This window comes from Gobio gobio (assembly GCF_949357685.1).
Source record: "Gobio gobio genome assembly, chromosome: 5".
Classification (NCBI taxonomy): domain Eukaryota; kingdom Metazoa; phylum Chordata; class Actinopteri; order Cypriniformes; family Gobionidae; genus Gobio; species Gobio gobio.
In genome coordinates, this window is record NC_137101.1 from 60,387,064 (window position 1) to 60,502,522 (window position 115,459).

A 115,459-nucleotide genomic window follows, 5' to 3' on the forward strand; every position below is an offset into this window, starting at 1 on the left:
TAGGATCTGTCATTCAGAAACATGATTTTTCCTATTATTGCTATTCTGATGAAACAACTCTACCTCTCATTCCAACCAGAGGATCCGCCATTGGCTGCTCACATCTCGGGCTGCCTGACAGACATTTCTTGCTGGATGAAGAACCACAACCTTCAACTCAACCTTGTGAAGACAGAACTGCTTGTGGTCCAAACACTTCATCACAACCAAACACCTTCACAACTTTCAGCTAGGTTTGTCAAACATAACTCCATCCAGGACAGCCAGGGACCTTTAAGTTGTGACAATTGACAAGCTTCACAGACCACATTGCTAGAACTGCCTGGTCCTGCAGATTTGCCTCATACAACATTAGGAGGAACATACCCTCCCTGTCGGACATACACAACTCTATGTCCAAGCTCTTGTTTTATCCATACTAGACTATTGTAATGCTCTGTTGGCAGGCCTTCCACCATGCGATTTGAAACCTTTGCAACTGATCCAGAAGGCTGCAGCAAGAGTGGTCTTTAACGAGCCGAAGAGAGCGCACATCACACCTCTCCTCATAAAACTGCACTGGTTGCCAATCACGCTCACATCAAATTAAATGCGCTGTTTTCCTGCAGAACAACTGGCTATGCATCAATTTACATAAACTCTTTACTCTTTACCTGGGGCCGTATTCACAAAACATTTTAAGGCTAAAAGTAGCCCCTAACTTGCCGATTTAGGAGAAACTCTTAAAAATAATGGGCGTGTTCGTCCTAATTTTAGGACTCCATTTTTTCTCTAAGAGTATTTCACAAAGCATTTTAGCGCTAAAACTAGCTCCTAAATCTCAGAAACGTTAGGAGTAGTCAAGAGTACTCCTAAGTCACTAGACCAAATCCCAAACAATCCTAATGGTTGCTGCGAACCATTCTCCCCTTTCTCTCTTCCACTTCGGTTCCTGTCTATTCACTGTACTATCACAATAAAAAAGGCAAAAATGCCAAAAATAATATTTATTTATTAAATAAGTAAATAAATAAATAAAAAAGGAAATGTCTGATTACCTGTGGCAGTTGTTTCACGAGTTCACACTTACAAATGATCGGATAGAGTAAAAGAGTAAAATAAGATATTTGGCGTGCTGTCCCGAGGGGATCAAGGGCTCCGAGCTCGGTATTAGCCCAAACCCAGAGTATTGCCCCAAATCTCCGGCTGGGCCGAGAGTGAGAAGTTGGGGTGGCGGAGGGATGCAGAAAGCTGTCAAGGTAACTAGGTGAGACGGCTGTGTATACTCGAGCTGATTAGATAGTGCTCCTCCTGAACTTTATTTATTAGACATCATTTGTCTCTTGAATTTTGCAATCTCTCTAGATGAAGACCTGCAAGAGGCTGACAATTAGCTGAACATACACTAGTTTAATTAGTGACACTTGGCCTACTTTTTAAAATTTTATTGAATATGGCAAAACAATTATTTTAAAATCTCTCTTTGGCCTAGTCCACACGTACACAGGTATTTTTATAACCGGAGTTTTTCCTCCTCCGTTTTAAAAAACAATCGCGTCCACACAAGCACAGTTTTAAAAAAATCTCCGTCCACATGAAAACGCAAAACCGCGCTATGATTGGCTGCTTGATTATTTCCACATGGGTCCCATCCACGGCACCGATGCACTGAGGGATGCCATGGGCTCAGTGAAACCCTTCTACAAGTTTACTTTGGAATCAGTGACACTGACAACTGGGGCAGGGCTCAAGTGGACTGAAGCTTCACACACTTGCCTTACTATGTTGTATTTTTGTATTCTGGCGCCTCTGTTCTGCAATACAATGAGATACCTGCGCATGTAGCTGTATGTAATAAGCGCTGTTAGCAGAGTTATTAAAAGTTACGTCCGCCATTGCATAGACTCCACTCATGTATAAACAAAAGCGATAACGGCGCACAATCTGATGTCAAACAAAGGAGAGAACGGCGCACATTTCAACTTAACAAGCCGAACTCTCCGGTTTCACCGTCTACACGACAACGCTGTAACCGGAGTTTCTAAAAAACTTCACCCTGGCCGGAGTTTTCAAAAAAGTCCAGTTTCAGTAACCGGATACTGCGTTTGCGTGTGGACGAACAGCCAAACCGCGTAGAAAAAGCTGCGGTTTTGAAAATACCTGTGTTTGTGTGGACAGGGCCTTTGAATACGGCAACATTCTTATTTTAAAAACTTTATTTGAATATGGTAACATGATACCTCATTCTACATTTCTATGATTATATAATTGACAGAGACCCCTCCCTTATCAGCCAAGTAAGCATGACGACATCATCCATAGCAACGAGGTCAACCCTGCCCTTACTCTTAGCTAAAGACTTCTCTCTGTTCCTTAATAAAAGTTGCTCTCAGCAGCTTTGGGAACAGGTTTTACTGCAATTTAAGACAACTCTCTTTAGAGAGTTTTTTTTTTGATAAATTGTTTTGTGAATACGGCCCCAGGACTATTCCCTGCAGGTGGAATGACCTGCCTAACTCAACTCAAGTCTTTAGCCATTTTCACAAAAACTGCTGCATCTTTTTCTGCAACAATTGACCCATAAATACTATTACTTGCTATTCTATATCTACTTATTCTATATCTACTTCTATTGATCTCCTCAATTGTAAGTGGCTTTGGATAAAATGTAAATGTATTAGGTCTTGGATTCAGGGAACAGTGATTATTTTGCACGCATAAAACATAAAAAAGCGTAAAACATTCTAAACAGCCTGAATAATAATAAAAAAAAACATTACTGCTGTTGCATCTGTTTATCTAAAAACAGTATATTAACAACAGGTATGTTGTCTAATGTTTTCAAATGGAGAACATAAATAAATGACAGGGGACTATCTATTTCATTGGGGATAATAATAATTTAAACGAGTGGATGGTAGTGGTGGGCGGTATACCGGTTCATACTGAATACAGGTGTTTATATTTTTGTTATATGATTTTTGACTATACCGCAATACCGGTATATGTCGCTTAAACAATGCGACACAGCGCGACACAAACGCGGCGCAGCACATCACTGTTTGAGGGGTCAAGTTTCACTGTTGCACTGAAGTGAGGACACAGCTGAGATTGCTTTACAGCCTATGGCTGAATCTGAAATCTCACCTTAAACCCTTATTCACTATTCCCTATGTTATCCACTAATGTAGTTCACTTGAAGAAGTGAGTGAAAACGAGTGTGTGAAGTCGGACAGCCGCTGTGTGTACATCGGCTGTACACTCATTATTGCGGTGCAATGTGGGATTGAACGAGTGCACTCAATAACATCCACTATGGATTTTTCGGACGCCACTGCAAAAGGCTGTCCCCTCAAATAATGAGGGTATAGAATTCGGATTCAGCCCTTGATTACAGCGTATAATTCAAACAACATGTGGCGCACACAAGAGAGCGGTTTCTGCACGGAGCGCCGCAATGAGATTAACAATGCTCAACACATGGATCATATAGATCAGATACAGGATACAAGTGTTTTATGGACACATTTCATATACTCTAGAGCTCTAAACATGAACCAGCAGCGTGTATGCGCACATATTTCATCACATCTTCTTCAAATGAAATTATTTTTACAATGCTTAAGGTTAGGACTGGGCGATATGGCCAAAAAATTATCTTGATAAAAAAAAAAAATCATATCAGTTGATATCGATAATGTTTTAGAAATGCACATTTGCTTGAGTTAGGAGGATGCAGATGTACATTTATGTTCATTAACAAAAACACGGACATCTGTAAAAATTGCAACAACCTCATTTTTGGATGGTAAAATTTAAATATTATGACCAATGGTTAATTTTGTTTTATTAAAATTAACCATTGGTCTTCCATAGATTTAGATCATGATAACCACAGTTAAAAACACGCATATAGCTCTTCACTAGCATGTCAAATGTATCTATATGGTTTCTATGGTATTTGTGTGAAAACAGTAGCCTAGCCTAAAGACATTTAGTATAAATGCACAAATTCTATAGCTAAATTAAAATACTGTAATATGCCATTACTCATTTAATACATGTCTACATTAATAATATAATACAATTCTATATGAATGTCCCACATTTCTGCCACAGTACCATGCGGTGCAGTTAGTGTCACAACAGTAGATCATGGTAAATGATGGATAAGATCGAACATCATTCTGACTGTATCATTGCAGTGTTTAGTGTTTGTCAGCGTGGTTCGAGCGTGTACTTTGGCGTGCATGCGAAAAGCTGCTGTCAACGTTTATTTCTGCGGTGTGATCGGTTGTTACATGAATCCATATCGTGCTAATTTTACCGCAATTTGATATGATATTAGATATGATATTATTCTACAGTAGAAAATGTGGTTAACACCCGGTCATGCATAGGGAAAAAAAATACCGTCATATACCGCGAAAACGGTACAATTTAGAAAAATACCGTGATATAAATTTTTGATCAAACCGCCCAGCACTAGTGTATGGTGTTAACAGCTGCATAAGGTGGCCATCTGAGTGTCAGTCCAGTGAGTGAACGGCATCATGAACACAACTTCACAAGACTAATGACAGATAACAGTGCTTTTATTTCCAACATTATTTATTTAATTCATGTAAAGGTAGGTCTTTATTGGCGCATGACTTGATGGATTACATGACTCTGCGAGTTCGTCTCTATTTTTTAGCGCCAAGTTTAAACCACATAAGCATTTATGTAACATATCTTATCAGTAAAACGATATATCGCCCAATCTCTAGAATTAATTGCATGTGTTAACATTAACAGCCCAAATATATATATATATATATATATATATATATATATATATATATATATATATATATATATATATATATATATATATATATCCTTAAGTTCAGCTTTGAGAATGAAACCAACCTGTTTGTTCCCCAGTTTCTTCATGTTTCACTCCCAATGTTTCTTCAATCTTCACATCTTCACTCTCCTCTTTAATAAACGCCATCTCTGTTTGTTCCTCAGTTTCTTCATTTTTCACTCTCAATGTTTCTTCAATCTTCACGTCTTCACTCTCCTCCTTAATAAACGCCATCTATAAGATAAGAATAATTGCAAAAATAAAAAATAAATGGCAACTGTATCTCTGAATGTGTCTCAATCCGCTCCCAGTTCAGTCACTGGTAAGGGTGAGTGTCAGTTAACGGACTTAAATCACCGGATTGTACAAAAGAAAAACACACACTCAAAACTAGCAATTAATAAAAGAACACATCACACAGTAGGTTTATATTTAGACATTATGCTTTAGATCAATTGATTTGTAGGTCATATTAAAAACATTAGCAGTTGAAAACAACATTTCATGTGAGTCGACTCAGTGAATCATTCTGTGTAGCGTTGATTCGGTTGACTCTTGAGTTTCATAAAGCTCAGTTTCTCTCATCTCTACTCGCCAGTGACTGAATTCATGTTTATGATAAACTGATTCATGATATATAGACAGAAATGAGACACATTTTCTGTTACTCCTTTATGAATGAGCTTCATTCGCACAAAATAACGTTCATTAATGTTAGATAACGCATTATAATATTACATTCAATAATACATCATTCACTTTACATCACTTCTTAAAACTATAAAATTGCCTGAACAGTTTGCATTGATTTAAACACTTTAAAAGCTTAAAACACAAACCTTTCTTCAGCAGAACCACAACAGATGCAGGAGTGTGGCGCAGCCGTATGATGTCACATCTCCACTACACTATAAAAGTCCTGATCACATGCTCAAGTCAGAAATGTGCATAGAAATTTTCACATAAAGAGAAAATAACAGGTTGTGATGTTTTCCATATTCTTCATGCATATATTGTCATTTTATATATATATATATATATATATATATATATATATATATATATATATATATATATATATATATATATATATATATATATATATATATATATTAGGGCTGTCAAAAGATTAATCGCGATTAATCGCATCCAAAATATACGTTTGTGTTTACATACTATATATGTGTGTGTACTCTGTTAATTATTATTTATATATAAATACACACACATTCATGTATATATTTAAGAAATATTTGCATGTATATACTGTATACATTTATATAATCTATAATATATATAAATATAAATGTTTTATATATAAAAATAATATTTTTTTCTTAAATATATACATGCTTGTGTGTGTATTTATATATAAATAATAATTAACAGAGTACACACACATATATTATGTAAACACAAACTTATATTTTGGATGCGATTAATCGCGATTAATCTTTTGACAGCCCTAATATATATATATATATATATATATATATATATATATATATATATATATATATATATATATATATATATATATATATATATATATATATATATATATACACATAAATAATAAAACACATTCAAAGTTGAATTCATGGTTAAATACATATTTAAATTCATGTTGAAAAATGATATAAAGTACAATTTACAGAGTCTGAACCACATCTAATATGTGAGATAGGGCTGTCAACGAATATTCTAAATTCGAATATATATTCGAATAGTTTTTAAAAAACGAATTTTTTGAAGGTGAAAATTAATATTCGAATAAATAAAAAAATGTGGGGGGAAAAAACGTCCGCGGTAGTAGAGGCGTGGATGTCTGCTTTGCGAGTGGGCGCTATCGCGCCTGAAGCCTTGTGTACTTTGGCCCGTCTCCAGAGCTCGAGCCTCCGCTGACTGCGCGCGCTCCTCCCCAAACGAACGAGGCGTTTAGTTTATACTTGACGCGCTCGCCGTTGTGCTTTTCTTTGAAACGACAGATGGCGACTCGGAGTAATTGTTCTATAAACCATCAGGAAAAAGCGTCGAGAAGAAGTGGGCTAATGTACACAGGTGACGATATTTATTTTAGTACCCTTCACCGAAAAACCACACTACAAAAGAATCATGTAAAACAGATCAAAATAAACCTTGATATAACTTGTGACATGAGAACAAAATGTATGTAGAAATGTAACGTTAACTTATACAACTCAATTTATGATATCTAAATGTTTCCTAATTTCACTAAACACTTTCGTGAGTTTTCACTTAGTGTCGTGAACTTTTCTTTATTAAACTGGCTTTTTATGCTTTTGTAGGCTCGTTTTGTAAATATAAGCAACTAATTTGTATGTGCAAACTGGACCACCCTTACTTTGCATCGCCCGCCACAAGCTCTCTGTCTGCAACACGACAAGAGGCCATAACGGAGAAATTAATTTTGTTCATTTGTAAGGACATGAGAGCGATCAGTGTCGTGGATGGGGCAGGCTTCAGGGAGTTCTGTCAAGCAATGGAACCGAAGTACTGCCTGAATAGATATTGCATGAATAAAGGATAAATGCACTGCTTCCACTGGTTTGATTATTTACCGTTTCATGTCAAGGAAAAGTTCCATGGTTACCACAGCACAGCTCGCTCGGAGCATTCAATAATATGCTGTAAAACTTATATTAATATTTGTTTCAATCACTGAATGAAGCCTGCTATATTTGGGACAAGAGTCGCGACCTTAAATTGCTTGCACAAAACTCTTGATCAGCTTCAAAATGTGTTTGTTCATTTAAACCGTTATGCGCAGAGAGCGTGAGGGCGAGAGAGATGAGGTCTGCGGTCTTAGCCATTAGTTGATTTACTTGTTTTTGTGTAGGTAATAAGTTGTCAAATATGTTTAAACTTAAATAGACTACCTATATAAGTAGTTATGTCTCTTTGTATTCATTTGTCCTGTTATTGACGTAATGAGCGTCATTGATAAAATGCGCAACCAGATGTTCGAATAGTTCGAATATTCGTGCTTTTTTTACAGGGAATATTCGAACGTAATTTTTGAGCAATTTTGACAGCCCTAATGTGAGATTCTGTTAATGGCTAAACACTAATGTTTCTGTGCATAAATAATATATAATAAAGGTTTGTCAATCTAATTAAACCTTTTTTAGGGCCACAGACAAAAAACCTAAAACAAAAACAAAAAAACAAAACAAATATGCAACAATCAACAGGTAACATTTTGCAATAAGTTATCAATAGTGACTGTGTGAGCGTGTCCTCTGATTTATTTATTATTAGTGGATGAGTGTGGTGGGAAACTCTCACCGTTTAACACAAATAAACAACATTTATATTATTTTTTAACCAGTCATTTTCTGGTAATATATCTGTACTTTAACTCAAGAGCGGCTTTCAGGTCATCAGATCATCCACCACTGTTTAATTATTACATGAGTTTTAAAGTATGTGATATTTATAGTACTTAAGTATGAAACATACAAAAGTACAAGTAAATTCAAAATACAAAGGAGCAAAAGAAAATTCATTGTATTCAGTTTTTACTATTTTTTTCTTTAATTAGCTTTATTTGAATTAAATAAAACGGTGGTGTCATAAAAGTGCATCTATCCATCATAAAAGTACATACCACTATAACCAGTAGATGGCCCAGACAACAATAGCCTAGTTAATTGTTTATTTATTTGTAATTAGTTACCTACTTGGAAATACAAAACAAATTAAAAAAGTTAATTTATTAAATAAGTTAATTTATTAATAAAATGAATGATAATAATTATTATTATGAGTAAATAATGCATTGAATACCTTTAAATATTTTCAGATTTAATTAAAAAAAATATTTTTAAACTGCTTTAAAATGCACATCAGTGATTAATTTGACATCGGCTTGTCAGATGTTTTGTCCAGTCTTTGGTCATCACTGTCAATCATTGACTTTTCAGAACTTCGCAGTACACGTTGATGTTGGTCCTCTTGTAAGCATGACAAGCACAACTTTTCTTCAAATTGTGAATGGATTATATACATGTAACGGGCGTGTTTCAGGAACTACAAATCCCATCAGCCTTGGTTCTATAAAAGGAAGTGATGAGATTTGTTTGTGCACTTCCGCACTTTGTTTTCCGCTGAAGATTTGTGAATGGGAGTCGCGGCAGATCTAAGCATTATGGCTGGATGGTTGCCTGAGTGTCATAAACCAAAATAACGGATGGGATGCACGATTACCGTTTATTTTAGGTTGTATTATTGTTGAGATTGTGATTTTTTTTGGTTGGATGTTGGACCAGAGTTGACCAAGTACAGAACTGAGGCCACACCAAAGACAAAAAAGGGTCTAAGTCGATCATAGTCAGTTAACAGTGTTGACTTATCTGTTCCATTTGCATTACCCACTGTTAATATTATTGTTTGTCTTGTTTTTGTTGTTGTAGATTTCTTTTTGACCTGACGGTGGCTGCGGGGTTGCCTTCACTGGTGGATGGCAGTGGTGTGGTGGTTTGGTCACTTTATTATTCTTTCCTTCTAGGTCTGCAGTGTGATTTGCTGTGAGTTTGACTGCAGTGGGAGCACGTTTGTCTGTACGCCACTTCTGTTTCACAACCTAGTTAACCTGTGGCCATCTGTGGGTTTTGTTTATTTTTTATTTTTTATCGTTTTTCTTTGTGGGTAATTGCATTGAAGGTCTGCTGCATCCTGTTAATGTTTTTTCGTAATTATATTTTCTTTTGAATAAAAATGTTTGTTTATTGAAGCTTCACTACCGCCTTCTGCCTGATCATTTCCCCTTTTGGTCATGTTACAATTGGCGTAGTCGGGCAGGGTACCTTGTGGCGAAGGTGGTTGTGAAGTTTTTGCTTTTTTGTTAGTTTTTTTGTATATTTATTTGTTTTTTTGGTAACTGAATAAACGGTAGTCGTGCATGAAGGCGATCATCAGACTCTGCATCGTTGGACCTTGTCACCTTTCTCTGAACTGTTTTATACAAAAAAAATCTGTTAACAGATATGGAACAAGAACTACTAGACTTGCAGGAGCAGATACGTCACCTGCAGGCACAAAATGAGCAGCTGATGAGAGAGCATCCCCCGTCCAGCAGTACCGCTCCTAACCAACCACACCCTTCTATGACTAATGCCAATTCCTCATCTCCAGTATCTTTTAGCAGGGTACTTTATGTCCCTCGGGAGAGGAAGTGTCCACGCTTTTATGGAAATATGGACTCCACATTAAGTGTCGAGGACTGGACTGAGGAGGCCAAGGTGTGTATTGAGGGCAGGGGTTGGTCTGATAAAGAAATGGTGGTGTTTCTGCTGGACCATCTGGGGGGAAAAGCTAGAATGGAGATAAAACTCCGTCCACCAGCTACTAGGGATACTCCAGAATCTGTTTTTGATATCTTACGGGACTTGTATGGGGGGAAACAGACATTTGTACAATTACAACAAAGGTTTTATGAACGAAAACAGAAAGAAGGTGAATCATTGACTGAATTTTCCCATGCTTTAATGTCATTAATGGACTTGATTCTTGTTGGTAATCCAGGTAGTGTTCCAAGTTCTGACAGGGTGCTTCGAGATCAGTTTGTGGAACACGTTCGAGATGTAATGCTAAAACGTGAACTAAAATGATTTGTACGGGAGAAGCCATCTTCTACTCTACTGGAGGTTCGAAGTGAAGCTCTTAGGTGGGTGGAAGAGGGGAATAGAGAAGTAGTTGCTTCATATGTTCAGCCATGGTGTAATGTTACTCAAGGCAGGGTAGTTGAGCCTGAATCTAAGGTTAGATTTCAGGAATCTACAGAGCTGAAAGAAGTTAAAGAGCTGTTGAGGCAGCAACAAGTACAAATAAATGACCTTACTCAGCGTCTTGAAAGCTTTATGTCTCAAAAGAATGAGCCCTCTGTCACCTCATCTAGGCAAAATAGTTCACGACGATGCCTTCGCTGTAATCGAGTTGGGCATATAGCTAGATATTGTCGACAACCCTGGCCTATGGATGCAAACTCTAGATCACCTCAAGTGACTGTGAACGAGACTTCTATGGGGGAGCCTGATAGTGTAGTATCCCATACTGTTTTGAGTCATATTGTAGAGAGGGATAGTGAAGTTTCACAGACGTTTGTTTGCCCTACAATTTTGCAACGTCTCGTAGGCAAATGTCCTATTGTAAATGTGCAGATGGGGGGGGTAGAGATTTCCTGTTTATTGGACACAGGGTCAATGGTGACCACTGTAACGGAATCATTTTTTGAGAAGCATTTTCGACAAATAGGAGCAGACACACTTAAAAAATGTAGTTGGCTTCAATTAAAAGCAGCCAATGGCCTTGAGATACCATATGTGGGATACTTTGAAATTGATGTGACGGTGTTGGGGCAAGTTCTTCTAGGACAAGGTATTTTGGTTGTGAAAGACCCTGTTGATACTCTGTTTCAACAGAGGAAAGAGCTGACTCCTGGCCTTTTAGGTATGAATGTGATTGGACAGTGTTATAATGATTTGTTTGAAAAACATGGCCCAGCACTATTTTCAGTTCCACAGGTCAGGCAGGCAGAATTAGGTTGGAAGGATGCCCTGTCACAGTACCATCGAGAAGATGATGCCCCTTCTCCTGGGTTTATTGGTTACGTGAAAGTGCAGTCCCGCCATCCGGTTCAGATTCCAGCCGGGACCATGAGGTTAGTGCCTGCATTGTGCCTGCATTTTTAGAACCTCTGGGTCCCGATGATGGGGGGCTGCCTGCTGGGGTGTTAATCTCACCTGCCTTGTTGCAGTGTATCCAAGGAGTAGTTCAGATACCAGTGGTTAACGTTAGCACAGAACCCCTATATTTACCATCAAGAATTAGATTGGGTAGTCTGGTTAGTGCTGAGGTAGTGATAAAATCAGATCAAGATATTTTTTTTGAGGAAGATTTATCATGTGACTCTAATACCGTGATCGTTCAGTGTCAAACTATTACAACAGCCTCGAACATTGATGTTCAAGGGTTAGAATTGCAGGGACTTTCAGAGACTGAGAAGGAGGCCGTTAGGAGACTCTTAACAAAATATTCTGAGGTTTTTGCCAAGCATGATAATGACCTGGGGTGTACAAACTTAATTGATCATGAAATCCCGTTAGTAGATAATACACCCATACGCCTTTTGCACCCCATTTGGGCTCTTTGAATTCAATAGGATGCCCTTTGGGCTGTGCAATGCCCCAAGTACCTTTCAAAGGTTAATGGAGCTGCTTCTTCCGGCCAGAGGTACGTTATTTGGGGCATGTGGTCTCTTCCACAGGAGTCAGTACAGACCCAGAGAAGATATCAGCTGTCGCTAAGTGGGCTTGTCCGCAAAATCTTCAAGAACTTCGATCCTTTCTTGGCTTCGCTAGTTACTATCGGCGGTTTGTTAAAAACTTTTCTTGTATTGCTGGACCCTTGAATACTTTAGTGGCCGAAGTGATCAGGGGACAAAAAAGCAGAAGACCAAAGATTGATCTGGGGACTAGATGGACTGATTCATGTGAAAAGGCATTTCAAACCCTTAAAACTGCTTTGACCAATGCTCCAGTCCTCGCTTATGCAGATTTCAGTAAGCCCTTTATCTTGGATATTGATGCAAGCCACCAAGGTTTGGGGGCTGTTCTATCTCAAGAACATGGAAGTAAATATCGACCAGTTGCTTTTGCCAGTCGAGGTCTGCGACCATCCGAACGCAATATGCAGAATTACAGCTCAATGAAGTTGGAGTTTTTGGCTCTAAAGTGGGCTGTTGCGGAAAAGTTTAGAGAGTTCTTGCTTGGTCAGAAGGTCCTGGTGTACACCGATAACAATCCACTCAGTCATTTGCAGACTGCAAAATTGGGGGCATTGGAACAACGATGGGCTAATCAGCTTGCGGACTTCGATTTGGAGATTAAGTATAAGCCTGGACGTTCTAATGTTAATGCTGATGCTTTGTCTAGAAAAACTGCTGCCCCTGTAGCTGAACTGTCTATGACTACCGTTGTGCCGAGGGAATTATATAATTGTGCTCATGACTGTCAGCATGTGGTTTTAAGTGAAACAATTTCTGCTCTCCCTGAACAACCCAGAGAAAATCTTAGCAATTTGCAAGGATCTGATTCCGCTATTGGGCGTTTCCTTGTTTATTGGGATCGCCAAAAGCCACCAGATGCACAAGAGAGAGCATTGGAGTCATCGGAAGTACTTGAATTGGTACGGCAGTGGGGAAAGCTGGTGAAAATAGATGGTGTATTGTATCGGCGGTTCTGTCCTCAGGATGAACATCGAGAAATTTGTCAAGTTGTGTTACCAGTGGCTCTCAGGGAAAGGGTCCTTACAAGTCTGCATGATGATCATGGCCATCAAGGGATTGAGCGGACGGCGAGCTTAGTGAGAACCCGGTGTTATTGGCCTGGCATGTTCAAGTTCATTGAAGAATGGTGTAAAAAATGCCAGCGTTGCACCCTGGCTAAAGTGGTACGACCAAAAGTACGTAGTTTTATGGGGCACTTGACTGCAGAGAGGCCAGTAGATATATTGGCCATTGATTTTACTTTGCTGGAACCTGCATCAAATGGACTTGAAAATGTACTGGTTATGACTGATGTATTCTCAAAGTTCACACAGGCTATCCCAACAAGGGATCAAACGGCATCGGCAGTGTGTTCTAGTAGAACGTTGGTTCTACTTATTTGGTGTACCACAACAAATTCACTCGGATCAGGGGCGGTGCTTTGAAAGCAGACTCATTCTGCAGAGTTATGTAGACTGTATGGCATTTCAAAAACTCGTACTACACCTTATCGACCACAAGGAAATGGCCAATGTGAGCGTTTTAACAGAACAATGCATGACTTGTTGCGTACTCTGCCTCCAGAGGAAAAATGCCATTGGGCAGACCATCTTGCCAAGGTAGTGTATGCGTATAACACCACTGAGCACCAGTCTACTGGGTACTGTCCTTATGTCCTTATGTTTGGACAGGAACCACATTTACCCCTCGACTTCATGTTGGGATTGGACAATCATACCCAGGGTGAAGTGGACTGGGTAATGGACCATAGGGACAAGCTGGAACGGATGTTTAATAAGGCTCGAGCCCGCCTTAAGGGTGCCACAGAACATCGTGCCCGACTAAATGATCTTAAGGTGTGCCATGAAAGGTTACAAGAAGGCCAGGTGGTGTATCAAAGAGCTCATAACATAAAAGGCAGGAATAAGATCCAAGATGCCTGGGATCCTACTCCTTATAAGGGTCTAAGTCGATCATAGTCAGTTAACAGTGTTGACTTATCTGTTCCATTTGCATTACCCACTGTTAATATTATTGTTTGTCTTGTTTTTGTTGTTGTAGATTTCTTTTTGACCTGACGGTGGCTGCGGGGTTGCCTTCACTGGTGGATGGCAGTGGTGTGGTGGTTTGGTCACTTTATTATTCTTTCCTTCTAGGTCTGCAGTGTGATTTGCTGTGAGTTTGACTGCAGTGGGAGCACGTTTGTCTGTACGCCACTTCTGTTTCACAACCTAGGTAACCTGTGGCCATCTGTGGGTTTTGTTTATTTTTTTTTTTTTATTTTTTATCGTTTTTCTTTGTGGGTAATTGCATTGAAGGTCTGCTGCATCCTGTTAATGTTTTTTCGTAATTATATTTTCTTTTGAATAAAAATGTTTGTTTATTGAAGCTTCACTACCGCCTTCTGCCTGATCATTTCCCCTTTTGGTCATGTTACATACAGAAAGATAAAGCTACTAAAAATAAAAGTATCGCATTGGACTAGCTCTGAAAAAAGCGGTATCGGTGCATCCCTAAATTATCTGTTTCTTTTCAGCCCCATGAAAGGACAAAACTGTCTATTCTTTTAAATTGTATTAACTCAATAAAAGATTGGATGGCAAACAATTACTTGCAGTTAAATACTGGGGGGAAAAAGCAAAAGTACTTATCTCTTCTCCTTCTGGTGTTCTCCCGAAGGTGATGGAAAATCTCAATCGGTTAAACCTACCCTTCGTAAGTGTCACAGACACGTCAGGTTCCACCCTCCACCAATCACAGCGCACTCCATCCCCAGAGTACTGATCACTATCACCTGCACCTCATCATGGCACTCATCACCAGCACTATAAGAAGCACACGCACACAGCACTCCACGTCCGGTCTCGTTCACATATACGTCTACCTATGCTTACCTCAAGGACTCTACTATCGATACTACCTGTCTCCAGCGTGCAGCAGTCAGCGGATGGAATGAACAGGCGCTGATAACTACATTTCGGCAAGGATTGGAACCTCGGGTACGGCTGCATCTCGCTGCATGCGAGGACTCCATCGGCCTTGAGAAGTTCATCCAGCATTCCATTCGCTGTGCCACTCGCATGCAGGCGTGTATCCAAGAGCACCAGGACCAGTATCCCATCAACGTGCCCTTCCGCCGATCCGAACCCGTCAGCACCCCAGAACCAGCCCACGAACCCATGGAGTTAGAGAACTCCCGACTAACCCCTGAAGAACGCCGCCGTCGGCTGACCCTACGTCTCTGTTTGTATTGTGGTGAGTCTGGGCATGTCATAGCTGCATGCCCCACACGACCTCCGCGACCCATGGTGAGTGCCATTATTCCTGCTGATCATAAAATGAAACCACTCACCACTGTCGTCACCCTTACTGCCGCTAATGTCTCCCTTTCAGTGGTCGCGCTCCTCGACTCAGGGTCAGCCGGCAACTTCCTCTCCGGGGCCATCTGCCGCCAGTTACGCCTCAAGACCACTCCGTCTCCGAACACCTACAGGATTAGCTCAATAACTGGAAGACCCCTCAGTCGCAAGCACGTCCGTACCGTGGCTGGACCAGTCACTCTTCAGGTCGGGCTTCTACATCGGGAAGAGGCTCACATGCTGGTTCTGGAGGATTCGACCACTGACGTGGTTCTGGGGCGCCCCTGGTTGGAGCAGCACAATCCTACCATCTCCTGGAAAACAGGCGAAATCCTGAAGTGGGGCAACACTTGCTTCTCACAATGTCTGACTGAACTTCCTCTTCCATCCTCATCTCTGCCTGATCTGACTCTCTGTGCCACATCCATCGAAAGTCCAGTTGAACAACGCTCCGTCAATGTTCCCAAGTGTTACGCCCCCTTCAGCGATGTCTTCTGCCCGCAACGGGCTTCCAAGCTGCCTCCACACCGGCCATGGGACTGTGCCAAGGTTACATCAGGCCGTCTACTTCCCCTGCTGCGTCCAGCTTCTTCTTCGTGGCAAAGAAGGACGGAGGCTTGCGGCCATGCATCGATTATCGTTCCCTCAACAAGATAACAGTTAAGTTCCGGTATCCCCTTCCTCTCGTCCCAGCAGCCCTCGGACATCTCCGTGGTGCCACTGTGTTCACCAAGTTGGACCTCCGCAGCGCGTACAACCTCATCCGGATACGTGAGGGGGACGAGTGGAAGACTGCTTTTATTACCCCTACTGGACACTATGAATACCTCGTCATGCCGTATGGATTGGTAAATGCCCCCTCCGTATTCCAGGATTTCATCCATGAGGTGCTCCGGGAGTTTCTCCATCGATTCGTCCTAGTCTACATCGACGACATCCTCATCTACACCCGGAGCCAGGCCGAACATCGCCAACACGTTGCGGAGGTCCTCAACCGTTTACGTCAGTTCCATCTATTCCTCAAGGCCGAAAAGTGTTCTTTCCACCAAACTTCAGTTTCTTTCCTGGGATACCACATTGATCACAGTGGCATCCGGATGGACGAGAGGAAGGTGGAATCCATCACCACCTGGCCAGAACCCACCACTATAAAAGAACTCCAGCGCTTCCTAGGTTTCTCCAATTTCTATCGACGATTCATCAAAGGTTGCAGCTCCATCACTCATCCAGTCACCAGTATGTTACGCAACAAACCCAAGTCTCTGTCCTGGACCCCGGCAGCCACCAACGCCTTCTGCCACCTCAAGAAAGCCTTCACCACCGCTCCCCTCCTAGTCCATCCAGACCCGGAAAAGCCCTTCGTCGTGGAGGTGGACGCCTCCACAACCAGAGTGGGAGCGGTGTTGTCGCAGCAGCAGGGGACGCCCAGTAGACTCCATCCATGCGCCTTCTTCTCCCGCAAGCTCAGCCCGGCGGAAGTCAACTACTCCATCGGTGACAGGGAACTTCTCGCAGTCAAGCTTGCCTTAGAAGAGTGGAGGCATTGGTTGGAGGGAGCCAAACATGCGTTCCTGGTGCTAACAGATCATAAAAACCTTGAATATCTTCGATCAGCCAAGAGATTAAACCCCAGACAAGCCCGGTGGGCCATGTTCTTCTCCCGTTTCAATTACACCATCTCCTACCGTCCTGGTATCAAGAATCATAAGGCTGATGCTCTCTCCCGTCTTCATGCCCCTGACGAACAGATCGAAGAACCAGAACCCATTATTCCAAGCTCCCTCATAGTAAGTCCTATTACCTGGTCCGAAGAAACCATTCCCTCCTCCAATGCCTCCATGAACCCTCCGCCGGGTTTTCCACCTGGCTTGCTATACCTCACTCGGACACGACGCACTCCCACCATTCACTCGGCTCACACGTCACTCGGTACTGGTCACCCGGGGGTCATTGAAACCCTCTCGTTGCTAAAAGAACGCTTCTGGTGGCCAGGGATGGCATAGGATGTCAGGAGGTACGTGCAGGGCTGTAGGGAGTGTGCCATTTCCAATTCTCCACGTCATCTTCCAGCTTGTAAGCTCCTTCCTCTGCCCGTTCCAGAACGCCCATGGTCACACCTAGGAGTAGATTTCATCACTGACCTGCCGGTCTCAGACGGTAATACCACCATCCTAGTGGTAGTAGATCGCTTCTCCAAATCATGTCGTCTGATCCCACTCCCAGGTCTGCCTACTGCCATGGAAACAGCCGAAACACTCTTCAATCAAGTTTTTAGATACTTCGGAGTACCTGAAGACATAGTATCCGATCGAGGTCCCCAGTTAATTTCCCGAGTATGGAGATCGTTCTTCTCACTCCTAGGTGTGGCCGTTAGCCTGACGTTGGGGTATCATCCACAGTCAAATGGGCAGACGGAAAGGAAGGTTCAGGAAATTGGTCGCTTCCTACGTACCTTCTGTCATGACCACCAGGACTCTTGGAACCAGTTCCTAGGTTGGGCCGAGTACGCCCAAAACTCCCTGAAGCAGTCGACCACAGGACTCACCCCATTCCAATGCGTACTCGGTTTCCAACCTCCACTGTTCCCCTGGGATGGGGAACCCTCCGACGTTCCTGCTGTGGACTACTGGTTCCGAGAGAGCGAGAGGGTCTGGGACTTAGCTCACCATCAGCTGCAACGGGCCCTGCGCAGACGCAGGATGGTCGCGGATCTTCGGCGTTCTGACACCCCCGTCTTCCAGCCTGGTCAACTGGTGTGGCTTTCTACCCGAAACATCAAAATGCGTCTGCCTTGCAAAAAGCTGAGTCCCAGGTTCATTGGCCCGTTCCCCATCACCAAGCAGGTCAACCCGGTCACATATCAACTCCATCTACCACAAGGGTATCGTATACATCCTACTTTCCATGTTTCACTACTCAAAGCTCACCATCCCTCTGTTTCCCCCACAGGACCTGACGTAGTTCCCGCCGAACCCCCCCTTCCACTCATCCTGGAGGACGGTACGGCCTACAAGGTCAATGAGATCTTGAACTCCCGACGTCGTGGTGGTCAGCTGGAATATCTTGTGGATTGGGAAGGATATGGTCCAGAGGAACGCTCCTGGGTCCCAAGGAACGACATTTTAGATCCCATGTTACTCCAGACATTCCACGACAGTCATCCTGAGAAGCCAGCTCCACGGGGTAGAGGACGACCACCACGGCGTCGGGGTTCTCGGCCCTCTGGAGCGGGCCGTGGAGGGGGAGGTACTGTCACAGACACGTCAGGTTCCACCCTCCACCAATCACAGCGCACTCCATCCCCAGAGTACTGATCACTATCACCTGCACCTCATCATGGCACTCATCACCAGCACTATAAGAAGCACATGCACACAGCACTCCACGTCCGGTCTCGTTCACATATACGTCTACCTATGCTTACCTCAAGGACTCTACTATCGATACTACCTGTCTCCAGCGTGTCTCCTTCCTTCCGTGTTCCCTGTCTGCTGTGTGGGTGTGTTCCTGTCCGTCCCTCTGTCCTCCAGCGATCTCCAGTCTCCAGCGATCTCCAGTCTCCAGAAACCTCCAGGCTCCAGCGTCATTCCACCTTCAATACAAAAGACAGTAACTCTCTCTCTCATATCACCATCCTATCTACCATCTACCGGTTTACTCACCTACTCCACTTCCCATGCTATACTGTGGTCCAATAAACTACCATACCTGTTAACATCTGTGTCTGCCTCCTGTCTTCTTGTAACAGTAAGTTAATTGTTCATATCAACATGTTAATTCTCTGGTTCGCAATAGTTTTTATCAGTTGAGAAACATTACGAAACTGAGGCCAGTTATGTCCACAGTGGCCATGGAGATGATTATACATGCTTGTATGTCCTCCCACCTTGATTATTGCTATTTGTTTTACTTGTCTTAGTAAGTCATCACTGAAACGATTACAAATGGTTCAGAAATGCTGCCGATATGCTTTTAACTAGATCATCAAAGAGATCACGCGGAACAGCAATTTTAATTTCTTTACATTGGCTCCCAGTCAAATTTAGAATTCAATTTATAATTCTTGTGATTGTGTTTAGAGCATTGCATGGTCAAGCTCCTATTTCTATAAAAGAGCTTTTGCCACCTTATAACTCCAGCAGGAATCTGAGATCCTTAAAATAGATCTTGTTAGCTGTACCTCGCTCTAGATTAAAGACTAAAGGTGACTGCTTTGGAGGTAGTTGCTCCCAAGTTGTGGAATTCTCTCCCTTTGGATCTAAGATCAGTGGACATTTTTAAAAGGCAGCTTAAAACTCACTTACTTTTGTCTAAATAGTGCTCTTATTGATTGTTTTTAATGTCTGTTATTCTTATTTTTGATTTCTCTTTTATATTTTAGATGTAAAGACCTTGTGATGCTTTCTCTGGAGAGGTGCCATAGAAATAAAAATGACTATATTTATATATAAAAAATTTCCCCCAGGGCTGTTTGGGCAAACTTTTAAGGATCAATATTTGCATACAGCTGCTGGTCATATAATTAGAATGTCATCAAAAAGTTGATTTATTTCACTAATTCCATTCAAAAAGTGAAACTTGTATATTATATTCATTCATTACACACAGACTGATATATTTCAAATGTTTATTTCTTTTAATTTTGATGATTATAAAAATACCAAATTCAGTATCTCAGAAAATTAGAAAATTGTGAAAAGGTTCAATATTGAAGACACCTGATGCCACACTCTAATCAGCTGATTAACTCAAAACACCTGCAAAGGCTTTTAAATGGTCTCTCAGTCCAGTTCTGTAGGCTACACAATCATGGGGAAGACTGCTAACTTGACAGTTGTCCAAAAGACGACCATTGACACCTTGCACAAGGAGGACAAGACACAAAAGGTCATTGCAAAAGAGGCTGGCTGTTCACAGAGCTGTGTTCAAGCACATTAATAGAGAGGCGAAGAGAAGGAAAAGATGTGGTAGAAAAAAGTGTACAAGCAATAGGCATAACCGCACCCTGGAGAGGATTGTGAAACAAAACCCATTCAAAAATGTGGGGGAGATTCACAAAGAGAGGACTGCAGCTGGAGTCAGTGCTTCAAGAACCACTACGCACAGACGTATGCAAGACATGGGTTTCAGCTGTCGCATTTCTTGTGTCAAGCCACTCTTAAACAACAGACAGCGTCAGAAGCGTCTCGCCTGGGCTAAAGACAAAAAGGACTGGACTGCTGCTGAGTGGTCCAAAGTTATGTTCTCGGATGAAAGTAAAATTTGCATTTCCTTTGGAAATCAGGGTCCCAGAGTCTGGAGGAAGAGAGGAGAGGCACACAATCCACGTTGCTTGAGGTCCAGTGTAAAGTTTCCACAGTCAGTGATGGTTTGGGGTGCCATGTCATCTGCTGGTGTTGGTCCACTGTGTTTTCTGAGGTCTAAGGTCAACGCAGCCGTATACCAGGAAGTTTTAGAGCACTTCATGCTTCCTGCTGCTGACCAACTTTATGGAGATACAGATTTAATTTTCCAACAGGACAAAGCAACCAGTACCTGGTTTAAGGACCATGGTATACCTGTTCTTAATTGGCCAGCAAACTCGCCTGACCTTAACCCCATAGAAAATCTATGGGGTATTGTGAAGAGGAAGATGCGATATGCCAGACCCAACAATGCAGAAGAGCTGAAGGCCACTATCAGAGCAACCTGGGCTCTCATAACACCTGAGCAGTGCCACAGACTGATCGACTCCATGCCACGCCGCATTGCTGCAGTAATTCAGGCAAAAGGAGCCCAAACTAAGTATTGAGTGCTGTACATGCTCATACTTTTCATGTTCATACTTTTCAGTTGACCAAGATTTCTAAAAATCCTTTCTTTGTATTGGTTTTAAGTAATATTCACATTTTCTGAGATACTGAATTTGGGATTTTCCTTTGTTGTCAGTTATAATCATCAAAATTAAAAGAAATAAACATTTGAAAAATATCAGTCTGTGTGTAATGAATGAATATAATATACACGTTTCACTTTTTGAATGGAATTAGTGAAATAAATCAACTTTTTGATGATATTCTAATTATATGACCAGCACCTGTATACCCACTTGTTTTTTCCTTAATCTAATAATCTAGTCCAGAGGTCTTCAATCCTGCTACTGGGGACCCACTTTCCTGTAGAGTTTATCTCCAACCCTAATTAAAGACAGGTGAAGCTAACCAAGCTCTTCAGGATCACTTGTTGAAAATACACAGGCAGGTGTGCTGAAGCAGGATGGAAATAAACTTTGCAGGACAGTGGGTCAGCAGGAGCAGGGTTGAAGACCTCTAATCTAGTCCATAATTTACTGTTCCTTTAACTGCGTGTTCAGTTTCAAGATTCAAGAGATTTTATTTGTCACATACACAATTATATGCAATATACAACTGGCAGTGAAATGTATTTGGTGTTATGCGAGTCACACCGAGTCGCCATTCAATGCGGCGCCTTCTTGAGTTGGACAGAAAATACAGCATAACATGAGGATAGGTAGGGAGGGGTGAGGAGATGAGAAAAAAAAAACAACCCCCAGACTATGCTCCTACGGGAGCACAGTTTGAGACCAGTAAAAAAACATCTCAGCAACACGAGCACACAATACAACATGAAACACGACTTGCAACAGGGGAGAGGAGTAGGGGGTTGAGGTGTCCCAGCACAGCCAGGCGTCCCGGTCCAGCAGCCATCTCAGGCGCTGGTCACAGACCCGCTTGTCAGACTGGGGGTACAAAGCGGCGAAGGTGAGAGATGGGTGTGTGCATAAGTGTGTGTGTGCCTGTAAAGTTCATGTGCATGTTTGTGTAGGCCTGGAGAGTCACGCCTGGCACCCTAATCTCGGTGCTCCCGTTGTTATGGAGACAACCTTGATCAGATCCCAGTCCGAGTCAGCAGGTGGTTGGGGGATGAATGCAAGAGCGTCTCCCTGCAGTGCTCTTCTGGAGGAGTTGTTGTCTCAGCAGCGGCCTTGGCCAAGACCGTGCTGGTTGAGGGAGCCGAAAGCAGATAAGATTGGAATTTGTTTGGTCTGGGAGCGAGTAGCCACAATTTATGACTACTCTCTTAGTTCGTTCTGGTCTCTGAAACCATTTTGCAAAGCAGTGAGCTTTTCCGTGATGATATCCATCTTGCGTTGCAACTCCATGATGTTATCCATGTTGCGGTTAGTAGTCCCAGTTTGGGAGATGACCGCTCTGCCCACTGCTTCAATCATGACGGGCAGCCTTGTGGAGCTTTGAACAGCTGTCACCGCTTTCTGAATTTTTCGATATCCCAGGGCAATGCCTGATCCAATCAGCAGAAACCCTGTTACCATGAATCCGAATAGGTAGATGTCTTCAATGTCCTCTACGGAAAGTGCCGCTAGACACACAACATGCCACCTCTCCCACGCGTCCATCGTGTAGCCAGCAGCAAACGTTCCGGCAGGGCAGTTAGGTTCCCCCGAACCCAAGCTTCTCGTCGAGAAGATGGTGTCAATTGCGTTGAGAGACCAGTTGATCAAATCCATAATTTTTCGTTCGAGAGCAGTGCGTGGAGAGTCTCCCAAGTTTAAGACAGTAGACTAGACGAGACGAGAGAAGCAAGCAGGAGAGGAGGGAGTAAGGAGACGAGAGGAGAGAGGAGAGAATGCGACCGCCTTCGCTGAGAGCCAGAGTTTCTTTCATCACTGCTGGTTCTGTCCAGCCCCAAGTCTCATTCATCCCTGCTGTTTCTGCCCAGTCTCCCACTCCCTCCTCCTTTGCCAATTCAATTAATTTCCTCTGCCCTGCATCTACTTGCTACCTTCATCAGCCCCTCGGCTCCTCCTTTGGTGGCTCCACTTTGCGCTTCCCAGTCTCCAGCTACGCCTTGGTGTGAGGATCCCCTAGTTCCACCTGGACCTCCGAGCCCTGGGCTCCACTTCTACCTGTTGACCCATCGTCTTCACCTTGGCTCCACTGTGGTCCGTCATCCCTTAGGCTCTGCTGGACTCGCTCATCCCTCAGGCTGACATCACCCTGATTGTGCAATGAATTTCAGAGCGTCTATGCCTCGTCCCTGCATTGGGCTCCTCCTTCCCTCCAGCTCCACCATCATCCTCACCGACTCCACTCTGAGCTCCTGAGACCTCATATCCACCTTGTCCCATGCTAAACGGAAAGAGGAACGGAAAGAGGGTGTACTTTAACGGTTACGTTGTGTGGACTCTTATGTTGTTTTTCTTTAGGTCCCTGTGTTTTCTACATCTGTTCCTGTTCCCTTTTTTGTTGCTAGTTTGTATGGTTACTCAGTGGTTAATTGTGTTTATGTTAATCTTGCTTACCTAGTCTTGTTCGGTTCCTTATTTAGCCATGTATTTAAGCCCTCAGTATAGTTGTCCTGTGTTGTCTTTACATAAGCGAAGCTGTTACTTCGATTCTTCGAATAAGTTGTCTGTTCAATTGTGTTCCTTGTAAAAATATAAAATAAATGATTCAGAGTCAGACTTGACACCATACAAAAGAAACTGTACTAGTTATAATGACTAATTACTTACATTTAGCCAAGTTTAACTTGATCTTAGTGTTGCGTTCAACATGATAGGTCTTGACCTTGGCTGTGGTCGAAATTACATACATACTTTCTCACTATATAGTAAGAACATAGTAAGAAAAGTGGCAGTTATGAGATTTTAATGAGAAAACCACAAACACCCTTCAGTCTCACTATCTTTGTTTCATCATGTAATAAATTCAATTCAATTCAATTCAAATTTATTTGTATAGCGCTTTTCACAATACACATTGTTTCAAAGCAGCTTTACAGAAAGTGCATTTCATAGATGTACAGTAAAAATGTTAGAAAGACAATGTTAAAGAATAATGTTCGAAAAAGTTAATCAATCGTGTATTAATTTAGGCCATAACAACGCTGGCGTTGAGTCGTCTCTTCACAGGCGTGGAGTCGTCTCATCACAGGTGTCGGGGCATCCGAAGTCTCCATGAGAGGCTGGATACAAACTGGAGCTGATGAACTATTTACCTCGGGACTAGTGTCCCGAGATAACAACAGAAAAGCAGATGGGAAATGATTAGCGTAGCTGCTGTTCAGAATATTATATTAATGCTTTTGATCCGATTTAACTGTAGTATAAAAAGATAATTATAATGTGAATGCTTGGCTAAAGAGATGCGTCTTTAATCTAGTTTTAAACTGGGACAGCGAGTCTGAACCTCGAACAATATCAGGAAGACTATTCCAGAGTTTCGGAGCTAAATGTGAAAATGCCTTCCCTCCTTTAGTGAACTTAGATATCCTAGGAATGACCAGAAGCCTCGAGTTTAGTGATCTTAAAGAGCGCGATGGATTGTAGGGTGATAGAAGATCCGTTAGATACACTGGAGCTAAACCATTTAGGGCCTTATAGGTCAGTAAAAATACTTTGTAATTGATACGGAACTTCACAGGTAACCAGTGTAGAGATGATAAAATTGGTGTTTTATGATCATATTTTCTTGACCTAGTAAGAACTCTAGCAGCTGCGTTTTGGACTAACTGTAGCTTGTTTATTGAGGATGCAGGACAACCAGCTAATAAAGCATTACAGTAATCTAATCTCGAGGTCATGAATGCATGAACTAACTTTTCTGCATCAGAAATAGATAGCATGTTACGTAGCTTAGCAATGTTTCTAAGATGGAAAAATGCCGTTCTTGTAACATATGAAATATGATTTTCGAATGTCAGGTTGCGGTCTAATATAACACCCAGGTCTTTTACTGTAGTGGATAAAGTGACAGGACATCCTTCCAAGGTAAAATTGTATTGCGAGAGGTTTTGTGGGCAGTTTTTTGGACCAATAAGTAACACCTCCGTTTTATCTGAATTCAATAGCAGAAAATTACACGTCATCCAGTATTTAATATCTTCAACACACGCTGTCAGTTTAGATAATTTAGCGTTTTCATCCGGTCGTGATGAAATATATAATTGAGTGTCATCAGCATAACAGTGGAAATTAATTCCATGTTTTCTTATAATATTACCAAGTGGCAGCATATATATTGAGAATAGCAGAGGGCCTAGCATGGATCCTTGCGGCACCCCATAGTCTACTGACGTCATCTTTGATTTTTCCCCATTTAGACAGACAAAATGGTAGCGGTCTGATAAGTACGATCTAAACCAGTTTAATGCCTGTCCCTGAACACCAGTATAATTTTGAAGTCGATCTAAGAGTAGTTTATGATCTATAGTATCAAACGCAGCACTAAGATCGAGTAGAACTAGTATTGAGATACAGCCTTGGTCAGAAGCTAGAAGTAAATCATTTGTGATTTTAACGAGTGCATAAATCAGGAATCCGGTTTTGAGTTTAAAAGAAAAGTGTTTAGAAATACATTTATTAAGCATTTATAACGTTAGTTAAAACGTTTCACTATTTGTCAGGCATTGCGTTAAAGTCACTGTTTTTACTCATGCAGTTATAACTGCTTATCAACAATTTATAATGCATCTGTAAATTAGTTATTAGTCATTAAAAAACACCTTTATAAACTCTTTACAAAGCAAACTTTAATGTAAAGTGTTACCAAAAGTCAAATTACACCCATAGATCCTAGAGCGCAACAAAAATGGCCAGTGGTGTGACTCTGAGGTATTCTACTATACAACTGAAATTAGAGGACGTCTACACAACCGTTCAATATTTGAAACAATAGGAATGCAAACGGGCAGACGTTGACTCATATTTACATGCCAAAGGAAAAGCATCACGGCAAACTTTAAGGAGATGAAGGATGCAAAAAAAAGTGGCCATGGCCGAATAAGAATGAACATGTCAGAGTGCAGTGTTGTGGAGTGTCACCTGTTCAGACGATTATCTGATAAAGACATGACATGGCTAAATATATAACAAAGGCTTCTCTCCAGTGTGACTCCTCATGTGGGCTTTTAGGTGTCTGTTTAGAAACTTTTCCACACTTCTTGGGTGAATTCTCAAGTGGTAATTAAGGGTTCCTTTATGTTTGAAATTCTTTCCACACTGACCACATATGAACGACTTCTCTTCGGTGTTCTTGTGATATCCAAGGTTTATTTCTGTTGTGAAGCTTTTCCCACACTGTTGGCAGGTGTAAGGCTTCTCTCCATTGTGAATTGTCATATGCCTTTTAAGGTTTTCTTTTTCAGTGAAGCTCTTTCCACACTGTTCCACCCCTCCCTCAGGGGTACACATGATCCCTCTACATGTGTAACTGCACGTTGACGTGGACAAGGAAGCTAAAGTATAAATGAAAATGGTGCGTAGCCCAGGGTGTAGAGGCTACGGCACAGGTACAAATCAGCCTGAAGGCTTCTCTCCAGTGTGAACACTCATGTGGGCTTTAAGGTTTCCCTTTTGGATGAAACTCTTTCCACACTGTGGGCAGGTGTAAGGCTTCTCTCCAGTGTGAACTCTCATGTGGGCTTTAAGACTCATTTTTCGAGTGAAACTCTTTCCACACTGTTGGCAGGTGAAAGGCTTCTCTCCAGTGTGAACTGTCATGTGGGCTTTAAGATGCCCTTTATGATTGAAAGTCTTTCCACATTGTTGGCAGGTGAAAGGCTTCTCTCCAGTGTGAACTCTCATGTGGGCTTTAAGATGCCCTTTATGATTGAAACTATTTCCACATTGTTGGCAGGTGAAAGGCTTCTCTCCAGTGTGAACTCTCATGTGGCCTTTATAATGTTCTTTTTGAACAAAACCCTTTCCACACTGTTGGCAGGTGAAAGGCTTCTCTACAGAGTGAATTTTTAAGTGCCTTTTAAAGACATTATTTTTTGTGAAACTCTTTCCACACTGATTACATTTGAACGGCTTCTCTCCACTGTGAATTCTCATGTGGCCTTTAAGATGTTCTTTTTGAGTGAAACTCTTTCCACACTGTTGGCAAGTGGAAGGCTTCTCTCCAGTGTGAATTCTTATGTGGATGTTAAGGTTTCTTTTCTCAATGAAGCTCTTTCCACACTGTGGGCAGGTGAAAGGCTTCTCTCCAGTGTGAATTCTCATGTGCCTTTTAACGTTTTCTTTTCGAGTGAAGCTCTTTCCACACTGTTGGCAGGTGAAAGGCTTCTCTCCAGTGTGAATTCTTATGTGGACTTTAAGGTGTTGTTTTTCAGTGAAACTCTTTTCAGGCTGTGAGCAACCAAAAGATTTTTCTCCAGTTATGAAATCATGATGTTTCCCATACTGATATTTCTCTTCTATTTCATTTAGTTCTTGACCCTCCACTTTCAGTGCCATCAGATCTAAAAAAGAAAAAGGAAAATAAAAATAAAAGTGTAATGGCACCAAACATCAAGACATTGACACATTTAAGGCATCAAAACCAAAAACATGTATGCTAGATCCAATACCCACTAAAGCCCTATTCGCACGGGGAAAGTATTATCTGGCGACCTCGTGTGATTTAGATATGACTCCCCCACATCTGAATTTTGCGTGGCGCATTCGCACGGGATAAGCAAGCCTGTGATTTTACTCGAATTTACTGACTTATCTCCTGGATATGATGTCAAGACTTGTAAATGTTTTTTCATTATAGATATAGCTGTATAAAAATTATAAACAGTCGTATCGATATCTTTGATTGTTTTATAGTAATAAAAATTATTTAGTTCAGTTAGAGAACAGACGCTACAATTAAAAACTGAACTGAGCAATATAATAAAACGGCAGAAGATCAGTTTCAAAGCTAAATGTAAAAGTGCCCATTTAAGCAACTTTGTCATATGTTCTGTTTTTGTGTTTTTCATTAAGAATAATATTAAACGCATTCAAGCAATTTACTCCCAAATTGGTGCTCATTCTAAAGTGAAAGTATAATCCGCACGGCCGCACGGGAATTCATAACAGTGCGCATTATATGCAGCCTAGCTCCATTCTTTGTGAAAGATAAAGATAGAAACGCGCACAGGAAACAAAAACCTTGCAAAAATTATATATGATCCGCCTAATCCTGGCCAAATCACAGAGATACCGATTCGCATGGCACTAATATTATCATAATATTCGACTAATATTATCACAGGACCTCGTGTTTGGTGAAATATGGTAGGTAATTTGCGGGGGAATTTTTACTTGACAAATTACAGACATGGCCGATTCGCACGGGATTAAGATCACAGACATTCTCTGCAATTATTACAAATCACCAGAGTTCCCCAAATAATACTAATACTGTGCGAATAGGGCTTAAGATGCTGTAATCTCAGACAATTTTTTTAACCCTTAATATTTGAAACCTTTTGTTTTCTTTAGGACACATTCCAAAATCTTTTTCTATCATGGTTGAATTCTGTGTTCAAGAAAATGCCAAAAGTATTATGGAAGCGGTTTGGAATGTGAGCAATGCACTGGTAAAACAGTCAAACAGTAACAGTAAAACAGTAAAACTGTGGTAAAAAAGTCACTGTTCTAACCATGTGCTTTATGCTGCCTTAATGTGAGGAAAATAACGTAACGTAAGGAAATTTGATAATTCCCACTTATGAAGCCGTGATTACGAGCTCATCGCATTCAAAAAAATGGGAGGGCGTTCATGTGCAATTTTTACCTAGGAACGTCGTATTTACAATACACTGCGTGTGCCACCTCTGTTGTCAACAGCCAATCACAGCACTCTGGAAGTGAAAAGCACCAAATTTCAATCCTCCTCATCAGAAAGGAATAAATGTACCCTTTCAAGAGACACACCCTGGTCTATCCAGTAAGATAACAACAGACAGGATAGATATTTCTGCATTTCTATCCTGACAGAGAATAAGACATTAACAGATAAGTCAATTTAAATCAAGTCACGTTGATTTATATAGTGCTTTCTACAATACATATTGCTTCAAAGCAGCTTTACAGTGAAGAACAGGAAAATTATTCAATGCTGCAAAGATAAATCAATTCTTCTGTAAAGCATCTCTAAAAAGAAAATAGTGTCATTTTTCATTTGCCAAACGAACAAACATGATGCAATTAAAATTCCAGTCTGCATCACAAGAGTTTGTCACCTTGGTTAATGATTGGATTTCTTCATTTTGTTCAGCTGTTCATTATTAATTTCCTTGGTTGATCTGTGTATTTAAGTTCTTGTCAGTTCTCATTTGTCTGTTCTCATCTATGTTGTGTTTACTTGCCTTCCTTAGTTGGATTATTCTGTGGAAATTATTAAAAACTGTGCTTTTGTTCCCAAACCCTCATTGTCACTCATCTTCCTGCAACCTAGTGTGACTGGACCCCAAAAGGAGAAAGCGTGAAATTTACATTACTTTAAATTAGTTCACCCCCAAGATTAGTTATAAACACGAGCCACGTCTGAAAGGCAAAGGAGGAGGTGTTGCTGTAATTTCTAGTAATATCTTTAGTATTACTCAAGGCAGGCTTGAATAGAACAACGCCATAGAGGTTTTTCGCATTTTGTGGAAAGAGAGCATGATTGCATACAGAAAGACCTTAAAAACTGCTAAATCTGCTTATTTCTCCACTCTTAGAAGAAAATAAACACAACCCTAGATACAGTGGCTAAATTAACCAAAAATAAAGCTTCAACTTCTGATGTTTGTAAACAGCACAGCAGTAATGACTTTATGAACTTTTTTATGTGTAAGATTGAAAATATTAGGAGGAAAATTATAATCATGCTGCCGTCTACTACAGTATCACATCAGACAGAGCATTGTAGTGTCACTGAGGAAAAATTACACTCATTCACTGCTATAGGAGAAGAAGAATTAGCTAAACTCGTTAAATCATCAAAATCAACAACATGTATGCTCGACCCTATACCGACTTGCCTATTGAAAGAGATGCTACCAGAGGTCATAGATCCTCTTCTTCATATCATTCATTTATCTTTATCATTCGGATATGTACCAAAAACTTTTAAGTTGGCTATTTTTAAACCACTTATTAAAAAAACGCAACTTGATCCTACAGAATTAGTCAATTACTGGCCAATCTCAAATCTACCATTTCTGTCAAAAATACTAGAAAAGGCAGTGTCCTCACAATTATGCTCCTTTTTTGGAAAGAAATGGTATCTGTGAGAATTTCCAGATTTAGACCATATCCTAGTACTGAGACTGCTCTCATCTGAGTTACAAACGATTTACTCTTATCATCCGATCGTGGTTGTAGTTCTCTATTAGTGTTACTCGATCTTAGCGCTGCATTCGATACTTTCGACCACAGCATTCTTTTGAATAGACTGGAAAATTAGATTGGCATTTGGCAATCAGTTTGTAGCAGTAGAGAAATCGAATTAAAATATTCATAAGAGAAGAAAATGGAGAAGAAAAAAAAAAATATATATATATATATATATACATATATATATATATATATACATATATATATATATATATATATATATACATATATATATATATATATATATACATATATACATATATATATATATATATATATATATATATATATATATATATATATATATATATATATATATATATATATATAATGTAATCCCTAACTGCCTGATTCTCTAAATTCATGGATCCCCTATCTGAGGTGGAAGAGATAGAGCAGGTTTGCGGTGCCCCCTGGACCCATCTCACAGCCTCCTGAGACTTTAAACTCAGACAAACAGATAACAGATCCAGAAAGACGTGTACCGCAAGGCTCAGTACTAGGACTGTTGCTTTTCACCCTGTACATGTTACCACTGGGAGATATCATTAGGAAGTTAGCTTAAATTGTTATGCTGACGGTCTCAGCTCTATATTTCTTCACGCCCTGATGAAACTTACTAGCCTGGATGCCAGCCACAACATTTGAGCTTGGGCAGTTCGGTCTGGACTTGATCTGTAGTGGAGTAATTAGGCAGAACAGAAACTGTTCGGACCAATGAAATTGTCAGGGCGGGCTTTAGACGATGATGGACAGATGATAAACAGTAACGTAATCATCCACGCCTAGAATTAAGTATGACGACGTCAGGCTAGAAACTTACCAATTCACAAAATTAACAGAATGCATAGCTGATTTAAAAAATGTATATGACTAGTAATTTCCAACAACTTAATTCTGAAAAAACTGTTTTATTGGACAAAAAACCTCTGCACGTAATAACCTAGAATACTGTCTAACACTTGATGGCTGCTCTGTCAAGTCCTCGTCGTCAGTGAGGAACCTGGATGTGCTCTTTGATACCAAATATTTTGTTTGAAAGCCACGTTTCTAGCATCTGTAAAACTGCATTCAACCATCTTAAAAATATATCTAAATTATGGCACATGCTCTCAATGCAAAATGCTGAACAGTTAGTTCATGCGTTCATGACCTCAAGGCTAGATTATTGTAATGCTCTACTGGGTGGTTGCCCTGCTCGCTTAATAAATAAACTCCAGCTGGTTCAAAACGCAGCAGCTCGAGTTCTTACTAGAACCAGGAAGTATGACCATATTAGCCCAGTTCTGTCAACACTGCACTGGCTCCCTATTAAACATTGCATACATTTTAAAATCTTGCTTATAACTTACAAAGCACTAAATGGTTTAGCTCCCCAGTACTTGAGCAAGCTCTTAACACATTATACTCCATAATGTCTACTGCGGTCTCTAAATTCTGGCCAGTCGATAATACCTAGAATATCGAAATCAACTGTTGGCGATCGATCATTTTCCTATTTAGCAAGTAATTTGGCGGCCATTTTGTAAAGAAAAACGTACGTATTCAAACGCGTGGACTAAAAATGTAATGCTTACTTGCATGCCGTCACCGCTCTCACAGATTTGTTTTTTTTTTTAAGTTTACACAAAGATAACAGTATAGTTTCAAAACCTATTTCTAAGTTTGCGTTCTCTGGCCACCAAACACCATGCAAATGAACGTCCAGAACGCATATTAATCTTTTTTGGTTGGAAATAGTGTTGTGTCATGTAAGTGGCCACAAAGTAAATAACTAATGATTTTTTTACAACGGAAATGAATCAATCACAAACTTACTTTAGCTGAACAAATAACTTATTTCTAGAGCTGATGTACAGCCAAAACAATCTCTCTTCCATTAATTTCATATCATCACTGTAAAGCTGCTTGAAAAACAAACTATTTTGTAAAAATCGCTACATAAATTAAGGTGACTTGACTATTTGCTGTTGGCAGTCTGCAGCATACTTTCAGAAACCCTCCACCTTCCAAGCTCCACTTGAATAGATCAGCTGGGAAGGTTATTTCATGTATGTTATGTCTGTAAATGTATTGGCTGTAGCAAGTCTTTGTACTTACTCAACAGCAGCATAGCAGATCTATTTCATAATTAATAGTCTGCCATGTTAAATAAAAGCGCTTTAATTAGGACGCTCTTGAAAAACATCACTCATTTCTGTAGAGCTGGACATTTGAATAAGGATCAAGAGACTGAGTTCAGCTTTGAGAATGAAACCAACCTGTTTGTTCCTCAGTTTCTTCATGTTTCAAACTGAATACATTTTCAATCTTCAGGTCTTCTTCAATCTTCAGGTCTTCTTCAATCTTCACGTCTTCACTCTCCTCTTTAATAAACGCCATCTTTGTTTGTTCCTCAGTTTCTTCATGTTCGACTCTCAATGTTTCTTCAATCTTCACGTCTTCACTCTCCTCTTTAATAAACGGCATCTTTATGATAGTGTGTCACGTGGATCTCAGTCGCTTCACCAGGAGTTTTTCTGTGTTTGTCCTGTTTAAGATGAGAATAATTAACAGAAATATAAACACTCAAAACTAAATCTCTGAGAGAGTCTCTAGTTCAGTCACTGGTAAGAGAGTCAGAGAGTTAATGGACTTAAAACACTCAAAATTACTACAGAATAATAAAAGGGGTTCATATTTAGACATTTAATGCTACATTTATTAATGTGTACATTACATTTAATAGATTACACATAGTAAAAGTTCTCATCACACATGTTTTTGTTTGTTTGTTCTCATTGCATTTACACTGTTTTGACCAGCAGGAGTTGCCAGTGATTGAGGTGATTCGAGTGAGTCGATTCAGTGAATCATTCTGTGCAGCATTTGATTAAGTTGACTCTTGAGTTTCATAAAGCTCAGTTTCTCTCATCTCTACTCGCCAGTGACCGAGTTCATGTTTATGATAAACTGATTCACGATATATTGAGAAAAATGAGACGCATCTTTTCTATAACACGTGTGGATGAGCTTTACTCACCAAAAATATTGTTTATTAATGGTAGGTAATGCATTATAATGTTAATTTCAAAATTAATTGACTAATTGTACATAGCTTGTAAAAACAATTAAATTGAATTAGCAGCTTGCGTTGATTTAAACACTTTAAAAGCTTAAAACAAACCTTTCTTCAGCAGAATCACAACAGATGCAGAAGTGTGGCGCAGCCTTATGACGTCACAACACCACTACAAAATAAAAGTCCTGATCACACTACAGTCAGAAAAGTGCATAGAAAACGAAATAAACCCATAATGGATTTAAAAGGGGATTTGTTCATTCCTTAAAATCCCTTAAATTAACTGTTATAATGGAAAGTTTATGCAAAAACCATGGTTTTTGTTTTGTAAAAACTTTTTAGTGCAAATAAACTACCTCTTTTCGTCGGACCAAATTTCGTCTGTTTGGTCCGGGCCGTGGTCCGGTAAATTAAATTGAGAATATAACTGATGCATATATGCTATTTTAAATACTGTGGTCTATGAGAGATGTGACGTGTGTTAGTCTGTGAAAGCTACACAAATGATCTTGACAATCTCTTAGCCTCTTGTCTTTTTTACATGTCTTACTCTGCATTTAACTTAAAATATTTTATTTTGTACAAGAAAACAGCATAGGCTTCAAAATAAATTATGTTTTTTAATTTATTTTGAACTATTTGAACTACACAAACGAACGTTTAAAAAACAAAATGCAAAATCAAAATTGAATAGCTCCATAACGGATTGAGAAAAGTGCATGCATTAGTTGGGTTAGAAAAATAACTAAATTATAGTTTTTTTTAAAAGTAGAAAATAATATTTATGTAAAGAGATATATATTAAAATAAAAAGTGCTTAAAGGAACACAACTCTTCTTAAGTGGAAGGAAGCTTTTTTTCCTCACGTGGAATATATAAAGCACATTAGATGGGTTAGTAAAATAACGAAATGATAGTGTTTATATCGAGTCTATAAAACACGAAAGAACAACAAATATATCGGTGAGAACACTCGTTTAAACAGCACACACACCGGGACATTTGGCTGCAAATCACATTTTTCACAATGTTGATTCTTCTTGCAATCGTAATGCAATGGACTGTGGCCTACATTAAATCTTTAAATAAAAGGTTTACACAGTCATATTCAATAAACGAGCTTGTACAGCGACAGGAAATAAAAAATTAACGCAAAAAACCTGCCTACCTTACCAGAGCATGTGAGCAAAGCAAAGCGGAGCTTCACTCATGAACTGCTCAGCGGTAAAATGGCGTGCGCTCAAATCACGCTCCGACATCCCATTTCTCTGTAGCCTACTATAGCCTACTTGTAGCCATTAAAACACGTAATTAGTTTCAGTTTAAATATAATAATAATAAAAATAATACATTTTATTTATAACGCGCCTTTCTAGACACTCAAGGTCGCCTTACAACAATAGTAAAAACACAATAGCACATAATTAAAATACTCAAGAATAACAAATAGAAACAACATATTAAAAATAAAAATAATAATAATAAATAAAATAAAATAAGATTATATTGATGACAGGACAGTGCAGTTATAGTGGTAGTGAGTAGGCCAGTCTGAACAAATGTGTTTTGAGTTTGGATATGAAATGTGGCAGTGTGTCTGTATTGCGGAGGTCAGCGGGGAGAGAGTTCCAAAGCTGGGGAGCAGAGTGGCTGAAGGCTCTACTCCCCATGGTGACAAGACGGGCAGGAGGGACTGAGAGCCGCAGAGAGGAGGAGGAGCGGAGGGAGCGGGCGGGTGTAGAGATGTGGAGGAGCTCAGAGAGATATGGAGGGGCAAGGTTGTGTATGCCTTTAAATGTGAGGAGCAATATTTTATAATTGATGCGATATGTGATGGGGAGCCAGTGGAGCTGTTGCAAAACGGGTGTGATGTGATTGGTGGAGGGGGAATGTGTGATGATGCGGTCTGCTGAGTTCTGGACCAATTGAAGTTTATGGAGGGTTTTTTGAGGGAGACCAAACAAAAGGGAGTTGCAGTAATCCAGGCGTGAGGTGATGAGGCTGTGCACAAGGACGGCAGTAGAATGAGGGGTGAGGGAGGGGCGGAGGCGGTGGATGTTGCGAAGGTGAAAGTAGGCAGAACGAATTACATTATTGATTTGGGAGGTAAAGGAGAGTGTGCTGTCGAGGATGACACCCAGACTCTTTACCTGAGGGGAGGGGGTAATGGTAGAGTTTTCAAAAGTAATGGCGAAGTTATTCGTTTTGTTTAAGGTGTTTTTGGTGCCTATTATGAGTAGTTCAGTTTTATCACTGTTCAGTTTAAGGAAGTTTGTGGTGAACCAGGATTTAATTTCAGAGAGGCAGTTGATTAGGGAGGAGGGTGAGAGTGAGGAATTTGGTTTGTTTGAGAGGTAGAGCTGGGTGTCATCAGCGTAGCAGTGAAAGTCAATGTGATGTTTCCGGAAAATGTGACCAAGGGGGAGAAGGTAGATGATGAACAGTAAGGGCCCTAGTACCGAGCCCTGAGGTACACCAGTGGTGACGGGGACAGGATGGGAGGTGAAGGATTTGAGCTGGATAAACTGAGTGCGCCCTGAGAGGTAGGAGTGGAACCAAGTGAGGGCTGTGTCTGTGATGCCGATAGAGGAGAGCCTGTGCAGAAGAATGGAGTGTGAGATGGTATCAAAAGCTGCAGTTAGATCCAGCAGAAGTAGGATGGAAAGTGAACCGGAGTCAGCAGAGAGGAGAAGGTCATAAGTTATTTTAAGGAGGGCAGTTTCAGTGCTATGGAGGGGTCTGAAGCCAGATTGGAATTTTTCATAGAGATTATTGGAAGATAAGTGAGTATGAATTTGAGCAGCGACTGTTTTTTCCAGAATTTTGGCGATGAAAGGAAGATTAGAAATAGGACGAAAGTTATTAAGATTGTTGTGGTCTGAACCAGGTTTTTTGAGTATTGGTGTGACAGCAGCAGTTTTGAGAGAGGAGGGAACAGATCCAGAAGAGAGGGAGGCGTGAATAATATTTGTGATGAGAGGGGACAAAGAAGGTAATGTGGCTTTGACGAGGACAGTTGGGAGTGGGTCCATTTTGCAGGAGGAGGATTTAGATTTTTGAATTAGAGTTGAAATTTGGTTAACAGAGGGCAGGGAGAATGTGGAAAATGGATGGATAGAGGCAGATGGAATAGGGGTGTGTGAGTAAGGGGCAGAAGGGGGGTGAGTTGCTGGTGAATGTGGTGAATTTTTTAATTGAAAAATGAGGCCAGTGTATTACAAAAATCTGAGGAATAAAGGTGAGGGGGAAGTGAGTCAGGAGGCTTTGTAATTTTAGTAATGAGTGAGAAAAGAGCCTTGGAGTTACCTTGATTTGAATGTATTAAACCGGAGTAGTGTGTGGATTTGGCTTTGGAAATGCAGTCTCTGTAGTGGAGAGTGTGGTTTGAGTACATGTCCTTGTGCACAGTAAGTCCAGTTTTTCTGTATAATCTTTCCAGTTGTCGTCCTTTTGCTTTTAACTGTCTGAGTTCTGGAGTGAACCAGGGTGCAGAGTGAGTAAATGAGACAGATCTCGTTTTGAGTGGAGCAAGATTATTTAGGATGCTATGAAGGTGTGTATTGTAGTGTGAAAGTAATTGTTCCGGGGAATGAAGGTTGTCTATACAGGGGAGGTTATCAATGTGAAGTGATAAGTTGTCCAAGTCAATGTCCATAATTTTGCGAAAATTTATAGTGCGTAAAGGGTTGGATTTGGATAGTGACAGATTGATATTGAATGTGAGTAGTGAGTGATCAGAGAATGGGAGGTACTTTGCTTTACAGTCAGTAGGTGTAATGCCGGAGCAGCAGATGAGATCCAGAATATGTCCTTTTGTGTGTGTGGGAAAATTGACAAACTGCTGAATGCCAAAACTGTCCAAACAGGATGTAAAATCTTTAGTGAAAGTGTTATTGACAATGTCCATGTGAATATTGAAGTCCCCCAGGATTATTATGTTGGATGAGAGTGTAGATAAATGTGTGAGAAATGTTGTGAAGTCAGTAATAAAATCCTTATTTAACTTTGGTGGTCGGTAGAGGATGGCCACAATAGTGGGAACAGATCCAGACAGTTCAAAAGCAGTGGCCTCGAATGAATGGTAGACATCTAGACGCACCGGCGCTGTCTTCCAGTTCTCGCGGTAAATTACCGCGAGACCGCCTCCCCGGCCAATGACACGAGGTTGGGAGAGGTAAACAAACCCCGGTGGAGTTGCGTCGTTGAGCGGTGTAAAATCCTTCGGCTGCTGCCACGTCTCCGTTAGACAGAGAAAGTCCAATTTATGGTCTGTCAGGAGATCTTGGACGAGTTGGCCCTTATTCGTGAGGGCACGGATGTTAAGAAGACCAAAGTTGACGAACAAATATGATAATGTTATTTTTTTATTTCACTTGAAAAGTGAACAGGACACATAAGATGCATAATGTCAGAAGACGGGGGTCTTCAATAAGTTCAATAACACTTCAAGTTTTGTTTTGCCTTTCTTTAACGTGAATTTCATTTTGTATAAATTGTATCTTAATTTTAATCTGTTTTATCAACCAAATTGCCCGGATTTAATAAATAAGCAAATAGCCTATAACAGACAATGACATGGAGGCGGTGGCGGCGCAGCGTGATCAACAGCTTAAATGAACTAGCCTACTAGAAAAGAAAAAAAACTTTAGTCAGGGGCAGCCCTTACTATTTATTTCAGAAATACCTATATTTGATCCAGCATGGCCCTAAAGGGAATTTCGGGACAAATGTGGGCAAAATCTTTTTTTCTTTAATTTTAAAAATACTTCCCTTAATCGGAGCGGTACAAGGCTTGGCTACTTTTTCTAAGTTTGTCACCTGAACACAAAAAAAAAAAAAAAAATTGACTTGATTTTACAATGTTAAGTGGTTGGGGAAAAAAAATCCTTAATTGGGCCTTCGTGGACAAAAATGGGCACCCATAGGAATTAATGGGAATTTAATAGATTTCAGAGCTTTTTTTTTATTCGTCCAAAAAAATCAAATAAATCCAACACAATGCAGATCATACATGCACATAAATGAAGGGGTGAGTATGCACAACATTCTGAATGTGGCAAATACTCACACACACACACACACACACACACACACACACACACACACACACACACACACACACACACACACACACACACACACACACACACACACACACACACACACACACACACACACAAAGTTAACACTTCCTTTTTATTTTTTATTTTTTTATTATGTTTATTGTTATTCTTACCTGTTTGGTACCATTGACCTTTTTAATTTAATTAAATTTAATGATTTTGTTAAAAATAAAAAGGTTACATGATCTCCTACTTTGTCTTTTCCTTATTAGATGGTTAGATTTGTCTAAAGTCTAAAACAACACAGATGTTTTTTTTATTTACGATTTTAACTTGTGATAAAATGTAAAACTTAAGAGGTTAAATTCGTTAAAACATTATTTTATTGAGTTCAGCCTTCATGTAGCTATACAGCCATTGGGTACTAGCCATTGTCATCTAGTGGCTATTGATATTTTATCTTTATTTAAATTTAATACCAACATAGGTCACCAGGTGCCACCAAAGTAATCACATTTTTAGATTTTGGCTGTCTGAACATACTGGAATTATTTTTTTTACTGAAGTTAAATTAATTTTAAATATACATAAATTAAATAGATATATTTTACATAAAAATATGGTACTTTTAGTGGTAAATAAATTCAAAAATACAACAAAAATAAAAAATAAATCTGCATAAATTGATAGTTTTTATATTATTGAAGCTATTCATATAACATTTATTTAAAAAAAAAATTGGGATCACACCTCAGACCCCCGTGCCCAAATGTGTCCACGAAGGTCCAATTAAGGGCTGTAATATGAAGGTCCCTTGGGGGTTAAAACAATATTTTTTTTCAAATAGATGGAATTCGAAATACAGGCCTGCCACTAATAAAAGCCTGCCTCAAATAAAAGCCTGTGACCTTGTGCAGTTCAGGTAAATAAAGGCCCCGGCTTTTATTTGAGGAAATACGGTACCCGAGAAACCTTAATGTAAAGTGAACACCTGTGAACCATTTATTTATGTGTTACAAATATGAATAACCTGTAAAAGTGAACTTTAATGTAAAGTGGTGTCATGGTTAGGCTGCATAAACATGCACAAAGAGCAAGATAAAGTTTTCAAACAGTATTTAATAATATCCACAGGGTAAATTCACACATAGAACCACAAGGAGACACAACCATACATAAACAAGACCAGACAAACGTGAACTGAACCGTGAAACGTGAACTGCACAGGACTTAAATACACAGACAAAGGAGGTGATTAACTAATACACAGCTGACAATGATCAATCAAATAATAACTATAACGCCACACTAGTGGCGGGAAATGGTGCAAGACTGATCCAAATCCAAACAGGGTGATATTTTGACATTACGTCCCCTCCTGAAAGACGCAACCTGGTGGCGTAACGTAGGGGTTGAGGGCTTTGGAGGTGGACGAGGAGCAGGCAGAGAGCTGTTAATGCTGGGTAAACACCACAAGATGATTTGGGCAAATTTGGGCAGATTTCTCCTCTTCCGACAATCCAAGGTAAAGTCCCAATTATCTTGATGGTTCTACAGAATATCATATCAGATTTTTCTGTGGTTTAAGGTGTGTTAAGAGTGACTCTGCTCGGAGGAACGGATGGTGAGAGCAGGCAGGCACAAAGACAGGCACACAGACAGGCACAGAAAGCCAGGGAGGTGTAGATGGCACAGGGCAGCTTCCCAAGGCGGCATTACTGGAGAAAGAGGCCATGGTGGGGAAGACATCCCTATCACTCTGGGGACATACGGAGGTCATGGAGATGATGGAGGTGGAGCCCTAGGCACAGACAAAGAGCCGACAGAGAGGAGTGATGCTGACGGCCCCTGAGTCCATAACAAATCAGCAGCGACGACCCCTCGAGGTGGAAACAGGATACCGGAGGACTGAGGTGGAGCTGGAACGACTGAGGCATAGCTTGAGGGAAGGTGGAGCCAAACAGAGTTGTAGGTGAGAAGGGCCGGAGAGCAGCGAATGGCCCTCAAGTCCGTGGTGATGTGCTGCCGATGTCTGGCCTGGGCAGAGCCGAAGGACCTAGATAGTCCAGTCGAGTTGAAAGCTTGACGGTCGCTGTTGGAGTCAATGGAGGAAGGAGCGCAGGTGGAAGAGTCAGGGTGATGGGTCGAGGTTGTAACAACGGGATCTGAGGCCGGGGAAAGAGCCACAGGACCTCCACATCAAGGAGAAGTTGGCTCACAGCAGGCCCCAGGTGTAGCCGTGCTACTGAGAAGAGGCTGATGAGGAACTGAGGGGTTTTGAGGAACAGCAGGGCTGGGTAGCAGGCAAGGCTGAGGGCTGGAGAAGGGACTGAAGAGGAACAGAGAGACTGGCAAAAAACTAAAAATTCAGGGCAGATGTATGGAGAGGAGGTGGGAGAGGGAGGCTGGGCAGGACCAGCTCATCCAAAATAGAGCAGACAGCTTCGGGAGGGAGGTGGGGATCCACCTCTCCAAAAACAAAATAACAGTTCATAGTGCTGGCCGTAAACTCCCTCTCAGTGGCAGAGGTGTGGGTGAGGCTCCATTCCACATCCCCAAACTCCTCATGAACTACCTCAACATTGGATGATGCAGCCGACTCGCGCACCTGGTCAGAGTGCAAAGTTGTGGGAGTGTCACCTATTCAGACAATTATCTGAAAAAAACCTGACATGGCTAAATAAATAACAAAGGCTTCTCACCAGTGTGACATCTCATGCATACTTTTAGGTGTCCATTTTGACTGAAACTTTTCCCACACTTGAGTGAATCCTCAAGTGGCAAATAAGGGTTCCTTTATGTTTGAAACTCTTTCCACACTGGCCACATGTGAACGGCTTCTCTCCGGTGTGAATGTTCATGTGATACCCAAGGTTTATTTCTGTTGTGAAGCTTTTCCCACACTGTTGGCAGGTGTAAGGCTTATCTCCATTGTGAATTGTCATGTGCCTTTTAAGGTTTTCTTTTTCAGTGAAGCTTTTTCCACACTGTTGGCATGTGAAAGGCTTCTCTCCATTGTGAATTGCCATGTGCCTTTTAAAGTTTCCTTTATGAGCAAAACTCTTTCCACACTTTTGGCAAGTGAAGGCCTTCTCTCCAGTGTGAATCCTCATGTGATTCTCAAGTCTTCCTTTTTGAGTGAAACTTTTTCCACACTGTTGGCAGGTGAACGGCTTCTCTCCAATGTGAATACTCATGTGGACTTTAAGGCTTCCTTTATCAGTGAGGCTCTTTCCACACAATTTGCAGGTGTAAGCCTTCTCTCCAGTGTGAATTATCATGTGGAATTTAAGCTGTACTTTTTGAATGAAACTCTTTCCACACTGTTGGCAGGTGTAAGGCTTCTCTCCAGTGTGAATTCTCATGTGATTCTCAAGGCTTCCTTTTTTAATGAAACTCTTTCCACACTGTTGGCAGGTAAAAGGAGACTCTCCAGTGTGAATTCTCATGTGATTGTTAAGGCTTCCTTTTTGAGGGAAACTCTTCCCACACAATTTGCAGGTAAAAGGAGACTCTCCAGTGTGAATTCTCCTCATGTGATCCTGAAGGTTTGCTTTTTTAATAAAGCTCTTTTCACACTGTTGGCAGGTGTACGGCTTCTCTCCAGTGTGAACTCTGATGTGGACTTTAAGGTGTCCTTTTTCAGTGAAGCTCTTTCCACACTGAGGGCAGGTGTAAGGCTTCTCTCCAGTGTGAATTCTAATATGCCTGTTAAGGCCTACTTCTTGAGTGAAACTTTTTCCACACTGTGGGCAGTTGAAAGGCTTCTCTCCAGTGTGAATTCTCATGTGTACTTTAAGGAGTCCTTTATCAGTGAAGCTTTTTTCACAATGTTGGCAGGTGAAAGGCTTCTCTCCAGTGTGAACTTTTATGTGCTTGTTAAGGTTTCCTTTTTGAGTAAAGCTCTTTCCACACTGATCACATTTGAACAAATCATGATGTTTCCCATACTGATCTTTCTCATCTATTTCATACAGTTCTTGACTCAACACTTTCATTGCAATCAGACCTAAAAAAAACAACAAAAGACAAATAAAAGTTAACCCCAGTTAATGGTATAAAACAACAGACATTAAGGCATCAAAACACCAAAAAATGTGTGCTAGATCCTATACCCACTAAGCTACAGAAAGAGGGGTTATCTCTAATCTCAGAAAATGCTCAATATTCTTAACCCTTTGCTTTCTAAATCTTTTTCCCACTGTCAAAGGTATTACGGAAGTGGTTTGGAATGCGAGTAATGCACTGGTAAAACATAAAAATGTCAAGTGAAAGATAATTTTACTTGCAGACAAGTAGCCTGATTAAAAAGTGGGGGGAAAAAACTAGGGAAGCATCAAAACTCAAGAATGATTCTGATTTTATTACATTCGGTATAAACAGAGATTGATAATGGAACAAGGTCGCCTGGAGGAGTCCACTCTTACATTAATGATTCGATTTTGTCATTCTGTTCAGCTGTTGGTTCACCTGGGTTGACCTGATCTGTATATTTAAGGTCCTGTGTTTTCAGTTCTCATTTGTCTGGTGTGATGTTGTGTTTGCTTGCCTGCCTTGGTTGGATTATGCTGTGTAAATTATTAAAGCTTTTGTACCTAAACCCTCATCATCATTCATCTTCCTGCAACCTAGTGTGACAGAAGACCAGACCCCAAAAGAAAAAGGCGTGTTTTACCACTCTAGCCCGGAAATGGCTTTCATTGATGGAATAATTGCTGCGTTTCTGTCAACTCGTCCAACGCACTGCCTATGATGATGGGACTTTAAAATTGTTTTGAAATGGGGTGAACTATTTCTACACAAGAGACCTTCCAGACACGTCAGAAGGACCATGGAGGGAGGTCATCCTAAACTGTCTGCACTGCAAAAAATGCTTTTCTTACTTAGTATTTTTGTCTTGTTTTCAGTCCAAATATCAAAAAAATCTTACATTAAGAAGCATTTACTAGACAAGCAAAAGTTGTCTTATTTTCGGGGAAAATAACTAAAAATTAAGGAAGTTTTTGCTTAAAATAAGCAAAATAATCTGCCAATGGGGTAAGCAAAATAATCTTGTTTTCTGTTTGAATTAAGATTATTTTGCTTACCCCATTGGCAGATTATTTTGCTTATTTTAAGCAAAAACTTCCTTAGTTTTGAGTTATTTCTCCCCAAAACAAGACAAAAACTTTAGCTTGTCTAGTAAATGCTTCTTAATGTAAGATTTTTTAGATATTTGGACTGAAAACAAGACAAAAAAACTAAGTAAGAAAAGCATTTTTTGCAGTGTGGAGAGTCTCTACCCCGAGTCCACAATCAGGAGCTCAGTAAATTCAACAGTGGTGCCGTGATAGGTTGCCACCTGTGCAATAAGTCCATTCGTGAAATTTCCTCACTACTAAATATTCCACGCTCAACTGTTAATGGGATTATAACAACATGGAAGCGATTGGGAACAACAGCAACTCAGCCACGAAGTGGTAGGCCATATAAAATCACAGAGCGGGGTCAGCGCATGCTGAGGGTCACAGTGCACAGAAGTCGCCAACTTTCTGCAGAGTCAATAGCTACAGACCTCCAAACTTCTGTGGCCTTCAGATTATCTTAAGAACAGTGTGCAGAGCTTCATGGAATGGGTTTCCATGGCCGAGCAAGTGCAATGCAAAGCATGGGATGCAGTGGGGTAAAGCACGCCACCACTGGACGCTAGAGTAGTGGAGATGTGTTCTCTGGAGTGACTTCTCTGTCTGAAAATCCAATGGACGAGTCTGGGTATTGCGGGTTACCAGGAGAACAGGACTTGCCTAACTGCATTGTGCCAAGTGTAAAGTTTGAGGGTGGATTATGGGGTGGGGTTATTTTTCAAGGGTATGGCTTGGCCCCTTAGTTCCAGTGAAAGGAACTCTTAAAGGTTAGTTAATAACTAACTTCCAGCGGATTGACGTGTGCATCGATTTAGGACGAAAGAGTAAAGCTTGGAACATACTCTGCAAGAACAAAGAAATTAGTTTGTCTACTTGAGGTGGCAAGAATAAGAACAAAGTTCGTTCTGGCCAGGACATTCCATACTTCACGAGAAAAGCAGGTGCCAAACATCTCCGTTTCTCCGCGTTAACCCCGGCCACTTAAAAATTCTGACCAATCACACAATAGTTCTCGGAGACCCACAAGAAAAAAGTTCTGCTCAGACGATGTGTCGAGAACGAGCTGCGAGAACTCCCAAACCAGGGCTCAGAGAATGTCATTTTTAATTTATGTTGCGGCCTTAACCCCTTGACGCATGCGTATTGACGAATGCAGAAGCGCAGAGGATAGAGCAAAACAAAACACCGGTCATGAATTAGAGTCTAAAACAATAATTTTTAAAGGGTAACTAAACCCCTGCTCAGAGCTTAACTCCACCCACTGGCAATTTTCAAAAAATGCTGGAAAAGTGGGCAGAGCCCGGCGGACACAGAGGGGACAAACCGAGGGCGGGGCTGAGCGGAGGGCGTGCACCTGAGACCCGCAGTGACGGATTGATTGACAGCTGTCAGACTCGCGAGTCGCAAAGATGGAGAATGACTGGAGTGACGCCAGCTTTGCAACAGAGCGGTCATTTCTCCTACCTTCACCTGAAGTGGAGGAGGGTGGATTGTCTGTAACAGACACAAACCCGGAGCCTTATCAATGCGAGCCGCTGCTCAAACTGCGTTAACTCCCGATGCAGACGATGCTAGTGAAGCAGCCGCGCAAGAGAACTGACCTAATCTATCTGCGTCCGCGGCAACCACTTGCGTGTCAGGGTTTGAGAGCGTGTCTCATGTATGAAAATTATCTGTACACATGACGGGCGGCAATAATATCGCAAGAAAAGCCTGACGTGTACTGACAACTGCATTATTTAACCGTATTTTCTTCAATACAATGTTAAAGCAAGTGTCAAGTGAGTTTCATTCATAATGTTTACTTCATGTAACATGACAGTTCATACTGGAGTGAAGCCGTTCTCATCTTGTGATTGGGGGAAACATTTCTGAGGGCGTGGTGAGCTCGTGCCAGGGGCGCGGATAGTGAGCCGTTGGAGGTACCATCCTACGTCACGATGTACCACAACGTCCAATAGGAAAATTCAACTGCAGTAGCCACCGTTCAACCTTAAGAGGGCAGCACTTTGGCGGTTTTACACCATATTTTATAGAATTAAAACACTTTATACTCAAATGTCAAAACATTTACTCGAATCAATGAACAGCATTAATAAAGCCCCAGTATTACAGATCATTAACTAAAAAAAGTTGGTTTAGGGTTTAGTTACCCTTTAAAGAGAAATGGTGGAGGCTTGAATTTGTTGCCTAGCACTATCCGCGAGAGGCGTCAAAGCTTGCGATGCTTATATGAGTCCAATTGCATACGGCTTTTCGCCAGAAGTTAGTTATCTTAGTCTACTAAGTTTTAAATATGGATATTCTTCTTACACAAATGTGCCAATTCGCTTTAGAAGGCCTTTATTAACCCCCCGGAGCCGTGTGGAGAAGTTATGATGGATAGATGCACTTTTATTCTAATGCTTGGATTAGCCTGGACATTTTTAGATTGTATCCGTCTGAAAGAAGAATGTCATATACACCTAGGATGATTTGAGGGTGAGTAAATCATGAAGTCATTTTCATTTTTGGGTGAACTAACCCTTTAATGCTTAAGCATACCAAGACATTTTGGACAATTTCATGCTCCCAACTTTGTGTGAACAGTTTGGGAATGACCCCTTCCTGTCCCAACATGACTTGTGCATCAGTGCACAAAGCTTCGGTCCATAAAGATATGGATGAGTGAGTTTGGTGTGGAGGAACTTGACTGGCCTGACCTCAACCCTCTGTTAGAGCTGCAAAGGGTGGGCCGACTCCATATTAAACCTTACAGATTAAGGGCCCTATCTTGCACCCAGCGCAATTGACTTTGTACACCGACGCATGTGTCATTCCTATTTTGCACCCGCGCAAAGCGCGCTTTTCCCTCCACAGAAGCACGTCGCTAAACTAGTGAATGAACTTGCGCTCCCTGGGCGGTTCAGCGCAAAAAAGGAGGCGTGTTCCGGCGCAAACAATCCCTGGTGCTATTTTGCTGTTCCATTAAACAATTGCGCCACTGACCAGAAAAAACCTAGTCTAAAGTCAGTGGCGCGTTGCGCGTTGTTCATTATGCTATTTTAAGGGCGCATGCTTGACCATAATGTATAGCGTGCACAACGCGCATACACTTTGCTCATGTAATCTACACAGATGCAACAGTTATTTTTGCAAATCATAAATTGTTACACTAAAAAAATATTAACACATGAGATGACGGAAATCATTGTGGTGTGCCACGAAGATGTGAAAAAATAGGCATAAATCTAGCTTACAAATGATTCAGGCTAATTGTAATAATTAAGGATAAGACCTGTTTGCCCAATAGTGGCAAGACATATATGTATATAAGGACATCTGACAAATTGGTTTGTCCGTCAAGAACCAGGAAAAAAAATCGACTGAAAAACTGAAAAAACTGAAAGACTGAAAAAAAAAAAGACTGTGAAATCACCTTTACCATAATGTACAACATTACAACTTCACTTCTCTGTCTTTCACTGCTCTTACTAGAACATCAGTCTCCTCGGCTGTGAACCGCTCCTGGCGTGCGCCTGGTAAATACGCCATAATAATAGCAATCCATTATGGAACTTGCGCACCTGCTTTTAAAGGGAATGTTGGATGACGCTCGGATTGGTTTATTCACGTTACGCCCAAACCACACCTATGAATAATGAAGCTACTTCAGACCAACCCATTTTAGATTTGCGCCGGGCGCAAGAGCCATTTATCCCGCCGGGAAAATAGCAACAGCGCCGAGACCCGCCCACAAAGTTACTTGCGCTTCGCGTTTTTACACTTGCGTTTCAGATCGTTAAAATAGGGCCCTAAGAATGGGATGGCATTAAAGTTTATGTGCAAGTAACGGCATACATCCCGAAACTTTTTGCAATATAATGTATGATATAGTTAAGTAACATAGCACGACTCAGGGAGCTGTTTTGCTGAATATTATCACGATTGCAAATGTTCAACATAGTTTTATAGTTCAACAAACAAGTAGCCTAGTTAATATTAAGTTACTTACATTTTAGACACAAACAATATTGACTGTTTTTGTTCTATTTCACTAACGAAAATGGTTCCAAAGAAAAGCAACACTCAGCGCTGTTTTGTTTCTGAATGATCAGCATTTTGAACGAATCGTTTGAATGAAGGACTCAATGACTCACTCATTAATGCCGCCACCTACCTTAGCCTCATGTTTGAAAGTACAATTGCATTTTTTTTTCTTATTTGTATATTCTAACATATTTCAATTAGAAAAATATCATAACACTATTTATTGCATAATTTTGCTTTAAATGTATTGCTTGATTTTGCAGTGTAAATTATTTAATTTGATAGGTGTTTTATAATTATAACTGAATCAAATGCTGTCTTTAACTTTATTTTTCTTGTCAGTGTGCACCAGAATGCTCAATTTATAACCACAAAACATTTCTGTGAGAACATGTACATATTTACTAGTTAAAATATGTGGGAGGGGGCGTGTGATCAAGTATGTTTTAACTAACGTGACCATAAAGTAGGGCTGGGCGATATATCGCATGACATTGTTAGGCGCATCACGTCAGTAAAGCCGGTTCCTTGATTAGTAGTAAATCGCCATCACCTGCTTTCAGATGGAGCGGCATTTACTACACAGAGCCGTAGTTCACTGACAAGCTGAGCCATATCGCATTAATTATCACAAATATTCTGGGGAACATGACCATTTTGGGAAAATCATAAAAAACGCTGGCGGTGGGTGGAAACTTAAAAAAAAAGAACGCTGGCGGGGAAGGAGGACCGAAAGCTGACCATAGATACTGCTCGGTAATTTAAATTGAATAAGTATTTTATGTATTAAAGTATTGAATTATTGATAACACTTTACAATAGGGCTGTCGCGATTGGTCGATACAATGGACTGCGTCGACGCTGTTAATTAGTCAACGTCAATATTTTTAGTCGACTGGGTAACGTTATGTTGGGTACGATATGAAATTGTATTAGTAACCTAAAATTCTGTGTGAAGCAGGGCAGGAACATGCCGGCCAAGTGAGTTTATAGGGTTTTTTTAACCCTAAAACAATGAATAGTTAGTCATATTATTCTCTGTCATATTATTAAATTACTTTTACTGTTTTTTTGCCATGGTATGGATTCAGTATCAGTATTGAGGTATTTTAGTCTGGTATCGTATTGAAGTCATAATTTTGGTATCGTGACAACACTATTCTATATCAAAAGTATTAGATGATATTCCCTTTTTCTTGTTATGTTGGTTTACAAATTTGTACCTTTTTACTCTTTTAGTTTTACATTTTTTCAAGGGCTTGTTTACATTTATACTTTTTTTTTAAATAGTACACTACTGAAGGCCAAAGTTGCAAGTTAAATTCAATGTTTTTGTCACATGGTGTCTTGGTGTTGGTTCATGTTCATTGTTCTTGGTTCATGTTTTAGTTTATCATGTTCTTGCTTTGTTTTAGTGTCTTGTTCACAGTCTTGTCATGCACTTCCTGGTCTTGTCATGTGACTCCCATGCCCTCATGTGATCTTGTGTCTTGTCCTGTCATTGGTTCATTGTCTCATCACTGTTCACAGGTGTCACTTGTCTTGTCATTAGTCTGTGTGTGTATTTAAGCCCTCTTGTTTGCCATGTGTCTTTGTCTGTTATTAACGTTGTAACCTGTTGGTGGTGAGTGTTCTCAAGTCTGTTATGTTTAATCAAGCCAAGTTTATTGTCAAGCCAAGTTTTGTTTGTTGTTTTGCCAAGTTTTGAGTTAGTGTTTGTTTTATGTTTGGATAAATAAATGCTGCACATGGGTTCTGAACATTTGCCTCCAGTGGACCGTATGTTACAGAATAACAGACCGCCATTATGAACCCAGCAGTTACCATTGCCCACCCTTGTCAAGGCCAGCGTCCCATAGGGGACTATGTCAGAGACTTTATTCGGTTCATGGATTTGTTGCCCTGGAATGAGACCTTACTTAAGAGGTGCTTTTGTTCCGGTTTGGACTCTGACATTGCAGCCCTCATACCATCAGAGGAACACCCCTGCAGCTTCTGGCAATGCATTGATTTTATTTTGTTTCTAAGTGGCTCAGATTGGACGGTAGGAGAGGCAAAGGACTATTATAGCCACGTCCATGCTCCAGCCCACGTCCATGCTCCAGCCCACGGCCCCGTCCAGGCTCCAGCCCACGGCCCCGTCCAGGCTCCAGCCCACGGCCCCGTCCAGGCTCCAGCCCACGGCCCCGTCCAGGCTCCAGCCCACGGCCCCGTCCAGGCTCCAGCCCAAGGCCCCGTCCAGGCTCCAGCCCAAGGCCCCGTCCAGGCTCCAGCCCACGGCCCCGTCCAGGCTCCAGCCCACGGCCCCGTCCAGGCTCCAGCCCACGGCCCCGTCCAGGCTCCAGCCCACGGCCCCGTCCAGGCTCCAGCCCACGGCCCCGTCCAGGCTCCAGCCCACGGCCCCGTCCAGGCTCCAGCCCACGGCCCCGTCCAGGCTCCAGCCCACGGCCCCGTCCAGGCTCCAGCCCACGGCCCCACTGTCCCGCCCAAGAAAATTTTTGGGGGGGGCAAGGGGTACATGGAGGCCATGAAGGCCACGCCTCTGTGGCCCCCTGAACCGCCATTACTGCCATGGCCTGTAGAACTGCCGTTGCCGCCATGGCCGCCCACGCCACAGGGTCCAGGTCCGCCCACGCCACAGGGTCCAGGTCCGCCCACGCCACAGGGTCCAGGTCCGCCTACGCCACAGGGTCCAGGTCCGCCCACGCCACAGGGTCCAGGTCCGCCCACGCCACAGGGTCCAGGTCCGCCCACGCCACAGGGTCCAGGTCCGCCCACGCCACAGGGTCCAGGTCCGCCCACGCCACAGGGTCCAGGTCCGCCCACGCTCCCAGGCCCGGCCGTGTCATGTCTGGGTCCGATGCCCCTGCACGGGCCTGGCCCACCATCCCTCCCCCAAGACCGCCCCCCAAGACTTTTTGTTAAGACTCTTTGTTAGGTTATTGATGTGTTGGTGTTGTTTGGGCGTCAGGGGCCGCCCATAGAGGGGGGGATCTGTCACATGGTGTCTTGGTGTTGGTTCATGTTCATGTTTTAGTTTATCATGTTCTTGCTTTGTTTTAGTGTCTTGTTCACAGTCTTGTCATGCACTTCCTGGTCTTGTCATGTGACTCCCATGCCCTCATGTGATCTTGTGTCTTGTCCTGTCATTGGTTCATTGTCTCATCACTGTTCACAGGTGTCACTTGTCTTGTCATTAGTCTGTGTGTGTATTTAAGCCCTCTTGTTTGCCATGTGTCTTTGTCTGTTATTAACGTTGTAACCTGTTGGTGGTGAGTGTTCTCAAGTCTGTTATGTTTAATCAAGCCAAGTTTATTGTCAAGCCAAGTTTTGTTTGTTGTTTTGCCAAGTTTTGAGTTAGTGTTTGTTTTATGTTTGGATAAATAAATGCTGCACATGGGTTCTGAACATTTGCCTCCAGTGGACCGTATGTTACAGTTTTTAAGTAAAAAATGTTTAAATTATTGCGATAAATTAGTCGATAGATTAATCAATATAAAATTAGTCGTTAGTGGCAGCCCTACTTTACAATAAGGTTCATTAGTTAACATTAGTCAACTACATTAGTTAACATTAACTAATAATGATATATATAAAGCATTTATTTATCTTTGTTAATTTCAACATTTACTAATGCATTATTAAAATCTTGCTAACATTAGTTAATGCACTGTGAACTAACATGAACAGCTGGATTTTTATTAACTAACATTAACAAAGATGAACAAATGCTGAACAGAGGTGTTGTTCATGGTTAGTTCATGTTAACTAATATAACCTTATTGTAAAGTGTTACCGAATTGTTTTATCTATAAAAAAATATTTTATCTCACTGCAGCAAAAAACAAAACAGTTTACATAAACTGGATATCTAAAAAGCCCCCAGTAAGGAAGGACTGGATTCATTAATTTATATCCCATAGTACTTCTGAAAAAATACAGAAATAGTTTTTTATTAGTAGTAATAATGCTACTATATTTACCCCCCTTTGAGAATTAAACTAACCTGTTTGTTCCTCATGTTTGACTCTCAGGTTTGTTTCTTCAATCTTCTCGTCTTCAGTCTCCCCTTTAATAAACACCATCTTTGTTTGTTCCTCAGTTTCTTCATGTTTCAATGTTTCTTCAATCTTCTCGTCTTCACTCTCCTCTTTAATAAACGCCATCTTTGTTTGGGTCTCAGTTTCTTTAGGTTTCAATGTTTCTTCAATCTTCACGTCTTCACTCTCCTCTTTAATAAACACCATCTTTGTTTGGGTCTCAGTTTCTTCATGTTTCACTCTCAATGTTTCTTCAATCTTCTCGTCTTCAGTCTCCTCTTTAATAAACACCATCTTTGTTTGTTCCTCCGTTTCTCCATGTGTCAATGTTTCTTCAATCTTCACGTCTTCACTCTCCTCTTTAATAAACGGCATCTTTGTTTGTTCCTCAGTATCTTCATGTTCGACTCTCAATGTTTCTTCAATCTTCAGTTCTTCAGTCTCCTGTTTAATAAACGCCATCTTTATGATAGTGTGTCACGTGGATCTCAGTCGCTTCACCAGGAGTTTTTCTGTGTGTTTGTCCTGTTTAAGATAAGAATGAGTGTCTCAATCAGCTCTAGTTCAGTGCATTAATATTAATAATATTAAAAAAATAATAATAATTATAAAAGAACACAAACTACACAGTAGGTTCATATTTATAAATTGCATTTAATAGATTATACTTGCATGAAAACATTAAAAGCTGGTTTGCAGAAGTTGTCATTATAAACGTTTGTTATTCTCGTGGCAAGTGTTATGGTCGTCAGTTTGAGGCGATTCGAGTGAGTCGACTCAGTGAATCATTCTGTGTAGCGATAGATTCAGTTGACTCATAAGTTTAATAAAGCTCAGTTTCTCTCATCTCTACTCGCCAGTGACTGAATTCATGTTTATGATAAACTGATTCACGATATAAAGATATGATATATAGAGAGAAATGAGACGCATCTTCTCTGTTATTCATGTGTGGATGAGCTTTACTCACCAAAAATAACGTTCATTAATGTTGTATAACGCATTATAATGTTACATTCAATATTAATTTAACTATTTTACATAACTTGTAAAAACGATTAAAAAGATTTAACAGCTTGCATTGATGTAAAAGCTTAAAACACAAACCTTTCTTCAGCAGAATCACAACAGATGCAGGGGTGTGGCGCAGCCTTATGACGTCACAACACCACTACAAAATAAAAGTCCTGATCACATGCTCAAGTCACAGATGTGTGTAGACATTTGTCATTTGTCATAGGCGTTTAGAGTTGAATTCTTAGTGAAATACATATCTAAATGAATGTTGATCAATGACGACTACCAGTTAAATAGCCTGAACTGCATTTAATGTGTGAGATTCTGTTACAGTCATATTTGTGGGCAGAAACCATTGATACACAGGGTCGGGAACTTTTTTCACCAACAAGCATTTTGTTTGATGCATTTTTTTTAAAAGAGCTTTATCAAAAACAATAACGGTATGCAACAATCAATAGGCAACATTTTGCAATATGTTATTGTGTAGTGTAATTGCGTTATTGTGTCCTCTGATTTATTTTAATTATAGTGTTGGAAAACTCTCTCCGTATAACACACATGAACAACATTCATATCTATATCTATATATATATATATATATATATATATATATATATATATATATATATATATATATATATATATATATATATATATATATATATAAATAAACCTTTTCTGCTTCAGTATTTGTAGATTAGTTTTTCACATGTTTGGTATACTGGAATACAATCAGCATTTCATAAATTGTAAAGACTTTTTAGCTGAAAAAAAGATTATCTGCCAGTGGGGTAAGAAAAATAACCTTGTTTTAAGAGTATTTTACTTACTTACCCGGGAAGATCATTTTACTTGTTTTAAGCAAAATGCACTTCATTTAGATTTTCTTTCCCAGCATGAAACAAGACTAAATATCTTACGTTGTTTTGCTAATCTAGTAAATGCATCTTGATTTAAGAATTTTTAGATATTTTTACTGGAAACAAGACAAAATTACTACGTAAGATAAGCCTTTTTTGCAGTGTGTTAACTAATTTAGCTATCTTACCTGTAGTTTGTTAAGTTTACTTTTATTATATACACTACATTTAATTATTAATGTAATTAAGTATTAAATGATATTCAATATGGAACATAAACAGTAAAAAAGTATGACATTACGCTTTGGATTTTGTAAAGTTAAAGTTTTCCAAAGAAAAACACTCTGATAAAGTATAGACATTTGAAAATGTACTTAAGCAGAGTAAAAAAAATATTCCTCTACTGTCCGCCACTGAGCACAATTAAACAAGGTGAAGGTTTGGTATTTGTAGTTACTTGACATGATGTTTGCCAATTCAATACAAGTAAATGAAGAGAAGCAGATTACAAGCAAATGATAAACAAAGGCATTTATGACAGTTTTGTGGTCAGAGTGCAACACCTTAAGGTAAATGTTGATAGGTCATTCAGACAAGTACATTTTAATAAACAGTTTGCATTTAAGTTGTTATCAGATGTGGTCAGGTGAATGAGGAAAGAGCAAGGGCAAACTATGATGAAGATCACCATGAAGACTTCCAGTACATACTTCCCAGGTTCAAGCATCAGGGTTTATTAATTGTTGGCTTTTTTGCCATAACCACCCCAACTGCTCTCCCTGGTGCCTGTTTAAAATGCCCCCCGATTGCATTTCTTAGATCAAATTTTGTTGCCCCCTGGGAAATTGGTCATCACGGCATCAGAAAAACAAGAAAAAAAAATTTGCACAAGAAAAGCATTGTAGACATAATTTTAATTGTGACGAAGTCATTCTCTATTGCTTGGATGACTTCTAGAGCTGGGCAATATAGAGTTTAAGATACATGTATATTTCCAAAGCAATACAGATTGAGACTATATCATTCGTATCAATACAGCCTGATGTCACATTAAAAGAAATGATTCAACCAGTTCTTATATAATATATATGTATATAGTGCATCACCATTATTCAGACTAAAAACAGAGATAAGCTCTCTTGTTGCACACATACACACCTCTAATGACCGAGAACAATCTAGTGTTTTGGAAAAGCCTCCTTTTGCAGTGGACCACCCCCCTTCATATTGAACTTTGACATCAGTGAATTTTTGAAAACACTAAAATATAACACAAATTAAGGTGGTTAACAATTGCAGTTAAAGACAAAATGACCGTTAAAGGAATTATTTTTTAAATTTCTGATTTGCGTTGTGACCACATGAAAGACTTATTCAGTATTGACACCCGAATGTTTGATTAATGTTGCACATTTTGTAGGCTTTACCCGTCCAGCATTTTTCTGGCACTATCTTTGAGGTTTCTTCCTCCGATTTTGCACAACCTGAACAACACATGCCAATGTCAGTACTTGAATCAGTGTACAAATGTTCACCAACCTTAAACGTTGATGCCCATTGACCTGCAAGCTTTCCATCACTAACCCTATAAACTCTATTACAGCAGATTGAAGGCCCGTACCTCCAGACTGAGAAATGGCTTTTTACCTAGAGTCAAAATCTGTCTCTGCCCCCATTACTGTTCTGGGAGTCCTGGCTGATTGGCGCTGAGTCCTGGAAGCTGTAATGACATTAGGAAATATTACTAGTGGACTATTTCACCACCAAATTAAATCTCTGGTATGCTGTGTCCTGACTTACCTGTTTTGGTTTTCCATTACCTGGGGTTGAGGTGCGTGTTGGTAATTCTAAAAAACGACCCCTGAATGTCAGCTTTGTCCCTGATGAAAGCATATTTGAATTAGAAATACATAAAGATCAGTAACATCTGGAAGCTTATTGCATTCACCTCAGAAAAATAAATAAAAATAGATCGGCTCTGTTTTGATTAATTAAAGTGAAGCGATAAGCACACCTCAGGAAACATGATAAAATAATTTAAAAAATCCACAACATGGGACCTCTAATATAACAAATTTAAACGCATACAAATATGTTATATTACATCTTTAATCATTTGTAAAGTAGTTTTACTAAAAAAAAAACTACCCTGGCGCTGCCATGGGGGTGGTGGTGATGGCATGAAGGACTCCAATGAGCTAATGTCTAAAAAAAACAATTGCAATAGGAGCATGGTATTATCAAATAAATCCTGAGATTTTAACCTACATCAACAAAGTTGTAGTGCAGGGGTGTCCAAACTCGGTCCTGAAGGGCCACTGTCCTGCAGAGTTTGCCTCCACACCTGCCTGGAAGTTTCTAGTATGCCTAATAAGACCCTGATTAGCTGGTTCAGGTGTGTTTAATTTGGGGATGGAGCTAAACTCTGCAAGACAGTGGCCCTCCAGGAGCAGGATTGGACACCCCTGTTGTATTAGAAACTTACCTTGGACGTAGTCTTCATAACTTTTCTTTTTTTGGTGCGTGCTTCAGTCCTCGAGACATAATGGCCTGTGAACAATTGAAAGATATGCCTTCCTATGCAGATCCTTTGCCTCCAAAAGCTTCCTCTACGCCCTGCAACGGTCACTGTCCATCACATATACGATGTTAATCAGCTTTGACTCACAAACAGCTGCTTCGTGACCTTTGGGTCAATAACATCCACAACCAACATCCCATCTCGCTGCTTTTTCCTCACAAACACAATTTGCTCAGTCTCCAACAGGAAGCAGTGATTTGATGCCTTGGCCGATATGGAGTTTGCGCCTCCATTGCTTCATGTGTTTGCCTTTTCTGCCAATCTTTTAGTGACCTGAGCGACTGGATTTTTGCTATTTCTAACCAATTTTTATAGACTAATTCTCAAATGGAAAGCAGGACAACTCATTCAAGGAGCACTTGAAGTTAAAAACCAGCAATGTGTTTGATGGAGTGGATGTTGTGTGTTGGGAAAGTTTCCCCAAAGAGTTCAGAACAGGTATCCACAAAGTGTTCCAGCAGGTTTTGGGCATATTGCAGGTAGTGTCCTCTTTTGGCATCATCATCATCCAAGAGAATAGACATTCTGATTGTTAATGACAGAAAGTGGAGACAGAACATCCTGCAACACAAGTGGTCCTGTATACAGCAGAAATTGCCGTAGTTCAGTTGCTTTCCAGCGATCAAGTTCGGTCAGAGATCTTGGCTGCCTGGCAAACTCTCGTCATTGCACCTTTCGGTTGTACTAACTTCTTGTTAATTTTTTCACTCTGTCCTTTTTTCAACCTGCAAATAACTGGGCCTCGCAACAAAAAGATGAGTAATCTTATCACAGCTCCAAGAAAAATTAGGTGCATGTGGTCAGGAGGAAACTGTGTGACACATTTGATTCCCAGTTGGGCTAGAGACCATCTATATTGATAGTAAGGTCTACAGTGCCTGTAAATAATGTGTTTTGGGAAAGGTACTGGAGAACTGGCCACCACATATAATATACGTGTACTGGCCACCACATATATTATACATTTCAAACCCAGATGGGGTTTCTAGCATTGTTCTACTGTCTTTTGGAAGTTTTTTGTCCATCTGTTCTCAAGATTCCCAGCAGCTTATTTAGCGCAGCATGTGTTTGACTTGTCCATTCAGCAAAATCTTTGCGTAATGATGGTGTGTCATCGGAATCTGAAGAATCAAGCTCTGTATTAGAGTCACTTGTATCAGTTTCCTTGTATCCATAGTGTAAATGCTGATTTACATGATAAGCTTTCCTGTATCTCAAACAGTAGAGCATGGCGCTAGCAACGCCAAGGTCATGGGTTCGATTCCCAGGGAAAGCAAGAACTGACAAAAAATTTAAAATGTGTACCTTGAATGCAATGTAAGTCGTTTAGGATAAAAGCGTCTGCCAAATGCATAAATGTAAAATGTAAATGTACATGATTACTGATGAACCATCCCCAGTTGATGGACCCTCTTCAGCATCTACATCCAAAGATAGATCCTCCTCAGAAAAAAGTCCTTGTGTGGATGGACCCTCCCCAGAAATATCTCCTTGCATTGATGGACCCTCCACAGATACATAACTGTACATCCAAATCTAGATATTCATCCAATCTGCTACTTAATCCAGCAAGAGCATTAACTCTGTCTCTCAATTGATGTCATTCTCTTAGGTAATTGGGATCCATACCATATCCAGCTGTTGAATGTGATAATAAAAGTAACATTGTAAACTACTTTTAGTTCTTCCCTCAATTTTAAGTCTTTCTTTATCACTGAGCCATATATCTTTAATGAACATAAATAGATACTTAAAGGGATAGTTCACCCAAAAATGTAAATCCTGTCATCATTTACGTACCCTCAAGTTGTTCCAAACCTGTATGGGTTTCTTTCTTCTATTGAATACAAAAATGGTGGCCATTGACTTTCATAGTAGGAAAAAATACTATGGAAGTCAATGAAGTCCATAAACTGTTTGGTTACCCAAATTCTTCAAAATATCTTCTTTTGTGTTCAACAGAAGAATGAAACAACCTTTGAACAACTAAAGGATGAGTAATTAATTATTTTTTGTGGATGAAATATCTCTTTAAACATAGTTTTCGCCACAATGTTGCATTAGAACAACAAGATTTTATTCCTTTATGCATGCAATGTGCTGCGAATGAAGGTGCTCTGTTCTGCACATTCATTGTTGTGCCTTGTTGACTGATTGCTGGATCATTTGCAGTAGTGTCTTTAAATCTAAATAAGATTTTTAAACTGGCTTCTTGTCTGTCAATGAATTGATTTCAAAATACTACTGCTGGTTTTTAAAGCATTGAATGGTTTAGGGCCAAAGTAAATTTCTGATCTTCTGCTGCATTATGAACCATCCAGAGCAGACATCTAAGGTTGTCTGGGACAGGTCTGCTTTCTGTCCCCAGAGTCAAAACTAAACATGGGGAAGCAAAATTCAGTTTTTATGCACGATATATCTGGAACAAACTGCAGGTCTGCTGCAACTCTTTATTCTTTTAAATCAAGGTTAAAGACTTTACTGTTTGTCGCTGCCTTTTATAAATTGGAAAGGAATAATGAATCATTTCTTACACTGCACTATAACTTTTACTGTTTTATCATGTTTATCATAACTGTTTTATCATATTTTTATTTTGTTATTCAACTCTTTTAAAGTGTTTTTATATGTCTTCTTATATTGTCTTTTTATATAGCCCTATGTTGCCGTTAAGTTTTATGTAAATCACTTTGAATTGCCTTTTTGATGAAATGTACTATACAAATAAACTTGCCTTGCCAAATCATAAGAGTTTAAGGGCCACAGAAACACAGTTACAGTACACGTGGGGGTAGCTTGTTATAAAAAAAATACGCGGCAATGTTACCCGCTAAAATGTCACGGTTCCTACACGACAACAAATATTGTATTTAAATAATGAACACGTCAAAACAAACAAACACACATACTTACAAGATCGAAGTATACATTTTAAGGTTTGCTGTTGCTCACCCATTGCTCTCCAACAGGTTTAAAATTCTCTCTCTCTCTCGTGTAAAACAAAATAGAAAATGGCGGAAATGTTTATCGCTAGATCTGGCAACAGTGATCTCTAACAACTTCACGTCGCGCGTTGCCAGTAATCATGTCTCAGTAGGGCTTGTTGCCATATAGCAGAGAGCCGAAAATTGGACACAAGCTATTCCATGGGTGGACGAAAGCATTTGTTCAAAGAGATGAGACATTTATTTTATGATGTGCAGAAATGACTAGATTATGTGAAAGTTGATCTAAAAGTTTTGAGAATTTAAATTCTGATCTGACAAATGCACCAAAGCGACTGAGAAGAACTGTATTATGCAGTTTAATTTACCTTTTCATCAAATTTTTCACACAGTCCTCAAGGTTTGCACCACCAATCTTGACTAACTGTGACATCTGAAGACATTTTTTTAACCTATCAGGAACACTGAAAATACTGAATAGGATATTAACAGTATTACTATTGGCCTGTTAAAGTTATATTGACCATCAGATTCTTCTTTCCTTCATCAACCATTTGCCCTTCCAGATTCTTGAGCTCACGCCTGCTGTTCATCTTGTCCAGGTGGAAATGAGAGTCTGGGGGCTCACAGTTTTGGCAAAACCCAAATATTGGCCACTTTTGGAACTCTGGAATTCAAATCGGAATGAAAAAAAAAACACCACTGTCGGTCGGAAAAAAAATAAGGTATACTTACTTCCATTATCTAATGGGAACTGGTATGGAGAGCAGTGGTGCAGAGGATGGGATCTCTGGTGCTGAGTGTCTCTGGTGCTGGGCACTACAGGCGTGGAGATTGGGAGCTCTGGAGCAAAGTGTGGGACCACTGGTGTGGCACAGAGAGTGGGGTCCAAACTGCCCTGACCCACATCATGAGACCTGAACAAGAAACAGAACAAATCGGTACGTAACTCAGGCAACTGCAACAACTTTAGGCAACTTAATTCTCTGAATGTGTTGCATGCAATCAACATAAGGGCAACATTTCCTCCTCCACACTCCCTCAGAACAAGAATCGACAAGAATAATCAACTTCCACACCCTCACAAGAATAATTTCTGGAAAAGCCCTTAGGAACATTTGTTTTAGTAACATACTTACAATACAGTTAGTAACGTTCTACATGATGCAGGAACAAGTGGAACAAAATATACCCTGTGTCAGCTTCATTAGGGTTGACTGGCAGACTGACAACTTTGCGATTCAACTGCTGTTTGCTGATCAGTCGACTTTTAGTTCTGCTGATGTCTCTAGCATGGATGATGTTGAGCAGTTTAGAATCACAAGGATCATTGAAGAAACTCTCTGTGTCGCATTGGTTTAGGACATCGCAAACCAAGGTGCCTTCTTCAGGTATTTCCATCACAAAGACAAAGTCCTTGTTCTGAATAATGAAACAACAATCTTGTGGCCTTGTGGAGATGCGAGTAAACTTCTCTTTGGTAAAGGGCCTACATTTTGTAGACTGTTCTAGTTCTGCTAGATGTTTGGCAACCTGGGCTAAAGGACTGTGAGATTGTATGACCCTTTTCTTAAGAGTCTGGAGGTAGTTTTCAAATGGAAAGCCTGAAACCCCATTCAGTGCACATTTAAAGTGTTTCACATCATCTAGTAAGTCATTTAGTGAGTGCACACAGTACACACTCAGTATCATCAGAATTCAACAGGATTGACACTAACCATCAAGGAAAGAAAGTGATTGTATACAGCATGTGAAACCACTCTTCTCAGAACCACTGGTCCAGTATAAAGGAGAAATTGTCTGAGTTCTGTAGCCTTCCAACTGTCCAATTCCAGTAAACTCCTAGGCTGCCAAACAAACTCACTAGTCAGTTCTCCATTCAAAGCCTTCAGTTTATCCTAAATCTCACTCCTTTGCTAGAAGGACAGTCTGCATGTGTTGGGTCCTCCCTTCATGTTGAAAGCATTCTCTAACTACACCCAAACACACCAAGTGCATGTAGTCCAATGCAAATGGTCAAATGCATGGAATTCCAGCTAGGGTCAGTGAGGATTTCTCAATTTGGTGGTCTTTGTAGGCAAGTATACTCAATTCTGCACCAATAACAACTTGTCCCATATAGGTGCCTCTAACTCTGCAGTGCTCACAAGCAATCTAGCTTTTAAAGTCTTTGTTTTTCTCTCCATGGACTATGCCGTCTTGCTTAAATTGCTGCAACTCCTGAAGAAAATCAGCCAGGTAATCTTGATGGGCTGAGTTTTGCTTGGCCACAATGAAGGGTGCAAAAGCGTGGAAACTGCACAGGATTGGCCACATCTGAATACTTGATGATTTTAAACAGTGGAATGCCATCAATGTTGATGCACGTCTTCATGGAAAGCAGGACTCTGGGCTAAAACTTTTGAAATGTTATATGCAATACCAAAGTAAGCATATTGTCCACCACACATTTCAACTATTGTCACTCTTTTGGGGGTCTTCAGCAGTGTTCTGGCATCCTTGGGGAGGCGATGTCCATGGCGCCTTAGAAAATCTAGCAGTTCATTTAGTGCTGCTTGCACTTGTTGGTAGCTGCCCAAGCTGCAACTTCCTAGTCCAGATCAGGAGCAGTTTCCTCTGCAGAATCCTCAGACAGATTGTCAGCAACTTCAGAGTCAGTGTCAGAAGACAGCACTAATGCATCAGCGTCATAATAAGAGACGTTTCCATCAGCTGAAGGTGACAGAAGCAGTTTCATCCTCACTGGACTGAGCCCTCTGCAACTTTGCTATTTGAATAATCAGCTGCAAGAGCCAGCACTTCAGCATGATGTTTCCACCAGTTTCTGTAGTATGCCATCATTTAAGAGTCAGAGGTAGCTGCAAAATAAACATATCAAGTCATACACATTCATCTCTGGGACATCAACATATACTACTGTGCAAAAGGCTTAGGCATGTTTGTATTTTCACCCTCCAAAAATGGTTTTAAGCCAGTTATTTATTTTTTTGATATAAATAACTGTCAGTAGGAAATATTAGTTTGCATTTACAAACATTCATTTGGCCATTATTTGTACTAATTCAAATTAGATTTTATATGCACAAGGAGTCTGACAACAGTAGCACTGTTAGTGTCCAGTGCTGAAAACTGAGCAGGTGGAGGAGGTGAGGATGAAACAATAGTGGATAGACGAGAGGGGAACAGTGAGCGTAGATTACGCCGAAAGGTGACCTGTGGAGGAGTGTGTGTTGTGTCTGAAATCAGTATGAGGTTAAGAGTAATGAGAAAGTGTTCTGAGGTGTGCAATGGAGTAAAATAAAGTGTTGTCCGGGGAGCAGTAGCGTGTGAAGACAAGGTCCAAATGGTTTCCTGATTTGTGAGCAACTGTAGTAGATACTCACTTGAGGTCAAAAGAGGTCAGTATAGTGTTGAAGTCTGCAACCTGGTGTTTTTCAAGGTGGAAGTTGCAGTAGTACCAGAGGAGTACCATCCGCAGGGAAGTTAGAGAGTAACACATCCCACTACTCCAAGAAGTGACCCAGTTGACCTGGAGGACGATAAACAACTACAACATGGATTTCAACAGAGTGAGTAATAGTGATTGAGTGTGATTCAAATGAGCTGTTGCCAGATAGAGATGGTAAGGGATTCAATTTCCATTCCAGTGAAAAAATGAAATTAGTAGAGAGGGCTGCAGGAGTGGCAGTGTCCTCTGGTTTGATCCAGGTCTCAGTTAGGGCCATGAGGCTGAGGCTTGAATGAGTTTTACAGCATACTGGCAGTTCCAGAGACCAATTGGAATAGAGAGTAAATTAGCAAAGGACATATGGATGACACTTGGTGATGTAAGGCTTGGATGAGTTGCTCAGCCATGGAAATCCATTCGCTCTATGCACTGTTCTTGAGCTTATCTGAAGGCCACAGAAGTTTGGAGGTCTGTAGCTATTAACTCTGCAGAAAGTTGATGACTTCTGCGCACTGTGACCCTCAGCATGCGCTGACCCCACTCTGTGATTTTACGTGGCTGAGTTGCTGTTGTTCCCAATTGCTTCCATTTTGTTATAATACCACTAACAGTTGAGCGTGGAATATTTAGTAGTGACGACATTTCACGAATGGACTTATTGCACAGGTGGCAACCTATCACAGTACAATGCTTGAGTTCACTGAGCTCCTGAGAGCGACCCATTCTTTCACAAATGTTTGTAGAAGCGTCTGCATGCCTAGTGCTTGATTTATACTCCTGTGGCCATGGAAGTGATTGGACACCTGAATTCAGTGATTTGGAGGGTGCCCCAATACTTTTGGCAATATATTGTTTATGACACATCATCTGTTATACATGATGCTTTTAGAGATCACATTATGTTTGACTCTGGCAACCTGTGAAAGTAAACCTTCATGTAAATTGGCCCCTTGTGAACCATATGTTACATCCAGCATGGCTCAGAGTGGTGTAAAAATTAACAGGGAGGCCACACTCAGATTAAATTAATCCAAAAAGCACATGTTTATTAAAGTACAAATTACGAAAACAAAATTTATAAGAATTACAAGAAAAGAAAATAATAATACAAATTCTGGTGAAGGAGAGGCCTCAAATCCAAGCCCAATCTCTTGTTATCAGTCAGTTGATCACAGGTAATCCACAGCACCTGCCACTCAACTCTACCCTGCAAACACACAAGACACAAAACAGAACAAAAACACTAACAAGTGGCAGACAAGTCCAATTGAGGGAACAAGGAGCTGCACTCGTAACAGTTACAAAATGTAATAACCTTGAAAGTGACTCTTAAAGGATTAGTTCACTTCAAAATGAAAATGTTCTGATAATTTACTCACCACCATCTCATTCAAGATGTTCATGTCTTTCTTTCTTCAGTCAAATAGAAATTAAGTTTTTTGAGGAAAACATTCCAGGATTTTTCTCCATATAATGGATTTCAATGGCAACCAAAGGTTGAAAGTCCACATCAATGCAGTTTCAAAGGAATCTCAGCTGAGGAATAGGTTCTTATCTAGTGAAACCATATGTCATTTTTGGAAAAAAAAATCTACATTTATATACTTGAAATTATATAAACCTAAAATCTTGACTTCAGTGTTGTTCTTCTTCATGGCGTATGACGTCATCACGTCGGAAAGTACCGACCCAGTGCCGAAAAAAATCCATCTCATGTTCTCCTCCAACTTTAAAATTGTCTGATTTTGTTGTTTTACCTTTATTTTTGTAATGGGTGTTTGATTTAGTCTTTGCACGTTTGTTTTAACACTTCCACGTACGTTACAGCCATGACCTTTCTGAAGTGATGCCGTCATACAGTACGTTGTGCAAAATCAGAACACCAAAGTCATGCATTTGAGGTTAAAATATATAAGTGTATATAAATGTGTCTCTTTTTTTCCCGAAAACAGCCGATGGTTTGGCTAGATAAGACCCTATTCCTCAGCTGGGATCATGCAGAGCCTCTGAAGCCCTTCCTTTTAAACTGCATTGATTTGGACCTTCAACTAGAGATCGACCGATATATCGGTTTCCCTATATGTAAGCATTTTCCCATAATCAGGTATCGGTAAGTACATACAAGCCCAAAATTGAAGCACTGCGTCTGAGGGGAGATGAGTCAACAACGGTGTTCAAAGGTAAAATAACTTGCATCTTTTAAGTAATAAACTTTATTTAACATAACAGCCAGTAATGCACAAATGAGATATGCACAAATAAGATGTTATGTTCCAAGGCTATGTTATGTAGTTTAAACTTGGTGTTAAAAGAGACAAACTCACAGAGTCAAGTAATCCGTCATTTCCCAATAAAGACGTAACTTTACAGGAAATGAAATAAAACAGCCACGATATGTTACATCCAGCATGGCTCAGAGTGGTGTAAAAATTAACAGGGAGGCCACACTCAGATTAAATTAATCCAAAAAGCACATGTTTATTAAAGTACAAATTACGAAAACAAAATTTATAAGAATTACAAGAACAGCCACGAATGAGAACATGTTGGAAATAAAAGCGCTGAGTTTATTTCTCTCATCTCGTGAAGTCGCATTCAGTCGTTCAACTCACCGGGTTGTTGCTCCAGCATAGTCACCGTATGCATCTTTTAACAAGATCCAGTCGTTTAAAATTCCTTAAATTACATTAACATCTGCTATATAACATTTATATAATAAACATCTAAATAATTACAGCTCTGTGGAAATGAATTATTAGGCCTATCTCTGCAAGAAACGTTCTGTGTAAACGCATAGGCTCTGTCATCAGCACATATTTCATAATCTAGGAGCAATTTAGGGCTAGTAATGAGGTAAAATGGTTAAATAATAATGTGATTTGAAACAGGTGATGTCAACAGGTGATTGTAATTATGATTTGGTACAAAAGCAGCATCCAAGAAAGGTCTAATCCTTTAGGAGCAAAGATGGGCCGAGGATCGCTAGTTTGCCAACAAATACATGAGAAAATTATTGAAATGTTTAAAAACAATGTTCCTCAAAGAAAGATAGGAGGAGATTTGGATATTTCACATTCAACAGTGCATAACATAATCAAAAGATTCAAGGAATCTGGAGGAATTTCAGTGCGTAAAGGACAAGGGCGCAAGCCTAAGCTGAACAACCGTGATCTCCGATCCCTCAGGCGGCACTGCATCAAGAATCGTCATTCATCTATAAGCGATATCACCACATGGGCTCAGGACTACTTTGGCAAACCTTTGTCAAGTACCACAATACGTAGTTACATCCACAAATGCCCGTTAAAACTGTACTGTGCCAAAAGGAAGCCCTATGTTAACAGTGTCCAGAAGCGCCGTCGACTTCTCTGGGCTCGGAGGCATCTGGGATGGACCATCACACAGTGAAAACGTGTACTGTGGTCAGATGAATCAGTATTTCAGGTATTTTTTGGGAGGAATGGACGCCGTGTGCTCTGGACCAAAGAAGAAAAGGATCATCCATACTGTTACCAGCAAAGTCCAAAAGCCAGGGTCTGTCATGGTATGGGGTTGTGTCAGTGCCCTTGGCAAAGGTAACTTGCACTTCTGTGAAGGCACCATTAATGCTGAAAAGTACATAGAGATTTTGGAGCATAATATGCTGCCTTCAAGAAGACATCTTTTCCAGGGACGTCCATGCATATTTCAACAAGACAATGCAAAACCACCTTCTGCACACATTACAAAGTCCTGGCTGTGGAGGAAGAGGGTACGGGTACTTGACTGGCCTGCCTGCAGTCCCGACCTGTCTCCAATAGAGAATGTGTGGCGCATTTTGAAGTGCAAAATGCGACAACGAAGACCCCGTACTGTTGCCCACCTTTAAGACTTGTTTGCAGGAAGAATGGGACAAAATTACACCTGAAACACTTCATCACTTGGTGCCTTCAGTCCCTAAACGTCTTTTAAGTGTTGTGAAAAGGAATGGCAACATTACAAAGTGGTAAATGCTTTACTGTCACAACTTTTTTTGAAATGTGTTGCAGGTCTGAATGACAGGAAAGGAAGCATATTTACAAATGACATGAAGTTGACCAGACAAAACATGAAATATGTTGTGTTCATATTGTCTGCAATGAAATACAAGTCAAAGGAAATTTAGAAATCACTTCTTTGCGTTTTCCATACTGTCCCAACTTTTTCTGATTTGGGGTTGTATTTATGTTCTCCATTTGAAAACATTAGACTTTGTAAATTTATTTTGCCTGTTGTTAATATGCTGTTGTTATAAATTAAAAGATTAATTTTTAACTAACTTTATATAAAGAATAAAAAATAACTGGTTAAAAAGTTTGTTCAGTTCTGTGCTGTTGCTATAATTAAAAAAAAAAAAAAAGCCCAGAAATAACACAAATAAATATTGGTTCTATATATTGATTATCGGCACATAACCATGCAAATAATCAGTATTGTATCAGTTATAAAGAATCAATATCAGGTGATCTCAACCTTCAACCCATTGGTTGCAATTGAAAATATGGAAAAAAAATATTTTCCACTGGAGAAAGAAATACATGAACATCTTGGATTAGATGGGGGTGAGTAAATAATCAGGACATTTTCATTTTGAAGTGAACTAATCTTTTAATGTAAAGTGAACACCTGTGAATCACTTATTCATGAATTCCAAACATGGTTTATGGTTATGGTTGTGCTCTCATGTTTTTTGTTCATTAAAAAAAAAGTTTGATCGTTTCATCCAGAAATAATTGTTTATACATTAGGCATCATGACCATTTTGCAGGGTATAATGGGTAAGACGGACTGAGTAACTTATGGTAAGTAACATAGAAAAGTGACAGTCATTAGATATCAATGAGAAAATCCCCAAACCCTAATATAAAGTTTTACCAAAAAGTCAAATTACGCCCTTAGATCCTTCATAGAGGGCAATGAAAATGGCCAGTGGTGTGAGGTATTCTGCTATACAACTGAAATTAGAGGATGTCTACACACATGCTCAATATTTGAAACAATAGGCGTCGGCACAGGTATTCATATTTACATGCCAAAGGAAAAGAAAAAGCATCAAGTCAAACTTGGTCAAGTGTGAGTGTCACCTGTTCAGAGATTTATCTGACATGACACTGAACGAATTTATAAACGCAATACTATTGTTTCTGCCCCCATTTTTCATGAGCTGAACATCTAAGACTTTTTCTATGTACACAAACCGCCTGTTTCTCTCAAATATTGTTCACAAATCTGTCTAAATCTGTGTTAGTGAGCACTTCTCCTTTGCCGAGATAATCCATCTACCGATGCTGATAAGACAGCATGATTATTGTTCCTGTGTGCTTTAGGTTGGACACAAGAAAAGGCCACTCTAAAATGTGCAGTTTTACTGTATTGGTTGGGGGGTGTACCAGTCAGTATCTGGTGTGACCACCATTTGCCTCATGCAGTGCAACACATCTCCTTCACATAGACTTGATCAGGTTGTTGATTGTGGCCTGTGTGTTGGTCCACTCCTCTTCAATGGCTGTGCGGAGTTGCTGGATATTGTCAGGAACTGGAAGACGCTGTCATATATGCCGATCCAAAGAATCCCAAACATGCTCAATGGGTGACATTTCCAGTGAGTAACCCTAACCCTAACATCAGCAAACCACTCACCCACACGACGCCATACACACTATATGCCATCTGCCCTGTACAGTGAAAACCGAGATTCATCCATGAAGAGAACCCCTCTCCAAAGTGCCAGACGCCATCGAATGTGAGCAAAAAACTTGCCACATCTGTGGCTTTGTGCTGTGAGATAAAACTGCACATTTTAGGCCCCGTCCACACGGAGATGCATTTAGCCGTATACGTAAAAAATGTGTATTGTATCAGTGTTTCGTCCAGATGGATCTGGCGTTTTGGGAGCCTGAAACAGGTATTTTTTTAAACCGGGTCCCAGAGTGGATAAATCTGAAACCGACACCCTTGCGTTTTCGTGTGTACAGCCAATCCATATATTTTGTGAAATGGTGATGTCAGCACACCACATCTTGCGCATGCTCCAAGTCTTCTTCTCTATTTTTTGGTGTATTTCTGTGGCAGAATTACAGCGTCACATACTGATATTTCTTGAGATGAGGGGGAAAAAGATTTGTTAGGGAAAGCTCTGGCTTCGTGTGGATGTGGCCTTAGAGTGGCCTTTTATTGTGGCCAGCCTAAGGCACACCTGTGCAATAATTATAAGAATCTTGATATGCCACACCTGTGAGGTGGATGGATCATCTCGGTAAAGGAGAAGTGCTCACTAACACTTAGATCTTTGAGTTCAGCTCATGAAAAATGGGGGCAAAAACAAAAGTGTTCAGTGTACATAACAAAGGCTTCTCTCCAGTGTGACTTCTCATGTGGATTTTCTGGCGTCTTTTCAAGGTGTTCGTTTAGACTGAAACTTTTCCCACACTTTTTGAGTGAATGTTCAAGTGGCAATTATGGGTTACTTTATGTTTGAAACTCTTTCCACACCGATTATATGTGAATGGTTTCTCTTCTGTGTGAATGTTCATGTGATATCCAAGGTTTATTTCTGTTATGAAACTCTTCCCACACTGTTGGCAGGTGTAAGGCCTAACTCCAGTGTGAATTGTCATATGCCTTTTAAGGTTTCCTTTTTGAGTGAAACTCTTTCCACATTGTTGGCAAGTGAAAGCCTTCTCTCCAGTGTGAATTCTCATGTGATCTTCAAGGTTTGCTTGGTTAATAAAGCTATTTCCACACTGCTGGCAGGTGAAAGGCTTCTCTTCAGTGTGAATTCTCATGTGCCTTATAAGGTTTGCTTTTTGAGTGAAACTCTTTTCACATTGTTGGCAGTTGAAAGGCTTCTCTCCCGTGTGAACTCTCATATGATCTTCAAGGTTTGCTTTGTTAATAAAGGTCTTCCCACACTGTTGGCAAGTGAAAGGCTTCTCTCCAGTGTGAATTCTCATGTGCCTTTTAAGGTTTCCTTTTTGAATGAAACTCTTTCCACACTGTTGGCAAGTGAAGGCCTTCTCTCCAGTGTGAATGTACATGTGTTTTTTAAGGTGTCCATTATGAGTGAAACACTTTCCACACTGTTGGCAGGTGAAAGGCTTCTCTCCAGTGTGGGTTCTCATGTGATTGTCAAGGTTTCCTTTTTGGGTGAAACTCTTTCCACACTGTTGGCAAGTGAACGCCCTCTCTCCAGTGTGAACTCTCATGTGGACTTTAAGGATTCCTTTATCAGTGAAGCTCTTTTCACACAAATTGCAGGTGAAAGGCTTCTCTCCAGTGTGAACTCTCATGTGGCTTTTAAGATGTCCTTTATGAATGAAACTTTTTCCACACTGTTGGCAGATGAAAGGCTTCTCTCCAGTGTGAACTCTCATGTGGACTTTAAGGATTCCTTTATAAGTGAAGCTCTTTCCACACAATTTGCAGGTAATAGGCTTCTTTCCAATGTGAATTCTCCTCATGTGATCCTCAAGGTTTGCTTTTTTAATAAAGCTCTTTCCACACTGTTGGCAGGTGAAAGGCTTCTCTCCAGAGTGAATTTTTATGTGCCTGTTAAGGCATTTAATTTTTCTGAAACTCTTTCCACACTGATTACATCTGAATAGCTTTGCTCCAGTGTGAATTTTCTTGTGGACTTTAAGTTGTCGTTTTTCAGTGAAACTCTTTCCAGTCCCATGAGCAATTTTTTGTGAGGAAGTCTTTTCGGTCTGTGAGCAACTAAATGATTTTTCTCCAGTTATGAAATCATGATGTTTCCCATTCTGATCTTTCTCTTCCATTTCATTTAGTTCTTGACTCTCCACTTTGAGTGCCATTAGATCTGGAAAAAAACAAATACAAGGTAACTCCATTTAAATGGCACCAAACAGACAGACATTAACACATTTAAGGCATCAAAACCAAAAAACATGTATGTTAGATCCTAAACCCACAACTGAAAGCTACTGAAAGAGGTGTTACCTGTAATCTCAATATTTGTAACTGTCTGCTTTCTTTAGGATACGTTCTGAACTCTTTTTTCATTATGTTTGGATTCTATGTGTTCAGGACACTGCCAAAGGTATTATGTAAGTCTCCAGTCCATCCAGTAAGATAATAAAAGACACAATATAAAATTCTGTGTTTCTATTCTGACATAGAATAAGACATTAACAGGACACATTTATTTAAATAGCGCTGTAGTATAAAATATATAATATACAAAGACACTAACATAAACGAGAATGGATGAAGACTGAGGGAGAACACAGGAACTATATACATGCAGCAAACAAAGGAGCTTAATCAGATAATTAACAGGACACAGGTGAATGACATAACTATTTAAACAGATTGGGGAAAACTAGGGGTGCGTCTCAATCAGCTCCCTAGTTCAGTAGTCAGGGCACTGATCAGGGAGTCCGCCCATTGACTGATTCCCTGAACAGTCTCTTGACTACTGAACTAGGGATCTGATTGAAATGCACTCTAGGTCACCGGAACTGAACCAAAAACACTGAATGCTGGAACACAGAACATATATGGAACAGTACACCCACTGCCAAAAAGGCACTGGAGGAAGGCATAGAGCAAAAGAAAATAACTGGGAACATAATACTGGCAATGGAGTGGAAGGTCTGATGAGCCAGAAAAGATGGAAAGATCTAAATTATTTTGTCCAAGAGACAAATTTGTAACAAAATAATTCAGCCTTCTGAGCTGGGTCTCAGGTCTTAAAAAGCCTTAAATATGACATTAGTTTGATTGTTAATCTTCTGAGGTCGGCCATCTTTCAAAAATATTAAAAATAGTAATGTCAAATCAATCTTTTGATCATTTAAAATTTAGAACGCCTTTTTTATGTGCCTTTGACTCTCACTTTATCCATTTCTTAGCTCCCTCTCACATACCTGACTCAAAGGCTCATTCATTATGTGGCTCATTAAGGGTTCTTTTGTCTCCTCAGGTGTAAAACACAGCATTATTCATGATCATTCTCACCTCTTCGCTTATGGCCTTTGTAAAGAAAAAGTGTTACTTTTTTTTCTTCCAAAAAACACGCAACAACGTCATGCTCTCAAAAGTACATGCATGTACATTAGGGGTGTAACGGTACACATATTCGTACTGAACTGTTTCGGTACAGGGCTTCCGGTTCTGTGCACATGTGTAACGAACAGTTCCGAATGCAATCTTTAACAGTTAACAGTGGGCTTGTTTTATGCGTGGAACATACTTCAATCCCAGTTCCCACACAAACATATGAATTATTCTGTCCATATATCACGAAATTCAAACAATAAATGCCGTTTTTTATGCTCTTTATAATCTGTAGTGACTGATCACTGTATATGCGCGTCAGTTCAAGCGGCAGCACGGCGCGCAAGTGAACGCAATCATCTCTTCAGTTAAAAAATAAACATGAATGAACATCTTTATATTTAGTTTTCTCTTTTCAATCTGATGGTTTACTTTGCAGGATATAGCAAATGATGACAAAATTAATATGTTACACTAGATAAATGGTGTATGCTTAATTTCATGATAAATTAAATTGCAAAAGAGTGTGATTACAAATGCAGATGGGGCCATTTTAATTCTATAATTGTGCATTTAATTTATTTAATTTTGTTTATATCTCTTTCCTGTTCTTGTTAATTGTTATGATGAAGAAAGGGAATGTGCTGATACACCCAGTGCACTTACATATTTCACACTTGTATGTATATTACCAATAAATATATTTTTACATAAAAGAGCTGGATATTTGAATAAGGATCAAATGACTGAGTTCAACTTTGAGAATGAAACCAACCTGTTTGTTCCTCAGTTTCTTCATGTTTCACTCTCAATGTTTCTTCAATCTTCACGTCTTCATTCTCCTCTTTAATAAACACCATCTTTGTTTGTTCCTCTGATTCTTTGTGTTTCAATGATTCTTCAATCTTCACATCTTCACTCTCCGCTTTAATAAACACCATCTTTAAGATAAGAATAATCACAGAAATAAAAAACACATCCAAACTAAATCAGTAGTTCAGTCACTGGTAAGAGAGTCAGTCAGAGTGAGAGTTAATGGCCTTAAATTACCTGATTAGACAACAAAAAATTCTAAAAACACTCAAAATACTACTAATTAATAAAGGAGTGTTCATATTTAGACATTTTTTGCTACATTTATTTTTGTTAATAAATGTTAATAATTATTAATTCATAATATTTGTATATTACATTTAATAGATTACACTTCCGTGAGTTTACAGAATTTGTCATTACAGTTGTTTGTTTGTTCTCGTTGCATTTCTGTTTTTACCAGCAGGAGTTATCAGTGTTTGAGGTGATTCGAGTGAGTCGATTCAGTAAATCATTCTGTGTAGAGATTGATTCAGTTGACTCTTGAGTTTCAAAAGCTCAGTTTCTCTCATCTCTACTCGCCAGTGACTGAATTCATGTTCATGATAAACTGATTCACGATATATAGACAGAAATGAGACACATCTGTTACTCATGTATGGAGCTTTACTCTCACAAAATAAAGTTAATTAATGTAAGATTAAGCATTATAATGTTAAGGTCAATAATCAAAGATTAATTTAATATTTGAAAAGTTTGCATTGATTTAAACACTTTAAAAGCTTAAAACACAAACCTTTCTTCAGCAGAATCACAACAGATGCAGGAGTGTGGCGCAGCCTTATGACATCACATCTCCACTACAAAATAAAAGTCCTGATCACATGCTCAAGTCACAGATGTGTGTAGACATTCAAATACAATTAATAAAACACTTATCAGTTGAATTCTTGAAGAAATACATATTTAAATGCGTGTTGGTCAATGATTTGCTAAAAATAACTACCAAAGAAAGAGTTTGAGCCACATCTAATATGTGAGATTCTGTAAATGCTAAACACAAATGTTTGTGTGCAGAAATCATTTATACAAGGGGCAGAGAACTTTTTCAACAACCCTATTTTTGATGAAGGCATTTTTTTTAAGTAAGTTTAATCAAAAACAAGAAACTTTTGTATAATATAATATTAAAATATAGGGCCCCTGACTCAAAAAAATATTCAACAATCAATAGGTAACATTTTGTAACGTAAACAATAGTGCTAAACTAATTGTGTTTGTGTCCTCTGATTTATTTTCCTTATAGAAGATGAGTGTGGATGTAAACTGAACATTATTTTTCAATCAACACCAGTAATCTGAATTAATCTCATAATTTTGCAATATGTAAATATTTTTCTCCGATAGCCTTTGTTTAGAGTGTATTGTAAGATAAACCACTTTACATATAATTTTAATGTTATCATTAATATAACTTGATGCTGCATCGTGGAAAAGCTTCCACGTGAGCCGGTGTCTGAATCACGTGTCCACACATGCCAATCTGATTGGCTGAGCGTATGGATGTCGTGATGTAAAGTAGTGCATCACCCAGTCCATAAATTGTGTGTCTGTGAATTCAATAGAGCTCCGGAGGTCTAGGCAAGAGTTTCAAGGCAACAGATTTCCCTGCTCACTTTAATTCAAAATACATAGACTTGTACAGAGCAAAACAGAGTTTAATCTTAATAGATTAAACATAAAAGATCCCTATAATGCCCCTGGGGTGCTTTTCACATGTATTGACAAAGGAACGGATAGCTTTCCAGTCAGGACACCTGTTGCTCCAGCCGTGCGCTAGTTACAACTAGCCTAGTTTTGATGTAAATGGGCACTAAGTTACAACTTATGCACTACTAAATATTTTTGCGTTGCACCATTAAACTTGGTTGAAGTTTATCATTAGTTACGTGAGGTAGTTGTTCACAATAAGAATAAACTGAAATTCACGGCATTTAAACAAATTACTACGATAAAGGGATTTCCCCTTTGCTCCCCCCCCCTGTTCAAGCATTCTGGCACACATCAGCTGTCCATCATGTTTAAATTGTAAGATTTAAAAAGTCTGGTTTTAAATTATTTTATAGATATCAATGCTACAGCCGCTCTGGTGCTCCCCGATTGCCTGCCAAAATGGCGGAGTTAAGGCTGCGTGAGGTCAACCGCCGGAGCTCTATTAAGAGTTAGGGAGTTTTCACACCTACCTTGTTTGGTCCGGATTTTCGGACTTTTCAGTTTGGTCCGAATCAAAATTGCAGGTGTGAAACCTCCCCCGTACCACGGTCCGGACCAAACAGACGAAATTTGGTCAGACGAAAAGAGGTAGTCTCGGTCCGGATCAAACTGAACAAAGGTTCGGTTCATTTCTAGTGTGAAAGCATTTTCTGTATGGTTCGGACTTTCAGACCATTTACAGGAAGTTCCTGTTTATGTTTAAATATTATAATGTTATTTTTAAATTCAATCTAGGCTACATTGATTATGAAAAGTGAAAATATGCGCAATATGTCAGAAGACAGAAAGTCAGAAATAATTTTGAACTAAATTTTGTATGATTTTGCTTAGAAAGCATTTCTTTAATGGGAATTTCGTTTTGTATAAATTGTATCTTAATTTTAATCAACGTTTAATCAGATAATTGCCTGGATTTAATAAATAAGAAGCAAATAGTCTATAGCAGACAATAATCGCAGGAGCGATCACATGTTTTACTCATGAACTGGAGCGGGTCTCAAATAAACCGAAACTCAGCAGGCTACTTGCCTCACAAACATGAGAAATATGTGTATATAAAGCTTAAAATGTCCACTTTTAAACGTAACGAATAAAAAATAGTCAAGCAATGTGCACTGTTCAATAGTGGCAACGATATGCGTCCGTTCATTCATTCTTGTCAAAGACGCTGACGTCAGACACACGTCCGTTTACAAATCAATGTCCAGATGCCGCCCACACAGATGATGACGAGTGGACGCAAGTGCGTCATGTAAAGTTCTTTAGTCCGCTCGCATAACTGCAATGTGAAACCAAACCAAAACTAACCGAATTTATAAAATTTATCAAAACATGAACTTCGATTCGGACCTTCGTGTGGACTTTCAGGTGTGAAAACGCCCTTAGTCTGTACACTGGCAGGGCTGAGTTATAAGAAATGTGCGGAGGTTGTTCCTCATGCGGTGGCCAATTTAAATCAGGATTAGCCCGATGACAGGCAAGCGGTGTCTGTATCACATCAACGTGAGGGCATCTCCTTGCCACCATCTCCCAATCTTTCCCGATCACCAAATCTCTAAGTGGTTATCAGGCCCTCTAGGGCAGGGGTGTCCAACCCTGCTCCTGGGGGGCTACCGTCCTGCATATTTCAGTTCCTACCCTCAAGTAGTTTGATTCAGGTTGGAGCTAAAATCTGTTGGGTGGACCAGCTCCAGGACCAGGTTCGGACACCCCTGCTCTAGGGGGTCTGGGGGCAAATGCTCCCCCTTTTGAAAATGTTGAATATTTTCAGATATTGCCACTTACTTTCATATTTACATGCCAAAGGAGAAGAAAAAGCACCAAGGCAAACTTTAAAGAGATGAAGGATGCAAACAGAAGTGGCTTCTTGCTTTTTATGTGTTTTTAAGCTTTCCCAATATGCATTCTTGTCTGTATTTGTGTACTTGTATCATCAGTCACTGCCCAAGTACGGTTCCAATTCAAAGTTCACATCTAGCCAAATTCCGTTTAAATTTGTTCCTGCTCCGCCCCTTTTATCGGGGATACATTGAGAGGTGACGTGTGAATTTAACACAGCCAGGTATCCCAGAACGCATCTCACACTAACCAAAATATAGTTTAAAGAGAGTTTTTCAGGCAAGAAAGTAGTTGTTTAAAGCTCAAATCTGTGGTTTATTGATAAAGATAGCAACTGTTTGAACATTTAATCTGAATTTTTTGTGAGATCCAGTTGTTGGGGTAACAGCTTGGGACCCAGGACCAGTAGTGAAAAATGAAGACCAAGAGTCAGGAGTGAAACTAATTAAAGAGAAATTTACTGAAGAATAGTTTGCAGTTTCGTCAGCAGAAGCCAGCTTAGTCTGACAAGGCGTTCGTAGGCCGCGCTCCCTCTACCAGCCTACCCGCCTCCGCCTATCGTACATACAATTTCTGAACAGTTATACTGTTTTTAACCCTCTCAGGCTCAAATTAAGTTTTAGTTACAGGAAAAATCTGATATTTGGGGAAAATTATCATATGGGGTAGTACAATAGAATCCTGACTTTTTTTTTAGAGAGACCTTCACATGCAAGGCGTTCTGGGATGTTGCAGATTTGCAACATTGGCCCAGTGTGGTAATTAGATACTGACGACTGAATATGATATGAACCGCTTATGAGGTCAATCATGTAGTACAAGATGCGCAGATACCAACGACGTGGGCGGATGTCAATGCGATAGAGAGCTGCAAACATGTCTGCTAAGTCTACTTCTCCCATGTTGTGGTTGTACACCTTGACAATGTGGGGTCTGTCCACTTCCACATACTCCTTCTTCTCTTTCGACCACCTTCTGCATCTCTCAACAGGTTCAGGGCCAATGAAGGATGATGCCAGCAACACTGCCTTGTTATCATACCACTTCACGATGGACATCCCACTTGTCTTTTCGTATTTCACTTCATACGCACCACGCCCGGACTTTGAGAGTTCCTTGTCACTCTTGAGGGTACATCCACAGAGACGGTTACGATTGATGGTAGCATCTGTTAGAATTCCCATTTTCTTCAGTTCCACAATGAGTTCAGGGGAAGTGAACCAGTTGTCGAAGAAGCACTTGTAGTTTAGTCCTTTTGGAACTTCTGATACAAGACGAAGCACAACTTCACCGGCAACACCAAGTCTACGCTCATTGGTCATGGTCCCTTTTCCAGTGTATACTTCAAAGTCATAGACTAGTCCAGTGACACCTGCACGAGTAAAGACCTTGATTCCCCATTTATACGGCTTATTCTTGATATACTGTTTCATTCCAATCTTTCCTTTGAAGGGGATCATCTGCTCATCAATGGAGTGGTTTTCTTCTGGTTCAACCTTCAAACAGTTGTCACAGACTTTCTCAAGAACTGGACGCACCTTGAATAATGGATCGTATCCAGGCTCACCCTTTTGCTTCACATTGGTATTGTCGTTCATGTGGATGTATGTACACAGATTATCAAATTGCTTATGTCCCATGACTGTCGCAATTGGGTCGTAGCGGGTTGCCATCTGCCAGTACATGCGGTACGATGGCATACGTACTACGGTCATCAAGATGTGTAAACCAATAAATTGCTCTATTTCAGAAGGGGTTGTTTTCAGTTCTGGGCCATTCTTCATAACTGCATACAAGTTAGATTGGTTAGAAATATGTTCAAACACAGATTTGTCCATGAACTGATCAAAATACCACTTTGGACTTGGTATTTCGTCTGGGGGGGGGGGGGGGGTGAGGATGCAGGTCCTCGGAATGAAGAGTCTATGTCAGCTGTTGGGGGTTTCCTCTGCCTCCAAGAAAACTCTTTGTTGACTGGAGCTGAGCCTGGCAGAGGTTCATTGTCATCTGGGACCTCAGTGTCACTGTCTGCATGTATGTTATGAATTTCAACATCAAGGTGGTTGAGATTAGCTTTTGGTATTGCTGCCAGTGGCTTATCATCATCAAAGCTGGGGTCAGACTCGTATGCTTCAGGAGATTCCTCAAAATCTGGATCAGCAATTTTATCATCTGGCATGGATTCTGTGTCAGATAAAGCACCGTCAGGAAGGCAAATGTACTCAATGACTTCCCTGGCTGAGTAAAACTTTCGTCTGCTGCCATAACACACTGCAAATCCTGCATAGAGAGTATTCTGTAAGGTAGTTTGCCAAAAATGCTTTGACACAATGGTCTGTACTAATAAAAGTGCCATGAAATTCTGTTGCTCAAAATATAGGCAAACTAGTAGATAAAGCATGTGATATCCAGTGGTACCTATCTGGCCACACGTTGCAAATCTGCTACGTTGAAATAGAGCTGCACCAGGGGAAAAATCCAGAAGAGATAAAATCTACTAATTGGCATTTACTGTGTCTATATACACTTATGATTCTTCTTATGCAGTTTTAGTTTCAAATTAATGGAGGTTGATAGTGATACTTACACAAAATTGATGCCAAGAAAATCAGTTTCAGGGAACCCATGGAAACAGACATGTTGGAAGTGAGACTACACTGCCATCTGGTGAGCAAGTGGGAAACTGTTTGTTGCTAATGGACAGCCAAGTCCTGCAGTGGTACTTCTGAGTAAAAAAACCTCATAAAATATGTATCTGGAGTAATAAGGTAGTTAGTTTTTAACTGTTGCAAATCAGCAACGCCTGCCTTGAGAGGTTAAGGTTTAGCCATGTAATTACTGCAAGTTGAATGATTCTGACTGGCTCAGAGAAAATGGACAGTCTTGGTAAATTTCCAAACATTGTGAGTTAAATCAGATTCACGTGTACAGATATCACTTGTTGACGCTTTCACCCCGGAATTAGGCACGTAATGATCTTCCAGATTCTGGAGCAGGCGCCAGCTTGTCCAGAACAACATATATAAACCATTTTATAATGGTTATATCAGTCAAAGTTGCTCTTCTATCAGCTTGAATCAGTCGGCCCATTCTCCTCTGACCTCTAGCATCAACAAGGCATTTTCACCCACAGGACTGCTGCATACTGGATGTATTTCCCTTTTCACACTATTCTTTGTAAACCCTAGAAATGGTTGTGCGTGAAAATCCCAGTAACTGAGCAGATTGTGAAATTCTCAGACCGGCCCGTCTGGCACCAACAACTATGCCACGCTCAAAATTTCTTAAATCACCTTTCTTTCCCATTCTGACATTCAGTTTGGAGTTCAGGAGATTGTCTTGACCAGGACCACACCCCAAAATGCATTAAAGCAACTGCCATGTGATTGCTTGATTAGATAATTGCATTAATGAGAAATTGAACAGGTGTTCCTAATAATCCTTTAGGTGAGTGTATATACACATAATTATATTAAAGCAGCGGTAGATTCCAGAATCTTTCACAGTCGATCACTGGGCACTCAGCGCTCATGAACTTTACCGTCATAGCCTACTAGAGCGCTGACTTTGTACTTTTGACTGAATTGTTTGCTTTATTTCTTATTGGATAGCTTCCTACACCTTTTACTTGCAATTTTATAATGGCTATTATTGATTATTTAAACTGATATTTAACAAAGAGAGGGTTGTGTTTATCATATTTGATTTTATTACAGTGAAGATAATCAGAGTACATATTCACATATTGCATGAACCACATATTAATAGGTTGAGTTTTATATTTCATTTTGTGTTAAATATACATGCAGTGAAGATAATCAATGAATTCTTTGCCTGGACCACATTTGTGTGGCTAGTAATGTTTAAGATTCTTCGAATACAAATGAAGAGGCAGAGGGGCGTTGTAAAACATATTTTGTTTTGTTATCGTCTAAAATATACATACAGATAACCGTGAGTAGCCAGAGTGAGCGGAGTGATGCTATCAAGAATGCTGTTCCATTTGCAGAATTACTGGACTCCCGTCCTCGGGACTTGGCAAGTCCAAACTACCAAAGACCCCAAGAGTGACACTCTCAAGCATTCAGAGTAAAAATGGCAAAACAGCTTCAACTCTTCTGGGAAGGCTTTCCACAAGGTTTGTGTTTATGGGAATTTTTGACCTAATGCTCTTCTAGAAGTGCATTAGTGAGGTCAGGCACTGATGTTGGACGAGAAGGCCTGGCTCACAGTCTCTGCTAGACTGGGTAAACCCTGATCTGCCGGCGATATGATTTCACCCCAGCTCAGTCTCAGTCTGGAAACCTGTACATTCATTTCTTTTGCTTCTGTTACACTTTTGAGGGAACCAATCACAGACTGGCTTATCCACCTGGCACGCTATTGGCGGGTTTAACATGATGACGGATAGTGAAGCGATGGGCTGTTGCCTATGGTTGTTGCCCGTTTATCACGCCTCTTGTGATCTGATTGGTTGAAGAGCTATCCAATTACATACATAGTTATTTGAATTATGCTCGTTTATCACGCCTCTTGTGGTCTGATTGGTTAAAGGACTATCCAATTACATACAGAGTCATTTAATTTATGCTGGTTGTTCAAGCCTCTTGTGCAGTAGAAAACACAGAGCAGACTCCCCAGACCAATGTTCAATCTTAAATTGATCTTGGTCTGGTGAAAGCCAGACAAAGTCTCCGCTCTAATTCATCCCAAAGGTGTTCTATTGGGTTAAGTTCAGGACTCTGTGCAGGCCAGTCAAGTTCCTCCACACCAAACTCGCTCATCCAGGACCGAGGCTTTGTGCACTGGTGCACAGTCATGTTGGGACAAGAAGAGGCCGTCCTCAAACTGTTCCCACAAAGTTGTGAGCATAAAATGTTCCAAAAATGTCTTGGTAAAGAATTAAAAGTTCCTTTCACTGGAACTAAGGGGCCATGCCCAACCCCTGAAAAAAAACCACATGCCATAATCCCCCCCTCCACAAAAACTTTACACTTGGCACAATGCAGTCAGGCAAGTCCTGTTCTCCTGGTAACAGTCAAACCCAAACTCGTCCATGGGATTGCCAGACAGAGAAGCGTAATTGGTCACTCCAGAGAACATAGTCTCCACATCTCTCTCATTAGTAGTGAGAACATTTCTCGAATGGATTTATTGCACAGGTGGCAACCTATCACAGTACCACGCTTGAAACCAATGAACTCCTGAAAGCGACCCATTCTTTCACAAATTTTTGTAGAAGCATTTGCATTCCTTGTGCTTTATTTTATGCGCCTGTGGCCATTAAGTGATTGGAACACCTGAACTCAGAATGATTTGGAGGGGTTTTCCAATACTTTTGGCAATATAATGTATATCTGTGTTTACCAGTTTCAGATTGTAGAGGTATCTCCTCGTTTAGCGATAAATTCCTCCTCATCTTTACCTACGCCTTTCACCATAGTTCTTTTTGCTCTGCACTAGAGATGTCAGTTTTACCGGTAAGATATCGCCCATCTCTATTACGAAGCTCTTTCCACACTGTTGGCAGGTTTAAAGCTTCTCTTCGGTGTGAACTCTCATGTGGAGTTTAAGATTTTCTTTTCGAGTGTAACTCTTTCCACAATGTGGGCAGATGTAAGGATTCTCTCCAGTGTGAACTCTCATGTGGCCTTTAAGATGCCCTTTATTTGTGAAACTCTTTCCACACTCTTGGCAGGTGTAAGGCTTCTCTCCAGTGTGAACTCTCATGTGGCCTTCAAGACGTTCTTTTCGAGTGAAACTCTTTCCACACTGAGGGCAGGTGTAAGGCTTCTCTCCAGTGTGAATTCTCATGTGGGCTTTAAGTTGGATATTTTGAGTGAAACTTTTTCCACACTGTTGGCAGGTGTAAGGCTTCTCTCCAGTGTGAATTCTCATGTGGTCTTTAAGATGCCCTTTATAAGTGAAACTTTTTCCACACTGTTGGCAGGTGTAAGGCTTCTCTTCTGTGTGAATTCTCATGTGGGCTTTAAGTTGGATATTTTGAGTGAAACTTTTTCCACATTGTTGGCAGGTGTAAGGCTTCTCTCCAGTGTGAATTCTCATGTGGGCTGTAAGATTCCCTCTTTGAGTGAAACTCTTTCCACACTGTGGGCAGGTGTAAGGCTTCTCTCCAGTGTGAATTGTCATGTGGGCTTTAAGTTGCATTTTTTGAGTGAAACTGTTTCCACACTGTTGGCAGGTGAAAGGCTTCTCTCCAGTGTGAACACTTGTGTGGCCTTCAAGATATTCTTTTCGAGTGAAACTCTTTCCACACTGTTGGCAGGTGTAAGGCTTCTCTCCAGTGTGAATTGTCATGTGAGCTGTAAGATTCCCTCTTTGAGTGAAACTCTTTCCACACTGGGGGCAGGTGTAAGGCTTCTCTCCAGTGTGAATTGTCATGTGGGCTTGAAGTTGCCTTTTTTGAGTGAAACTGTTACCACACTGTTGGCAGGTGAAAGGCTTCTCTCCAGTGTGAACTCTCATGTGGGCTTTAAGATGCCTTTTTTGAGTGAAACTTTTTCCACACTGTTGGCAGGTGAAAGGCTTCTCTCCAGTGTGAACTGTCATGTGTTCCTCAAGATGTTGTTTTCGAGTGAAACTCTTTCCACACTGTTGGCAGGTGTGAGGCTTCTCTCCAGTGTCAATACTTGTGTGCTTCTTATGGTTTGCTTTTATAATAAAAATCTTTCCACAGTTTTTGCGGGTGAACGTCTTCTCTCCAGTGTGAAAATTCCAGTGGACTTTAGGTTGTCGTTTTTCAATAAAACTCTTTCCAGGCTTTTGAGTGATTTGTTGTTGCCCATCCAGATCTTTCTCTTCCATTTCATTTAGTTCTTGATTCTCCAATTTCAGTGCCATCAGATCTAACAGACAAAAACAAATTAACCCCAGTTTAATGGCACAAAATAACAGACATCAAGACATTAAAACATTTAAGGCAAAACAAAAAACATATACAGTTGTGTTAAAAATAATAGCAGTCCAAAATCACTAACCAGATCAGTCACTGTTTTTGGTAGAAATTATATTTCTACATGGCGAATATTTTACAAGTAGGTGTAGTAGAGTAATAGAAAACCAATAGACCCAACAGTCATGACGCATGTCTAGGGGCCACAGACAGTTTGTCAGACGACTCCAAGAATTGTGGTATGTAGTGCAATCGTCCTGGGCTGGAATACATGTTCAAAGATGCCATAAGTTAGTAGACTCCATGCAACACAGACGTGAAGCAGTTCTCAGAAACCGTGGTTATAAGACTAAATATTAGTCCAGTGATGACAAGAAAGCCAAATCTTCAAGCATTTTTCAGTTTATACAGTAAATGTTTGACTTTCTAAAGAAAAAAACAAAAACAAAAACATTTTTTTTAAACAACCTAATATTACTTTTTCTTCACTATCTGTAAAATAATAACAAATCTGATACATTTTTCTTCATGTTTTGATTTATAATAAAATAATTATAATAATAAATTTTATTTGTAATGCACTTTACATTAAACAAAATATCAAAGTGCTACAGAATTAAAACAATAAAAAAAGAAGAATAAATAAAACTGAAAAATTAAAGTAACAAATCAATCTAAAGCGCTGCTAAAAAGGTGGGTTTTAAGACCACGTTTAAAAGCATCTACAGTCTGTGGGATCCGCAAGTGGTCAGGGAGAGCATTTCACAGACGGGGGGCAGCTGAGCAGAAGGCCCGATCTCCCATAGTACAGAGTTTGGAGTTTTGAGAAGAAAAGTTGAAACAGAACGGAGATTACATGTGGATGTTTGTGTGGTGAGGAGTTCCTTGAGATAGGGGGGTGCGTCACCATGGATGCACTGATGAATGAGGAGGGAGATCTTACACTCAATCCTGAGCGAGACAGGAAGCCAGTGGAGTGATTTGAGAATGGGGGTGGAGATTTTTGCCTGGGATCCCGATAAGGAGTGCATTGCAGTAGTCCAGCCTGGAGGAGACAAAGGCGTGGACAAGCTTCTCCGCATCTGCCAGTGTTAGTATGGGACGAAGTTTTGCAATGTTACTGAGGTGGTAGAAGGAGGTCTTACACAGATGTTTGATGTGAGCTTCAAAAGTAAGTTGGGATTCCATTCTGAGCCCCAGGTTGGATACTGATGTAGAAAGTGGAATGTCCTGATTAGAGAAAGCAATGCTGGTGATAACGGATTTCCAGACCTGAAGTTTAGTGCCAACTAGGATTGCTTCAGTCTTGGAGCTGTTTAGCTGAAGAAAGTTTTGTTTCATCCACGCCTTTATCTCATCCAGGCAAGTCATCAAAGTGGATTTTACTGTTGATTATAACATCAAAGTTAGGTCAGCAGAGGGGGAAGAATTTGTCCTAAGGTAAAGTTGAGTGTCATCAGCATAGCAGTGAAAAGAAATCACGGCCAAGGGGGAGCAAGTAGAGGATGAACAGGATGGGGCCGAGCACTGAGCCTTGAGGGACACCGCAGGTGACGTTGTGTGACAGGGATGTAGCTTCTCCCAACGCAACATATTCAGTTCTCCCAGTGAGATAAGATGAGAACCAGTTGTGGACAGATTCAGAGAACCCGATGGTGGAATGTAGACGGTGAAGGAGGATGTTATGATCAACAGTATCGAAAGCTGCAGTTAAGTCCAGGAGGATGAGAAGGGATGGGGAACCAGCATCTGCCACCATCAATAGGTTGTTTGTGACCCTGACCAAAGCTGTTTCTGTGCTGTGTCCTGTGCGAAAACCAGACTGAAATTTCTCATAAAGATTGTTTTGATTTAAATGGACCTGAAGCTGTGCAGCAACAACTTTTTCCAGCACCTTAGAGAGGTATGGAAGGTTGGAGATGGGTCTGTAGTTGTCAATAATATCTGGGTCTAAAGTGGGTTTTTTAAGAAGTGGTCTGATGATAGCATTTTTGAGTGATGAAGGAACATGGCCGGCCTGGAGGGAATGATTAATGATCTTGGTTATAAGGGGACTCAAGACACAGAGGTTAGATTTTACTAAGTCTGTGGGAAAAGGATCCAGTGCACCTGTGCGGATAGTTTCATCTTTCTGATGATGTCCTCAACCTTGCGCTCTGTGATGATGGAGAAGCAGCAGAGATGTTGTAAAGTCCCAGGCTGTGGATCGACAGTCGGGACAGGCAGAGCAGAGGTGCAAGAAAGGTGAAAGTGGATGTTGTCTACTTTGTTCCTAAAAAAAGGTCATGAACTTATTGCACCTCTCTTCTGTGGCTTGTGTGAAAAAGAGTGAGTTTGCGGTTTGAGGATGTGATTTATAGTGGAGAAATGTTTCTTGGAGTTATTGTTAATGATGCAAGAGTAGAACTGTGACTGAGCATCTCTCAAGGATCTTGCGTAGGCCTTCTGATGCTCTCTATAAGATAGCCTATGAACAGTGAGTCCTGAAAGCTTGAGATGCCTCTCAAGTACAAGCCCAACCGTCTTCATCTTCGGGAGTTTGTCGGTGTACCAGGGGGCTGAGCTCGAGAAGGTGACCACTCTAGTTCTGACAGGGGAATGTAGATGGCACCCAAGATGGCGGCGCGAGTAGTTCGCGAGGCTCTGGGTCTCTCCAGATTCTGCAATTTTGCTGTATTTTTCTTGCTCGTCTCGGGCCTGTTCGTGCAGAACAGTTGTGCCGTAACATCGTACACCCGTGGTGAGATTTTGGATATTGGTTTGCGAAATTCCGACAGTTTTATGGACAATCTTCGACTCCTTCCTGAGATCGCTAGGACACCCGAGGCTATGCACTCTACCCGGCCGGGCAGAAGTGCTCGCAGGCGGCGTCGAGAACGTAAACAAAGGAGGGGGAAGCGCGGAGGTCTGAAAGCTAAGCTAAGGCTAACTCCACAACGGCTCTCTTTACCCAGCATTTTCCTTGCCAATGTACGGTTGCTAGTGAACAAAATGGAGGAGATTCGACTCAGCATCACACACAGCAAGAAACTTTTGAACTATAACGTCCTAATCTTCACGGAAACCTGGTTAAACAGCGGAATACCGGACACCGCTATTGAGCTAGCGGGATGCCACACGCTCCGGGCGGATAGAACATTAGATGGCTCCGGTAAGACCAGAGGTGGTGGATTGTGCATTTACATTAACAAAGCTTGGTGCACAAACTCTGCTATTGTTGGGAGTCATTGTTCAGCTAACCTCGAGTTTCCGATGGTTAAATGAAGACCGTTTTATCTACCGCGGGAGTTCACTTCCACCATTATAACTGCAGCCTATATTCCCCCGGATGCTGATGCCAACCTTGCTATGAAAGAACTTCACACAGCCATCAGTAAACAACAGACTGATCACCCGGAAGCTGCTTTTATTGTTGCAGGTGACTTTAATCATTCAAACTTAAAGTTAGTGCTACCCAAGTTTCACTAGCATGTTTCCTGCCACAACAGAGGAAACAAAACCTTAGACCATGTTTACACAAACATGGCTGGCGCTTACGTTGCGACACCCCTCCCCCACCTGGGGAGTTAGACAGTTAGATCACCTGTCTTTGTTCCTCACCCCCAAATATGCACCCCTCATCAACCGTGTGAAGCCATCAGTGAAGACCATCAAGGTGTGGCCTGCGGGGGTTGATTCCACACTCCAGGAAAGGTTTCTACACACAGACTGGAGTGTGTTTGCTTCTCAAGCCACAGACATTGACTCCTACACCTCCTCTGTATTGGATCATATTAATACCACCATTGACAGTGTTACAACCCAGAAACAGATCACCACATACCCAAATCAGAAGCCATGGATGAACAGGGAAGTGCGACTCCTGCTGAAGTCACGCAATACTGCCTTCAGATCAGGAGATGCACAATCCTACAGCACATCCAGAGCAAACCTGAAGAGGGGGATCAAACAGGCCAAGTACTGCTACAAGCTAAAGATAGAGGGACACTTTTCCAACTCTGACCCTCGACGCATGTGGCAGGGCATTCAGGCCATCAGTGACTACAAACCCACCCACTCCACCCCCGCAGCCACTGATGTCAACTTCCTGAACGAGCAAATTACTTCAGTGCTCGCTTTGAAAGAGACAACAGAGAAACTGCCACCAAGCTCAAACCCTCAGATGACCACCCACCAATCACACTCTCCTCCACGGATGTCTACAAGGCACTGAGCCGGATCAGCGCGCACAAGGCTGCTGGACCAGACAACATCCCTGTACGTGTTCTCAGGGCATGTGCGGAGCAGCTCGCTGGGGTTTTTACAGACATTTTCAACCTGTCTCTTGCCTAAGTAGCTGTACCAACATGCTTTAAACGCACTTCCATTGTGCCAGTGCCAAAACACTCTAGCCCGAGGTGCCCTAATGACTACCGCCCTGTAGGACTCACACCCATCGTCATGAAGTGCTTTGAGCGGCTGGTCCTGGGACACCTAAAAGACTCTCTACCATCCACATTGGACTCACACCAGTTTGCCTACCGCAGCAATAGGAGCACAGAGGATGCCGTTTCCATGGCACTTTACTCTGTGCTCACTCACCTGGACAATAAGAACACTTATGCACGCATACTGTTTGTTGACTCATACTGTTTGTTGCTCATCGTGGACTCCAGGAAGGAGTCAAGAGGCACACACGACACCATCCACATCAATGGAATGGCTGTTGAACGTGTCTCCAGTTTCAATTTCCTGGAGATCCACATCTCGGCGGACATGTTGTGGACGACCAACACCTCCAGCCTGGTCAAGAAGGCTCACCAGCGCCTCTTCTTCCTGAGGACACTAAGGAAGAATCAGCTCTCCTCGGCAATCCTGGTGAACTTATATCGCTGCGCAATAGAAAGCATCCTGACCAACTGTGTGGCAGTATGGTATGGGAGCTGCTTTGTTGCGGAGCGCAAGGCACTGCAGCGGGTGGTGAAAACTGCCCAGCGCATCACAGGGACTCCACTACCTGCCATCGAGCACATCCAGAGGAAACGCTGTCTTCATCGAGCTCGCAGCATCCTCAAGTAGGGTTGGGCGATGTCCCCTAAATTGGCAGTTGACGATGTTTACAGTAAAACATTGTGATGGTCGATGATATCGTCGTTTTAGGTTTTAAGGGGGGTGGGGGGTAGGTAAATAGGTAGATAATATACTATATCTCTTTACATAAATAGCTACTATTCTCTTAAAACTATAATTTCGTTATTTTTACTAACCCAAATAATGACTCATCCGCTAGTTTGCATGTGAGGGGGAAAAATAGGTTCCTTCCACTTAAGAGTTGAGCTCTTTTTATTTTAATATATCTCTTTACATAAATACTATTTTCTACTTTTAAAAAAATTACTTCGTTATTTTACTACCCCAGTGTTTTGTATGTGAATGCTGTTTCACGTGAATATTACCACAGGAGTGAAGCACAAAGCTTAGCCTAGAAAGGAAATAACGGTCAGAGAGCACTTTTTCATTCTGTTTTGCGATCTGGATCTGGACACTCGACTTTCCGTGAATTTTAACAATAGGCCTAGTCCATTTTATCCCAATGGACATGGACATCTCGTTTCTTTTCCCAAATCTTCACTCGCGGCTCACCCATGTTCACAGGGGATTATAAACGTTTCTTCCTTTCGTTTGCTTATAATTAAGTCTATTATAACTATTCACATCATTTACTGTGGTAAAGTATAAAAAACACTGTAGGACGAATACCTTATTACTTCAAATTTTATTTAACAGTTTGTTATTAAACTTGGTAAGGCGCGTCAAGTTTGGTTTATTTGAATAGCGCCTTTCACACACACACACACACACACACAAACACACACACACGCGCCGGTGATTTTAGTTTCGTTTTCTCTGGCAGTGAATAATCAAAGATTGCCTAAATGTCTTGACCCTGTGGAAGATAAAATCCGCTCTTTAGACCTTTTACAACAAGTGTTGCTTTGCAACATCAGTAGAACATATGAAGACGAAGATATTCGAAAAAGTGTCTATCCAGATTGTGTTCCGCATTCCTCTCAAAGCGCAGAGCGGTATAGCCTATATGACGCATCTTTGCGGGGAAATAGTATGAATCAAATATTTTTCTTACTAATATTTAATTTTCTTATATTCTTGAGGTTACCATTATTAACTGAAAATCGTTTAAATGTTTTATAGGCTGTGTTGTTTCACTGACGGAAGTGCTTAAATAAACACGCATGCTTATGGATGTTTCAGCCTCAAATGATTTCAAAATGTAGGCTATATATATATATATATATATATATATATATATATATATATATATATATATATATATATATATATATATATATATATATATATATATGGCATAGACTACAGTATTTAAAATTGCATATATGCATTAGTTACATTCTCAATTTAATTTACAGAGCAATCCCTGCTAAGTTTTTAGTTGAACTAATACTATAGAAGAGGATTAGTGTGTGTCGCACTTGCAACGGGGGCGTGGCATCACGATGATATCGTCCATCGGCACAACCCTATCCTCAAGGACTCCTCTCACCCAGCCCACAGACTGTTTTCTCTCCTGCCCTCCGGCAGGCGTTTCAGGTGCCTCCGGACCAGGACCAGTAGACTAAAGAACAGTTTTTTCCCCAGAGCTGTCTCTTTACTGAACTCAAACCCCCGTTGATCCACTTCCCTCATATACTGCTAACTCTCCTACCTCACACCTGCCTTCACTTTGTTATTTGCACTACCGACTGTTTATTACAGTAACAACTGTTTACTTATGCATTTTGCACTACCATGCCTTAACTGGATTATGCTCATTTGCACTGCCGACTGTTATTTACAGTACCAACTGTTTACATTTGCATTTTGCACCTTACATTTAACTGTAATATCCAACCACTTTCCACTGCACTTTTACACTTTTTTCGGATAGCTTCTGTCCATAATTTATTGCACTACCTTAATCCAATGCTATATTCCTCATCTTAGCCTAACATATCATTGTATACCTCTATCTGTAAAATTCTGTTTATAGCAATAGCCATCTGTATATTATATTCATAGTACATATTCACCTGTAAATTCTGTTTATAGTAATAGTAATCTGTATATTATTCACTGTACATATTCACCTGTAAATTCATACATATCCATGTCCTGCACTTATGCAACCATTGTATATCCTGCACTTGCTGCTATTGCACTTCTGGTTAGACCTAAACTGCATTTTGTTGCCTAGTACTTGTACTTGTGTAATGACAATAAAGTTGAATCTAATCTAATCTAAAGATCAAGAATGTTGCTCAGAGATTGGTTGTAGAAGTCAACTGACTCCGTGACTGAGGAGAGATCAGCAGAGGAGAGTTGCTTGGGGTCTATAGTTAAAGTGTCTTGGTTAATCTTTTTCAGGTTCCAGAAGAAAATTTGTTTTGGGGGGCCGATAAATAAGGAGTATTGTCAAAGAAAAAGGGGGTTTACATTTAAAAGCAAGGTATTCAAATTATGACACTGTGGGCAAAGGGAGAAAAGACAGCTCCAATGTTTGTCTATGAATTACAACTAAGCCACCACCACAACCAGTGTTACGGGCTTTCTCCAGGTAGCTGTAACCAGGGGGACAGGCTTCATTTAGGGCTGAGTAAACTGCAGGCTGATGCCATGTTTCTGTTAAGCACATAAGGTCTAATCCCTTATCCATGATGTGGTCTTGGACGAAAGATGATTTATTTGTGAGGGATTGTGCATTAAAAAGTTCCATTTTGAGCATTGATGGGGTGGTGAATCTCGTTATTGGCCGTAAAACACTAAAATCTTGCGGTGTTTCCCGTATTACCAACACAGCAACACTGTTCTGAGGACGCGGTAGATGTGCGACAGTGGTCCAGATGGATGGGATGGCTGAAGCAGAGTGTTCAGGCTGATGGTAAACAAGCCCACGACGAGAGCCTCTTTGGATGTAACGCGGTCGGCGCAGAAGTCCATGTTCCTTAATGACCGTAATGCACACCAGAATGGTGTGGTTGTTGAAATTTAGCAGCTGCGGGATGGAATATTTGAGCTTCATGGGCCGCTGGAAGGTTTTGACTAGCGCTAGGCATTAGCCAAAACACAGAGCTTAAACACTGTCAGGCACAGCGAGAAGATGGTCCATACCATGACATAAGCCAACTCCCAGCTAGTACTGCAAGGGCAGCGGTCCTAGGCTCGAGGGCAAACTGCAACGGGACAGCTGATGGGGATCACCAGCAAACAGCTGATATTTAGTAGAGATAGCAGTAGGTGAGTTAATGTCCATTAAATTACTACAGAAAGAGTTACATTTAATCTCAGAACCTATATTCGTAACAATTTCCTTTCTTTAGGACAATTTCCAAAGTCTTTTTTTTAAATCATGTTTGGATTCTGTGTGTTCAGGACACTACCACAGGTGTTATTGAAGTGGTTTGGAATAGAGGACTGTGCGATTTGGGGAAAATATCTAATTGTGATTTTTATTACTGATATTGCAATTGGATTTGTAAAGTCAAGCATTCAGCTCAATATTCTCAATAGTGTGCGTGCGGCACACCCTCTAAAATAAAGGAGAACAACATCCTCCAGGAACTTGCGTTCTGCCAGTGAACGACGCCTTGTGGTGCCATACCAGAGAGGCATGAAATCGCTGTCACGGACCTTTTCCTGGACCGTTCCCACCTGGTGGAATGACCTGCCTATCTCAATTCGTGCGGCCGAGTCTGTAGCCATTTTCAAAAAACGTCTAAAGACACATCTTTTCCAGCAACACCTGACCGATCGAGAATAGCACTTATCATTCTATTCATTGTCTGTCTGTCTAATTTATTTAAAAAAAAAAAAAAAAAAAAAAAAAAAAAAAATTGGATACTTCTGTGCTAGACTAACTGAGACTTGTTACAGCACTTACATATTGCTGATATTGTTGCCCTTCGACTGCTCTAGCTGCTTCTATTGCCCCCATTTGTAAGTCGCTTTGGATAAAAGCGTCTGCTAAATGACTAAATGTAAATGTAAATGTAAACAACATGCCTTTAACTGCAGACCCCTCCACTACCTTGTAGTCTAGCAGATGCTGTGTGCCTTTCCATCCAATAGATGGTTAGCTTCTTGCTGCCAAAATGCAGTTAGTGCTGCCTACAGAATGCATTCTAATTCAAGAAAAAGAACTGTGTAGCGGACAGCATATTCCAGGACCCAGTTTATGGCTGGGCCCCTCTCTTACCCCTTTTCCACCAAAGCAGAGCCAGAGCTAGATCGGAGCCAGAGCCTAGTTTCAAATCGGTTCTTTGTGTTTCCACACACAAAGCCCCAGCTCCGAGCCAGGAAAAGTGGTTCTTAAGTAGCACCAAAACATTGCTGGGCTAGAACAGGGCTAGAAGTAAGAACCGATTACGTCAGGCGCTGGGGGCGGGGTCAACAAGACGAACACAAACTTTAGATCCACCATTTTTGAAATAGCAGCTAATGGAGCTAACAGCTGCTGTTCGTTTGTAATCTCCGTCTATACAAATTACGGCGAACTACATGAATGCGTTGGATTCGCTGTGTTTGTGTTGTGTTTTGATGCCGATGTAGGATCGGAAAGCCATGTGAATGAATAGTAACGCAACGTTTGCATTGTTGATGGATGGCTTATTCGCAGTGGTGCTGTGCAGAGACCGATCGCCGTATTATAACGAGTCCAGCGAGAGCACATGACTCCTTATGCTTTTGATTCACTCATGCGTTTTTTTTATATCATACGTGGATCGGTCTGCGCAGTGACGATGCATCTCGAACAAGCCTGGTGTGTTTGTGTTTCCTGCTGCCCAGGGTTGCCAGGTTTTCACAACAAACCCGCACAATTGCTACTCAAAACAAGCCCAATCGCGTTCCAGGGGGGGATTCCCCAGTAAAAATCACATTTGGGGGTAAAATATGTGTTTTTTGGCACTAAAATTCGCATTCCCGGGGCTAAATATCACATAATTGGGGTCGCTTCATCCCGCAGACATGAAAAAACAGCCCGCGGCAAAACCACATACTTGGCAACATTGCCGCTGTCTCGCTCTAGCACTGCCTTGGTGGAAAAGGGGTATCTGTCCATAACATTGGACAAAGGTTTCCTACTTTTTCATTGGATCTTGGTGGACTGACACAAACAAACTGTCCAACGCCATCAGATAAAGATGCTAGGACAACAGCCAGACACCTCTTGGAGGGCCAAGAAGACCAGCTCTAGTGCCAAGAGCCTTTCCCACTGCATTGCCAAGCCCAGGAAGGACAAATGGTAAATGGACTGCATTTATATAGCGCTTTTAACAGACCTACGGCCATCCAAAGCGCTTTACATTTGCCTCACATTCACCCATTCATACACTCATTCACACACCGACGGCGGTGTCAGCCATGCAAGGAGCCATCCAGCTCGTCGGGAGCAGCTGAGGTTAGGTGTCTTGCTCATGGACACCTCGGCACTTGGTCAGGTGGAACCGGGGATCGAACCACCAACCTTCCAGTTTGTAGACAACCTACATGAACCACTGAGCCACTGCCGCCCCAGACAAGACATCTCATTGGTCCACACGCAGTTTCTGCCCGTCACCCAAATCTCTAATGTCCGGGTCTATAACTGCCATAAAAATCCCACAGGACCTTAATATTAGTGGATAAAGGTACCCTTTCAAACGACACACCTTGTTCTGAGTCTGTCTGGCGAGGATGAGACTGTGACAGGGCAACCAAGTTCTGAGCCTCTGGTTAATCCAGAGAGACAACAAAAGATCCAAGGATCTGAGTCTACAGCTTGTGAGGCAGCAACAGATATGACAACGTTCTGAGCCTCCAGCCTGTGAGGAAAGAGATATTAACAACCACTACGTTCAGAGGTTTAGTCCAGCGAGACGACTACAGCACGTCCCGAGTCTCCATGCCAGAGAGACAAAAGCGGATTGACCAAGTCCTGAGTGTCTGACCCACAGAGTCAGAAGACACACAGAGACATTTGCAACAAGGTTAAGCTCAGGAGAGATAACCTTCACTTCGAGGTTCCTTCATCTGCGTGTTCCAGATTAAGGACCTTCTGCACCTACTTCAGGGCCTCCTCTGCATGTTCCAGATTTTAGGACCCTTTGGTGCTCCAGGAGATCAGCATCCCACAGATCTTCGTGTTCAAGACTGTTGAAACGGATTCCAGCTCCTTTCCCACTGCATTGTCTCCCAGCACAACCAGTGGATGAAGTCACCTCCATCGTACTGCTTACTCAACCAAGTGGAATGTAAATATCACTTAACCAAACCTCTTTCCAGAGACCTTGGCATTGTTGTATATTATCAGTATATGATTTTCTAATTTACATTAGAGGTAATTTAACTGATGCTAGTTAATAACAAATAATATTTTGTTTATTTGTTTGATGCATAATAAGGTTCTTCACCTTAGTTTCAGAGAAGTTTATCTTTCCATAAGATAACACTACTCTCCCATAGCTACACTCAACTTAATCACATGTATTTTATGCATCTTATGCACTTTATTCCTTTATCATTCATTGTATTCACTTAGTAGCGGTGTTAGTTATTCTTGTTTATCTTTTGTTAATAAAATCTATTTTATTACAACTGTGTCTTACTTGTGCTGATAATACAGAAAAGGCTCTACAAGTTAGAAATCTCACCAATCTTTCAGATAAATCAGCTGACCAACTCTCCCCACTTTACATTCAATCTAAAATGATTGAACAGCCTCCTGTTCTGAGTGTTCTCATAGAGCCAAGGTAAAAGACCTTGACTAGTGTCCCAAACTAAGAGAGGGGGAAGGTGGTCATCTGATGTACTCATAACCACACATTAAGTGACGTGTGATCCAAAATTCACTACGTCCGCGTAGAAGTGAGTACCAATCACTACCTTACTTGGCGTCCTTGGATGGACGAAGGTAAAATCACTATTTAATTGGCGTCCCTTGTTTGGGCCCAAAAGTGAAAATATTACTACTGAGGAGAAAACTTATTTTTCAACATTTATGACTATTTCTTTTTAAATTAAACAATCACTTTTCTCTAGTGCAAACCTTTTCCAGTAAGAACAAATAAAGTACCTGTAAACAAGCTATTCTGACTTTGATATAAGGTAAGCTTAAATTGACAAAAACACAAAATACTGATCACAAATGCTACACAAAATATGCAACTAAATCAACTAAAACAGGACAGACAGGCGATTCGATTAATCGAATTTGATCTCTTTGATCAATGCATGGGTAAAACTTGCAAAGCAAATATGCTGGATATGGAACATGATGGGGGAAAAACCTAAATTAGAAACAATAAGTGAAATTGCTAAAGAGTGTGATTACAAAAGCAGATTATTTCTAAAGATTATTTCTATTGTGCAATTAATTTAGTTTATATCTCTTTCCTGTTCTTGTTAATTGTTATGATGAAGAAAGGTGCTGATAATGTGCTGATATTCCCAGTGCACTTACATATTTCACACTTGTATGTATATTCCCAATAAATATATTTTTTATAAAAAAGTAGATATTGGGGTTAATATCTTCTCATAATATAGGATTTTCTCAGTTTGAAGGCAGCATTAAGCTGGGCATACACTGTGATTTCTGTGTGATTTTAGGAATTATAAGCCTATAATTAAAATGATTATCAGTAAATATGTTAGAACACTGCAATAATATCTCAATCAAAAGAAAGAGCAGCTTTATTTAAAAAACAACTTGTTTAAAACGAAATGGGCCTATACTTCTCTTCTAATTTTTTTCACAAAATGGACCAAGAGAAATATTAAGAATATAAATTAAGACAGTTATAGGCTACGTTATCAGCATATGGTAAAGTAGATTTATCTCTTATAACATGCATCGAAAGCTTGTCAGATTTTACTTTCAGTAGTGAATAACTAGTAGTTTTGAGACTTCACCGACTGGATGGACAACGGTTTACATTTCCCGTGATAAAGTAAATATTAAATAGTAAATAAAAGTAAATAAATTGTTATAAAGTAAAACAAGTAAATTAATGTTCAAAGTTAAATGAATAAAAGAGGAACTGGATAGGTTACACGGTGGTTTGAACGTCTTAAATTATCCATTTTACAACACGAACTGGAGGTAAGCAACAGTTTGATAAATTACTTCTATTTGATAACTGCCTACAGAACTTAAAGATCTCCCTCTTTTCGTTTTCTTTCTTGCTGCATTAAAGATGAAATGGTTAAACTTCTGCTTTCGCGCAGGCGCAGTGATGAGAAATAGAGCAATCAGTTCGTAGCTCTGCTTCAGCTTTGCGATAACCTCACGAGGGGCGACCAGAATTACTGACACGCCAGAAATTCATCCGACCATCCGATTGCCGATCTGACAAAGAGGTTTGTTGCCTCTGGTTTCCCTCTGTACACTGCACGAACACCTCACAACAAAAGATGTACGATAAAGCTGAAAATCGTCCCGACCCAAGTCGGAATGCCTTTTCAAGTTCAGAATTCGGTTTGAAATCGGACAAAAATCGCACAGTGTATGCCCAGCTTTATTATATGTCAGGTCATGTTATGTCAACATGTCTGTCCACATGAGGCGACCAACTCCATGGCAAATAAAACATTTTTTTTTGTTTGTTTGTTTTTTTAAGTAGGGCACACTTCAAACATATCACTCATTTCTGTAGAGCTGGACATTTGAATAAGGATCAAATGACTGAGTTCAGCTTTGAGAATGAAACCAACCTGTTTGTTCCTCAGTTTCTTCATATTTCAAACTGAATACTTCTTCAATCTTCAGGTCTTCTTCAATCTTCTTGTCTTCACTCTCCTCTTTAATAAACGCCATCTTTGTTTGTGTCTCAGTTTCTTCATGTTTCAATGTTTCTTCAATCGTCTCGTCTTCATTCTCCTCTTTAATAAACACCATCTTTGTTTGTGTCTCAGTTTCTTCATGTTTCAATGTTTCTTCAATCGTCTCGTCTTCATTCTCCTCTTTAATAAACACCATCTTTGTTTGTGTCTCAGTTTCTTCATGTTTCAATGTTTCTTCAATCGTCTCGTCTTCATTCTCCTCTTTAATAAAGACCATCTTTGTTTGTGTCTCAGTTTCTTCATGTTTCAATGTTTCTTCAATCGTCTCATCTTCATTCTCCTCTTTAATAAACGCCATCTTAAAAATAAGAATAATCACAGAAATAAAAAACACATCCAAACTAAATCAGTAGTTCAGTCACTGGTAAGAGAGTCAGTCAGAGTGAGAGTTAATGGCCTTAAATGACCTGATTAGACAACAAAAAAACTCTAAAAACCCTCTAAATACTACAAATTAATAAATAACCATTTATATAGAGTACGTTCACATTTAGACATTGTATGCTACATTTATCCATTTGTAGATATTACATGTACACATTTAACATTATTACATTTAATTTGGCTAACTTTAGGCATAAGACCATATTTAACAACAGAGGAAGCAAAACTTTATGCACTCAATGATTTTTGCTCATGCTTTACTGTCACAAGCAAACTTTAAAATCAATTGAATCTCTTTACAAACAGACACTCAAAATATCTCTAATAATTACCAACATTGCAATATAGTTCAAATACATAATTTATTGAGTTTTGATAGTACTAAACATTTTGTTGATGCTTGCTTGATTTTTTTAAGATTTTAAATGGGTGTGCACATTTCCCTTTATGCCAGTTTATAATGCAGAAAGAAAATAATGGCAAAACAACAAGAGCAATCACTAGAGGAGACTGTGTTGGACAGTTTAGATAAACAACATTTGGGCGATCAGTCTTTTCAGTCAGAGCCATTCATTAATAGAAACTAAAGAAATGGGTAAAGCTAAACAAACTCGTAATCATGTGTAAATTCTAGTAATTTTTGTATGTTTCTGCCATTATTATCTCTAGGAGTGCTACTGTGTTAGTGATTAAATATTGGCTATAATTTAGCAAAAGAGATTGAGAACTGAGGATAGGGTAGATGAAGTGTACATTTCTAGTAATATTCCTTCAATATTTATTAGGGAAGCTGATGAAAAGGAAATAATTGATATTGTTAATAACTGTAAGAGTAAAAAGTGCACTGATTGTAATGATATTGACAAGTCATTATTAAAACATATTATAGAATATATAGTAGAACTATTTACATATATTTGTAAACAGTCATTTTTTAACAGGTATATTTCCAAATAATATGAAAACAGTTATTCCTATATTAAAAAATCGGGGATAGACATCTTTTTTCCAACTACAGACCAATCTCTCTGCTTTCCCAGTTCTCGAAAATTTTAGAGAAATTATTTATTGCAAACTTGATAATTTTATACATAAACACAAACTCTTGAGTGAACATTAGTATGGCTTTAGAGAAAACAGGTCGACCTCAATGGCAGTGATGGAACTGGTAGAAGAGATTTCCACTTCAATGGATAATAATGAATATACTGTGGAGGTGTTCTTTTTTTTTTTTTTTTTTTTAAAGCCTTTGACACCATTGATTGTGGCTTATTAATGATGACATTAGAAAGATATGGTATAAGAGGTATTGCTTACTCTTGGTTAAAAAGTCACCTTGATGACAGATATCAATTTGTATAATTACATTTTGAAAGTCACTTGTGGTGTTCCACAAGGTTCAGTGTTAGGCCCGAAATTGTTTTTACTATATATAAATTATATTTGTAACGTGTCTAATATATAAAAATGGTGATGACACAAATTTGTATTGTTCTGGGAAAGGAAATGGATAGCCATACATGACTTCTTGTGTGGAGGTGTGGGGCCATACATAGAAAACCAATTTAAATCATATATTCTACTAAAAAAGAGCAATAAGGATTGACTATTACAAACCAACAAATAAATTGTTTATTAATTTACAAGCTTTTTTTTTAAAATATATATTTTTTATTCTGTTCAGACAATGTTTAAAGTATATAATAATTTACTTCCAAATTGTATTCAGAAGCTGTTCGAAATAATAGAAAGTCAGCATAAACTAAGAGTAATTCATGTTTAATAAAGGCCAAGAATTAATATAAAAAAATATTTGTCAAAGGGGTAAACCTATGGAATAATATAGAGAAGGAAATAAAACGGTGTAATTCATTTAGTAAATTTAAGAAAATGTTTAAAAACAAGGTGATAAATAATTATATTAGAATAAAAATAATTGGTATATGCAATACTTAATTTATCTTAATACTATTTGAAATGTATACATGTATAATGATCTTTGTAATTATCCTTGTACATCTTGGGAAATGCCTTGTGTAACTCTATTGTTTATAATGTACTAATATAATCCATTAGAAAAAAATAAATCTCATTAGATAAATAAAGGGCAGGCAAAATAAGCAGTGGCTTCAGCCTACACCTTTTTCAGTTATGTATATTTTTCTATTGTATTTTTGTTCCGCTATATTTGATACAAATTCGTTGTGTATGATATAGGTTTTATTATTTGTGGATAATAGTGAATTGTGTGTAAATGTTTGATAAACTGACTCACGATATATAGAGAGAAATGAGACACAGCTTTTCTGTTACTCATGTGTGTATGAGCTTTACTAACAATAAATAACGTTCATTAATGTTAGATAATGCATGTTAAGTTCAAGAATCAAACATTCTTTTAATATTTCTTGTTAAACTATGAAATTGCCTGAACAGTTTGCATCGATTTAAAAGCTTAAAACAAACCTTTCTTCAGCAGAATCACAACAGATGCAGGAGTGTGGCGCAGCCTTATGACGTCACAAAACCACTACAAAATAAAAGTCCTGATCACATGCTCAGATACAGATAGACACAGATAGACATTCACATACAAATAGTAAAACATATATCAGTTGAATTCTTGAAGAAATACATATTTAAATGCGTGTTGGTCAATGATGTGCTAAACATAACTAAGTTATTGCAAAAAATGCGGTGTGATGAAAAAAAGAAAAAAAGCACATTGCAGAAAGTGCTGGGAATATTTAAGTTTTATTAATCTTGTTTTCATCTTGTTTTATTGAAGACCTTAAAACAAGTTCTGTAGCTTTACAAAAGGAATATGCTACAACTTCTGAAAAAATTAATAAATAACTTCCTGTTTTACAGAGGTAGCTATACAAAACAGACATTTGAGTGCTTCCAATGCACAAAGTGCAATCTCTTAAAGGGTTAGTCACCCAAAAAATTAAAATTCTGTCATTAATGACTTCCCCTAATGTCATATTTTTGTTGAAATCCGATGGCTCAGAAAGGCATCCATTGGCTCAATGGCACGGTTCACTCTCAAGACCCATAAAAGGTACTAAAGACATCGTTACAAAGTCCATCTCACTACAGTGGTTCTACAATAACTTTATAAAGCGACGAGAATAGTTTTTGTGCTAAAATCTAAATAATGACTTATAGTGGTGACCGATTTCAAAAAACAGCATCATGAAGATTCGAAGCGTTATGAATCAGCGAGTCGATTCATGATTCGGATCGCGTGTCAAACTGCTGACATACGTCTTTGGCGATCCAAACCGCTGAATCGACTCACTGATTCATAACGCTCCAAACCGCTGAATCGACTCACTGATTCATAACGCTCCAAACCGCTGAATCGACTCACTGATTCATAATGCTCCAAACCGCTGAATCGACTCACTGATTCATAACGCTTCAAAGCTTCATGATGCTGTTTTTTGAAATCGGTCAACACACCGGGAAACTGCTTTGCGTGGTCTTTTACTGTTATTTTTGTTGGCAAATGGGAATTTGCGTGCTTCATCATGGTTTCACCGATATCTCTGGTTTTTCCACGGGGTTCTTGATGACGTTCACGTCGGGTAATTACGTCACTTCAAAACGTTCCCATGGCAATAGCAGGGAAATGGCGGCTCTTGTGTGAAGTAAACAAACATTTTTCAACTTTCTGCTAAAATATATATGACTTTTTTGCAACGAAAATGCGGGGATTATGAAATCATGCTAGCCCCGCATATTTTGCACGCGGAAATAGGCAATTTACGCGGCGAAAGTGCAGCGTATTTGAAAAGATGCGGCCCCCGCATAAATATGCAGACTTTGGCTGATTATGCATTAAATCATGCGATCGCATAATCTCGTTTTTCTGGAGGGACTGTAATTTGTTACTTTCCACCTCTGCCATCATGTTGAAAAAGTAAGGTTTAAACAGTCTGGTTTTCAATTATTTTATAGATATCAATGTTACAGCCGCTCTGGTGCTCCCCGATTGCCTGCCAAAATGGCGGAGTTAAGGCTGCGTGAGGTCAACCTCCGGAGCTCTATTAAGAGTTAGTCTGTACACTGGCAGGGCTGAGTTATAAGAAATGTGTGACACCAGTGGCCAATTTTTAATCATTTAAATTCAGATTTTTATCAAGGAGGAGGTTGTTCCTCATGCGGTGGCCAAATTAAATCAGGATTAGTCCGATGAGAGACAAGCAGTCATGCGCTCTACACTAGATGATCACTTCCTCACATCAACGTGAGAGCATCTCCTTGCCACCATCTCCCAATCTTTCCCCATCTCCAAATCTCTAAGTGGTTATCAGACCCTCTAGGGCAGGGGTGTCCAACCCTGCTCCTGGAGGGCTTCCGTCCTGCATATTTCAGTTCCTACCCTGCTCCACCTTCTCAACACACCTGTCTGTAATTATCAAGCGGCCCTGAACACCATGATTAGCTGGTTCAGGTGTGTTTGATTCAGGTTGGAGCTAAAATCTGTGGGGTGGTAGCTCTCCAGGACCAGGTTCGGACACCCCTGCTCTAGGGGGTCTGGGGGCAAATGCTCCCCCTTTTGAAAATGTTGAATATTTTTTTCAGATGTTGCCACTTTCTTTCATATTTACATGCCAAAGGAAAATAAAAAGCACCAAGGCAAACTTTAAAGAGATGAAGGATGCAAACAGAAGTGGCTTCTTGCTTTCTATGTGTTTTTTAAGCTTTCTCAATATGTGTTCTTGTCTGTATTTGTGTACTTGTATCATCAGTCACTGCCCAAGTACTGTTCCAATTCAAAAGTTCACTGCAAGCCAAATCCAGTTCAAATTCCCAGATGTGTTCCTGCTCCGCCCCTTTTATCGGGGATGCATTAGAGGTGACTTGTGTGAACTTAACACAGCCAGGTATCCCAGAACACATCTCACACTAACCAAAATATAGTTTAAAGAGTTTTTCAGGCAAGAAAGCTCAAATCTGTGGTTTATTGATAAAGATAGCACCTGTTTGAACATTTAATCTGAAGTTTTTCGGAGTTGTGAGATCCAGTTGTTGGGGTAACAGCTTAGGACCCAAGACCAGTAGTGAAAAATGAAGACCAAGAGTCAGGAGATAAATTAATTAAAGAGAAATTTACTGAAGAATAGTTTGCAGTTTCATCAGCAGAAGCCAGCTTCAAGTCTCACAAGGAGTTTGTAGGCCGCGCTCCCTCTACCAGCCTACAGCCTTCCAGTTACAGGTCTGTGAGAACCAGAAATCTTGCTTTATTGTAGGTGACCAAATACTTACTTTCCACCATAATTTGCAAATAAATTCTTAAAAAATCAGACAATGTGATTTTCTGGATTGTTTTTCTCATTCTGTCTCTCATAGTTGAAGTGTACTTATGATGAAAATTACAGGCCTCTCTCATCTTTTTAAGTGGGAGAACTTGCACAATTGGTGGCTGACTAAATACTTTTTTGCCACACTGTATATTAACTTAATTTAACTTTACAGGTGTTCATAAACTGTTAAATTCTGTCCAAAAATCTATTTTTCACAACATTAATATTTGGGGCTATTTCTCTCTTGTTTTAACTTGTCACATTATTCCTCTATCAAAGAGTTAGTCTGCAGAAACCAAAATATTATATTCCTCAATCACAGTCACACAGAAAGAATTAGTGTCACTTGCTTCTTTAACATTAATTGTAGTTCTCTATATAAATCAAAATATCATGACTCTTTTAATGGATAAAAAATAAATAAAATAAAGTAAAAATAAAACTTTTCCTTTTATAAGTTATCTCTTTGGTGACCCTCCGGCCTTTCAGAAATTTGAGGGAGTCTATGGATAATTTAGATAGTGACTTCAGCCAATTTGTCACTTTGTCTCTGCCGCCAAGTCTATAACATTTACGTTTACCGTTTTTAAGCAATTGACATTGTTTAAATGTAGGCCCTCAGTTGAATTTAGACAAGGGTTTTTAACCCTTGATGGACGGCAATCTTTAACGTTACAATTCCACTTTTAAATCTTTTTACTAATCCAGAGAGTAATTCAAATCAACATCATAAATGACAAAAGTAGTCATAATTACCAGTAATAGACAGAGCGGGATTTCAATCCACTTAAAGCTCGTCCCGTGTTCTGGATCATCTTTTCCCCAGATTCCTTCAAAATGAGCAGTTTATCTAAAGGTTGTCGTTTACCTTAACCCATCTGTAATGGTCAAACACTCATTCCAGAGGTTAATGACACCCAATCAGGACAGAACAGTTCTAGGAACCAACACATACAAAACATAAAGTGCAGACACACCCACACACAGATGAACAATTGATAAAGCTTGGGTTGCTGAATATTAGATCCCTTTCCCCAAAAGCGCTTATTGTTAATGATATTATTACAGATAATAATCTAGATGTGCTCTGTTTGACAGAAACCTGGCTAAAACCTGACGACTACATTACCTTAAATGAGTCCACCCCCCAAGATTATTGTTATAAACATGAGCCGCGTCTGAAAGGTAAAGGGGGAGGGGTTGCTGTAATTTATAATAATATCTTCAGTATTACTCAGAAGTCTAGTTTCAAATATAATTCCTTCAAAGTTTTGGTGCTTTATGTAACGCTATGTAGTGTACATGATAAAACCCGTTCAACATTTGTGTTAGCTACTGTATACAGGCCACCAGGGCATAATACAGACTTTATCAAAGAATTTGCTGATTTTCTATCAGAGTTAGTACTGGCCGTAGATAAAGTACTAATTGTTGGTGATTTTAATATCCATGTAGACAACGGAAAAGACGTATTGGGATTAGCATTTAAAGACACACTAAACTCTATTGGAGTTAGGCAACACGTGTCAGGAGCCACTCATCGCCATAATCATACTTTAGACCTAATATTGTCACATGGAATAAATGTTGATACCGTTGAAATTCTGCAGCAGAGCGATGACATCTCAGATCATTACTTAGTATCATGTATACTTAATTTAGCTAAGGTTGCAAAGCCGCCCCCTCGCTTCAAAAATGGCAGGACAATCACTGCCGCTACTAAAGATTGCTTTTTAAATAATCTCCCTCATCAGTATCATCTGCTCAGCATCCCAGATAGTATAGAAGAACTCGATGTTGCAACAGAAACTATCGACTCTCTCTTTTCCAGTACTTTAGACACAGTTGCTCCTCTGCGCTTAAAGAAGATTAAAGAAAATAGTCCAACGCCGTGGTACAACGAGCACACCCGGGCCCTTACGCCCGTTTCACACATACTCAGTTTGCAGTGCGTATGCGGTGCGTATTTTTTTCCGTACCCATGTTAACGGATTACAGCTTTCACACTGCGCGCGGATGCTGTCCGTCAGTCCGTTCCAGGTGCGGTGCGTCTGCAGCAGTCCGGCGATCGTTTCCGTACCGAGTCTATTTTTTGCTGTGCTGCACTGCGGAATTAAAGTGACAGCACATTGTTCGCTTTAAAATAAACATGTACTGACACGAAAATCTAGTAATTTTACCACAGATGTATGTAATTTAAAATATACTCTGTTTCAAAGTCAACACATGGCTTTTTTTTCTCGGGTAAAGCAAGGAAACGACACCTTACCTGGCATTTAGGTTAAAAAAATTGAAATAATGAAGAGCACGTACGTTCCTGGAGGTGGAAAAACAAAGGTCTTTATGACCTGCTTTTAAAAGGGTTTAAAAACGAAAGAGAAGACGAGTCGACTGTTTCTATTGTAAGTTTCTCATTTAAAATGTTTATAGGCTATAAGTTATATTTCAATGTTTTGCCACTTGTGTGAGCTAAAGTATAGGATATATAAAGTTATATAGGCTATATAAATATAAAGTAATGAATTGAATAAAACGTTGTTTAAATGTACTACGTTAAAACTTGACATCTATGAAAGTGTAAACAAAGAGAATTGCAATTCTGACAAGCCATGTTCAGTAACAACTTTTGGATTTGAAATGAAAATAATAATGAATAAATGCTGTGTTTGTGGTATACAACCACGGATCAGTTGCGCGCTGCAAACGCAGCATATATGAAAGCACAACAGCGCGTGCTGCTCCTGCACTGCATACGCACCGCAACACGCACCGCATATGCACTGCAGACGGAGTATGTGTGAAACGGGCGTTAAAACAGCAGCCAGAAAAATGGAGCGCAGCTGGAAGAAAACAAAATTAGAGGTATTTCGTAATTCGTGGAAAGAGCACATGATCACATACAGAAAGGCCGTAAAAACTGCTAGATCTGCTTATTTCTCAACTCTCTTGGAAGAAAACAAACACAACCCAAGGTATTTATTCGATACAGTGGCTAAATTAACCAAAAATAAAGCTTCAACTTCTGATGATTGTAAACAGCACAGCAGTAATGACTTTATGAACTTCTTCACATGTAAGATTGATAATATTAGGAACAATTTTTTAACCATGCAGCCGTCTAATACAGCATCACATCAGACAGAGCATTGAAGTGTCACTGAGGAAAAATTACACTCATTCACTGCTATAGGAGAAGAAGAATTGGCTAAACTCGTTAAATCATCAAAATCGACAACATGTATGCTCGACCCTATACCGACTAGGCTATTAAAAGAGATGCTACCAGAGGTCATAGATCCTCTTCTTAATATCATTAATTCATCTTTGTCATTAGGATATGTACCGAAAACTTTTAAGTTGGCTATTATTAAACCACTTATTAAAAAACCGCAACTTGATCCTACAGATTTAGTCAATTATAGACCAATCTCAAATCTACCCTTTCTGTCAAAAATACTTGAAAAGGCAGTGTCTTCACAATTATGTTCCTTTTTAGAAAGAAATGGTATCTGTGAGGATTTCCAGTCAGGATTTGGACCGTATCATAGCACTGAGACTGCTCTCATCAGAGTACAAATGATTTACTCTTATCATCTGATCGTGGCTGTATCTCTCTATTAGTGTTACTCGATCTTAGCGCTGCATTTGATACTATCGACCACAACATTCTTTTGAATAGACTCGAAAATTATGTAGGTATTAGTGGAATTGCATTATCATGGTTTAAATCATACCTATGCGACCGTTATCAGTTTGTAGTAGTAAATGAAGATATGTCACACTGATCGCAAGTTCAGTATGGAGTACCACAAGGCTCAGTGCTAGGACCACTACTCTTCACCCTGTACATGCTACCACTGGGAGATATCATTAGGAAGCATGGCGTTAGTTTTCATTGTTATGCTGACGATACTCAGCTCTATATTTCTTCACGCCCTGAAGAAACTTACCAATTCACAAGATTAACGGAATGCATAGCTGATATAAAACATTGGATGACCGGTAATTTCCTACAACTCAATTCAGAAAAAACTGAATTTTTAATTATTGGACAAAAAAGCTCCACAAGTAGTAGCCTAGAATACTGTCTAACACTTGATGGCTGTTCTGTCAAGTCCTCGTCGTCAGTGAGGAACTTGGGTGTGCTCTTTGATACCAATCTTTCATTTGAAAGCCACGTCTCTAGCATCTGTAAAACTGCTTTCTACCATCTTAAAAATATATCTAAATTACGGCACATGCTCTCAATGCAAAATGCTGAACAGTTAGTTCATGCGTTCATGACCTCAAGGCTAGATTATTGTAATGCTCTACTGGATGGTTGCCCTGCTCGCTTAATAAATAAACTCCAGCTGGTCCAAAACGCAGCAGCTCGAGTTCTTACTAGAACCAGGAAGTATGACCATATTAGCCCAGTTCTGTCAACACTGCACTGGCTGCCTATTAAACATACATTACATACATCGCATACATTTTAAAATCTTACTTATTACTTACAAAGCACTAAATGGTTTAGCTCCCCAATACTTGAGCGAGCTCTTAACATATTATACTCCATCACGTCTACTGCGGTCTCAAAATTCTGGCCAGTTGATAATACCGAGAATATCCAAATCAACTGCAGGCGGTCGATCCTTTTCCTATTTAGCTCCAAAACTCTGGAACAGTCTTCCTAACATTGTTCAGGAAGCAGACACACTCTGTCAGTTTAAATCTAGACTAAAAACACATCTCTTTACTGTGGCATACACATAAAACACTTTTTCAATGAAATGATTGTTAGGCTGCATTAACTAGGTCAGCCGGAACCGGGAACACTTCCCATAACACCTGATGTACTCGTTACATCATCAGATGAATGGCATCTACGCTAATGATAGTCTCTGTTTTATCCCGAGGTTTACTGCAGTCAGCCGGATCCGGGCCGTATCCAGTTCAGATGGTGGACCTGCACAGAGAAGACCAACACAGGACCCCGAAGTGTCTGCAGAGACCGTGATTAGACGCCCCCTGCAACTGCCTCATCGACACGGCATCTCAATAAACCCGTCTCCGGCGTGTTGACTGAGATTGTTCGAATATTACAATTAAATAATACTTAAATCGATATGTCATCCTCAATAAACCCGTCTCCGGCGTGTTGCCTCCGATCATTCGAATATTGCACTTTAATAATTATTTAATCAACATCATCCTCAATAAACCCGTCTCCAGCATGTTGCCCCCGGTCCCTCGAATATTCTGATCTATTATGACCTCTGAGCTGTAAAGCTGCCAGAATAATAATAATAATCATACGCTGTTTGTTAATTGGCCAGAGGAGAACTGGCACCCCGACTGAGCCTGGTTTCTCCCAAGGTTTATTTTTCTCCATTAGGTCACCTGATGGGGTTTTGGTTTCCTTGCCACTGTTGCCTCTGGCTTGGCGTGCTCAGTTGGGGACACTAAATTTTTCAAATAAACATCGAAATAAAATCTAAATAATAAACTAAATAAACCATTTAAACTAAATTACTGATCGAATTATTGATCTAAAGCCCACACTGTCGCTGTGTGATGGTTGAGATGGGCTGATGACATGAGCGTTTTTTCCGGAATGGCTATGCGGCTGAATAAAATTATGCTGCATTATTTTCCTGTTTAACACTGTAAAGCTGCTTTGAAACAATCTACTTTGTGAAAAGCGCTATATAAATAAAGTTGACTTGAAAGTTGACTTGACACACACATGAATTGCTCATTCTCAAAATGTGCTTTTAGTGTTAACTCAAATTTTTATTTAAACTCAGCTTTTACGTCTGCTCATTATTAATTTGTCTCTACAAAAGTCAGCTGGATTGTTTTGGTTCTGATATAATTTCTTTGTTTTGTTTCAGCTTTAGCAGGGCGATAACAGACACTGTACCATCCCTGCCTCCACAAACGCCTCTCTCTCTCTCTCTCTCTCTCTCTCTCTCTCTCTCTCTCTCTCTCTCTCTCTCTCTCTCTCTCTCTCTCTCTCTCTCTCTCTCTCTCTCTCTTACCCAAATAATCTTTCCAACAGCCTCATAAGACTTTAACTCAGATAAACTATAATATTATATTCATTAACCTTTAATCCTTCACAAAGTTTAGAAATCTACATGTTTAACTTTCAAATTGGAACTATTATAATCAAATAAATTAAACTGTGAATAAATGTAAATTATCTTTAGTTTAAATACCTGTCATCCAAACCTCTATAACTTCAAAAGCGGTCCTCATCTTTAGGCGCCACCATGTCTCTGAATTATCCTATGCTTGCTGAAGTAAACTCATAATAACATTAGTTCCTGATCACGCAGTTTTCCTGATACAAATTAATACATTTTGTTCTGTTCTCCACAAAGTTGTTGAAAATCACAGCATGGTCTCAGCTGGCTCTTGAATGCCCCTTCCCATCATAGCTCTTTTGCTTCATATTGTTCCTATGGCATTCAATGTATGCGTTTATTGGTGAGCGGTATAGAGGGGCCATCATTAGGTCAGGTGCTGTATCCAGTCTGGACTATCGGACCCTACGAAACACCGCTTCCCCCCCTAACACCCAGTGATGCTGCTGGCCTCCTCCTTTTGGGGGGGTCTGTCAGGCCATAGAGAATCTTACCCGTCTTTGGGAAAACCACCTCGTGCCTACTGGTCATCACTTGAGATCTTTGACCCTCAACAGGATCAGATATTTTCTAGAGCCTTCTGGAAAGTGCATTCAAGAGTCACCAGACCCATCTAGTCTGCTTACATGGAGACAGGTTAATTATAACAACTTAATCACTAAAATCCATCATACAGTGCTTGGATTACACTCGGCCGTAACAACTGTCCTTTCAGTTTAGTGTTTGACTATCTCTATAAACAACGCTATTTTCTGTACATGTTGGAGGTTAAGATCAGACACTGAAGTTACTGGTCATATAATACATTAAAGGGTTAGTTCACCCAAAAATGAAAATTCTGTCATTAAATACTCACCCTCATGTCGTTCGACACCCATAAGACCTAAGTGTCGTTCGACACTTAGTTCATATTCGGAACACAAATGAAGATATTTTTGTTGAAAGCTGATGGCTGAGAAAGGCTTCAGATAGGCCTCCATTGGCATTCAGTACATTTACTCTCCCAAGACCCATAAAAGGCACTTAAAACGTCGTTACAAAGTCCATCTCACCACAGTGGCTCTACAATAATCTTACGATGACAATAGTTTTTGTGCGCAAAAAAAATCTAAATAACACCTTTCTCCTACTTGTTATGGTCTTCCGTGTGTGCCTCCACGATGCATGCGCGAGAATATGACGTAGCGCCAGCGTTCGGGAATCCATGAAATGCGCACTTTAGCCCGATTTTGAGCACTACGCCGAGACCTAAAGCACGATCAATGTAGAATCCAACAGCTTAGATACGCGCGTCTTCCTCTGCTCGTAAACAAATCGCTTCTGGGTCATCTGTCCGAACACCGGATCTGCGTCATATTCTCGCGCAAGCGTCGTGGAGGCACACACGCAAGACCATAACAAGTTGGATAAAGGTGTTATTTTGATTTTTATTTGCGGACAAAAACTATTGTCGTCGCATCGTAAAATTATTGTAGAGTCACTGTGGTGAGATGGACTTTGTAACGACGTTTTAAGTGCCTTTTATGGGTCTTGGGAGAGTAAATGTACTGAATGCCAATGGAGGCCTATCTGAAGCCTTTCTCAGCCATCAGCTTTCAACTAAAATATCTTCATTTGTGTTCCGAAGGTCTTACGGGTGTCGAACGACATGAGGGTGAGTAATTAATGACAGAATTTTCATTTTTGGGTGAACTAACCCTTTAATCAACAAAATCTCTCATTTAAGGTCTGTGTGTAAAAATATCTTATACCTCTTTAACCACTTTGTTTTACCTAAAACATGTCTTATTATTTTCAAGTGATGCCCTGTGCTTTTACTTATCACTATCTTATCATCTATGACACAGGCTCAGATATCAGCTTTGAGCTGGTTTTGAAAGAGAGAGAGACTCTTAGGAATTCAGGACTGGTACTGCATTTTCATAAACTTTTAACTTCTCATTCTAGCACAGCGTAAGACTTGGCTAGAGATTAAATTAGTTTTCCAATAAACACCAGACATTATCCTTTTAACTCTATCCTAATCTATCTAAGCTCTATCTAAGCCAGAAATGATGTTTTCAAAAAAACGTCTTGGTTACGTATGTAACCCTCGTTCCCTGAAGGAGGGAATGGAGACGTACGTCGGAACTGGCCGACGAATTGGGATCTGTTTTCAGAGACCGAACTACTTCAAGTAATTAAAAACGAGCCAATGAACATTGGCATGCGATCACGCATTACACGCACCGCCCCGCGTCGCGGGTATAAATAAGGAAGTGGAAGTGCCGCATACCGTTTTCAACTGAGTAGCCGAGATAAGTGGCTCGGGCCTTCAGCTGAAGCACAGCACCTGGCGATGGGACGTACGTCTCCGTTCCCTCCTTCAGGGAACGAGGGTTACATACGTAACCGAGATGTTCCCTTTCAGTCATTCATGTTCGACGTACGTCGGAACTGACCGACGAATTGGGATCCCTACCAACACGCCAGGATGCTGACCCTTCCAGCGTCCTGCCTGAGCTCGCTGGACCACTCCTATGTTAGAGTGGGAGTCAGGGCTCCGGGCAGGGAAGGACAGTCACTGCTGTTCCTGCAAGACCCACTCAGTGTGACTATTGGATAACGCTGGGAAAGCGTGCCCGTCTCGGGAGATGGTACGCTGCGGAGCCACATCCTTCAATGGAAGGAGAGGTGGAATACACATAAGGACTAACCTAACAGGGTAGTGCAACAAATGGCAGTCTCTGGAGTGGACCCAACCTGGTTCCAGGGGGGGAAGAACACACCCAGAGACGACAGAGGAAGCTCTGTCGAGGGAAAGACACGGGGCTAGCCGGGTAGGGTAGCTGGTACCGTGGAAAATACACATATGGGGTAGCCGTGAGGGGACCGCAACATATGGAACCCAGCCTACACACACGTTCCACAAGCATACGGGTGCAGGCCTGGCATCAGACGGCCGCCACGTCTGACACCGAAGGGGTGACGGAGGAACTCACAGGGTTAGCCGATTTCCGGGGAACACGACTGGAGCAGAATAGACACACGTATCCGGCCCAGAGGGCGGGAGTGGCGTATGCAAGCCGACACTAGAACGGGAACTTAGCGCTGCTGGCCACTGGGGGCGAGAATGCGGGAAGATACCGGCTCTACACGGAGGCTATAAAATCTCTACATATATCTGTCAGCCGGGGTCTCAGGACAACGTGAGAGTTGGCCGGCCCGAATTCTAGGCACGATTCGTCGACCGAGAGTGCATGCAGGTCCCCTACCCTCTTGATTGAAGCCAATGCAATCAGGAGAACTGTCTTCATGGACAGGATTTTTAGCTCAACAGACTGCAAAGGTTCAAATGGGGGACCCTGAAGTGCTCTGAGCACCAGGGCTAAGTCCCAAGAGGGTATCGAGGTAGAACAAGGAGGATTTAGTCTCTGAGGAACCTGACGATTAAGTCGTGCTTACCTAAGGATTTACCGTCTACTGCATCGTGATACGCCGTTATTGCTGCGACGTATACTTTGAGGGTGGAGGGAGACAGCCTTCGCTCCAGCCCATCCTGCAGGAAGGAAAGCACAACGTTAATCGAACACTTTCGGGGGTCTTCCCCGCGGGAAGAGCACCACTCGACGAACAGGTTCCACTTCAGAGAGTAGAGGCGCCTCGTAGAGGCTCTCTTTCTGACCTTGCACAGAGTCTGTGCGAGAAGGCTCACTGGGGGAAACGCATATTTGCGTAGGTCCCGGGGCCAGCTGTGCGCCAGTGCATCTGTGCCTAAGGTACCTCCGGTCAGGGAGTAGTACCACTGGCAATGGGTCGAGTCCGGAGAAGCGAACAGGTCTACCTGTGCAACTCCGAAGTGGTCCCATATCAGCTGGACGCTCTGGGGGTGGAGTCGCCATACGCCCGGAGGTGTCGACTGGCGAGAGAGCTCGTCGGCTGTCTGGTTCAGCCCACCTGGGATGTGAATGGCACGAAGTGACCTCACAAACTTATGACTCCACAGGAGGAGATGGCGGGCGAGCCGGAGCATGCAACGGGAGCGTAGACCACCCTGGCGGTTGATGTACGCAACGGCCGCAGTGCTGTCCGAATGGACCAGTACGTGCTTGCCCCGAAGCGGTTTCTTGAACCGGGCCAGGGCAAGACGTACCGCCAGTAACTCTAGGCAATTGATATGCCAACGCAGTTGGGGCCCCATCCACAGACCCGAAACTGCTTGCCCGTTGTACGTGGCCCCCAAGCCCGTGGATGAGGCATCCGTGAAGACCACAGCATGCCTCGACACCTGTTCTAGGGACACTCCGGCCCGGAGAAACGAGGGGTCTGACCATGGACTGAAGGTTTGGCGACAGTAAGGAGTAACTGAGACCCGGTACTGACCGTTCTGCCACGGGCATCTCGGGACTCGGTCGTGCAACCAGCGTTGAAGCGGTCTCATATGAAGCAATCCGAGCGGCGTTACCGCGGCTGCAGATGCCATATGCCCCAGGAGCCTCTGAAAGAATTTCAGTGGGACCGCTGTCCTGCCTTTGAACGTATTCAAGCAGTTCAACACTGACCGGATGCGCTCTGGAGTGAGGCGCGCTGTCCGGCTGACCGAATCCAGCTCCATACTGAGATAAGAGATTCTCTGCGCGGGGCAGAGTTTGCTCTTCTCTCGGTTGACCCGAAGTCCCAACAGGCTGAGGTGACTGAGCACCATGTCCCTGTGTTCGCACAACTGCTCCCGAGACTGGGCGAGTATAAGCCAGTCGTCGAGATAGTTGAGTAAGCGAACGCCGCGTTCTCTGAGCGGAACAATGGCTGCCTCGTGAAGACGCGAGGCGACAGGGACAGCCCGAAGGGCAAGACTTTGTACTGATAGGCCTTCCCCTCGAACGCAAAGCGTAGGAACGGTCTGTGTCGAGGAAGGATAGAGACATGAAAGTACGCGTCCTTCAGGTCGATCGCTGCAAACCAATCTTGGGGACGGATGCATTGGAAAATGTTTTTCTGCGTTAACATTTTGAACGGGAGCTTGTGCAGGGCCCGATTCAGAATGCGCAGGTCCAAGATTGGCCTTAACCCACCCCCTTTCTTGGGTACAATAAAGTAGGGGCTGTAGAACCCCGACCTCATATCGGCAGGATGTTCTTGATGGCCTCCATCTGCTTCTGTGCCACCGAGAACTGCTGGGCGAAGCTCTCGATGGCGTCGCCAAAGAGGCCGGCCTGGCAGACAGAGGCGTTGAGGAACCGCACCTTGTCGGTCTCACGCATATCCGCCAGGTTCAGCCATAGGTGGCGTTCCTGGACCACCAGAGTGGACAACGCCCGACCCAGGGTGCGTGTGGCAACTTTCGTCGCCCGGAAGGCGAGGTCCGTTGCGGTACACAGTTCCTGCATAACCCCTGGGTCGGAACTACCCTCGTGCAATTCCTAGAGCGCTTTGGCCTGGTAGACCTGCAGGAGCGCCATGGCATGCAGAGAAGACGCGGCTCCTCCACAGGCTGTGTAGGCCTTGCCCGTTAGACCGGACGAGAACCTACACGCCCGGGATGGCCCCGCCAGTCGGAACCGGTCTTAGGACACAGTTGCATCGCAACCGACCGTTCCACTGGAGGGACCTCCACGTAACCCTTAGCCGCGCCTCCATCAAGGGTAGTGAGGACGGAGGAGCCTGTCGATCGTGAGCGAGTGCTGTAGGGCTCTGTCCACGACTTCGTGAGCTCCTGATGCACTTCTGGAAAGAAAGGTACTGGGGCGGGGCGCTGAGAACCAGCACGGTCCGTCCCGAGATACCAATCGTCCAGCCGCGAGGGTTCGGGACACAGTGGAGGGTTCCACTCGAGCCCGACACTCGCGGCAGCCCGGGAAAGCATAGCCGTGAGCTCTGGATCAGACTCGGGCAACGCTGCCACACCCGAGGGGGGCAACGCAGCCGAATCCTCATCTCCAGAGTCCATTAGCTCGTCCCCCGATGCAGCTATCGATAACATGTACTCAGCAGGAGCCCCTAAAGAAACAGGTGGCCCCCCATGGGAAGGACCACCGCGATCTTCCGGGAACTGCACCGGCGCAGCGGAGGGGGGAGGGGCCAGAGGAGCCTGTTGACTCGGCAGGGGTGCCCTGACCGTCACCCTCAGATCTCCACCAAAGGCATCAGCCAAAGTAGCAGCCCTCTGCTTTGCAGCGGAAGGACCACTAGATCGGGGGATGCGCAATTGGACTCCACCCCTTTTGAGGTATTGGAGCCTAGACCGTAGCACTGCGATGGTCATGTTCCACGAAAGCCGCCGTGTCTGTCAACTGGGGACAGAAACCGACGGCATCCAGAAACACACGGTTTGAATGACATCTTGAAAAAGACGCGGGGTCAAACCGTGTTGCTATTTTAGTGAGAGAAGAAAAAACCGCTCCGACAGTGCCGAGGCACACAGGGGAAATGGCCGCGGTTCACAGCGGTTCAAAGATGAAAGCCCGCTGTGAGCACTCAAGGAGAAAATGCCCAGCGAGCTGTGATAAAAGCTGTTTGTTTCCTTCCGGACTCTCGTGACCACCGCTGCAAGGCACCGTCACACCGACACTGGAAACGGAACAGGTAGGAATCTCTCC

The 115,459-nt window shown here is 40.8% G+C and overlaps 4 protein-coding genes across 6 annotated transcripts in view; all 4 read right to left on the reverse strand.

Moving 5' to 3' along the window:
* The window catches only part of LOC307127099 (uncharacterized protein), a 10,925-nt gene extending 5,190 nt beyond the window's left edge, over window positions 1-5,735 (reverse strand). Inside the window, exons 1-2 of the mRNA XM_079818094.1 lie at window positions 5,668-5,735; window positions 4,891-5,062 (exon numbers count right to left, since the gene is read on the reverse strand). Coding sequence (XP_079674220.1) covers window positions 4,891-5,062 — 172 coding nt within the window. The 5' untranslated portion in view covers window positions 5,668-5,735. The remainder of the gene's footprint in view (window positions 1-4,890; window positions 5,063-5,667) is intronic.
* An 18,485-nt stretch (window positions 5,736-24,220) lies between these two features.
* Window positions 24,221-29,119, reverse strand: LOC307127104 (uncharacterized protein). Its single transcript, XM_079818098.1, has 2 exons — window positions 29,050-29,119; window positions 24,221-27,742 (listed from the first exon to the last, which is right to left on the reverse strand). The coding sequence occupies exon 2, from the start codon at window positions 27,735-27,737 to the stop codon at window positions 26,796-26,798; it is 942 nt and encodes a 313-aa protein (XP_079674224.1). The 5' UTR covers window positions 27,738-27,742; window positions 29,050-29,119; the 3' UTR covers window positions 24,221-26,795.
* Window positions 29,120-39,859: 10,740 nt separating this feature from the next.
* Window positions 39,860-73,518, reverse strand: LOC307127095 (uncharacterized protein). Of its 3 annotated transcripts, none has more exons than XM_079818089.1 (3): window positions 73,451-73,489; window positions 51,918-52,476; window positions 39,860-42,768 (listed from the first exon to the last, which is right to left on the reverse strand). In XM_079818089.1, exons 2-3 carry the CDS (start codon window positions 52,411-52,413, stop codon window positions 41,486-41,488), a joined length of 1,779 nt encoding a protein of 592 aa, XP_079674215.1. In that variant the 5' UTR covers window positions 52,414-52,476; window positions 73,451-73,489; the 3' UTR covers window positions 39,860-41,485. The 3 variants fall into 3 exon arrangements, with proteins under 3 accessions (XP_079674215.1, XP_079674214.1, XP_079674216.1); XM_079818088.1 differs by lacking the exon at window positions 73,451-73,489 and adding an exon at window positions 53,059-53,126; XM_079818090.1 differs by lacking the exons at window positions 39,860-42,768; window positions 51,918-52,476 and adding exons at window positions 67,416-70,642; window positions 72,617-72,782 and having other exon boundaries at window positions 73,451-73,518.
* Window positions 73,519-79,960: 6,442 nt separating this feature from the next.
* LOC307127096 (uncharacterized protein) lies at window positions 79,961-99,972 on the reverse strand. Its single transcript, XM_079818091.1, has 3 exons — window positions 99,905-99,972; window positions 96,926-97,352; window positions 79,961-83,132 (listed from the first exon to the last, which is right to left on the reverse strand). The coding sequence occupies exons 2-3, from the start codon at window positions 97,350-97,352 to the stop codon at window positions 81,799-81,801; spliced, it is 1,761 nt and encodes a 586-aa protein (XP_079674217.1). The 5' UTR covers window positions 99,905-99,972; the 3' UTR covers window positions 79,961-81,798.
* Between the last annotated feature and the right edge of the window lie 15,487 nt (window positions 99,973-115,459).

Excerpts from the sequence above, each read along its gene's own strand:
- LOC307127104 (XM_079818098.1), bottom strand. The coding sequence starts at position 27,737 with ATGGCACTGAAAGTGGAGGGTCAAGAACTAAATGAAATAGAAGAGAAA.
- LOC307127095 (XM_079818089.1), bottom strand. The coding sequence starts at position 52,413 with ATGGCGTTTATTAAACAGGAGACTGAAGAACTGAAGATTGAAGAAACA. Across the intron at positions 42,769-51,917 it reads CAAACATGAGGAACAAACAG|GTCTGATTGCAATGAAAGTG; the intron begins GTTAGTTTAATT and ends TGTTTTTTTTAG.
- LOC307127096 (XM_079818091.1), bottom strand. The coding sequence starts at position 97,352 with ATGGCGTTTATTAAAGAGGAGAATGAAGATGAGACGATTGAAGAAACA. Across the intron at positions 83,133-96,925 it reads AGAAACTGAGGAACAAACAG|ATCTGATGGCACTGAAATTG; the intron begins GTTGGTTTCATT and ends TTTGTCTGTTAG.